This window comes from Sinohyriopsis cumingii, chromosome 18, assembly GCF_028554795.1.
Source record: "Sinohyriopsis cumingii isolate HCF-2022 chromosome 18, ASM2855479v2, whole genome shotgun sequence".
In the NCBI taxonomy this organism is placed as follows: domain Eukaryota; kingdom Metazoa; phylum Mollusca; class Bivalvia; order Unionida; family Unionidae; genus Sinohyriopsis; species Sinohyriopsis cumingii.
The window spans coordinates 71,481,697-71,625,875 of record NC_142978.1 but is presented as its reverse complement, the minus strand read 5'-3'; the positions used below and the strand labels follow the sequence as shown (position 1 = coordinate 71,625,875).

Here is a 144,179-nt window from a genome sequence, read left to right as displayed (position 1 = left end):
AATATTCACAGATCTCTAGCGAATCGGGAAGAACCTTCACTACGGAATGACTGTCAGCAATTATGTACAACGTACCTACTGTAATAGCTAACCGTATATACTCGCTTATAAGTTGAGTCAAACTGCAAACTGCGCGTTATGCGCCAGCAGATTTGGGTATATGCAGTTTTGTTAGGATTAATCAGTAAAACAAACAACACATACCCTGCTCTGCATGCGCAATATGCTACGGCAGATCTGGGTCTTTGTTGTTTGTAGTTTGACTTGATTTATAAGCGAGTATAGACGGTATACACACAGATATAAATGTTTATTCTTCTTTACCCTCAACAACAACAAAAAAACCACACAAAAAAAAACCAACCAAGTCTCTAAGACTGACTGACTGCAAACTGCGGCTGCTTTTGACTGTCACTCTTAGGCAAATATTTGACTATAATACATTTGTTAACTAGTTCTAGGAGACGAAATTTAACTTAAAGATGAAAACGCACAAAAAGTATTAGATAGTATTCGAAAATCATTCAGTTGGCGAGTTTGTTCACATGTTTCAGAGAGGTTTAGAACGGTTCGTAATACACTTATTGTATACAGACCTCATGTTATATCGTCAATGCAACACGCACATGGGTGTTAGGGTTTTAATATATATCAATCCATGAATTTTTATTATCTGGATAACATCCAGATACATGTATAATGAACAGCTGTCAGATAATCACGTGACTAATATTGATCTTAGCCGCGGCGATCAAAGAAACGTGCTACGTTATTAACGGAAAAGTTTATATTATTCGTTTCAGCTACAGTGTATGTAACAGGTCCACTGTTACTTTTCAGAATTGTTATGCAAATGTTATTTTCAAACGCCCACTTTCAATCTATGAGTCACTTTCAAATTATTTATATTTCAGCTCATTCACAAACACGTGACACTCTCAGATGAATTCACAAGAATGGATTTAGGAATAAATTTTGTTTTATAAACTTTTTGACATACTAAATAATTATGGTTTTCAGACGTTGAGAAAGCAAAAAATGCCACTGAAAATAAATATTTCTAAGGGCAAAAAATTAAAAAAATAAGAAAAGAACGGATTTTCTGATCTGATTTTGTTTCGTTTTTCTCATGCAAGGCAAAAACAAACAACTACACAAGCTACAATTCAGGAATGCATACATGCGTGCGTTTAAAAAGATATGCGCCTTCTTATACTTCATTACGTTAATAACGGGCGATAAAATATAAAATTAAGATATTGGATAAAAAAGAATGAATTTATTTTTTTAAATATACATGCTTAGCTGCTAATACGTATAAATTAATTATGAAAATTAATTTAGAATCTTAGTTTGGGTTGCAACTGCAGTTGATGATAAATAATTCAGTAAGGAATTGTAAAGACACGGATTGGAACGTCTCAAAGTACATCGCAAAGCCCTAAAGAGATAGCGTGCACTTATCAAATCTCGCGTGACTTAGCAGGAGAGAAAACAAATGTGTGGGTTAACATACTGTCTGCTTGATGACGAACTTCTAAAGGTATCATAAGCGTAGTTTTTGTGTAACTTAGTGTTGGTTCAAATTGGTCAAAAGAAATAGTATGACGGCTGGTCTTCGGTTAGACATGACGTCTTTCTCCATATAATGATGTTTTGTATCGATTTCAGATTATGTTTACTTGTTGAAAGTTTTACATGAAACGGAACTGTAGAGTTTATGTTATAGAGTTTTGAAGTTCAACGATCCTGTCGAAATTTAAGAATTTCAACGATTAATACGATACGTAGCCAATATGCCAATGGGAAAAAAAGAAAATTATGAACTTGTCCGTAAAAATTAGGAAATACATTGCATTCTATTTAATAACAGCAATCTCTGCATGTTAGCTATGTATACTCTCTCTCTCTCTCTCTCTCTCTCTCTCTCTCTCTCACCAGTTTCCCTGATAGAATCTCAGAGTAAAGGTAACACCCAAGTTGCTGCCAGATCTATGCCTTACTCCATTTTAAAGCTTATCTGCATATAAAATCATATCAGTATTGTCAGATACTTGCGTGAGGTCATAGATTAAACAATACAGTTGACCCATTACATCTCATTGAAGGATTATTAAAGCTAAGCGTTTTGACATTACTGTTAAGGTTATGAATTTTATTATGGTCTAAGTGTTTGTCACCCAATATCTGAATAACTATTTTAAGACTTCAAAGAAGCCTTTATCTCTAGAAACTTTGTAAAGAAAACCTGAATATTTAATTCCTTTTTGAAAATAAACTCACATTATATCATAGTGTCAATTAACTATTGTCATTAAAGTGCTGGAGTATTTGTATCGCTAAGGACATTGATTTATCTGTCCATTTAATTAAACACGTGTGTAGGCGACAGAGGAAAAAATAAAAAATATCGTGTAAATTAAATGAAAAGATTCAAATTTCACACAGCTGAATGTATGTCGCAGCATGGAAAGAGGATACCAAGTTTATTTTGTTCATAAATGTTTTTTTTCTAGAACTTAATCATTAAGTGATATTTCAAAATTAGCAGTTCTGCTTAGAAGTAAATAGACAATTTCCTGCTAAATCTCCATTAATCCTGTTGATTCGTCATCAAACCTGTTAATTCGTCATCAATCCTGTTGATTCGTCATCACTCCTTTTTAATCTATCAATTCTGATGACGCATTGTCAATACTGTTAATTCGTCATCACTCCTTTTCTTTCATCAATTCTGATGACGTATAGTCAATATTGCTGACTCGTCATCACTCCTTTCAGTTCATCAATTCTGGCGACGCATTGTCAATACTGTTGACATGGGCTTTAAAGATGATCAGATTTGTCAATATAACCTACCCAGAATTCCTCTCATTTATGTCTCACGTATCAATATTTTACCTTTGAATTTAATTCATTATATTTTTAGATCAAGACAAAATCTAAGTCTGTCAAACAGCAATAACGGAGTGCGTCAATAAAGAAAGCCCATATATACTGGTTTACCGCATTGTACGGAATTTATTTCATCGTTGCGGATTTCTCAGGTAATTAAAACTGTTCAAGCTGATGGGTGAATTACATTGATACGCTACAGATGATATCGTTCCCACTTTTATCCTGGGGTCGGAGAGAAAAAACTTCCCGAATCATTCAGTTGTCAAAATATTATGTGTTGCAGATTGTGGGGAACTGCACAATAACTAAACCAAAATATCATTAAAATATCTGAAAATTGATATGTATATAACAAAAGCAAAATTATGTGAGCATATCTATTATGATTGTTTGATCACGTATCGTTGCCAGAATCAGAAAATCCGATTCATGACTCGATACTTCACGTCTTATAATGACCCAAATATTCTGATGCTGACAACTCGACGTTATGCAGCAATCAAAATCGCATTACTGTAATAATAATGTATATGTTTCGTCCTTTAAATGCGGACTACAAGTAAGAATTTTTGCAACATCTGGACGGTCAACCTGTCAATATTAGATATCGACCTCATGAAACGGTCGTGACATAATTAGTATTAATCTATTAGATGTGTTTAGATGAGATTAGACATGCTGATTGATTTTTTAAGAACACTGGATGTCACCATGAAGTGAGTAGCCAGAAAATGAATTTCCTCATATATCCATCACATCGTGCTACCCATACCAACTTTAACGGGCCAGTTTTATTTGTTAACTTGTGTAGTATGACAGTACGCGATTTCAGCACAAAAATCATTGAGCGAATGCGGCTCCGGATTCCAACACTTGCCTTTTATGCACGAAGGAGCATCGGGCCTATTCTAAACCCCGAGGTATGTATGTATGTATGTATGTATGTGTGTGTGCGTGCGTGCGTGCGTGCGAGTGTGTGTGTGTGTAGGTAGGTAGGTAGGTTGGCAGGCAGACACACAATATATATATATATATATATATATATATATATATATATATATATATATATATATATATATATATATATATATATATATATATATATAAAGAGAGAGAGAGAGAGATGATGCTACATGTTTGCGGCATGATTCCCCAGTGCTAGACACAACTATAAACTGCCACACGCAGACATCACAGCGACATGATTGCATTTTTTTAAAGCTACGTTAAAAATCCAACACACACACACACACACACACACACACAGACCAGTTGTATATATCTTTCATTACCAAGTAACGAGGCTTGCCGGTTTCTTCCTCCGCAGGTTATACTGACCGCCATGTAGAGCTTATCTTTTGCTGAAAAATGGCGTTAAACCCTAAACAACATTTTTAATTGTTTCGACTCAGTCAGATTCGTTGTTTCCCGGACTGTAGCCATTTTTGTGGGAGTAGTTCATAATATTTCATAGTAGTTCATGTGTAACATTATATCATGCCAGGCCTAAGCAGGGTCGTAGAGAGCAATCATGGGCCCTAAGTTAATAAACACCTGGGCCTCTCCTAGTTCTTGTTCAAACAAAAATCGATGTAATATAATTAAAAAGTGTTGTTCGGCCCGGGCCCCGTTGATATATTCCCGGTTGACCCCCTCCCCCCCCCCTTTCCCCCTTGTCGGTCCTGGGCTATAAGCCAAATGAATAGAACAGCGGTGGCTTTGAGCTTAGCGTGCAGACATGCGACCAGACTGGTGTGGGTTCGATTTCAGCCCAGATTAAACCATGTCAGCTGACTTGATTCATCCTTGGGCAAGACACCCTGCTGCAATAGATGCTTCCCGATAAGGTTACTTGCAGACGATCTTCTGACCATTTTACCTGGATGAGGGACAATCTGGCAGTTTCTGCTACATTCGATCGCCAAAACTGGTCATTTTTAACAAGCCGCATTGAACCATATCAACTTTTAAGTTACATTTATAGATACTAACACAGAGCTTGATTGCGTTCTATTTTATATATGTTTTGTAACAGTTTCTTGAGACTGAATGAATTTATTTTAGCTTCCAAACACCATATATAATCAACGGTAAATCTGCTAGCTTACCACAAAAATGGATGCTGATGACATTCGGGAACTACCTATTGACTCAGCACAATAAAACCTTTGCAATCTTTATGTGCCATTTAACACCAAAGAAACCAGCTAACTATAGGTGTAGATATATGGAATTTCTAAGGTAACTGGGAATTTTTCATTGCAAAGTATTGTATAATAATAACATATAAAAATATGTTGTGAATTAGGTATCTCAGGTTTGTCTTGTTCTGGAGATTGATGAGAGGCATACACATCTCTCATAGTTACACTATATTTAGACACTGAAAAAGCAATCGTCGACGAGGAGGCAGAGCTATCCACACATGGCAGTAGACACGGTGGTTCAAGGCAAATATTATATCTCAATAGTACCTAGAAGGCAATTATTCTGAATCGCAAAAAGCTGTTCAATAAGCGATTTTTCTTCAAAACTATCACATATGGAAATGGCTTGCATATGCAGTGTGATCATAACTTTGTGACAAAATGACCTTCAGGCATGTAAATTGCACGTGTGGGACATGTGTGCAGAAGCTTCTTCTGCTATGGGCTTCTCTTGACTTGTCAGGTCAAATAACTATTTTTATTTGCGGTATCAAATATGTGCATGAAAACTGACCTTTGTATCCTTCGAAAGGTTGGCTGACATGTCGGAATGTTCCACATATTAAGGTCTCAATGGATAGTTTCGTATCCCACCGACCCTACTACCATATAATTACGAACTTTGTGTTTATAAATTGAAAATTAAACTAAATCTGTAATTTGGTTAACATTTATTATTAGTTGGACTTGAAAATGGATTGGTTTGTTTCGTCACTGCTTTCAAGGTTAGACTAGCACATGAATCAATGCAGACACTGAGCTTCAAACGAATGGCCAGAGTGATATACGTATTTATGTTTGCCTGCTACAAATGTAACTATTTCAAAATCTAGAAGGCTGATGGTTATCGAAAAGCATGACTGTTTGTTATAATAGCAGCGAACTTTAGTAATTCATAATGCTTAATTTGTTTATCGTTTTGCTACACGTTGTTTGAGGAAAATATTAAAATAGCCCTTACATATCAGAAATGAAGACTATAAAAGAGGGGTAGGAGTACAAAAGCTTTGAATTGTACAAGGAATTAACATTAATATCTTCATCAGAATCGTACAAACATTGCTACAAAAATCAGCGATTAGTATTTTAGTTGTATCCTTAATTTTAAATTATTCTTATTTTACTGCAGTCTGTTATCACCAGGACTTTTCCGTGATACCTACGGTCTATTTCTGAGTGAGGTACAAACAGTGCCGTCGCTAGGGGGGTGCGGGGGGGGGGTGCGGACCGCACCGGGTGACACCATCTCAGAGGGGTGACACCAAAATGAAAAATTGCAAATTTTACAGAGCACACACTGCTCGGTCTAGTCGGATTTCATAAGCGGATAACCGATCATAGTTAAATACATGACTAGCAGGCACAGCAGTGACATCGCTAAGGGGATGCGGGGGGTGCGGACTGCACCGGGTGACACCATCAGAGGGGGTGACACCAAAATGACATTACTACGGATTCTGTATGGTCTGTTACGGAAGGAGGACCATGGGGGTGACACCATGAGCTACTGCATTGGGTGACACCAACCCGAGTGACGCCACTGGGTACAAAAGGAACAATCTGTCTCTTGCCACCATGGAGAACGATATAAGAAACGCCCCTGAGAACATGATGTGGCATCGAGGTGACTTACACTTTTAATCTGGACAGCAGAGAACGCATCCGTTTATATATATATATATATATATATATATATATATATATATATATATATATATATATATATATATATATATATATATATATATATATATATATATATATAGAGAGAGAGAGAGAGAGAGAGAGAGAGAGAGAGAGAGAGAGCATGCCTGTACCTGGATGGAAAAAACGTACAGATTAAGTTTCGTTTTACACACTCTTATATATATGAAAGTTTTGTCAGCAAAGATGCTTACTCTCCAATAATGACTGTTTGCGGAGAATCAAATCAAAATCATATGTCTTATTTGGTATTTTTCTCCGATTCGCATCTAAACAAGATACACGTACAAAATGATGCCCATCCTAATTATGCAGTGTATCTACAGTATCTGTTTTGTGAGGAGTGACAGAGTTTGTTAATCTGCCAGTTTCGTATTCTAACGGTTGGAAGATATTCTTTATACAGATAAAGCTGTTCTGAATTTCTACGTAGTGATACTATCTATATACAAGTTAAACAAAAATCTTAAATATGTATGCATAATATGGCCATTAATGAATCGGATAATATAATACCATTTTTTACACATATTTTTTCGTAAGTTTTTGCCTCGAAACACGTAGTAAGATATTCCTATCGCCTAATACCTGATTCAAGGATACGTGTTAAAAGCCAATAGATGATAAGAAAGTAGAGCCAAATTAGATACACCAGGGAAACGATTGCATGATTTTAAAGTGTTTTCTATAAATCTGACATTCAAAATCTTAAACCATTGTTTAATAAAATTGTATTGTTACCTCCTCCATATGATTTTTTCCCCTGCTATAGTAGTATTTGATCGGCATAGTATAACCAGCTATATATACATCAAGCTTAGGCAATCATGGCAAGCTTAGTCAAGTATGGCAATCAGGGGAGAGCATGCATTCTGTTCCAATGCAGATTTCTATAGTTAGCCAATTAGGACGAAAATTTATCAACTGACGTACGCTACTAAATAGTACCTTCGCTTAAAAGGTCGATCTTCTAAAGTATCCGTAATTGAAATTATTGTGTGTACATCTCACTAAACCTAATAACTGTTTTGTAATGATCTTCATACGGAACATTACAATGTATGTGCAAAATTTGAACATAGAAAAGAAGATTTTTACGTGGGGGCACTCGATAGCTCCTAAAGCTTTTTTAATCATTGGTTAACTGAAATGTACTATATCAGTACCTAGAATGGAACGTGCAGTTCTAACTACTACTACTACTAATAATAATAATAATATATCCCAACCCTTTTAAGACGACGTCTTCAACAAATATTGCAGATTCATATAATTAGTTATTCTCTATTATTTATACGATTTGGTCAACGAATTCAGTTCTGTTAAATTTATTTATGAAGGGTATAACCCAATCATTCACTGGGATGAAAGTTAGAAATTTCTCTGTATTAGGAAAACATATGCATTAAAATATTCGTACACATTGAAACTGCCGTCCACCACCCAACACCCACTTCCCAAACAATTGTTTGGTACAATGAACTTGATGCAAATTAAATTATTTAAAAATAAAGTTCAATTTCAGAATAAGATGGTTTTAAAATCTTCTTAACTATGCGACTCACCTCTAAACTTTACGAACATGTAAATGCCCAATTAGTTAGTTCGTCTGCTTCGTTCACTGAAGTTCCGTTTGTCTGTGTAAGTCTGATTCAAGTGTTCCACCCATTCCACGGATTTTATTAGGCTGAAATAGAGGATTTTATCCATATATCGCCATGCCACGTGGCAACATATTAACGACTGCAGCAGTTGACATTGGGGCACAGCTGGGGAAAACGGGCGTCCAATCGGCTTTCTTTGTAGTTTTCCACAGTTAGATACGTTATGCATTTAATTACAGCTACGGTAATTTGCGGTTTTAAGAACATCTAGTCGAGCAGACAAATCTTTGCATTATTTTTGTTCAAGGTCAGGATTGACATCATGTGAGTATTATACGCGTCCAAAATAATATAATGTATTCGTTGCAACAATGATACAATATCAAACAGTAATACCTGCAATTTTTTAAAAATAATATAATGTATTCGTTGCAACAATGATACAATATCAAACAGTAATACCTGCAATTTTTTAAAAATAATTATTGAAAGTTCTCACGGATTTTGACATTAAAATTTAGAGCCAGTCCTTTGTATATACGATTGTATAAGGAACAGTACAAAGACTGAATTTTATTCTTTAATACGAAGGAAACGTTGAAGAAAAGATATATTTTCACAGTTTTCTCTCTGATCTAGTGTGACCTCATTCCAGGTAATGCTTATTTCTGTCCTGGGATAAACAGAGCCAGGTGTTATGCGAACTCTTAGTTCCTGAAAGTGCTATTACAAATATTAATTTCCTAATATATTACGTGCTATATTCCTGTTTAATAAAACTTTTCTTTTAAACTATTCGTTATGTTATATCCGTTCATTTCACGCGATGTATTTCACCATTTCACAATAATAACATATGCATGTCATTGCAAAAAATCATATGCGGTTTGATAGAAAAGGGGCGCGCTCTTACAGTATCAGAACAGATACTATTTATGCAAAGAATGTTAGAGCACACAAGATCATACAAACACAAATAACGATGAGGGTGAATCTATTCTAGGTCAAAGTTTATTTTAATGATTACTTCCATGTTAGGTTGAAATGAAGAAAAAAAATCGCTTATAATATCTTAAAATTTTCAGGATTTAATCTAAAAACAAATATATTCAACGCCGAACACGCGTCTATCTCTCACCAAAGGATTCATTTAGGCTGTCTCTTATGCGTTCGATTGCTCGCCGAGACAAATGAACAGAAAGTGTGTGTGTGTGTGTGTGTGTGTGCGCGCGCGCGCGTGCGAGAGAGAGAGAGAGAGAGAGATAGAGAGAGAGACGGAGGGGGTGGTTAAATCAACTCTCCAAATTCACAACTGCCCATTTTGATTGCCATACCTTGTTTTTTAAAATGTCCAAAATGTTATGGAATATACAGTATATACAGTGTCTGGTGTGTATATGGGGGGGGGGACATAACGTGTGTGGCCTCAGTACAGGTAAATGTATTGACTGCCCAAGGACATATGGAAAGGCAGGTGTTCGCCAATCTATTCGTTTCTAATAACACTAATAATCTATCGAAATATCAATAGCTATGACTGTTACGTTCATTTTATAATGAAATCTTCCTTTTCAATTATTCCCTTATTCTCCTCACAGACTCTTTATCATCTACATTACATGTCCTTAATCTGTAAACTAATTAAACGACGGACCTTACGGGATTTTGGTCCTAATTGGGGGGAAGGGTTCGAACACATAATAGCTTGTTGTCTACAGCATAGTTACTATAACATCATTCTCATTAAAACTGAAGGATCTGCATATGTATATATCCACCTGTCTTTTAACTTTCCTATCTCCTTATCTGTCCGAAGTTACAAGTTCTAGAGCAACGGTACATGCCTTCATATTCAACCAAAATGACATGATTAAAATTTACGCGGAAAGGTGTTTAAAAATAAATAAATAACAAAACCAAGTAAGTAGCAAAACAAGCAAACAAACCAACCATGAACAAGCGACCCAAGGGGAACTAATGCCACTCACCTGTCTGACGGCTGCCAAATAGGTAAATGCAAAAGCAGTTGACCAACTAATCAGGGTTATAGTGTTTTCTGAAGAAATTTTTCCAGCGCTGATGATCCATATTCAATGGCACATCGTCGCAACCTGTCCAGCATTTCAAAGCTTGTATGCCAGGATGTTCTCTGTCAAAGCTGATACAATTTTGCAGTGCTGTTTGAGATAATGATGTTGACATGTTATATGTTAAGCAACGTGATCAGATTTGAAGGCGGAACCGCATCAGTTGTATAACATTTTAAATGCCTTCAAAGTTGGATGTAAGTACCAACTTTGGTAGTACTTTGATGAGCGTTTTATCAAGAGTAAGTTGTTAAAAAAGTTTTGGTATATTTAGTAACGGTGTCCATATTTTATATCGGATTAGCATTATTTGTATAATATCAATGCCGTTTATTCCAGAACGCCTTCTATCAAATTTGGTTACAATATGTTGATTGGTCTTTAATAGGTAGTATCTTAATGGTTTTTATATTTTTGGTAATGGCAAACAAATTTGATGGCAGAGCGATAGCCGTTGAATCTTTCATGCCTTGATTTCGTCAACTTCAGTTAGGTGGTTCTTTTGTTTATAATGGAAAGAAAGTAAATGGAAGATTTGCGTTTTTTTGGTAACGGGGCCATACTTGATGACAGATCGTTATCATTTATATAAAATTGAAATTCTTCATGCCAGACTAATATCTGTCATATCTGGACAAATTATGTTTAGTTGTTTTTAAAAAGAACACGTTTAAAGATTTACCTAATATTTAGTAATATCAACCACATAAGAAGGCCGAGAGGCATCATATGTTCTTTATAGGATGCATCTTATTCAATTTGGTCAGCCTCAGTTTTAAGAAAATTTTGAGAAGGCATCTTTTAATGGTGTTTCTACGTTTAGTAACGACGCTGTATTTGATTGCTTATCGATCTCGTATATTTTTATGACTTTAAAAGCTATTCGCGTCACTATCATGTCTGCTAAACTTGGTTGAAATTTGTCCTGTTGTTGATGAGAAGAAGTCTATATTGGCAAATGTCTACGGTTGACGGACGACGCACAAGTTGGACGTTTATTTGGCATTTTAGCCAGGTGAGATAAAAGCAAGCAAACGCAATTATGACTTTGTCAACAAATGGATAGTTAGTCCGTTCACTGTGTAGGTTGTTACAGTGTGTTAGCTTTGTCTGACCAACTAATGCACCTTTTGAACTTTTTCCATGCAGTAATACATACATGATTCAAAGTTAACCTATGGATATTATAAACTGAGACAAAAAAGGAATGAAATCATAAATGACTCATAGGAAAATGCAAAACCGACCGTCGCACACGTATGACCGCAATATACAGGTTCACCTTTAAAACTGAGTTTTTTAAAAAAAAATAATATGCTGCGAATAACGTTTTTATTGTTGTTGTTGCTGTTGTTGCTATTATTATTATTATTATTATTAAGATTGTTTCATGCGTGCTATACATCAAAATCAAATTTACAGTTATGTGTTGTTCTCTCCCAAATGTATATTCCACACAAGATTACTGTTCTTTAACTAATCATTCAAAAGAAATCTTCATCAACTTCAAAATATACACCGATCTTAGTTTCTCCGACGACCAATAATGTTGATACTGTATATTGGAAAAATTCTGCAACTTCGCCATTTGTCCACACGTGATATTGGTGACAAAAAAAAACTAAGATGCCGAGAAAACTGATCAACATTCCCATTTTAACCCACCCGTCCTAACTTCCGGTTATGATAAACAAGAATGATCCGGTCTAGCACACCTTTAGGATCTAAGGTTTAGGTTTATCAAGGCCATTTTCAAGATACTCGAAAACAAGTACGCCAATTAATACGATTAGGACGCCAGCTTCCTCCTCTGCTTCGCTGGTCGATATTCCTTGAATCTGGCTCGGTAAGGTTATTACAGGTATTGGCGAGAGTAGGGCAGCGAAACAATACGCGGATGTATAGATGTAATGTTTCATAACTTCCACCCGGTCGCTAGTGACTCGGATTCCCTCATTTCAGCGATTTCGGCCAGGTTTATCGCAATGGCGCATTGCGGCTTTAAAACAGAATGCTGATGCCCACACTGGACATTTTGGAGTTTCCCAGTTCCATCTTGAAAAATCTCGAGCTAATTTTGAGTCGACGCCAACAACAATCCAGTTGCTCAACTCGGTCATATCAGCAGGTAAACCCAGTGGCGTCACTCGGGTTGGTGTCACCCAGTGCGGTAGCTCATGGTGTCACCCCCATGGTCCTCCTTCCGTAACAGACCATACAGAATCCTTAGTAATGTCATTTTGGTGTCACCCCCTCTGATGGTGTCACCCGGTGCAGTCCGCACCCCCCGCATCCCCGTAGCAACGCCACTGCTGTGCCTGCTAGTCATGTATTTAACTATGATCGGTTATCCGCTTATGAAATCCGACTAGACCGAGCAGTGTGTGCTCTGTAAAATTTGCAATTTTTCATTTTGGTGTCACCCCTCTGAGATGGTGTCACCCGGTGCGGTCCGCACCCCCCGCACCCCCTAGCGACGCCACTGGTAAACCTGGTTCAATCCACATCGGCACCGTGTCAGGTCGTCGAATTCACGTGTCTTTAAATGTTAGCAGGAATTTGGTACATGTTTCAAGTGTAACTTCTATGAGACAATGCAAAGCGAAAAACGCATGCGGGGATGGGCTTGAGGGAGCTTTGCTTCTCGCGAGTGCATTCAGTGCTTCAACGACAAGATGACCACACACTGGACCGCCTGTTCGGGTTTGTAATGGCAACGTTGAATAAAACAGTGGTAGACGATTTTGTCATCTGATGGCAAAGTCAACACGTTGATAAGCAACGAATTCACGTTGTGGTGCGATTCCGTAAAAGTCAAAATATAAAAGATGTCGAGGTGTTATCACGTAACACGACTATATGAGTTCCATGTCCTGTTGACGAATCCATGTTAATGATTCCAGTTTCCTATATGCAAGAGATCATTAATGCATGGTCATCCAGTTTTTAAAGGCACATCGGAAATGCTTGGCGGATCTTTTCGCCGAGAGTAAATCAAAATTGGTCAACGGCGAGGCCACAACCGAAAACCTCTTCCGCTTTGAAACATGCCGGGTAGTAGAAAACTTTTTCCTTTTTATGCATCCTCCGACAGCCCTTTTCAGAGCCACCTCGGATGCGGTTCCGGTGGCACCTATGAATCGAGTTTGAATAGTGCACGTTATAAATCAAGTTAGAACAGTGTACATTATGAATTAAATTAGAACAGTGTTTTTTCATTATGGATCAGCTTAGAACAGTGTACATTAATAATCAAGTTAGAACAACGGTTGAACGATACTTTTAATACTAACGAGAACATTTTCACAAAAACTAATATTCAGAACTGGTAGTCCAAATGTTATTTACTTTTTAACTGTTGTAATAAAGTGTTTTATCCGTAAATCATAATTGTCTAAATTACTGTACCTTTAAGTTTTAAAATTTTGTTGCAGAATGTTATTACATTTAAGATTTTGAAAAATATATTTCAAAAATAAAGCAATTCAATCAAAATGTTTTATTCAAGTAGCCGTACATGTATGCATCTTTTTATGTATATAGTTCATAAGACAAAGTTTTACATTCTGTAGCTCTTTAGGATACACTTTCTATTTTGTATTCTAAGACTTGGGGTGCGGAGACGGCGGGGATAAGAAAGCCCCAGATTGTCTTGAAAAATAGGAAAGATTATATACTAAAAATTACTAAATAAATCCATTGTATTAGTTAAAACAAATAAATTTATCTTCAGTTTTATCTTGCTTTGAAATGAACTACATTATTCGTGCAAAACTATGAGAAGGTTGTATCGACAAGTCTCATCAGAAATGTACAGATATCATGTATCTCATGCTATGTTATGATAATTGGTGTAATGACCGGAAATGTTCAAATTCACTCTGCCAAATCGCTTCTAAATAAACACAGACCTTCTGAGATTCGCAACGGACCGTCAGATCAAATGATCTGGATGACATATCGTGGTGGTGTGTGATTAAACGAGAGCACAGGGTGGTGGGGTGAGGTGAGGGGTAGCCATATCGGTAATTTGCCACCAAACTTCATAAGGTTGACATATACCTTTCAACCGATTACTTAGCGATGATGATTTACATTGTTCCACCGCAACAACACGCGTACTCTAACGAATTGGCGGGGGCTGGGGGTAATGTTTTCGTCGATTACATTTTATGCATTGATGCGTCTTTTGTGTAATCAAGAGCAGCAGAGAGGGTGAACAGCCTCTAATTGAATCACTCTCAAATCGTAAAAATAAGCCTTCCTGAAAATCGAAACAACCAAAAATCGCAAAAAATATCGCGGCAGTGACTGGTGGTGCCGAGACAACACCCTCGTTGCTGTTACTATCCAAAATTTTTATCAAGGCCTAGACGATGACGCGATCGTGGGTCATGTATGTTTATTGTTATTAATCCATGTGGGGTTGACTGAGCCTGACTAAATAAATTTCTAAACTTAATTATGTCCATATCTCCGCTGCACCAGGTCTGATGAATGTTTCTCAAAGTATGTGTAACAACACCATTAAATACAGCTAAAATACTGCAGTTATCTCTGATCACTTTTGGAATTTGTGTATATCGCTGAGTAACATAAATTACATCTGTGTTTTTATGTCTACCGTGTGAAAATATCCGAGCTGGATTTGATTGCTTATCCAGCATTGCATCGCCATATACAACTAAATTATTAATAAATCTATCAATATCATCTACAGACGGCGCTTCATTAATGTCAGTAATAAATTCAACAACATCATCACCGTTTTCATCCAACAACTTTGCGTTTTCATTAAAGTCTTTAAGTACATCGTAGCATCGCTGATCATCTACAGACGGAGCTACTAAATTCAACTTGTCCTATTTGAGCCATCTCATTATCATATTAAGCAACATATGCGTTTTACCACTTCCAGATGGACCTATTATGATCATTCAGATATAAATTGGTAGCGCAGCATGATGCTTGACCGGCTCTTGCTTTCGTGTCGCTGAGAAATCAATTACATCCATGTTATAGAAATATAATAAATAATATGGATTTATATTGGGTAAAATGCAGGACGCGTACCCCCCCTCCACAAGTGGACTAACAACTATTATAACAAAAAATAACATATCAGTTACAGGTAAGTGTGAACGATGTGTTACATAAAAAATAATGTTTATTGCAACAGGCGGAGTTTAAAAGAAAAGAAAAAAAAAGAGGTGATATTGCCGCCCAGTTAACAAAGTTACCAAGAACTCCATGGGCGAAATATCCAGGAGAAAAATATCTTCCAGGATATAATTACTGTGGTCCTGGTACTCGACTTGATATCAGGCTTGATAACCAACATCAACCAAAACCAGGTGATAAAAGTAAAGATCTTCAGCAGCGACATATCGCAGATGTAAATTAATTCATTCGCTAAATTCCATAAAAAAATAAATCTTTCAAAGAATCATTAGCTAATTGGTTAGTAAGATCTGCAATGAAGGGTAAACTAGCATTATGAGCTGGTAATTAATCAACCGATTATTATTATAATGGAGTCGATTTATTATAGTCCAAGGGGATATTGGAAGGGTAGAGCAGCGATTAGTAAACTCGCCGACGCAGCAAATGTTACACGTGTTGCTGCTGAAAATGGTTAGCACGACAGGCAATATGGCAAGTTTATCTATCACCACCTAAAATTATTCAGCATGCACATTTTGATGTCAGCGTTCCAAATGAAGTTCATCAGGTGGATATTTTGTTTTTACCACATGATACTATTAAAACTGGAAGACGTCGTGTAACATACAAATACGCGTTAACTGTCGTTGATGTTGCAAGTAGATATAAAGAAGCAGAGCCGCTATTAAGTAAAGCAGCAACTGAAGTAGCTTCTGCGTTTGAACGAATTTATCGACGTGGTGGTCTACGGTGGCCACAGCTGCTACAAGTTGATCCTGGCAAAGAATTTCAGGGCGCAGTATCATCGTTGATGAAGCAACATAACGTCAAAATACGACGAGGACATACTGCAATTCATTGCGATCAGGCAAGTGTTGAACGATTTAATCGAACACTTGCTGAGCGGTTATTTGGATATCAGTATGCGAAGGAAATAATTAAAGACAAAAGATCTCGCGAGTGGGTTGCAAGATTACTAAGTGTGATAGCTGCATTAAATAATGAAATTACTCGAACAACTGCCATGAAACCCATCAATGTAATTTAAAAAAAAACTATACCCGTACAACTACGTGATTTTTCAAAATAACCAGTATTGGGTAATGTGACTGTGAGGTATTTGTATGAACCCGGTGAACTTGAAGGTGGTAAAAAAAGAGCAACTGATCATATCTGGTGTATTACGACACATAAAATTTCCAGTGTGGTAAGATCCACGGGTAGACCTGCAATCTACAGATTAGATCCAACTGCTCCTCAACGATGCGTTTGGTGGACTACAATCAAATAATTGCTTTACTTTACGCTGTATCAAAGACGCCATCGTTGCCACCTCACAAAGTCGTATATAATTATACAAGTCAACAGTTTGTGAAATCATTGATTTAGATCAAGAGAGGAGAAAATAATGGTAGATATTTACGGAAGATCGCGCGGCGATTGCTCGAATGAGGCAATTTATTCACGTCCGCATATTGGTGGATCGGTTAATGTTTGTGTTGGTAGCGTTGAGTACCCGATTGGCACTCTGTGCCCAACTTTGTACACAGAGACATGGTGCATAAATTCCTGCGGTGGAGCTAACCCATACGAATCAAAATAAACAATTCCACGGGGATCAATTGCGTGTGCTGCCCAATGAGTTCCAACCCCGGTGGAAGTATCGAGATTAATAATACCAGTTTCGGTGTTGTTTTGGTTGTTTTGGTAACCGATCGCACATACAAATACCTCTAAATGTAGTTGCTTAGCAGCATCAAGTAAATCAAAATTCGACAACGGTGAAATCAACGAAGTGTTCCTGGAAGTCTCAGACCTTTTTCTCGATGAATTCCCGGAAGTCTTAAGCCCTTTCCCGTTGCTTTTTATAATGCCATTCCAGCAATTCCAGCAACGGTTCCAACACGAACGCGTCCGCCTTTGCAACGGCTGGGGCTGCAGAGGCTATCAGCGCTGTTATTGCTGCGAGAAGTGGAAATATACCGCCTGTCTTAGCAGTATCTTTGATGGCTCCGATGGAAAATTCAAGTCGTATTCCAGTCTTGGATTGTTTGGCTTTATTAAGATGTTTAAGCTGACGATCTGTCAACGACAACTTGTATTCACCACCTGTAATATGACTGTGCTTTAGCGTTATTGGGTTACTGTTTTTTTATTGATGCGGATTGTAGCTTTTTAATCTGACCAGGAGTCAGACTGACATTAACATGATGATATGATGACATTTATGATAATACTCGTATTTTTAAATCACATATTTTCTACTGGTGCATCGATGACTCTCATTCAAGCATCAACACCATCAAGCAACATTTCTTTGTCGCTTAGTATAACCGCGATTGCTCTGCCACGATCAGCGGGCAAATCACATATGCGAGCTCGGAAGTGTATATCAACGACTGATTGTCTGAATTAGTACAAGTATTCCAACGAAAAGTAATAGATCGGATACAGTGTTGTGAAATCACACTGAGATATTTGCATACAAGTGTCAATATTCTGATCACGCCCATATACGACACCAATCGATGATATGCACGTGCAACATGATTGTGTTCAAAATCCAACAATATTTCTTCAGAAGGTTCTTGATGTCCGTTTATCCTCAAAATAGCTTCAGACACTCTAAGGTTGTCAGATACCATTGGATTTCTTTGTTGATTGTTTAATCTAGCATTATTCTGATGCGCGATAAGTATACGTCGTGGTGCTACCATTCCCTGCTGTGATGCTATTTGCCACGTGAACAGCCCAGCGGCGTTAATTAGGGCGCTATCTGTGCTCACTGTATGCCATAACAGCAACGATTTACCGCCTGTGTTCATGAAAGAAAGTAATCGCTGTTCCTCAGTAATCGATGGAGTCATTACTGGCATCCATATCGACAGTTTTGTTAGTGTTACTTTACCAGCATCAACTCCATCAGCACGCCATATCGCATCGTTATCGGTGGTTTTCTAACAAGAACTACCGTGTGTTTAGCACCGAATATAACCTTTCTGACATTTCTGCAAGATCCAAAAGTATGAGACAGTGGAATCGCGTACGAAAACTCTGCATCGTCGTTTAGAATTGCTCGACGTGCGACAAATCCTAAGTTGTAATATGCGTTCATTGATATTACTGCGAGTGTTTCTGCGTTTCCAGCCGCGTTTCTCACATTACCCACGGTTACTTTTCTGTTCTTTGGTTGATCAGTTGTGCCTTTTGCAAACATCAATGTTTAGCCGGCTGATCTCGTGTAGTCTTCGGAGTATCTTGCAAGACCAAGTATCGTCGTGGCCACGTCGACATTTTCAAGACACGAATCAATACTTTTTCCGTCAATCATGTAAAATAGCTCCATTATGCCATTGTTAACAAACCCAACTCGATCACCATCTCCGTATGCTGTATCATCTGCTTTTGCGAGTCTACCTTCAACTTCAATGAATGCCTCGGAGGGTAGGAAATATCTACTTGTATCCTGAACTTGTAATTCAATTCTTCCACGTGCGTCTGGTGTGCGCGCATCATAAGTATAATACTGATAATCACGCACAGACTCATCTTTGGAAACTGTTACGTCTATATCAAATGGTGGGTCGGATTCACGTTTGAACATTTTATTATATATATTATCGTCTAACACGAAAACCACTTCCTGCTATCAAACTTGCAGCTATATTTTTTCTATTTCTTTGGCGGAAGGTACACCAGCCAACTCTGCTATTTTTTATATTTGCGGCTTGATTTATTACTTTAATGACATTTGCGGGCATAACTTCAGTGCTGGGTAATTTTACTGGTGGTTGTGGTCAGACCGCTTGATGTCTGCGTATTAATCGTGCTATTCTGTCTTTGATTGCCGAGAATGCTTTAACGTCGCTGATTGCACCAGGAGCTTTTTCACGAATAACGTCGATGGCTTTCATTAATAATTGTTTTGCGATTGGTGCTGCTTTTGGATACATCCTTGTAAACAATCCCTGAATAAGTTTACCGAATCCATCTCCGTAATACATTCTATAAACGGGTAATCGTGAGTTTACTACTCTGACCATCACAGGTCTGCGGTGACCGTTGTTGTGTATGATCATCTTATTTGCTTTTCATTTATCTAATTATCGTAACAACTAGTCACTATGATAATCATCAATGATTTCGTCAATAAGCGCTTGATACACATTAATATCCATGATACCGCCTTAAAATAATCGTCGACAAATATCAGCTGCTTCATTGATTATTTGCGGAGAATTATTACCGGCTCGTTTTTCTCCTGTGAGAACTTCTTGTCGTTGCACGTCATCGAGAATATTGTTAGGACAGGCAATAAGACCACTTCCTGTAGTAAAACCAATACCAGTAGCGCTGGTGTCAGGTGCATTGTAAAATTCTTCCTTTTATCTAGAAGACTGTGATATTTTCTGTTGTGGAGGAATTTGTGAAAGAGATTGTTGTCGTTCTATCTGTTGCTGCGGTGAAGGAAGTTGATAGGATGGGTTTTGCTGAGGTGAAGAAGATTGTTTTTGTTGAAGTTGTTACATGGCCATATCATAAAGTCGCCATACTTTGTCATAAAGTACTCCATATTTTAAATCATCATCTCTGGCTTGGTTTTTGTTGTATTATATGCGATATATCCATTTAATATGATTATCATCACTTACATTTTCATGACCGAGAATTAAAATAACAGATTTACTAAATATATTTTCTAATATTTATTTAAGGTAATTTTTCTTCTTTAGTATTTTTAATTTCTTCGATAATACACTCCTTAAATTTTTCAATCAGTTCAGCATTTTTTAGGTTTAGGTGCAAGATTTTTTTTTCTCATCGGCCATTTCAGTACGAACGTTGCCAATACCTTCAAGTATATCTTCACCGACCGGTGGAGGTTGTGCGGCAGATATCTCAGTTGGAAAATCTCGTAAATTTATTTTTTGTTTGTTTAGTTCTTCTTGCTATTTTTTCATTTTGCTCAGCAGTTTGTCTTACTGATGGAAGAAGACCTTCAATAGCTGTTGCGACTCTCAGTAACTTTTGTAACGGGTCTAAATAACTTTTCTGCATCTTCTGGGAATTCAACTTGGGATTCTTGACGCGCTTGTAGTTTTTCTTTAACATAATTAAATAGTGGAATATATTTCTTAATTGCTTCTAGTCGCTCTCGAGCTAACCTAGCGGTGTGAGATTCCAGCGCTGGGGGCATTATTTGATATAACAGTGATTTAATTATAGCAGCAGCGAGGGTGCAGCGACGGCACCCTTGTCACCGCCGCGATCTTTTTTTTTTTTTTTTTTTGCGATTTTTTGCGATTTTCAGGAAGGCTTATTTTTACGATTTGAGAGTGAGTCAATTAGAGGCTGTTCACCCTCTCTGCTGATTTAAGCCATAACAACATTTAAAAGCAAACTAAATTTTATCTAAACTGCACGAGTTTTTAGTAAGCATATTTGTGTGGCAAGTATATGTTACTGGCAACGGTACAAGGATGGAACATGGTCGAATTCCTGTGAAATGCCATTCGCAGAAACATCCCTGTCCCTAGTAAATATACAATGTTCTATAAAGGCGTAAAAAGAACAAGAACAGCTTTATATTTTGTAACATTATCTTTGTTTTTGTTTAAATGCAATAACGAGTACTTCAGTTTTTGATTCTAGAGAGGTCCACAAAGTCTAAATATTATCAAGCTTTTTCGGCTCCATATTAAAATCTTGGGGGGGGGGGAATAGTGCTATTTTGAAAAATATCTTAAAAATGATCTTGCTCTGATTTGTATAGAAATAAAGCTAATTGTATCCATGGGATTATTTAAAAATAAAAAGCATTTTCAGACAAAAGGAACAAACAATTATCCCTATTCGAAAGAAAATCCAAGTCCCCAACCCCCACACTCATTATACAACAAAGAATTTATTATAATGCTTACTCATTGCTTGAGGGGGCCCCGAGTGGCCGAGTGGTCTAAAGCGCTCTTCGTTACGGATCACTGCCATCTCACCTCTGTCTGCGGCGGTTCGAGTCTAAGATTCAGCCAATGTGGGCATGTGAGAAAGCTTGCCAGTAGCTTCTCGTGGGTCGGTGGTTCTTTCCGGGGTTTTCCGGGTTCTTCCTCCACCATTAATACTGGCCGCCATGTATAGCCTATCGTGCTGAAAAATGGCGTTAAATCCCACAACAACAACAACAACTCATTGCTTGAGATAAGAAGGAAATATTTCTGAAGTCGAATTAAATGCAAACAGGATACGTGATCAATAAACATGGCGCCCATTTGCATTGCTGGTCTGATTATGACACCGTTGTTTGCATGCAAGTAATTAGCAAATGCACGAGCACTTCATATTAGGCCCTACTGGCTAAGTGAAGGTCAATCGCGCACTCTATTTTTTACGTGTCATTTAAGGGACCGAGCATTATAACCTTATGGGGGCAAAGGGGGTGAAAAGGTGCTAGGCGTTTATTGTGGAAATAATTCCCGACTCTTAAATAGCTTCAAAAATTACCCTTGATCGGGTTTATAACTAAAATGATTTTTTTCGACATTTTTGGTACTGAATTTTAAATGTCAGAATTTTACAGACACCCTTTAACACCCTCTAACACTGTATTTTGGGTCTTGTACATAATTGTTCAGAAGTCCTGACTTTTTTTACAGTATAATACTATACGTTTGTAACTTGTAAAATCTGGTTTTAAGCACAGCTAGATATTTTGCAATAAATGTTAGAAATTTAATTAGATCTCCAGCAACGTAGGGGGCGAACAGACAGACCACTTGTCTGAAACGTCATTTGCTTAAAATAAAAGCCTCCTCCGAAATAAAAAATAAGGTCACTGACGCTAAACCAAAGCGTTTAACTTGACCGAGAGTTTCTCTAATTGGATTGCTTTATTTTTGTCGAAATTTGTGTTTACCCACCGGACGTCTCATTGAGGTCCCGCCCCCTCTGCTGCTATAATTAAATCATCATCATATTAATAAATGCCACCGGCTAGTAAATTTCACACCGCTAGATTAGCTCGAGAAAGACTAGAAGCAATAAAGAAATTTATTCCTGTTCGTGATTCTGTTAGACAAAAATTGCAAGAACGTCAAGAAGCACAGGTTGAATTTACAGAAGGCGTAGAACAGTTATTTAAACCTGTTACAAAAGTTACCGAGAGTCTACTTCCTCCGTTAGAACAAACTGTTAAACAAACTGAAAAGATAGCAAAACGAACTAAACAAACAAAAAAGATTTTACGCGATCTCCCAACTGAAATAGCTGCAGCTCAACCTCCACCCGATGAAAAAATACTCGAAGGTATTGACAAAATTCGTACTGAAATAGGTGATATAAAAGATCGTGTACCAGAAACGGAGCAAAGGGCCAGGTTTGACATAACCAACAAATTTAACTACAGCAGTATTGATCAGATAAGAGGAGCTAGAAACGTAAGTGAACTAGCTGGTTTTGCTGTGAGAAGTTATGACAAACGAGATAGCTTTTTAAAATCCGAGTATGCCAATGATCCCGTGAGTCGTTACAATTGGTACAAATGGATTTTTCGCATACATTTTGGAGTTGATCAAGCTAGAAGCAATGATACTAAATATACTGAGTTTATTGACACAATAAATGAATATTCTACACTAGTACAACGACGACGATCTTCACCGCGGCGAAGAACTACTCAATGACAATCTCCACCGCAGCAGCAAACTACTCAACTGCAATCTCCAGAAGAAGAGTTTCATGATGATGTACCTTGAGTAACGGGAAGTGGTCTTATTACCTGTCCTGATAATATCCTCAATGACGTGTCACGGTTAGAAGTTCTTATAGGAGGAAAACGGGCTGCAAATAACTCGCCGGAAATAATTAATCAAGCAGCTGATTTCTGTCGAAGATTATTTACTGGCGGTATTATGGATCGCAACATTTATCGTTCCCTTATTGATGAAATTGCTGATTATTATCACAGCGACTAAACAATTAATTAATCAGTATATAAAAATGATTATACACACTGCTCAACGTGGACCGATCATGGTCAGGGTAGTAAACTCACGACTGCCAAATTACAAAACAATTTACGGAGATGGACTTGGTGATGTTGTTCAAGGTCTATTTAGCAGGATGGCTCCAAAAGCAATACCGATTGCAAAACAATATGGGATGAAGGCTATTGAGGCTGTTCGTGATAAAATTCCTGGCGCTATTGGTAATCTTGCCAGTAAAGCGTTCTCGACAGTCAAGGACAGACTAGTTCGATTAGTACGAAGAAAAGCGCAGCAACCGGTGAAACTGGCCAGCACTGAAATTATGCCCGCAAATGTAAGTAAAAAAATAAATCAAGCCGCAAATCAAAAACTAGCGGAATTATCTGAAGAATTAGAAAAAATGTAGCTTCAAGTTTAATAGCAGGAAGCGGTCTTCGTGTCCTTGGCAAGTCAAGGCGACCATGATTTAGATCATGGCAATTTTATAATAAAATGTTCAAACATGTATCCGATCCGGTGTTTGATATAGACGCGCCAGTTCTCAAAGACGAATCGATACGCGATTATCAATTTTATTCTTGTGACACACGACAACCAAAAAAAAAAACGTGGTCGAATTGAGTTACAAGTTCAGGATACAAGTAGATATTTCTTACCCGCCGAAGCGTTTACTGAAGTAGAAGGTGAAATTATAAAAGAAGATAATACTGAGTACGGAGGTGATGTTAGAATCGGTTTTGTCAACAACGGTATTATGGCGTGTTTGACAGTGCCACATACATGACTGATGGAAGAAATATTGAATCGATTCAAAAAGACGTTGATGTTGCCACAGCGATAATAGGTCTTGCAAGATATTCAGATGATTATACAAGATCAGCCGGTCCGACAAGGATGTTCGCCAAAGACACTTCTGATCACTCAGATCACAGACAGTATAGTATAAGACGACCAAGAAATTTTGCCAATAACGCTGATGCTGATGTGTGGTCAGTTGTTCATGATGCTAATCCAGAGTTCAGCTTAGGATTTTCATCACGACGATCGATGTTAAGAGGTAATCGTTGAAATTTCTCATGCGCGATTCCATTATCCCATCTCTTTGGATTTTGCAGAAATGCTAGAAAAGTTATCTTCGGGGCTAGACATACAATTGCACTGGTAAGAAAGGGTGATGATAACGATGCACTCTGGAGACCTGTTGGTGATGCTGGTAAAGTAATACTGACAAAACTTTAATTGTGGATGCCAGTAATGACTCCATCAATTGCTGTGGAAACAAAATTACTCTCTTTTATGGATTCAGGCGGTAAGTCATTGTTATCATGGCTGACAGTGACCACAGACATTATCAAAAGTTCTGTTAATGGTTTATTTACATGGCATATAGCTTCACAGCAGGGTGTTTCCGCACCACGATATATATTTGTTGCTTTTCAGGATTTTGCGCGAATGAGTTTACAAACACGCAGTCATATGATATTTGACAAACTTGGAGTTAATGAAGTTTCTTTGCGGATAAATGGACATCAAGAACCAGCTGAAGATATATTGTTAAATTTTGATCAAAATCACTTAGCGCGTGCATGTCATCGTTTGATGTCATTTATGGACTTGATCAAAATATAGATACTGGTCTGCAAATATCACAACTAGATTTTACAACATTATATCCGATTTATTACTTTTCGTTGGAACATCTTGATTTATCTAGACAATCTGTCGTTGATATTCACTTTCGAGCTCAGGTAACACAACCTCCTGTTGCCATAGTTGCTCCACCAGCTATGTATGGTGCTTACAGAGCAGTTGCTGTTATATTTAACATCAAATCAATGTTGCTTGAGGGTGTTGGTGGACGAATGAGGGTTATTGATGCATCAGTGGAAAATCTTTAATCATGTTATTTAAAAACACGAGTATTATCATAAAATGCCATATCATCACGTTAGTGTCAGTCTGACTCCTGGTCAGATTAAAAACCTTCAATCAAAATTCAGCAAAAAACTGCGGAATGAAAATATCACTAAAGCGAGATCAGATCACGAGTGGTCAAAATAAATTATCATTATCAGAACGTCAACTTAAACATTTCAACGGCGCTAAACAATCAAAGACAGGCGTCAAACTTAATCTTTCTGCGGGTGCGATTAAAGACTCAGTTAAAACAGGCGCTATTTTTCCACTTCTCGCGGATATTTCAGCATTAATTGTCGCAGCCGCACCTGCCGTAGCAAAAGCAGCCGCATTAGGTGCTGTTGGAACCGCTGCTGGAATGGCATTAAAGAAAGCAACAGGAAAAGGTTTTAAAAAAAGAGGACTGGTCAAAGATTACCAGGATCTCATCGAGGACGAGGTCTGAGGCTTCCAGGAACACTTCGTTAATTATTACAGCATCCAATTTTGATTTACTTGATGCTGCTAAACAACTAAAAATAAAAAACTTCAGAGGTGTTTTTATGCGAGATCAATTGCTGGACCGACCAAACAATATTGAAACGGGTATCATTAATCTCGATGATAATTCAGGACCCGGTACTCACTGGGTATCATACGCAATTGATCCACGTGGAATTGTTTATTTCGATTCGTACGGGTTAGCTCCAACTCGTGAGTTTATCAAGTATGTCGCGCCACTTCACGCAGCGGTTTGGTATTCAACGCTACGAACACAAACAATGACAGATACGCCAATATGCGGCAGTGAAGTAATTAATGTACTTAACGCTATATCAAAGTCTTCCACGGCACCTCATAAAGTCGTGCATGATTATACAAGTAATCGCTTCGTTTTGAACAGATCTTAAATTATAATTATAATGGTTGATATTTACGGAAGATCTTCTTCTATCAAGGACAAGGAAAAAAAAGATGATATTGATTTGTCGACGTACGCGACAAAAGATGAACTCGCTGATATTATGAACCTGGCTGGAGTTGACCGAGACGAAGTTGTTGTTTTTCAGGACCGATAAGGAAAACTAAAAACGAGCAACATCAAATGGAATGATATAGTTCGACGAGTACTTGGTGCGGTCACGGATAACATCCCTGTGTTTACTGACGGCGGTAGAATCAGAGACTCAAGCATATCGTTGCAACCATCAGAGATGAAATTACAAAAAGTGTTGCTAATCGCTTAAAAATTACCGGTGACATAATGACAGGTGAACTCAGCATGAACGGAAACAAGATAACAGTGTTAAGAGATCCAACATCCGACGAAGATGCAGCGACGAAAAAATATTTAGACGTTAACTATGGCACCATTGACGGTAAAATATCAACGTTGCGGGCCGAGTATGACGTCGGCTACAGCACCGCAGATGGTAAATTATCCACGTTGCGGGCCGAGTATGATGTGCACGTAGGCGCTTTTGCAAGATTTCGATGAAGCCATAGATAAATTCTTCGGCATTCCTCTCACCGTTGACACAAAACTTTCCGAAATCAAAACTAACCTAGACACAACTAAATAAAACACTCGCAGATGTCGTAAATGGAATTCCTGATATCGTTAACAAAACTAGTCTGATTAAAATTCCAGCCGGAGTAACTCCCGGGCATATTACTAACATAGTATACACGGAGTCATCTGGATTCGCAACATGGTCACAGCAAAAGAAAGCTACCAAGCATACCGCAACAGTCACTGGTGTGTACAGGCTATCTGTGTTCAGTACTGCAAAATTCAAGATATTTACAACGTATCCATGGTGTCATTCCACCGACAAGTTTTCCCGGGTTGTGACTATCATATTAAACAAGGGAAACGAAGAAATATTTATTCTGGAAGCAGATGATAAGAAATTAACCGCAACATCTTTCTGGTCATCTTTCTGGTGGTTTCTAGAATTTGTAGCTGAAACACCTCAATTGCTTACTGCATAAAATATAATGAGTACCTCAATCGACGTTCAAAATGATGTTGCATCGCAACATTACAGGTACAATCAAGCACGTGAATGGCAAACGAACTTATAAGATCGAGTCGAACAATACACGGTAAAAATAAAGAAATATCGACGACGACTAGTTATCGTCGACGTAATCGTTTATTCAGTATCCGCTATTGTTGCATCCACCGGCGTATTATTATCAACGATAACAATGATGGCGCCAGTAGCCGTAACAATCTGTATTTCAGCTACAACAACGATTGCAGGTGTTCTTAATATCATCGCAAAAAATAAGTACTTGCACGAATGAAAAATTATCCGATTACATGAAAAAATTACATACGGCGACAACAGCATACTCGAAGTTATCTTCGTTGTTATCAGCAAGCCTCAGTGATGAAATTATCTCCGATTTCGAGTTTTCAGAGATGATTAAAATATATCACAATGGTGCTGGTATCAAAGGTACAAATATATTAAATAATGACATCATTGACAACGTCAGTAGAGCTGCTTCAACAGATCGTGACAAACACAACTCCACCAAAACCAACGATGATCTCAGTAAGTTCGACTAATCCTGAATTGAACGTCAGTTTTCCAACTGCGATTCCAGTAAAAGAAATGGCACTAGCACAATTACGAGTATATTACAGTTGGCCAAACATCAGATTGAAATCATTTAATGGATCGAGAGCAAAATAATTCGCTTGTATTTGCTAATAAGAACAAACCGGATGGAACACCTGACTGGCAAGTTATTGGAATACCCACTGGCAGTTATGAGATTGAACAAATCAACGATGAATTTCAGCGCAGAATAAAACCAATAACCGGAAAAGAAGCAAAAATATCAATTAACGTTCATGAGCCGACTTTATCTTCTACGGTTGAGATACTTTCTCCTGGATATGCCGTTGATATTTATCAATCATCGATGAGATCCTATTAGGTTGGCCTGAAATCTCGCCAGAATATCATGGACCACCAGAACCGAAGTTAAATGGTTTTATCACAGATGAAACAGCGTTTATAATAACTCCAGAATATCGAAGCAAATACCCATGGACTCTAACAAATTACTATATAGGTGATGTTAGAGCTGTTTTTACTGCACCTGGTGGCACACAACTTCCTATGATGATATGAAATAATATGTACTATGTTAGTAATGAAAAAGCGTTTGTCAATGAAGGATTTATTGGTTTATTTTCCAGGTCAATTAAGTCCTAGTGTGAACTTGTATTCGGTAATCTACGAAATTTATTTCTTGATATAACACATCTTTATTCAGAATATAGAAGACAACAGATTATTGAAACAATACAATATTTAAACCATGTTATATCAGATTTTAATTACATTACTAAAATTATTACTCTATCACTTATTATTAACACTCCAAGATCGTCTGCTTTTAATGGTGGTAATGTTATTTATAATGCCGAACCTCGTATAACAGTTAAAAAATTATTTACTGATCATTATAAGATAACTGACGCGGATATATTGAAATTCATATTGCCAGGATTTTCCACAGACGAATTAAAAAAAACCATCTCTCAACGATCTTATCACGAAAAACTTTCTTAAAATCATCGATGCATGGAAAACAATAGCTCCACCTCCGGTTGTTCTCAAACATGACAATGATCCATACGGCGGCGGCAGACATATTTCACCAGGAATCGTCAATATAACATCAACGATCGCGGTTAATCTCGTTTACGATGTGACTGATGGCAGCTATCAAATAGATCTTGGAAAGTCAAATCAGGCTCAACAAGGATACATTTTATACACGTTCACACCTCACGTCCACCCTGGAAGTTTAATCGTGCAAGAACCAACTAATCCTGTTTATCTGCGGTGTCATAATAATATGTTAAGACGAATAAATTTTAAGTTCACAGACCACCTCAGACGCTTAATTGACCTGCTGGGAGAGGAATTAATTGTGAATCTCGACGTAAAATCGTACATTTTTATCCTAAACATTTTTATCGTGATCAGAAATATTTTATTATAATTCTGAAATATTTTATTTATTCTGAAATATTTTATTATTATTCTGAAATTGATGGGGTAGTTGGTACTTAAAATCGTGTAAATCGATCAGTTTGTTAATTCTGATGGGGTGGTTGGTACTTAAAATCGTATAAATCGATCAGTTTGTTAATTCTGATGGGGTGGTTGGTACTTAAAATCGTGTAAATCGATCAGTTTGTTAATTTTGATAGGGTGGTTGATACTTAAAATCGTGTAAATCGATCAGTTTTGCCAAAAATACTACAAAAAATATTTTATTTTATCAGAAATATTTTATTATCATTCTGAAATATTTTATTATTATTCTGAAAATTTTTTTTTATGAAATTGATGGGGTGGTTGGTACTTAAAATCGTGTAAATCGATCAGTTTAATGTAGTTAGGAAGTCAAAATCATGTAAATCGATCAGTTTGTTAATTCTGATGGAGTGGTTGGTACTTAAAATCGTGTAAATCGATCAGTTTGTTTGTAGTTAGGTAGTCAAAATCATGTAAATCGATCAGTTTTGCAAAAAATACTACAAAAAATATTTTATTTTATCAGAAATATGTTATTATTATTCTGAAATATTTTTTTATTGTCTGATATTGATGGGGTGGTTGGAACTTAAAATCGTGTAAATCAATCAATTTTGTAATTCTGATGGGGTGGTTGGTACTCCAAATTACACAAATCGATCAGATTTTATCATAATAAAATATTTCAGAATAATAACATATTTCAGAATAATAACATATATCTTTAAAATAAGTTTTTAACAATCTGAAGTGTTCGATATATGGTTTCTTCAGCAATAAAAAATAATGCCCATGTAAACTCCTAGATTGCCACCGCATTCTAGCAAGTTCAGAGGATACACATAAGGACAACACAAATCTCATATAAACTCCTAGATTGCCACCGCATTCTAGCAAGTTTAGAAGGTACACGAAACACAACCCCCTATGAGAGCCCCTAACCGTCAAACAACGGTATAGCAGGCTCAAGAGGGCGTGTTTGGTGAATGACGACACAGACAGCACAACATATAATCCCCATATAAACTCCTAGATTGCCACCGCATTCTAGGAAGTTTAGAGGACACGCATAAGGACAATACAACATATAATCCCCATATAAACTCCTAGATTGCCACCGCATTCTAGCAAGTTTAGAGGACACACGAAATATATAGAAACTTAATTAAGGGCAATACAACATATAATCCCCATATAACCTCCTTGATTGCCACCGCATTCTAGCAAGTTTAGAGGATAACACAACATATAAATCTTAATTAAGGACAGTACAAACATATAAATCTTAATTAAGGACAGCACAAACATATAAATCTTAATCAAGGACACTACAAACATATACGGGGGCCTTCTCTACACTCAACAGATTTTGACACACACCCCCAGTAATCAGCCCGTGGGTGATACAAAACATGTATCCACCACTGGTGACGTGGTGGGAGGATGTTTTTTCTTCTGTTGAGTTTCGAGGCTTTAGCAAAGCCCCCAATTATAAAAATCACAAATAAGCGTAACCACCGACAATTGTCAGTCATGGGACTCAATCGCCAGACCTTGAGTTTCAAAGTTCGACGCGTTCGCAATGACCTACGGAAGCATCTGATATATATACGTTTCAGAAATTATTATATAGTTACCTATAGTTACGGTTTCTGAATAGATTATAAATATTTCTGCATTAAAACAGCGGTTTCTAAATAGATTGTAAATATTTCTGCATTAAAACAGCGGTTTCTGAATAGATTGTAAATATTTCTGCATTAAAACAACGGTTTCTCAATAGATTATAAATATTTCTGGATTAAAACAACGGTTTCTCAATAGATTGTAAATATTTCTGTATTAAAACAGCGGTTTCTGAATAGATTGTAGAATATCTGCATTAAAACAGCGGTTTCTGAATAGATCGTAAAATATCTGCACTAAAATAGCGGTTTCTAAATAGATCGTAAATGTTTCTGCATTAAAACAGCGGTTTCTGAATAGATCGTAAATATTTCTGCACTAAAACAGCCATTTCTAAATAGATCGTAAAATATCTGCACTAAAACAGCGGTTTCTAAATGGAACGTAAATATTTCTGCATTAAAACAGCGGTTTCTGAATAGATCATAACATATCTGCACTTAAACAGCGTGTTCTGCCTTGATCTCGTAACAGATCTAAAACTAACTTGCTATATTGTACAATGTAACCATATTTTGTAAGTTAGAAGCCATATATATCCTTCTACTAGTACAATTACGACGTAGATGGTTAATTAACTAATAAATCACAATCTACGGTGTACAGAATTATCTCCCTTCGCTCAAGTCGAAAAAATCAGTAGTATGTGAGTAAAATACAGACCCAAAAAATAAAATTAAATAAATAGTTAATAAATACAATTCGAGGTAAATATTAAGTTTTACATTGGTGTTAGAATATCATGAAAACAGACCGTTTATGCGATAGATAGTTTTTCTCCATTATCGATATTGGAAAATGATTCTTTGTTTATATATTTTAGAGAAAGCAGATTTGGTTATATTTTGCGCGACGTATTTTACCGCACGCGGGTTAACATCAAAATATTTGCCAGCTGAATTGATTGATTGAAAAAGTCTCTCTTCGCTAGTCTCTGTATTGAAGGATTCAATCGCTCTGGGAATCTTTGTGTACTTACCTGTCAGTCCTCGTGTATTATTCTCACTCTGCGTAATAACCTGAAGGTTCTGTAAAGAGTTATTTTTGGGGTTTGCGTCAATATGATCGACCACAAGACCATCTTTGATCAACCCCTTGTGACATTCATACACGAATCGGTGACAGAGATATTTTTTCTTCCCATCAGCACTAAACAATAGACTGCCAGTATTACTAACAAACCAACTGGTTTTTTCAATCGACAGTGCCTAATCATCCCATCACGATTTGCTTCGTAGTTCATTATTATAGGATGCTTTACAAACTCCTGGCTTATATTTTGCTCTATATATATAATATTATTTGTTTAAATCATAATTTGTCTGAAAACTTAGTTAGATAGTCCTCTACGGATTTTATAGCGTTGTTACTGTTGTTATTTTTTTTATCATAATATCTCTTAAGTTCGCGATATGTTTTTCACATCATTTTGCACACAACTGTGTTTTTTCTCGTACTTCGACACCACATCGCAGGCACGGTATTGGTCCTAAGCTTCCACGGTGAACGCTCTGCAAGTGTTGTCCGCAGAATTCCTTTTTACAGGATTTATTAGAAGGAGTCAATGATCCGATCATCAACCATTTGCATCGAGACATAATATTTTAATTTAAATATTTGTTTGAAATATAATATGAACGAATTCGATAGATTATTCAGAATCATAATTTCGATAAATAAATTGACAAAAAAATACAGCTGTGATATTGTGCAGTGATCACGGTCAACCACCACCTTTTGTTGGACCATCTCCATATGATTGGCTAAAAGATTTTGTTGATTATTACTCGGAGATAGCTGATGATCATAGAGCACTTGATCCAGAATTAAGTGAGTTAAAAAAATGAATCAGACTACAGCCGAATAAAACTCAGTGTGAAGTAATGCATGAAGTGATTTCAGAAACCTCTATGAACGACTTTCTGCAAACGTGGAGACCAAATGATTTGATAGTTGCAAGTAGAAAGATAGTTCGTGATACACTTCAACAGCGGCTGTTTCAGTTACATAAAGAAAAGTTTCCAACGTTGCCAGTGCCGTTGTGTTATCGACCAGCAGACACGCGACGGTACAATATTGACGTTGATATACCACGACAGACCGAGAAACAAAATCTCGTATTAAATGATGTTGTCGCAGTTGATGTCAGTGTTGTTGAGGAAGCTCTAAAAACAAATAAATCTCCGTGGACGCTAGGATACGCGATGACGATTCACTCATCTCAAGGGTTAACTATTACTGATACAGTTGTTTGGATCGTCGATGATCGTATCGAATGGTTTTGTTAGTTTATCTTGCAGTATCTAGAGTTAGAAGAATATCTCAACTACGGAGAATCGTCATGGACTCGTCAGTGATCAATGATGATATTGACAACGATATAATAAGAAACAAATTAGCTGGTTATAAACAAAGTGAAAAAAAATAAACGCGACTTTAATCTTGACGTTGAATTTATTAACACGCTGAAACAGCAGCAGAATAATCACTGTGCGAGTTGTAATTGTATAATGTTATGGCGGTATCTGAAAAATGATCCAAGACAATTTACCGTAGATAGAAAAAATAACAGCCGCGGTCATACACGCGAAAACACGATGTTGACCTATCTTGAGTGTAATCGACGTAGGGGTGCTAGTTAAGTGATTGCGGTGGTAATTGTGTGTCTTCAGGAATTACTTGTAATTGTTCACGCGTGAACCCGCGCTGAGGAGCAGTTGAATCCAGCCTGTAGATTGCGGGTCTACCAGTAGATCTTACTATGTTAGATATCTTGTGCGTCGTAATACTCCAAATAGGATCAGTCGCTCTTTTTTTACCACTTTCAATTTCACCGGGTTCATATAAATATCTTACAGTAATATTACCCAGTACTGGCTGCGCTGAAAAACTACGTCGTTGTACGGGTATATGTTTCTTGTGACTGCGCTAATGGGTTTCATGTTGGTTGTTCGAGTAACTTCGTTATTTAGCGCGGCTATCACACTTGGTAATCTTGCAACCCATTCGCGTGATCTCTTGTCTTGAATAAATTCCTTCGCGTATTGATATCCAAATAACCGCTCAGCAAGTGTTCGATTGAATCGCTCAACAATTGCCTGATCACGATGAATTGCAGTGTGTCCTCGTCTGATTTTGACATTATGTTGCTTCATTAACGATGATACTGGACCAAAAAATTCTTTGCCAGGATCAACTTGTAAAAGCTGTGGCCATTACAAGGGTCCTCGTTGATAAATTCGTTCAAACGCAGAAGAAACTACGGTCGCTGTTTTAGTTGATAATGGTTCTGCCTCTTTATACCTACTCGCAACGTCAATGACAGTTAACGCGTATTTGTACGTTATTTGACGTCTACGTGCTTTAATCGTATCATGAGGTAAAAACAGAATATCAGCCTGATGAACTTCATTAGAAACACTAACATCGAAATGTGCGTACTGAATTCGTTTCGGTGATGGGAGATAAATTTGCCATATTGCCTGTCGTGCTAACCACGCTGCGGCGGCAGAACGCGTGACATTTGCTGCATCAGCGAGTTTACTAATTGCTGCTCTACCTCTCCAGTATCCCCTTGGACTATAAAAAATTGATTCCATTTATAATAATTGATTAATTAATTACCAGCCCCTAACGCCAGTTTACTTTTAATCGCGGATCTTACCAACCAATTAGCTAATGATTCTCTGATATTTTTTTTTTGTGGAATCTAGCGAATGAATCAACTTCACATCTGCAATATGCCTATGCTGTAGATCTTTATTTTTATAAGCCACATCATGAACGTGACATGCTTTATCAATATCATTTATGGGATATTCACCTGGTTTTGGTTGATCCTGATTGTCAAGCCTGATATCAAGTCGAGTACCAGGACCACAATAATTATATCCTGGTAGATGTTTTTCTCCAGGGTATTTAGCCCATGGGGTTCCTGGGAACTTTGACATTAATGTAGCAATATCACCACCGTCTTTACGCTGAATTCTGGGTAAAAACGAAAATTTCTTCTTCTTACATATTGCACATCTTCCACTGTATGCTGTTCTTTTGTTTTTTGTTGTTGTGGATAGAAGATCGAGTTTTAGCTCTACAACGTAAACAATATAAATTCATATTATTTATAATATGGATATAATTGATTTCTCAGCGACACGAAAGCAAGAGCCAGTTAAACACCATCCTGCGTTACCGAATTCCATTAGAATGATAATAATAGGGCCATCCGGAAGTGGAAAGACACAATTGTTACTTAATCTTATAATGAGATGGCTAAAATGGGATAAGTTGTATTGAGTAGCTCCGTCAGTTGATGATCAGAGACGCTATGATGTACTTAAAGATTTTAATGAAAACGCAAGATTATTGGATGAAGATAACGATGTTATCGAGTTTATAACCGATATTGATGAAGCGCCGAGTGTTGATGTTTTAGACGGATTTATTAATAATTTAGTTGTATACGATGATGTGATGCTGGACAAACAACCAAATCCTGCTAGAATACTTTCACGTGGCAGACATAAAAACACTGATGTGATTTATGTTACTCAGCGATACACACAAATACCAAAAGTGATCAGAGATAACTGTAATATTTTAGTTATGTTTAATGGAGTCGATACGCATACGTTGGGAAATATTCATCAAACTTGTTGTAGCGGTGACATGGATATAATTAAATTTAGAAATTTCTTTTCACGAGCACAATCAACCCACTACGGATTTGTAACAATAAATTTGCATGATCCTAGAACAAGATATCGTATTGGACTTGATAAAATTTTTGGATAAATTTATAGCAGCAGAGGGGGCGGGACCTCAATGAGACGTCCGGTGGGTAAACACAAATTTCGACAAAAATAAAGCAATCCAATTAGAGAAACTCTCGGTCAAGTTAAACGCTTTGGTTTAGCGTCAGTGACCTTATTTTTTTATTTCGGAGGAAGCTTTTATTTTAAGCAAATGACGTTTCAGACAAGTAGTCTGTTCGCCTCCTCTGCTGCTTCGCCAAACTTGTCATTTCCAACGAAAACATTTTTTTTTGAAAGAATAATGTTTGGCATATGATTCTTAATCCATGAAGTATAGGATTTCCAAAAATATTCGAACACTGGACAATGTATATTTCTTGACCGACAAAAGATCGACATGACTTTGGTCACAATTACAACTTCCGGTTCAGTACCCATGAATGCAGTCCCACTCTATTTTTAGAGCATTTTTCCCTCTCTTATTTTGGTAGAGATACCTGAGTTAGATTAGAGGTTTGTGTTAGGACTGGTCGGCCTGCTGTCAGAATAATGTGACTGGTTGGGACATCATGCTACATGTCTGCGGCATGATGCCCCAGTGCTAAATATCACTATAAACTGCCACACTGCAGACATCGTACCGGAGTAGTAATGTGGGATACCGTAGCCTCAATGGGAATTAACATTACAGACACCCCTGGGAACGTATAGCCTCAATGGAAATTTAACATGGAGAAAAATCGTGGGAACGTATAGCCTCAAGGGAAATTAACATGGAGAAAAATCATGGGACGATATAGCCTCAAGGGAAATTAACATGGAGAAAAATCATGGGACGATATAGCCTCAAGGGAATTTAACATGGAGAAAAATCATGGGACGATATAGCCTCAAGGGAATTTGACATGGAGAAAAATCGTGGGACGATATAGCCTCAAGGGGAATTGAACATGGGAATAGGGGACTGTATAGCGTCAAAAGGAATTTAAACAGGGTGGGACTGTATAGCGTCAAGGGAAATTGAACATGGGATTTTTTTTTTAAATATTGTTAAATTTTTTTTTAAAAAAAGGGGTAGGCAATCGAAAGTCATTCTCTTTTCGAGAAATGTGGGTGGCCCTGAAAAGGGCCTTTGGCTTTATGTTAATATGCCCTTAACATAAAGGGCATCTGCGGCATCTTCTTGTCCTCAAGCTGCGTCTTACTCGAGGGCCATAAATCAGTGTCCTCTTGAGGCAACCTTGTCTTTCTACGTACACTCTTCTTATCCACAGACTGGTGTCTGACTTGTCGACAACGGTCCACTTGGACCGGACATACATGAGCATGTCTGTCCTAAACATCATTGAAGACACAAGGGTGGATGATTCGACTGTGGTCCACATCTTGAAGCGACGAGAACAGGTGAATCAATGCAGTGAACTGCGCTTATTTATAGGTAGAGGAAGGATTGAAACGGATTGAGTTCATTCACCAATCCGAACACGCGTTACAAAATTCAGTCAGCCCGCATCCAATCCGAAGAGAGCAGTTTGTGACGTCACGTGGTCTATATAGATTCGCTAGCGCCTGTGTGCAGTCAATCTATGCGACATTGATTCAACATGACGGAAACTCAGAAAACGATTCATTGGGGTGCACCAGCAGTGGAGACCGCCCAAGGGAACCCGGACTTACTTTCAGAAGAGGTACATTGGGATTTTGTGGATTTTCTTACCTCGCAAGAATTTGTTCCGGAACCTTCGTTACCTTCTTCATTACCGCAAGTGGAGAATTTTAGACAGAGACAGAAAGAAGAATTGGAGAAATTTATACAACGACAAAAGGAAACGGAACAAGCTTTTCTCCTGCGGCAACAGCAGCAAGAAGAAGAAGAGGTAAGAAAAAAACAACAACAAGAAGAAGTAGCGGCAAAGAAACAAGAGGGTGAAAATCAAACGGTCACGGTACTTTTGGACATTTTAGCGGAGTTAAGAAGTCTGAAACAAATGTATCAGACTTCTTTATTACGACCGAAGAGAATACGACCTTCCCGAGCTAAACACGTTAACCCTGTGACTAAGCCTACCGTACCACCCTTAGTGATTTCAACCAAATCATCATCATCATCAACAGTACGCAGTCCAGAAGTAGGCCTTGGCCGTGGCAAAGGCTTAAGGCAGTTAAAGTTGGTTGCTTAAACTCACCCCTACACCAAAAAGGCCCTTTTCAGGGCCACCCACGTCTCTCGAAAAGAAATACAATTTCAATTGCCAATAACTAAAAAAAAAAACATTTTGCCCCTATAGTACGTGTATATGAGTGCGTGAGTGTACGTTCTTATCTTAAAATCAAAACTCAAAGACACTTACCTTATATAATTAATTTATTCTTTTATCCATAGTTACAATCCAATTCACAATTCACAACAGAGCACTTTAAAAAGTCCATAGACTTCTTCTGTCTCCTTGTTTAGTCTCTCTGTTTTTTGAATTTCTTCACCGTCACAGGCTTTTCCTCTTCTTCCTCCTCACTTTCTTCCCTTCTTCTTTTCTTCTCCTGTTTCTTTTTCTTCACCTGTCTGCTTTCTTCCTCTGAAGAATCCCTCTCTTCTTCCGAAGAATCTCTCTTTTCTTCTGAAGAATCCCTCTTTTCTTCTGACTCCTCTTGTTTCTTTTTTGGGCAATCTGGAGACCAATGTCCTTCTTCTTGACAATAATAACATGTATCTTGACTTTTGTCTCTTCTAGCCACTGTTTTGCTTTTTTGACGGTCTGGACACTCTGAAGACCAATGCCCTTTCTTCTGACAGATATAGCAAGTATCTTGACTTTTATCTCGAAAGGAAGGAGAGTAGTCCGTGGGCTGGTCTGAAGAGAATTTTCTAATGACCCATCGCAAAACTCTGATGAAACGTTCCATCTGGGTAGTCTCTTCCATCGTTGTGCTCGGTTTGAGAGTGAAATGAATAGTGAAAGGACAAGACACACACCCTTTTATATACGCTGGTCTGTCATGACTATAAATTAGTCTATGGTGTTTAAACTTGAGTCATTTGACGTTTTGCACTCAAGATGAAACGATCCTATTCATTCGAGAAGAAAGAAGAAGAAAGTAAGAGGCAGAAACGTGATCTATCGCCTCGTACCAGAGCTGAAGTCCTGGCACAAATTCATGCCAGTGATTTTGAAGAGGACATGAGTGAACCAGAATCCCAACCCTCTAAACCAAGTTCGCCACCCTTAGTCAACCCTGAAAAATACTATTCCATTCGAGAGACTGAAAAGCGCTCCTCTAGAAAATTTAGAACCACGGCATACAAATACACGGTGAAGTTTAAAGATTTCAAGGCTGAAGTACCGTTAGAGAAAGCAGAAGTGTTCATCACTGGGGTCTGGGATTCTTTGCTCACCGCACTCAAGCAACAATGTCAACCCAAAGAAGACGATCGTTTGAGACTTTCCATACAACACGACGGTTTGAAATCCCCTGTTTGGATCGAGTTTAGCACCCCAGCAGAATTGACCGCTTCCAAAGTCATGGACAAGATTCAACACGTGCAACAATCTAATGACCAGTTTGACATCACCGATGGAAAAGCCACACTGGACATGACCCACGTCTCTCCTCCTCAAAGGACTGGACGCAAAAAGATGTTATTGGTGAACGAGCTTCGCAGCAATAAGCGTAGCCTCGTCCAAATTCACAATTCTCAAGACCAGATGTGTTTAGCCCGTGCCATCGTGGTGGGACGAACCTATGCCAACAAGAACGACACGGCAGAATGGAAAAGAGCCTGGAAAACTATTCGACAATCGGACCGAGCCAAACAACGAAACGAAGCAGAACTCCTGTTGCAACAAGCCGACTTGCCCAAAGACACACCCTGTGGCATTCCTGAAATGCAAAAATTGCAAGATGTCCTAGCTCCACGATACACCTTGAAAGTGTACCCTCAAGAAATGCGTGGGCCTCTGTTGTTTCGAGGCCAAGATTTTAAGGACGGAAAATACATTCATGTCTATTATCACGATGACCATTTCGATACCTTTACCAGTATCACTGCATTCCTGGGGTCCGGTTATTACTGTGAGAAATGTGACTATGGTTATAATAATCGAGAGCAACACAAGCATTGTGGATTGAAATGCTCAGGATGTTTGGCCTCTCCACCCTGTCTGAGCGAAGGACCAGTGCCTTGTTCAACTTGTCTGCGCACGTTTGTCAGCCCTCCCTGTTACCAACAACATCTGAAGACGCAAGGTTCACAGCAGAAATGTGCTTCTCAACTGCTGAGATTGTGCCCTACGTGTGGACAAGGCCTACGTACCAATAATGTCAAGGCACACGTATGTCGAGGAAAGAAAAAATGTCACATTTGTCACCACATCGTGGACTTGGAACACCAATGCTACGTGCAAAAATACCAACCCCCACCAGAGAAAGAGGACGGTCACAAGAAGAAAGGCAATTTCATCTTTTTCGATTTCGAATGCATGCAAGAGACCGGCATTCACATTCCTAATTTCTGCGTGGCTCATCGAGCGTGCGAGAAGTGCATTCAGGAACCTATCTTCAGTCATTGCCCTCACTGCAGCAAGATTCTCGGAGGGCGTGAAAAAATCTTTCGGGGACCGAACACGTTAGCCGATTTTGCCCAATGGGTCTTAGACCCCATCGACAAGACGTGGAGCCAAGAGGACATCGAACGTTACGGAGATTGTCATCGTCATGCCACGGTGATGGCTCACAATTTCTCCGGATACGATGGACAGTTTCTTTTGAGGTACTATACGGAACAAGGCACCTAACGACCTAAAGTGATTTTGAACGGAGCCAAAATCATTTCCATGCAAGTGGGACAAGTACAGTTTAAAGATTCGATGAGTTACTTGGCCATGCCTTTGAGTCGAATGCCTAAAACATTTGGAATGACAGAAATGGCTAAAGGGTACTTTCCACACTTTTTCAATACGGAAGCCAATCAACATGCCGTTCTACCCCATTTACCTGAGGCTCACTATTACGACCTCGACAACATGCGTACCGAACAACGAGAAGATTTCTACGCTTGGTACCAGGCTCATGCCTCCGACCCTTTCGACTTTCAGGAAGAAATGTTAAAGTATTGTCGTTCCGACGTGGACATTTTACGACGTTGCTGTGGAAAATTTCGAGAACTGTTCATGGAACACGGAGGGGTCGATCCTTTGAAAGAAGCTTGCACCATTGCCAAAGCGTGTTCCTTAGTGTATCGACAACGATTCTTGCCTGAAAACACCGTGGCTGTCATCAGTCCTCAAACGACCCACTATGTCAAACGTCAATACTCGGTCAAAGCCCTACGTTGGTTACATTACTTGTGCGACAAGGAAGACAAGTGGATTCAGCATGCCCGCAACGGAGGGGGCGAAAAGACCATCGGAACGTATTCGGTCGATGGCTGGGACTTAGAAAACCCCAAGATCGTGTACGAGTTTAACGGTTGCTTATTTCACGGATGTCCCGTCTGTTACCCTGACCGTGGCACTAAAAATCAGTTTTTGCAACGAACCATGGAAGACTTGTACCAGGACACTTGTCAGCGACGTCTAAAGTTAGAACAGCAAGGATACCAAGTGGTGGAAATGTGGGAACACGAGTACGATCACCGTATGAAAACCGATCCAGAGTTTAAACGCCTCGTGGAAAGTTACCAGTTCATGGACCCACTGACCCCGAGGGATAGTTTGTACGGAGGAAGGACCAATGCCACCTGTTTGCTGTACCAAGCCGACGAAGAGAAAGGAGAAGAAATCAAATACTTGGACGTGTGTTCGCTGTATCCCTACGTGTGCAAATATTGTCGCTTTCCTGTAGGGCACCCGCAATTGTTGACGGAACACATCGACCTGGTCAACATTCGACAATACGAAGGCTTGATCAAGTGCAAAGTTTTGCCTCCCACGAACCTATACCATCCCGTCTTACCTCACCATTGTCAAGGCAAACTGATGTTTTCCTTGTGCCGTACTTGTGCCGAAACGTGCAACCAAGACCAACCTTGTCAGCACACCCAGGAAGAACGTGCCTTGACGGAACCTGGGTCAGCGTAGAATTGTTCAAAGCTCTGGACATGGGATACCAACTGTTAGAAGTGTACGAAATTTGCCACTTTCCCAAGACACAACAATACCACAAGGGTGACCCAACTCAGAAAGGCATTTTCTCTGACTACGTGGATGCCTTTTTGAAACTGAAACAAGAAGCCAGCGGCTATCCTTCCTGGTGTCACACTCCCGAAGACCAAAAGACATTCAAAGAGAAATACTATGAACAAGAAGGCATCACTTTAGACCACATCGAGAAAAACGAAGGCAGGCGATCGTTTGCCAAAGTGATGTTAAATTGCTTGTGGGGTAAAATGGCACAATAACCGTGTTTACCCAAGACGGAATATTTGACAGAACCTTCCCGCTACTTCCAGATGATACACGACAAAACCAAATACATGAAACACGTGGACGTCGTTCGCGAGGATTTGATCTTGGTCAATTACGAAGAAGATCTGGACTTTGGAAATGTCATCATTGCGGCTTACGTGACAGCCCATGCTCGTTTAAAATTGTACGAAGCTTTAGAACTGTTAGGGGAACGCGTCCTGTACTTTGACACGGACAGTTGCATCTACATTCATCACTCGAGTCAACAGCACCCTGACATCGAAGGAGACCGTTTAGGAGCCTGGACAGACGTGCATCCCGACGACAAGATTCTAAGTTTCATCAGTGGCGGTCCCAAAAATTACGGCTACGAATACCGTGACAAACAAGGAGAAGTGCACACGACGTGCAAAGTGAAATGACTGACTCTGAATTATCGTACCAGTCGTGTGGTGAACTTTGGGGTATTGAAAGAAGCCTTGCAATCGGGAGAGGATGAACACTTTAAAGTGACCACCTATCAACCGAACAAGATTGTACGTTTACCCACTCACCACATCGTCAGTCGGCCCTTGGAAAAAGTCTATCAAATCGTGTACCAGAAGCGAGTGAGACTTCCCAAACATTTCACCTTACCGTATGGACACGTCGGTATTGGTCTGTATATAAAAAGGAACTCTAGGCAAGATCGATAGTTCATTGTGACTACCAAGACCGAGCGAACAAGATGAAAGGCACAATTCAATTGTGGGGCTTCTGAAGTGGAATGCGATTGTGAGCCTTGCGATGGGTACGATGCTGTACGTTGTGACCTTAGCGATGCCGTAAAGCATCATGGGAACTTTGTTCTCACTACCCCTATCATGGAAAGTGATGCTGTGCGTGTCAAACCTGAGGGATGCGAAAGCGATGCCACTCGTCCTCTTGGACACTTTACTGGGTTTCGTTTTAAAGGGGAATGTTCACCTTCACGTCTACCCCCCTACGGATGTCATCCAGCCCTGAGCAAACTCCTACCCATGTCACTCAACCTTCATCGAAACGAACCTGTGAAAGACGAATATTCGTTCCCTGTGCGTTTGTCGGAATACTGCGACTTTGAAAATCGTCTTCAATCGTTCAAAGGAAAATGGCCTAAGTATCTGGGAGGCCCGACCCCCGAAGAATTAGCCAGAGCCGGATTTTTCTACTTGGGCGAAGGAGATAAAGTCAAGTGCTTCAGTTGCGGTGTGTCACTTCACCACTGGGAACCGCAAGATTCGGCCTACGTAGAACATGCTCGATGGTCACCGAATTGTCATTACTTACCCTTAGTGGGACCGAGACACTGAAGTAACTTACCATAATCTGTTCATGGATACTTTACACGAGAACATTCGTGCTTTGCCTATGGAGTTGAGAGAACGCATTTACCGAGAGCTGGTCAAAATACAAGTCAAACGTAAAGAACAATTGCATCCGTTACGTCACCGGTGTTTGAACCACTGGTACCTGAATGCTATACAAGGACTGATTGAGTTGAAAGTGTTCCATTGGACAGACATTGATCAACGACCCCCTGGTTTTAAAAAGGAATGGTTTGGTATTGACGATTCTATCTACTACATTGTAAACGTACTGCATCGAATTCCAGAGGAAGAGTTAACGAATTACCAACATCTTGTACACAATGTCAACTTGGTGAAAGAGGAAACTTCTGAACGAATTGTAACGTGTAAATTAGTAACTAAACGATTTAGATTCGACAATGAATTGAAGCCATGTCTGTGTAAACAGTACATGTCTTGTGTCAGACCAAAGAGGATTTAGTATGACCTATTCATGGATACTTTGCTAAAGAACATTCGTGCTTTGCCTGTGGAGTTGAGAGAACGCATTTACCGAGAGCTGGTCAAAATACAAGTCAAACGTAAAGAACAATTGCATCCGTTACGTCACCGGATCTTTAACCACTGGTATCTGAATGGTATAAGAGAACTGATTCGTCAGAAATTGTTTCAGTGGCCAGACCTTGTTCAATACTTCCATGACCCCGATGATCCACGTGTTGATTATTTTGGTTACTTCGAGATTCACCTACAGCAATACATTGAGGAAGACAAGGTAAAGGATTACCGACATATTTTACGTGGAATCTACTTAGTGGAAGAGGAAACTTCTAAACGATCTCTGACGTTTCGGTTACAGTATGAAACATTTAAATTCCCCACTGGAAAACGAAGATCTCTGGCTAGAAAGTACGTGTATTCTTTTCGAAACAAAGAGACTATAAAAACAGGCTGCCATGCCACGACTTTTATCACATGTAATCCAACAGATTCCGTGGAAGGAACTCAATGACCATATTCAAACCGTGGATCATTACCATCGATTATTACAAGAACTGTATCCATTCAATCTGGGTCGACAAGTGGTGTGTGTCTTAGTGACTTGTTTTCTGGGATTTCGTTTACCAGCCGATTCTTTGTGGACTCTTTACGATCAGTACTTACCACATCCCCCATGGCCTTAAATGGTCAGGAAAAACTCCTTTTGCTCAAAGCCTTGCGTTTTCATCTGGATACTTCTCGACCTCAACAGGAAAAAAAGATTCGTCAACTTTTAGCTACCCAAGACGTGTATGACGATGTGTGTGTAGCGTGTGACTTACATCCCCACTGGACAAATGTCCGTGCCTGGAAAGAATGGGATTTTGAGGCTTGGACCCAAGAAGTGGCCCAGTATGCACGAGAGTTGTTCAAGGAAAAAGTTACTTTTCAACCTGTGTTAGTGACGGTGCCAGAAGAACCCGTCACCCAGGACAGGACTGTCGTGGACAGATCTGAAAGACCCTTTCGGGAGGACACTTGTGTGACCTTACCCCCTACTATAGAACTGGTCAGAACTTTACCCAAAACATGTTGTACAGACACTTGTGTTTATTCCACGTTAATGGTTATCATGTGCCTTTTATCCTTGTACTTAAGCCTTTGGCTTTTATGTATTTTTGTCTTTCGTATTCATGTTTAAAACATTCAATAAACGTGTACTGAAAAAAGTATATAAACTCTTGTCTTGTTTGTTTTCGTGTCACAAGTGACATTTCTGACACTATGGCTACCTCTGCTGTCTCTGCTCCCTCTTCCTCCACTGTCAAAGTCATCGACGAACACTTAGATCGTGCCAGTTGGGAGGCTTTGTGTCTTCGCCATCCCTTTAACATGCTCATTGCTGGACCTAGTGGTTCAGGCAAAACCGAATTCGTCAAACGTTTGATCGAACATAAACATCATTAGATCGATCGACCACCTCAGCGGATCGTGTGGTGTTACAAAGAGTGGCAATCGGCGTACAGCCTCTTGCGAGAAAGTCAAGGCGATTCCATCGTGTTTGTGGAAGGCATTCCTAAAGAAGACGATGGCATCGTCTCTGACTCCCGTCAAACCCATTTGGTCATTTTCGACGACATGTTAGGAGAAGACGAAGAAGAAATTAAACTGTGGTTCACGCGCAAAGGGCATCACCGTAATGCCAGTGTCGTTTACATCACCCAAAATTTGTTTCAACAAAGTAAAGCCCATCGCACCATTAGTCTCAATGCGCATTACGTGGTCTTGTTTAAAAGCCCTCGAGATAAATCGCAAGTGCAAGTCTTAGCCAAACAGTTAGGAACGCCTTGGTTGACTCAGGCGTACGACGATGCCACTCAAACTCCACATGCCTATTTACTCGTCGATTTGAAACCTACGACCCCCGATTATTTACGATTTCGTACCCACTTGTTTCACCACTGGGGTCAAGACGGAGGGCCTGTCCTGTACACGTCTCCGTCCTCGACTTAATTTCACTCCACAAAAGAATCTATAAAAACCTCAGACCCTTTTTCGTCTGTCTCACACAGTGTGAACATGACGTCCCTTCAATCGCATCTTCCCGTCAAATTGATTCGTGCCTTGTATGGCATCAGTCGAGAAAAAAATCCACAAATACGAGCTCATGTCTTAGAAGCTAGTCTCAAAGAAGTCTTACGGTGGTTCACGGTGACAGCACGTCAATTACTCCAAGGGATCATTCAGATTCCTCATCAAACCAAACGCTTTTTCGATCGAAACAAAGTCGCTTTGACCCAACTGGCCGATCCCCGCATCGACACTCAAACCAAAAAACAAATCATTTTGAAACCTGGAGGGAGCGGTACTCTAGGAGGGGCCATCATTCGCTCTCTCTTAAGATGGGATCCTAATGCCCCCAAACTTCTCCCCAAGAAAAAAGTCAAACGAAGCTCCAAGAAGAAGAAAAAGACCAGGTCCCCAAGGAGACCCGTGTCTCCAAGAACTTCTCCAGTGGCAGGACCCTCCTCTTACCAGACACCACCCCGGAAAAAGAAAAGAAGCCCCCAGAAAAAGAAAAGTCCACAGAAGAAAACTAGTCGCAAGAGAGGCACTTCGGCCAGGACGCAACCTTACACTCGCAAACCACGACCTGCAAAGGCGGTGACCGCGTCTCCGGCAGCCTCAGATTCATTCACTTCTCCGTTGATGTCACCAAGAACTGAAGAGTACTTGGAGACGTTGATCACACCAAGAACTTCTCCGTTGATGACCCCAAGAAGAACTTCCCCAGTGGCAGGACCCTCCAATTTAGTGGCAGTGGCTGCTGCTCACAAAGTACCTTCTCCCAAAATCAAAGTTCAAGAAAGATCGGGCATGTTACAAAGTTTACTGGATTTGTCCAAGCAAGAACTGACTCGATTTAGTTCGTTGCGTACCCCTGCACGACGTGTCATGCCTGTCCTGAAGTTGATACGACGTAAAGACAATCAGTGGCGACGCGTTCCAGTATAAAAAAGGTGTGTGACCAAGTCGGGTATCAGTGTTTTTGGTGTTGAAGACTCAAAGATGTCACCCTCCAGAAAACATCCCTCTTCTAAACAACCCCAAGGAAAGAAAAGGAAAGGACTGCCTCCTCGTTTAGTCAAACATGGGGACATGTTATCTGTCCTGTCCAAAGCTTCTTCACCCCTACGAAAAAAACTCAATCAATCAGCCTCCAATGTTGTTTGAACGTCTTGAAAGGCACGATCCCTTTGTCCAAACACCAGAAACAATGCTCTGGCAAACATCGTCACGTTCTGCGTCAAATGGTTCAAAAGAAAATCCCCCTCCGACAAAAGAAGAAGATGTTGGTCCAACGTGGAGGAATTTTACCCCTCTTGCTAGGCCCCTTACTGAAAGGAGTCATGGGAACCATGTTGGGACGACTGGTGGGAGCAAGATAAAAAGGCCCTCTGGAGTCCCAAGATCTCAGAATCGACCCTTGACATCCCATGGAAGGACGAAAACTAGCTTTAGTGCCTTACAAACGATGGATGGAATACCATCGTTGGCAAGAACAACGCACCCCGCATTTACCTCCCAATCCCCATTTGAGCGAAATGTCCCAGTTACAACACGAATTGCAAACCTTGATGGATCGTCAAGATTTGTCCGAAACAGAAAAATCGCAAAAGTACGGTCAACTCTTGCAACGACTGCAACTCTTTCATCAAAAAGCTTTAGACGAAACAGCTCTTCCCACTGTGAAAGATTTTAAGACCTTGATGAAAAGTCCAGCACCATCACTACCACCACCACCACCACTACTACTACCAGTGACCAAGACAGAAAAAAGAGAAGAAGAAGAGGAAGGGTTTCAAACTCCACCAGAAAAAGTACGCAAGTTAACAACACCACCTACCTCCAGAATTGGATGGATTAAAAAGATGATGACCACCCCTTCTTCATCAGAAGAGAAAAAGAAGGTGAAGACAGAAGTGAAACAAGAAAAAATATCCCCTGTTCAGGCATTCTCCTCCTCCTCCCCCTCCTCCTCAACACCTATTGCCGGTCGCACACGCAAAGCATTACAATCCAAAATAATACCCCAAGAGAAAAAGAGTACCATCTTCCAAGAGTGGGTGCCTTATTAACACACAAACCAAAAAAATAGAAAAAGTGTTAGCCAGCATTTACTACGATCCCTCCCATCCTGCAGGTTACGCTGGAGTTCAAAAATTGTATCGTGCTGCCAAAACTCGACTGAAAAGTCTCCGTTTACCTCAGGTGCAACGATGGTTACAAGAACAAGCTACCTACACTTTACACAAACCCATTCGACGCAAGTTTGCCAGAAGTCGCACCCGAGTGGAAGGCATCGATCATCAATGGCAAGCCGATTTAGCCGATGTCTCTCATTTGGCCAGCTACAATCGTGGCTACAAATATTTGTTTTGTGTCGTCGACGTCTTTTCCAAATTTGCCTGGGTCGTACCCTTGACTTCCAAATCGAGTAGCTACTTAGTGCGAGCCCTGCAACGAGTGTTGAAACAAAGCGGTCGTCACCCTCTTCGATGGCAAACGGACAAAGGCACCGAATTTTTGAACCAAGCTTTCCAAAAAGAATTAAAGAAACGTGACATTCATTTTTTTACCATTGAGAATCCCGAAACCAAAGCCAGCATCGTGGAACGTTTTCAACGCACTTTGAAAGAACGCATGTGGAAATATTTTACGCATCACCACACTCTGAAGTACATCGACATCTTACCGCACCTGGTGCAAGCATACAACCAATCTTACCATCGAAGCATCGGACGTGCCCCGCAAGAAGTGACTCCCGACAACGAAGTACTGGTGTTTGAGCGCCTGTTTGGTACGTCCCCGACGAGGGCTGTCCCCAAGAAAAGTGGAGAGTTGGCCGTAGGAGATTGGGTGCGCATTAGCAAAACCAAACGCACTTTCGACAAAGGTTACTTACCTAACTGGACGACCGAATTGTTTCGTGTCACTGGACGAGTACATGGCCGTCATCCTGCCGTCTATAAATTGGAAGACATGAACGGAGAAGTACTCAAAGGAATGTTTTATTTGCCCGAGTTACAACGTGTCACCAAAAAAGAAGACGACGTGTACGACATCGAAAGCATTCTCGAACGCAGAACCCGTAAAGTGGGCAAACGACGTGTCAAAGAAGTCAAAGTACGTTGGAAAGGATATCCACCCAGTTTTGATTCTTGGATCGACGCTTCGCAAGTCATCGACTATAAAAAGAAGTGACCATCATGCCCTTTCACACAGACGCAGCTACGTCGACCACTCCTTCACCTAGTTCTTCTCTGCAAGATTTACAAAACAACCCTTGTGGGTGTGGTGTGGAGAACGTGTGCCTAAAACGCAAATCGTCTTTTTCTGCCAAATTTTCGTGGTGTATTGTGTCATCGGGGCAGCCATTGCCAATTTGAGTTTGCAACAAGGAGACAAACAATTGTGGACCATTTTATTGAGCAGTTGCATCGGTTACCTGCTTCCTAATCCCTCCCTGAAATTCTCCTCGAACGGGAACCACGGGAACCTTGTGTCCAGTGCCAGTGCCAGTCACCACTCCAACAACAACAACAACAACCCCATTTTGGGCGGAGACACGCCTCTGACGTCCAGTAACCCCTCGGACAGCTACAGAACTCTGGAATTATGAGTCACACTAACCAGTTTTACTTAACCTTACCCAGTGACAGTTCCATGGAGGTGTTTCCCAATAACACGTTGTGCTGTTACACGGCCAAATTACCTCAGGCCATCCCCTTAGATCACGAAGCCCATTGGGAAGTGGCTTTGGTAGAAATCATTCACCCGATTCAAGTCCTCAATGTCCTTCCCAATCAAAATTTTTTTGATGTGGAAGTTCATGACGAGCAAATGCAACAGTACTTGAATACCCACGTCAAATATGATCACAAAATATATAACCCAGAAACTCAAAAGACGACCTATCGCTTGATCATTCCCCCAGGCTATTATTTTAGTGGTCAACATTTGGTCAGCACCATAAGCTCTAGGTTTAATGTCGTGTTTCTGAAAGCTTTGGAGAGTGTCAGAAAAAGTGTCACCCTGGAATACCACAAAGCAGCTCGTCGCTTCCTGATGAAATTTCCTGAGGGGCACAAAATGTTGTCTTTCTTATTTTGTCCTGAATTGTTTGACATGTTGGGCGTGGACATGGACATGAGGATGGCCATGTTGAAGAAAAACGAATTGCCAGTCATTTCCGACAACGATTCTTTTAGCAAGTTCTTTCGTACCCCAGTAGAACTGAATCAAGGACTGAATTTGATGTTTGTGTACTCCGATGTGGTGGAGTACAACGTGGTGGGACACACCTCCGTGCCGTTACTGCGTGTCATTCCTTTCAAGGTGGATTCTGCCACGCTCGCTGACGAGGAAGGTGGAAACACTTATCACGTCCACCGCGAATTTGTACATCCTCACTATTTGCCCGTCAGCAAATCTTATTTGGACACGGTCAACATTGCTATAAAAGGAGATCTGGGACAAAATATTCCATTCACCAAAGGGAAAGTCACAGTGAAACTCCATTTTCGAAAACGATTCTCTCACGACTCGTAAGTCATGTATCCAGTGTACCGAGGGGTTGCTCGACAGCGAGGACACGGTTTAGGAGATATGTTAAAATCAGCCTTTCGTTCGGTGGCCCCAGTCTTGAAACCGATGGTGACACGCGGATTGCACGCCTTGAAAGATGCGGCATTGACACACGGCAAAGAATTTCTCCAAAATGTCATCATCGACAAACAAAACCCCAAAGAAGCCTTCTTGAGGGCAGGCAAAAATGTCTTGTTGCAAACCGGCAAAGACCTTGTGAGCCGACGAGAAACACCTATAAATGCCCTGCACGCTACCGAGTCAGGCATTCAGCAAGGACAATGCAGAAAGAGACGACGAAGAAAATACCCTTTCACCAGACTTCACACGTCTAAAGCTAGAAAGGCAAAGAAAAGAAAAACCGTTCGAGACTTAGACGTTTTCGATTATTGAGACACACAAAAAAAATGATGCACCGAGAGTCTTGCGCTTGTTCCACGTCGGAACTGGACCTGTTTGCCATGCCACCCACTATGATGACCATGCAAGAATCCCAATGGGTGGAATTTCACCCTGTCTCCTCTTTGACGGATTCCGCTCCCATCGAGTTTGAAATCAAAGGACAGCCCGAAGATTACATCGATTTGAACAGCAGTTACTTGTACCTGAAAGTCAAAGTTCTTGATAAAACAGGAGGTGTTATAGATGACGAGCCAGTAGCTCCCGTCAACAATTTCATGCATTCCTTGTTTAGCGGAGTGGATTTGTACTTGAATAACAAACTGGTCAGTAGCAGCATGGATACTTACCCTTATCGAGCGTACCTGGAAAATCTCTTGACGTACGGAATAGACGCCAAGAACACTCATCTCAATGCTTGTGTGGTATGGGAAGCTGACGATGCAGACAAGTTTGACCAAACCGAAATTGATGCAAAAAAGACCACAATGAGGGCTTTGTAGAACGAAGAGACAAAATCATAAATGGAGAGAGTTTAGAACTGATGGATCGTTTGCATTTGGACATGTGGTTACAAGAAAAGTATTTGCTGAATGGGGTCAATGTTCGCCTGAGACTGAATCGTAGCAGCGTCGCTTTTCATTTAGTGGCTGCTAGTGACAATTACAAAACCATCATCCAAGAAGCCAGACTCTACATACGACGTGTGGAAGTGTTACCTAAAGTGGGAAACGACATTAGTCAGACGTTGAGCAGAACGACCGCCAAGTATCCCATACGTCGCGTGGAAGTGAAAACCTTCACCATTCCTGCTGGACAGCGATCCATGATCGAAGATCATCTGTTCCAAGGGCAGTTACCTAAACGTTTAATCCTTGGTATGGTCGAGAATAGAGCCTTCAACGGAGTCCACGATCAAAATCCTTTTGAGTTTAAACATTACAAAGTGTCCAAGATTGAAGTCAGTCGCGATGGCAAAACCTTGTGTACCCGACCTTTCGAACCTGACTTTGAGAAGAAGAATTACTTGAGGTCGTACTTATCCCTGTACGAAGCCACGGGACAGTTAGGAACCAACACCAGTCACGGTATTACGTACGAGGATTATGCAGGAGGCTATGCGTTGTGGGCTTTTGATTTCACTCCAGACCAAGGCAGCGACGAGGGACATTTCCACCCTATAAAATCTGGTCAGATTCGTGTGGAACTTCAGTTTGCAGAAGCTCTAACTGAGACGGTGAACGTCATCCTGTATGCAGAATTTGACAATACGATATAAATCAACAGTTTGAGAGAAGTCATTCTAGACTATTAGAAGCTATGGAAGACTGTTATCCCTCTTTACCTAGTGGAGAAACCTTGAAGATGGAATGTAAGGAGACCGTGGAAGAAGAAGAAGAATCCCAAGACGAAGAAGTTATCATGATGAAGTCAAGATGGCCAGAACAAGAAGCCCATTTAGTCTCCTGTTTTGCTACAGTCCTGGCAGATATAATGAAAGAATTGATCAAGGAAGAGTGCTATGGATGTCACAATGATCATCCCAGTCAAATTCAACACGACAAATGTCTGATGTTGAGTCAAGAAGAAAAATTGGACGAATATCTGGACAAAGCTTGGGATCACATCGAAATAGAATTCGTGTTGAACGAGTGGTATAAAGGCTTGGATAAACATTCTTCTCCTCCATTAACGTCTCTGGAGTGCCGTCGCATCGAATCTCTCTTTGACCAGAGTAAGAAGTCGGATCTAAACGCCTTTTACTTGTCAGACATTTTCAAGCAAAAAGTCAGGATCGAATTGATCACTTATTATTACCTGTGAAGAAGAAGAAAAAAACCACACAAAACATGGATACCTGGGAACTTTATTACCTTTTGAACCACAGCTCGTACACGGCTTCTTGGAATCCTGTCGTCTGTGCTAAAGATGAACTCCCTCATCGTAAACCTCAAGACCATCTAGCTTATGTGATCAACACGGACGACAGTCATCTCCCAGGAACCCACTGGGTAGCCGTCTACTTTCCTCAAGAAGGATGTGTGGAATATTTCGATTCGTATGGATTGCCTCCTTTGGAAGACGATATCATCGACTTTTTATGAGAAGAAATGCTCAGACCACCCGATTCAATAATGTGAAATTACAAGGCACAGATTCCTTGGTGTGTGGACAATATTGTGTGTATTTTCTGCATCATCGCAGCCTGGGCTATTCCTTAGAACATTTAGTGACTCATTTTGATCCTCGTTCTTCTTCTAGAAACGATGTGAAAGTAGATCGATGGTTTTGTGACCATTATGCTTATCTTTTGTCGCAAGCTAGGAAACGTAGTGTCCATCAATGGCCTAATAACTTCCAACATTAGAAATCACAATTTCATTCACAACGTTGTCAGCCCTGTTTAAAGTAGACTGTAAATTGAAAAAATGTTTGTGATTTGAAAAAAATGTTTGATGTTATAATGTTGGATTATTGTTAAAAAAATGTTAGAGTTGTTGGTTAGTGTTAAGTGATTTTTGAATAAAAAATGTTGTGTTTTGAAAAAAATGCCTTTGTCGTTTGTTTGGCTATAAGAATGTTGATTCATGCTCTTTGACTTCTCTATATCTCTCATGTCACTCATAGAACGTTCGGCTCGAAAACCGTGGAGGGATGTTTTCCTTCATGTCCGCGCTTTGACTTTAAGAACCGGGGCAGTTTTCCAGTCTAACCATCCATTGTCGACTCATCCTCCTACGAAGATGTGTTCCAAACTAGCTAAGCTAAACAAAGCCTACGTGAATTTGCAAAGGGTCAGACACAGTCTGATACCGAAAGCTGAAGAGATAGAGAATGTGAGAATGCTAAAAGTCACTGAAGACCTGATAGAAGAGCTCTTCAGAGAAGAAGTGAACAGGGAGGAAGAAGAATGGACAGAGAAGTACAGACTTCAGAGACAGCAGCAACAGCAACAACAACAACAGCAGCAGCAGCAGCAGGAACCTGAACCTGACAGAGGCTTTGTCGATTGTCGTATCGACACCAAAGAGTTCTTCTTCTCTTTCCGAAGAAGCAGACCTATCGTCAGAAAGTCTGTCCTCAGAGGATGACGCATTCTTAGAAACTAAACGATTGCCATAGCAAACAAAAAACAGCCCTTTTCAGGGCTACCCAATACTCTAGAAAAGAAATAACCATCAATTTGCCAATGTGTGTAGGTAGAGTAGTGTGAATATAAACACTAACTCTTTTTTATAGTGTGAGTGTATGTGTTTGTGTATAAGATTGTGTGTTAGTAAGTGCTAACGTACGTTGGTGTGGATAGTAGATTAAGATCATGTCTTTTTTTGTTGTTAGAGGTGTGGAGAGAGAAGATTTGGGGGTTTGATTGGATTGCTTTGCGTATGTGAATAGTATATTGAAGTGATAAATGAAAAATCTTTTAGAATATAAATGGGTAGTATAAAAAAGTGAGTGAGTGTTTCTTTTAGGTCCGCGCGTTTTTTGGTCATGATCTAGGTAAGATCAATTTTATGTTATTACGAAATATGGCAATAAAAACGAACAGGAACTCAAACTAAACACAATCTGTACAGAAGAAATCAACTCAAAATATTGCAACTACATTAAGATTTACACTGATGGATCCAAAATTACAGAACCACCCAGAACAGCAGCAGCTTACGTAATCCCCGAACTTAACATTAAAGTAGGAAGAAGACTACCTAACCTCTGCTCTATATACACAGCTGAATTCTGGGCCATACTTGAAGCACTCAAATGGATCAAAGAGAACAAAATACCCCAAGCGGTAATAATAAGTGACTCGCTAAGCGTCATAAACTCAATACTTAATAACAACACCAAATCAAGAGAAAACTATCTTAGGCAAACCAATTTATTGTTAAAAATACTGAACAATAATAACTTACAAGTAGAATTTATGTGGATACCATCCCATATTAACATACCAGGTAATGATATGGCAGATATAACAGCTAAACAAAAACTAAACGAAACCACTCACATCAACCTAGATTATAGCATATGCGAACTCAATAGCATATCTAAAACCCTCATTGATAATAAATGGCAGGAATTATGGAACACAAGCACTCAAGGCAGGAAACTAAAAACCATCATTAAAGAAGTATGTAGAAATAGGAAACCACCCAAAACAAAAGGCAGTGAACAAAAATTCATAAATAGAATACTCACGGGCAAAACCAAGCTGGCTAACAGCTTCGGACAGTACATAGGACCACAACCACATAACCCTAACTGCTACCACTGCAGGGTCCCAGAAGACATAGAGCATATTTTTAACAACTGCCATACACTTGAAAAAGAAAGGGCTAAGTTTAAAGTTAAACAGCATAAAATTGGATCCCCTACAACATACCCAGAATTCTTGATGAACACAAACCCCAATATTAATCTAACATTCAAAAATATCATAAGTTTTATACACGAATCCAATCTACTCAAAAAATCTAAGAAAGTAAATCAAAGACCAGTTAAAAATATAACAAATCACTGTTTGGGAATTATGACGGCCGGCTCGGTCTCGTGGGTTCACAGACTGACACAGCCGTTCATAGCCCGAATAATAAAAACCAGTTAAGGACGAATATTACAAAATCACTGTTTGGGAATTATGACGGCCTGCTAGGTCTCGTAGGTTCACAAACTGACACAGCCGTTCATACCCCGAATAATAAAAACCAATTAAGGCCACAAAAAATTAAAATAGGAAAATAGGAATTAATTAAAACAGGACTCCATAATAACATACAAACAACCATAAAAACAAGTTTTCATTCCAAACCAATAAGATAGGGAATCAAAATAAATAAGGAATTGATGAATAAAACAAAAACAAAAACCAAAAAAAAAACAACAAAAAAAAAAAATACTCCTAACCGTCTCCTTGTCTCTTAAACAACATCTGGCTGAACTTTTAAATCAAGCTTCCACAGCTATTTCTACTAACATACTCAGCCAAATCCAGGCAATGTTGGCAGACGACACTGAAGAATTTGAAACTTCCACGCTGGCAGCGGCCCTGGAAGTATCATCATCCAGCGGCGATGAAGCTGATGAACCTGCACCACCTAAACAGAGTGGAAAAAAGGAAGGCTCTGTCTACCGGAATATCGGACTGGGAAAGGCAATTGATGATATCAAAAAAGCGGGCCACTTCGTCAATGCCACAAGACCGGGTGTCCTAATGTGACCTCATCGCTGCCGACCAATCATGGCGGGAGTCACATACTGCTTGGTTTGACACCTGGGGCATTTCAATCCAACTAAGAAACACGAGTGTGTGGTGTGACTATTCCCACTCATGTCTATTAGCCTTTCAGTCAGGTTGTTAAGGACTAGTTGGTCCTACACCTGAGTGGCTAAATTAAAAAGTACTCTTTGAGTACATAAAAGCCTGGGGGATGAGGCTCCTTTTCCTTCCCCCAGGAGTAATTAAAAATCACGCAGTGCGTGAATAAAAAAGTGGTACATGTTCAAAAGAACGAAAACCACTATAATCCAACTAACTAACTAACTAAAATTTTATGTTTTAGGGGGATGTTTTCCTTCACGTCCGCGCTTTTAGTATAAATTAAAAGTCACTCGTCAGTCCAGCTACCCTTGTTGATTGATCAACACCAGAATGAATACCAGAATAAGCAAACTTCTTGAACTCCAGATACATCTGGAATATGTCAGGCGCCTGTTAAATGAACTGGCCTCGGAGGCTATAGTAGAAGAGGAAAGAATAAAGAAGGAAGAGGAGGAGAGAAGACAGAGGGAAGAGGAGGAAAAGAAAATAGGAGAGAGGATGGCTTACAAGATACCAGAGACAGAGAATTGGGGTGATGAAGCTAATCATCCTCCCTCTGCGCTCCCAGTCAAAAGAGTCAACTGGAAAAATTGGAGTAGAAGATGCGTGTGTGGTGCCAGGCCAGGAAGGTGCCAACATTAGATAGGTGCATCTGGAGTTCAAAAACAAACAGCCCTTTTAAGGGCTACCCAATACTCTAGAAAAGAAATAACCATCAATTTGCCAATGTGTGTAGGTAGAGTAGTGTGAATATAAACACTGACTCTTTTTTGTGTGAGGGTATGTGTTTGTGTGTTTGTGTTTGTAAGCGCTCACGTACGTTTGTGTGAATAGTAGATTATGGGTTTGTTTATTGTTTCTTAGCGTATGTGGAGAGTATAGTTAGGGTTTTGTAAAAGCTCACGTAAGATTGTGTGGATAGTAGATTATGGATTTAGTTATAATGATTTGCGTGTGTAAATAGTAGATTGGGGGTTTCTTTATTGATGGTTCACGTATGTGGATAGTAGATCATATGAAATGAGAAAAGTAGGGGATGTTTTCCTTCACGTCCGCGCGTTGTTTGGTCATGATCTAGGTAAGATCAATTTTATGTCTTAGGGGGATGTTTTCCATCACGTCCGCGCTTTTCGTATAAGAACCCCCAGTATTCGTCGTTCAAACCATTCTACAGAGAAGATGGCTTCAAACCACCTGGATAAAATGCAAACATTGCAAGACGTCCTAGACAATTTGGGCATGATGGAACAAAAGCTAGTGAGACTAAATGAAGACCACTATTCCTATAGTCCCCATCGAGTAAAGATGGAGATTAATAACTTAAGAAAAGCAAAGGACATGATAAGTGGTGTGATGAAAGAAATAAAGGAGGAGAAGGAGGATGAAGAGGAAAGGATAAGGATAAGAGAATGGAATGAAAAAATTGAAAAAGAAGAAGAAAATGAGAAGAGGAAGAAAGAAGAGGAGGAGAAGAAGAAAGAAGAGGAGGAGAATAAAAAGAAAGAAAAGAAGAGAAAGAGTGTAGGAGAGAAAATAAGAAGCTGGTGGAGATAAAGAAGAAATTAGAAGCAGAAGAAAACCAAAGGCCCTTTTCAGGGCCACCGACATTTCTCGAAAAGAGAATGACTTTCGATTGCCTACCTCTTTTTTAAAAAAAATTTTTAAAAAATTTTTTAAAAAAATCCCATGTTCAATTTCCCTTGACGCTATACAGTCCCACCCTGTTTAAATTCCTTTTGACGCTATACAGTCCCCTATTCCCATGTTCAATTCCTCTTGAGGCTGTATCGTCCCACGATTTTTCTCCATGTTAAATTCCCTTGAGGCTATATCGTCCCATGATTTTTCTCCATGTTAAATTCCCTTGAGGCTATATCGTCCCATGATTTTTCTCCATGTTAATTTCCCTTGAGGCTATATCGTCCCATGACTTTTCTCCATGTTAATTTCCCTTGAGGCTATACGTTCCCACGATTTTTCTCCATGTTAAATTTCCATTGAGGCTATACCTTCCCAGGGGTGTCTGTAATGTTAATTCCCATTGAGGCTACGGTATCCCAGATTACTACTTACCGGTATAACTGAAAATTTGTTAAAGCTACGTTAAAGATCGAAATCAATCACACACACACACACACACACACACACAGAGTGAGTAATGAGGCATTGATGCTGATCAGAAAGTCAAATTTGTCACCCATTAAACGGTGCTTTGTTTACTGTCCAGCCTCTAAAAACAATGTTGTATAACCTCTGACAAGAACTTCATCATTCATCATTGTTAGATGAATATATGATTTATTAGGGTTTGGACAAAACATGCATTTAAGTACTAAGAAGCAAATGAGAGGATATAGGAAAAAATAATTGTGATGCGAGTCCGCTAGGATTATTAGTCTGGTTCTTAAACGGCATGTTACGATTGTTGGAGAAAACGAGCAATGAAATGGCTTCTAAGTCTTGTACCCCAAACTTCGCCTCAACCCATCATAGAAGATGGTTGGTGTTTTCGTCATAATGTTTGTCAGAATCTGAATTGTCATGAACAATACATCAATATCAGAGTACACTTGATCAAGAAATCAATTGCAAATCTAACTTTCAGATGACGTAGTCTCAGAGGGCCCGTGATCGCTCTCTACGGCCCTCCTTAAATCTGAACACTGTCATCTATAACCTTACGTCAGTGGTGCACAATGCCCAGGTCCTCTGGTCAAATCCGGCCCGTGAACGTGTTCTGTCCGGCCCTCAGGGTAAATTAAAACAACACAGAAATCTGGCCCGTGAACAGTAATTATATTAAAGAAATTAGTGTTTGCGGCCCTCGAGTGGCCTTAGAAAATGTAATCTGGCCCATGGCCGAAAAAGGTTGTGCACTCCTGCCTTACGTATCAAGGAATCGAATGATTTGGGTTGTTTGGGGTTGTTTTTTTTTTTTTAAAAAATACATAATGTAGTCGGAATGTACAATATTGGACAATAATATTGTCACATTCACTCCCTGTTGGAATATGATGCTATTTCGATCCTAATATTTGAAAAAGTCTGCGGTGTCATGTACAACGAGATATCAATATCGATGTAAAATTGATAAAGGAATTTTTTGTAACTAGTTGTTGTTGTTGTGGGGTTTAACGCCACTTTTCAGCACACGATAGACTATACATGGCGGCCAGTATTAATGGTGGAGAAGAACCTGGGAAAACCCCGGAAAGAACCACCGACCCACGAGAAGCTACTAGCAATCTTTCTCACATACCCACATTAGGGGAATACGAGACTCGAACCCACGCAGACAGAGGTGGGATGGCAGTGATCCGTAACGGTAAGTGCTTTAGACCACTCGGTCACTCGGGGACCCTATTGCAACTAGAATATTTTAGATAGCATGGTGTGAGGTGTGAAATATTTGCAAAATAATCGTTACCCTCATCCCATCGTAAAAGAGGGGTGATATTTTCAGCGTGATTTACAAGTGGCGATAGGTCAGTTGAAGAGCTTGACAACAAGTCAATCTACGCTCATCCGAAACAAAATATCTGATAACGGACGTGAGTAGTAAGGTGGGGTACATTAGCGACAATGGGAATTAGCATTACAGAGACCCCTGGGTCAGATTAGCGACAAGGGAAATTTAACATGGTGAAAAATCGTGGGTCAGATTAGGGACAAGGGAAATTAACATGGAGAAAAATCGTGGGTCACTCTAGCGACAAGGGGAATTTAACATGGAACTATAGTGTGGGTCTGTCTAGCGACAAGGGGAATTGAATATGGGATATTTTTTTTGAAATTTTTTTAAATTTAAATTTAAATTTAAATTTAAAAAAAGGGTAGGCAATGGAAAGGCTATCTCTTTTTGAGAAATATGGCTGGCCCTGAAAAGGGCCTTTGGGTTTCTTCTTCTTCTTCTAACTCCTTAACTTCTTCCACCAAGTCCTCACTTTTTCCATTATTCCTTTCTTCTTCTTTTTCTCCTCTGGCATCCAGTCTGGATGGCCCAAGGCTCTAAACTTTTCCTGGACTTTGATCCAATTCTCATTCATCCTCTCAAACTCTGTCTGTTTCTTTTTGCTTTTCACATCTTTTCTTTCTTCCCTCCATTTCACTTTAATCTTCTCTACTTCTTCCTCCATTACTTTTCTCATCAGATCTTCCCCTTTCTTCACCTTTTCCAATCCCCATTTTACATTTCTCCACTCTGTCCAGTACAATATTTTTTCTAGGAAGCACCGGACTTGGATGACATGATCCAGAGCTTCCTTCAAACTTCCCACTCTGAAGTAAGGTGGGTTAATGAAGCCTCTTGACTTACTGACTTCTTCTTCAATCATCCCTGCTGTGATATCTCTTGCTGTCTTTAGGCCTTGAACTTGACTCGTTACAAAGTCTTTCATATCTCCATGCCTCCATTCCTCTTCTATTCTTCCTAAAACATATTCTACATCCATTATCCAGAAATAGATGTCTCTCAATAAATTAAATAGAACTGATACTTGAGTCATTTTTGTCTCAGTTATTCCTTAGAATGGTTCCAACATCAAACTTTGTGGGTTCTTATAGTGAAAGCGCGGACGTGATGGAAAACATCCCCTAAAAAACATAGAATTGATCTTACCTAGATCATGACCAAACAACGCGCGGACGTGAAGGAAAACATCCCCTACTTTCTCATTTCATATAATAGAACCAAAACTATACTCTCCACATACGCTAAGAAACAATAAACAAAATCCATAATCTACTATCCACACAATCGTACGTGAGCGCTTACAAAACCCTAACTATACTCTTCACCTACGCTAAGAAACAATAAAGAAACCCATAATCTACTATTCACACAAACATACCTTAGCTCTTACAAGCACCAACACACAAACACATACCCTCACACTATCTTAAAAAAGAGTTAGTGTTTATATTCACACTACTCTACCTACACATTGGTAAATTGATGGTTATTTCTTTTCTAGAGTATTGGGTAGCCCTGAAAAGGGCTGTTTTTTGTTTGGAACTTCATGGACACCTGGTTAATGGTGGCACCTTCCAGGCCTGGCGCCGCATACACATCTTATCCCCCAGTTACTTTTTACCTTTTGGGGGGAGAGAGCAGAGGCAGGATATGTCGCTTCAGAATCCCAATTTTCGCTCTTGGGATTCTGAAATTTCTTCTTCTTCTCTCCTTTTCCTCCTCCTCCTCTTCCTCCTCTTCTTTGTATCTTCTCTCCTCCTCTTTGTATCTTCTTTCCTCTTCTTCTTTATATCTTCTCTCCTCCTCTTCTTTGTTTCTTCTTTCCTCCTCCTCTCTTATCCTTCCCTCCTCCACAATGGCTTCCGCGGCCAGTTCATTTAATATGCGCCTGGCATATTCCAGATGCACATGAAGTTCCAACAGTTTCTCCAGTCTCGTGTTCATTTTTGGTGTTGATCAATCAACAAGGGTAGCTAGACTGCCGAACGAGTTTCAATTTATAGTGAAAGCGCGGACGTGAAGGAAAACATCCCCCTAAAAACATAAAATTGATCTTACCTAGATCATGACCAAAAAACAACAACGCTCGGACCTAAAAGAAACACTCACTCACTTTTTTATGCTACCCATCACTATTTTAAAATTTTTTATAAATCACTTCAATAGACTATCCACATACGCAAAGCAATCCAATCTAACCCCAAATATACACCTCAAACACCAAAAAAGACATCATTTTAATCTACTATCCATACCAACTTACTTAACCACTTACAAACACAAACACACAAACACATACCCTCACATCTTTTTAAAAAAGAGTTAGTGTTTATTTTCACACTACTCTACCTACACACATTGGCAAATCGATCGTTATTTCTTTTCTAGAGTATTTGGGTAGCCCTGAAAAGGGCTGTTTTTTTGTTTGCTATGGCATTCTTTTTAGTTTCTAAGAATGCGATGTCCTCTGAGGATAGACTTTCTGGCGATAGGTCTGCTTCTTCGGAAAGAGAAGAAGAACTCTTTGGTGTCGATACGACAATCGACAAAGCCTCTGTCAGCTTCAGGTTGCTGCTGCTGCTCTTGTTGTTGTTGTTGTTGCTGCTGTCTCTGAAGTCTGTACTTCTTTGTCCATTCTTCTTTTTCCCTGTTCATTTCTTCTCCGAAGAGCTCTTCTATTAGGTCTTCAGTGATTTTTAACATTCTCACATTCTCTATTTCTTCTGGCTTCGGTATCAGACTGTGTCTGACCCTATGCAAATTCACGTAGGCTTCGTTGAGTTTAGCTAGTTTGGAGCACATCTTCGTAGGAGGATGAGTCGACAATGGATGGTTAGACTGTTAGTTAGTTAGTTATTTGGATTATAGTGGTTTTCGTTCTTTTGAACATGTACCACTTTTTTATTCACGCACTGCGTGATTTTTAATTACTCCTGGGGGAAGGAAAAGGAGCCTCATCCCCCAGGCTTTTATGTACTCAAAGAGTACTTTTTAATTTAGCCACTCAGGTGTAGGACTAACTAGTCCTTAACAACCTGACTGAAAGGCTAATAGACATGAGTGGGAATAGTCACACCACACACTCGTGTTTCTTAGTTGGATTGAAATGCCCCAGGTGTCAAACCAAGCAGTATGTGACTCCCGCCACGATTGGTCGGCAGCGATGAGGTCACATTAGGACACCCGGTCTTGTGGCATTGACGAAGTGGCCCACTTTTTTGATATCATCAATTGCCTTTCCCAGTCCGATATTCCGGTAGACAGAGCCTTCCTTTTTTCCACTCTGTTTAGGTGGTGCAGGTTCATCAGCTTCATCGCCGCTGGATGATGATACTTCCAGGGCCGCTGCCAGCGTGGAAGTTTCAAATTCTTCAGTGTCGTCTGCCAACATTGCCTGGATTTGGCTGAGTATGTTAGTAGAAATAGCTGTGGAAGCTTGATTTAAAAGTTCAGCCAGATGTTGTTTAAGAGACAAGGAGACGGTTAGGAGTATTTTTTTTTTTTTTTTTTTTTTTTTTTTTTTTTTTTTTTTTTTTTTTTTATTCATCAATTTCTTATTTATTTTGATTCCCTATCTTATTGGTTTGGAATGAAAACTTGTTTTTATGGTTGTTTGTATGTTATTATGGAGTCCTGTTTTAATTAATTCCTATTTTCCTATTTTAATTTTTTGTGGCCTTAATTGGTTTTTATTATTCGGGGTATGAACGGCTGTGTCAGTTTGTGAACCTACGAGACCTAGCAGGCCGTCATAATTCCCAAACAGTGATTTTGTAATATTCGTCCTTAACTGGTTTTTATTATTCGGGCTATGAACGGCTGTGTCAGTCTGTGAACCCACGAGACCGAGCCGGCCGTCATAATTCCCAAACAGTGATTTGTTATATTTTTAACTGGTCTTTGATTTACTTTCTTAGATTTTTTTGAGTAGATTGGATTCGTGTATAAAACTTATGATATTTTTGAATGTTAGATTAATATTGGGGTTTGTGTTCATCAAGAATTCTGGGTATGTTGTAGGGGATCCAATTTTATGCTGTTTAACTTTAAACTTAGCCCTTTCTTTTTCAAGTGTATGGCAGTTGTTAAAAATATGCTCTATGTCTTCTGGGACCCTGCAGTGGTAGCAGTTAGGGTTATGTGGTTGTGGTCCTATGTACTGTCCGAAGCTGTTAGCCAGCCTGGTTTTGCCCGTGAGTATTCTATTTATGAATTTTTGTTCACTGCCTTTTGTTTTGGGTGGTTTCCTATTTCTACATACTTCTTTAATGATGGTTTTTAGTTTCCTGCCTTGAGTGCTTGTGTTCCATAATTCCTGCCATTTATTATCAATGAGGGTTTTAGATATGCTATTGAGTTCGCATATGCTATAATCTAGGTTGATGTGAGTGGTTTCGTTTAGTTTTTGTTTAGCTGTTATATCTGCCATATCGTTACCTGGTATGTTAATATGGGATGGTATCCACATAAATTCTACTTGTAAGTTATTATTGTTCAGTATTTTTAACAATAAATTGGTTTGCCTAAGATAGTTTTCTCTTGATTTGGTGTTGTTATTAAGTATTGAGTTTATGACGCTTAGCGAGTCACTTATTATTACCGCTTGGGGTATTTTGTTCTCTTTGATCCATTTGAGTGCTTCAAGTATGGCCCAGAATTCAGCTGTGTATATAGAGCAGAGGTTAGGTAGTCTTCTTCCTACTTTAATGTTAAGTTCGGGGATTACGTAAGCTGCTGCTGTTCTGGGTGGTTCTGTAATTTTGGATCCATCAGTGTAAATCTTAATGTAGTTGCAATATTTTGAGTTGATTTCTTCTGTACAGATTGTGTTTAGTTTGAGTTCCTGTTCGTTTTTATTGCCATATTTCGTAATGAGGGTGTTAACTGTGGGGTTGATATTTATCCATGGTTCTTTGTCATAGTGATTTGCAATTTCTGCTTGGAGTTTGTCTATAGGAAGTTGTTCAACTAATTGATGGACTAATTTCCCTGCTGGTATGTTTTGTGATAATTTAGTTCTAAAAGGTATGTTGCATTTATTTATAGCTAGCCGGGTGGGGTGTGTGTCGGGGTGTGTTGTTAGCCTGGCTGCATATCTGAGGGTGAGTTCTTGTCTTCTAAGGTGGAGCGGCAGTTCTCCAGTTAAGATTTGAAGTTCCACTAGTGATGTGGATGGTAGTGCACCAGTGCAAATAATTAGGGCCTTTCTTTGTATGCTATCTAGTTTTTTGAGGTTATTTTGCGGTGCCGAGTTGTAAATTTGGCATCCGTAATCTAGTTTAGATCTAATTAACGATTTATATAAAGCTAGTAAGGTTTCTTGATTGGATCCCCAGGTGGTTCCTTTAAGGGTTGTAAGGAGGTTAAGGTCTTTATTACACCTTTTGACTAGTTCGTTTATGTGGTGTCCCCAGTTTAGCTTGGAGTCATAATGCATTCCTAAAAATCGTGCTACATTTACGAATTTAATTTCTTGATTTTGGATGGTGAGTTTGGGAAACTGATTTTGTAATTTACGTTTGGTGGTGAATAATACTGCTATGGTTTTTTCATGGGATATTTTGAAACCCCATTTATCAGCCCATTTCCCTATTTTGTTTAAACTTGTTTGAATATCGCTGATTACTTTGTGGTTGGAAGGGTTTCCTGCTCTCCATAATCCACTATCATCAGCAAATTGTGAGAGTTCAATTAGTTTTGATGTTAAGTTGGTGTCCAAGTCATTAATCATGATGTTGAAAAGGGTTGGGCTGAGTACGCTCCCTTGTGGTGTACCGTTTTCAAGTGTGTGTGGTTCAGAGTAGGTGTCGCCGACTCTGGTTGATATTTTACGGTCAGCGAGGAAGTTTTCAATGAATTTAAACATTCGACCTGTGATGGCGTAGTGGTTGAGTTTGGCTAATAAGCCTTTGGTCCATACAAGGTCGAATGCCTTTTCGAGGTCAATAAATACTGCAATTAAATTCCTATCAGCTTTGCGTTTGGAGTTGAACGCCAATTTAATTGCGGTTTCTAATCGTATTAGTTGATCCGTGGTGGATCTTTTGTTTCTAAATCCGCATTGATTATCGGAGATTAAATTATTGCTCTCTAGGTGGTGTTTGAGTCGGTTGGTGACTATGGTTTCCATGATCTTACAAATGTTGTTTGTTAGGGAAATGGGTCTGTAGGAGCTAATATCGTTAGGGTCTTTTCCTTGCTTGGGTATTGGAATTACTATTGCGTGTTTCCATTTATCGGGTAGTTTGCCTGAGGTCCATATTTGGTTTAGTAATTTAATAATTGTTTGTTTAATGTTATTTGGGATATTTTTGTATATTGTGTATCCTATTTGATCTTCCCCTGGGCTAGTTTCGTTTTTGGTTTTCAATGCTAGGTCCCATTCGTAAGTTGTAATGTCTTTATTTAGGTTCGAGACTTTGGGACCGAGGTCTTTAAAGAGATTACTATGGGTTCTTTCTACTTTGTCCCTATGTAATTGAAATGCTGGGGTGTGGTTGGTGTTGCTACTCATATCTGAGAAATGCTGAGCTAGTCGGTCAGCCTTTTCTTTATTAGTAATGGCTCCAGCTATTTTTGGAGTGGTGTTAGTTGTCTTTCCTCTAATTGATCTAATCTTATCCCAGACTTGTTTGGTACTAGTTGTGATATTGATATTCGTGCAGTAATTATGCCAAGTTGATTCCTTTGCCTGTTTAATTATGTTTTTAAGGTTTTTCTCCTTTTGTTTATATATAGTGAAATCAATAGAGTTTTTAGTGCGTTTGAATTTATTGAGGGCTTTTTTCTTATCAGTGATGGCTTGTTTGCATTCATCATTCCACCATGGGACTCCTTGTTTATGTGGGTTACCACTGGTTTTGGGTATGTTAGTGGTGGCTGCCTTTAGTATGGTATCAATCAGGTCTTCGTAATATTTATTAATATTATCATTTTCTGTGTTTTTGGTGTCTATTTTGCTTAGTGTTTCATTAAATGAGGTCCAATCTGCTTTTGAATATATCCATCTAGGGGTTCTTTTTAGCGAGTTGTATTGGACCGTCATCTGCAGGGTGACTATTACTGGAAAGTGGTCACTGCCCAAGGGGTCAGTTTGATCCACTCTCCAGTCCGCCACCTGGGTTATTGATGGCGAGCAAATGGTGAGGTCGATGGCGGACATGAGACCGTTTTCTGGGTTAAGGCGTGTTTTTGTACCGTCATTTAAAATGGCTAAGTTAGATTCTGCGGTCCATTCTTCAATCAATTTGCCTCTTTTGTCCGTCACACCGCCCCCCCATAGCTCGTTATGGGCATTGAAATCTCCACAGATGACGATCTGATTTACTCGTTTGTGATCATTTATTTGTTTGTAAGTAATTAAGTTAGCTGTGCCTGATGTTCCCCCTGGGTCATAAATATTGAATATTTGTATTTGACCCTTGCCTGTATGAATTATGAGGGACTGAATTTCGAATGCTTCGTTGCTACCTGGGGTTGGTGTTATGGTTATTGTTGTTACATTCGGGATGTTATCTGCTATATAGATGGCTAAACCCCCACCTCCTTGTCCCGTGGTTCGATTTTTGAAGTGACCTGGGGCATATCCTGGGAGTTTGGGTATTTGTTTGGTTCTACTTGTTATTTTTGTTTCTTGAATGCATATAATATCTGGTTTGTGTTCTAAGCTTTGTAATTTGGCTTTGAGTTCACTGATATTACTTATTAAGCCTCTAGCATTCCATTGCCATATTATAATGTTCCGGTTTGTTGTATAATCCATTATTGGGGTGGTCATTTATTGATTCTTTTGTGTTGAGGGTTATTATGTTAACTTCAAATTTGATTCGATTTTGCTTATTATCTGTGTTATTTTATCCACGATGTAGTGGTGGTTGTTGATAAGTTCGGCTTTGATCTCTGTGAGTAACTTTTCTATTGTCGGGTTTGACAGTGATTTGTTTTTGGTGTTAGTGTTATCTGATTCTTCGGGGTGGAGTTGTGAGTCTTTGTGGGATTTGATTAAGAATGTACCTTGTTTATTTAATCTTGTTTGATCTTGTTTGACCTTGTTTGACCTTGGTAGGTTGGGTGTTTGGGCTGTGGTTGCTTCAGTTGCTGGTTTGTTTGGGGTCATGATGTGGTAATTTTTATTACTGGGGGTTAGTTTTTTCGCCGCATGATACGTGATTTGCTTGTTGTTCATGATATCTATGGTTTGATATTCCTTGATAGTGTTGGGGCATTCGTGGGATTTAGGTAGGTGCGGGCCCCTGCAGTTGGTACATTTGGGTGTGGTTCTACAACATACATCTTTGTGGTTTCCCCCACATTTGTAGCATAGTTGGGTATATCTACATCTGTTAGAGAAATGTCCCCAGTGTTGGCAGTTGCTGCAGAACCTGGGTTTGTTTATGTATGTCTCAAGGCGGTGGCGTGCCCCAGAGTGATCTAGTCTTATCATGGTTGAGAGTGGAGAATTTGATTCTAGTATCGCTGTATTGGTTTCCTGTCCTAAATGATTTTTGAGTTTATACGCCCTATTTATGGGGTTACCACTGTCTTTGAGTTTGGCAGTGAGGGTTTCATTGTTTATCCCTTTATTTTGTCCTGTGAGTTTTAGAACTGCTTTAAATGTGGGGGTGTTCGTGCGGGAGTATGTGGCTAAGTCATTTGTTCGTGTGTTATTGTTTATTGCCATGAGGGTCTGGTTGCTATTGTGTGTTTTGGTTATTATGTTCTTTGTCCCTATTTGTTTGTGTCTTTCGACGTTAACCCTAATGTTGTTAATAATTTCAATTTCTAGGAATTTGGCCATTTGACTGCGAGTGCTGCAGTGTACTATTATGTATCTTGTGTTTGGCCTAAATATTTTGAATTGTCCTTGATGAACCCTAAGGAGGGCCTGTGTGAGACTGTTAACAGTTAAGTTTATCAGTTTATTGGAGTTGCTACTGATATAAAGTGTGTGTTCTATGGGGTGGTATGAAAATTTGGTCTGTTTCTTTGGTTCTTTGTGGGGGTGTGAGTTTGAATTATTTTGGGGGGCAGGTTTGTTCTTGGTAAACATGGGTCCCTTCCCTTTACCCTTGCCATCCCACACGTTAGGTTTTGATTTAGTGGTTGGGTTAGCTTGTGTTTTGTTTCGGCTGCTGAGTAATTGTTCTTCAGTTAAGGGTTTTGATGGTCCAGGGGTCTGACTGTTATGATATTTCGGTTTGTTGTTACTGATATGAATGGGTGGAGTTATCGTTACCATGGGCCCCATTTTGGGTGTAGTTTTTCCTTTGTTACATGAGTTGGGCCCTATTTTCGGTGGGTTTCTTATTATCATGGCTATATGTTTTTTTTCCGGGGATTGTGCAATGACCATGTATTTGGGGGTGGGTGGCTGGTCTTGTTTTTGGAGTGGCGATATTGGTGTTTCTATAGGTATTGTATCATCCAGGTCCTTGTTTGCCGATGGATCTAGTAAGTTTTTGAAACTTACAGTTGAGTTGATACTTAAGTCGGCTGCTGATATTTGAATTAGTTCATTTCTCTCAGGGGTGGTTAGATGCGGTGTTGTTAAATCTTTCCTTTCAGGAGTGGCTGAGAAGTTGAGATTCTTCTCGCAAAGTTCAAGGTGCTTGGAGTTTTCACTGAGATCCAATTTCCCCGTGATTATTTGCGGGTTTGGTGTCATAGGGGTGGGAGGTTTATGTGATTTCATTTCCTTTTCAAGCCTATTGTTTCTCAGAATTTGTTTTCTAGTGTTAAAGTTAAGTTTGTTTGTGATTGATTGAGACATTCCTACTTTGGTTTTGAATAAGGTTTAGGTTACTTATTGTTGTTAATAGTGGTTGTGGTTATGAAGAAACAATGAGAGATGAGATTCTGTTACGTTCCGTGAATCGGAAAATCTCACAGCGGTTAGCTTGTGCTTGTAATTTGTGAGATTCTGACCAGGCGTGGTATCAGTGTGTTTCCTAGTGCCTGTTTTCGGGAACAGTGCTAACAGCTAGAGTTGTTATTATAAGAAAAAGGTAGTGGTTAGTTGTGTAATTTGTCGAATTTATTCTCTATGATTGAAAATCACACAATGATATTTGGTGCTTGTATCATGTGTGGGTTCAATCCAGTCGGTTCTAGTATGTTTCTTAGAGACTGTTTAAGAGAATAGGCGGCAAATTGAGTAGATACGGAATTTAGTACAAGTAAGGTAAAATATATTATAGTGAGATGTAAACAGCATAGAGTTTTAATTGCCCGCAGGCTTAGTAATTTTCCTACCTTGTACTAAAGTACTTAGCTTTTATACGAGGTGGTATGATCCAAAATGGCTGCGTGGCGGGCTGCTTGGCTGGATTTCCTTTGTCTGATATATTACTATCTTACTGCGTGTTCCTATCGTTCCTTTGTGAGAGTTCCTTAGATCTGTGCAATTCCTTTGTTCACGGCTTGCCGGGTTGCTAATCGTTTCCTCTTCTTAGCATTATTTCTTTGCACAAGTTGTCCTGTTCCTTTTTTCTATATTAATTGGTGTTGGTGGTGGCCGCACTCAGTAGAAATTTTAAAATTATACACCAAGCCGGTTTTAAACAGTAAACAAGTCAAGCAAATTCAGAGATAGTTTTCAAACTTGATGGTTAGACTGGAAACAACCCGGTTCTTAAAGTCAAAGCGCGGACGTGAAGGAAAACATCCCCCACACGGTTTTTGAGTCGCAACGTTTAGTGAGTGTCATGAGAGGGATAGTAAGAAATGAAAGAGCATCAATCCAACATTCTTATAGCTAAACAAAAGACAAAGGCATTTTTTTCAAAACACAACATTTTTTATTCAAAAATCACTTAACACTAAACAACAACTCTAACATTTTTAACAATAATCCAACAATATAACATCAAACAATTTTTTTCAAAACACAACATTTTTTATTCAAAAATCACTTAACACTAAACAACTCTAACATTTTTAACAATAATCCAACAATATAACATCAAACAATTTTTTTCAAAACACAGCATTTTTTATTCAAAAATCACTTAACACTAAACAACAACAACTCTAACATTTTTAACAATAATCCAATACTAAAAGTTTCTCCACTAGGTAAAGAGGGATAACAGTCTTCCATGGTTTCTAGTAATCTAGGATGACTTCTCTCAAACTGTTGATTTCTATGGTATTATCGAATTCTGCATACAGGATGACGTTCACCGTTTCATCAGGGTCTCGGTCTTTAAACTGAATTTCCACACGAATCTGGCCGGATTTTATAGGGTGGAAATGTCCCTCGTCGCTGCCTTGGTCTGGAGTGAAATCGAAAGCCCACAAAGCGTAGCCTCCTGCATAATCCTCGTACGTAATACCGTGACTGGTATTGGTTCCTAACTGTCCGGTGGCTTCGTACAGGGACAAGTACGATCTCAAGTAATTCTTCTTGGTAAAGTCAGGTTCGAAAGGTCGGGTACACAAGGTCTTGCCATCGCGACTGACTTCGATTTTGGACACGCCAAAGTGTTGAAAGTAGAAAGGATTTTTTTCGGCAGCTCCGTTGAAGGCTGTATTCTCGACGATACCAACGATCAAACGTTTGGGTAACTGTCCTTGGAACAGATGATCTTCGATCATGGATCGCTGTCCCTTGGGAATGGTGAAGGTTTTCACTTCCACGCGTCGTATGGGATACTTGGCAGTCGTTCTGCTCAACGTCTGACTGATGTCGTTTCCCACTTTAGGTAACACTTCCACACGGCGTACGTAGAGTCTGGCTTCTAGGATTTTGGTTTTGTAACCGTCACTATCAGCCATCAAATGGAAAGCGGCACTGCTACGATTCAGTCGCAGGCGGACATCCACCCCGTTCAGCAAATACTTTTCTTGCAACCACATGTCCAGATGCAAACGATCCATCAGTTCTAAACTTGTGTCGGCTCCCGTGATTCTCTTTCTTCGTTCTACAAATCCATCATTGTTGTCTTTCTTTTCATCAGTTTCCAATATTTCAAACTTGGTAGGTTCGTCAGCTTCCCATACCACACAGGCATTGAGATGAGTGTTTTTGGCATCTATTCCGTACGTCAAGAGATTTTCCAGGTAGGCACGATAAGGGTAAGTATCCATGCTGCTACTGACCAGTTTGTTATTCAAGTACAAGTCCACTCCACTGAACAAGGAATGCATGAAATTGTTGACGGGAGCTACTGCTTCATCGTCTATAGCACCTCCAGTCTTATCTAGAATTTTGACTTTCAGGTACAAGTAACTGCTATTCAGATCGATGTAATCTTCGGGCTGTCCTTTGATTTCAAACTCGATGGGAGCGGAATCGGTCAGTGAGGAGACGGGGTGAAATTCCACCCACTGGGATTCTTGCATCGTCATCATCGTGGGGGGCATGGCAAACAGATCCAGTTCCGTCTTGGAACAAGCGCAAGATTCTCGGTGCATCATTTTTTTGTCTCTTTTCTCAATAATCGAAAACGTCTAAGTCTCGAACGGTTTTTCTTTTCTTGGCCTTTCTCGCTTGAAGTCTGGTGAAAGGGTGTTTTCTTCGTCGTCTCTTTCTGCCTTGTCCTTGCTGAATGCCTGACTCGGTAGCGTGCAGGGCATTTATAGGTGTTTCTCGTTGGCCTAAAATGTCTTTACCCGTTTGCAGCAAGATATTTTTGCCTGCCCTCATGAAGGCTTCTTTAGGGTTTTGTTTGTCGATGATGACATTTTGGAGAAATTCTTTGCCTTGCGTCAGTGCCGCATCTTTCAAGGCGTGCAATCCGCGTGTCACCATCGGTTTCAACACCGGGGCCACCGAACGAAAGGCCGATTTTAACATGTCTCCTAAACCGTGTCCTCGCTGTCGAGCAACCCCTCGGTACACTGGATACATGACTTACTTACGAGTCGTGAGAGAACCGTTTTCGAAAATGGAGTTTCACCGTGACTTTTCCTTTGGTGAATGGAATATTTTGTCCCAGATCTCCTTTTATAGCAATGTTGACCGTGTCCAAATACGACTTACTGACAGGTAAATAGTGAGGATGGACAAATTCGCGGTGGACGTGGTAAGTGTTTCCACCTTCCTCGTCAGCGTTCGTGGCAGAATCCACTTTGAAAGGAATGACACGCAGTAACGTTACGGAGGTGTGTCCCACCACGTTGTACTCCACCACATCGGAATACACGAACATCAAATTCAGTCCTTGGTTCAGTTCTACCGGGGCACGAAATAACTTGCTAAAAGACTCGTTGTCGTAAACGATGGGTAATTCGTTTTCCTTGAGCATGGCCTTTCTCATGTCCATGTCTCCGCCCAACATGTCAAACAATTCAGGACAAAATAAAATGGACACGATTTTACTTCGTTCAAATTTCATCAAGAAGCGACGAGCTGCTTTGTGGTACTCCATGGTGACATTTTTGTTGACATGCTCCAAAGCTTTCAGAAACACGACATTAAACCTGGAGGTTATGGTGCTGACCAAATGTTGACCACTAAAATAATAGCCTGGGGGAATGAACAAGTGATAGGTGGTGTACTTTTGTGTACGGGTTTTCTTGTCATATTTGACATTGCTATCCATCCACTGTTGCATTTGCTCGTCATGAACTTCCACATCAAAAAAATTTTGATTGGGAAGGACATTGAGGACTTGGGTCGGGTGAATCATTTCTACTAAAGCCACTTCCCAATGGGCTTCGTGATCTAACTGGATGGCCTGAGGTAATTTGGCCGTGTAACAGCACAACGTGTTCTTGGGAAACACCTCCATGGAACTGTCACTGGGTAAAGTTAAGTAAAATTGGTTTTGGTGACTCATAATTCCAGAGTTCTGTGACTGTCCGAGGGGTTACTGGACGTCAGAGGCGTGTCTCCGTCTAAAATGGGGTTCTGGTTGTGATTGAAGTGGTGACTGGCACTGGCACTGGACACAAGGTTCCCGGGGTTCCCGTTCGAGGTGAATTTCAGGGAGGGATTAGGAAGCAGGTAACCATGCAACTGCTCAATAAAATGGTCCACAATTGTTTGTCTCCTTGTTGCAAACTCAAATTGGCGATGGCCGCCCCGATGACACAATACACCACGAAGATTTGGCAGAAAAAGACGATTTGCGTTTTAGGCACACGTTCTCCACACCACACCCACAAGGGTTGTTTTTGTAAATCTTGCACAGAAGAACTAGGGGAAGGAGAAGTGGTCGACGTAGCTGCGTCTGCTGTGTGAAAAGGCATGATGGTCACTTCTTTTTATAGTCGATGACTTGCGAAGCGTCGATCCAAGAATCAAAACTGGGCGGATATCCTTTCCAACGTACTTTGACTTCTTTGACACGTCGTTTGCCCACTTTACGGGTTCTGCGTTCGAGAATGCTTTCGATGTCGTACACGTCCTCTTCTTTTCTGGTGACACGTTGTAACTCGGGCAAATAAAACGTTCCTTTGAGCACTTCTCCGTTCATGTCTTCCAATTTATAGACGGCAGGATGACGGCCATGCACTCGTCCAGTGACGCGAAACGATTCGGTCGTCCAGTTAGGTAAGTAACCTTTGTCGAAAGTGCGTTTGGTTTTGCCAATGCGCACCCAATCTCCTACGGCCAACTCTCCACTTTTCTTGGGGACAGCCCTCGTCGGGGACGTACCAAACAGGCGCTCAAACACCAACACTTCGTTGTCGGGAGTCACGTCTTGCGGGGCACGTCCAATGCTTCGATGGTAAGATTGGTTGTACGCTTGCACCAGGTGCGGTAAGATGTCGATGTACTTCAGAGTGTGGTGATGCGTAAAATATTTCCACATGCGTTCTTTCAAAGTGCGTTGAAAACGTTCCACGATGCTGGCTTTGGTTTCGGGATTCTCGGTGGTAAAAAAATGAATGTCACGTTTCTTTAATTCTTTTTGGAAAGCTTGGTTCAGAAATTCGGTGCCTTTGTCCGTTTGCCATCGAAGAGGGTGACGACCGCTTTGTTTCAGCACTCGTTGCAGGGCTCGCACTAACTCGCTGCTCGATTTGGAAGTCAAGGGTACGACCCAAGCAAATTTGGAAAAGACGTCGATGACACAAAACAAATATTTGTAGCCACGATTGTAGCTGGCCAAATGAGAGACATCGGCTAAATCGGCTTGCCATTGATGATCGATGCCTTCCACTCGGGTGCGACTTCTGGCAAACTTGCGTCGAATGGGTTTGTGTAAAGTGTAGGTAGCTTGTTCTTGTAACCATCGTTGCACTTGAGGTAAACGGAGACTTTTCAGTCGCGTTTTGGCAGCACGATACAATTTTTGAACTCCTGCGTAACCTGCAGGATGGGAGGGATCGTAGTAAATGCTGGCTAACACTTTTTGCATTTTTTTGTGTTGGTTGGTGTGTTAATAAGGCACCCACTCTTGGAGGATGCTACTCTTTTTCTCTTGGGGTATTTTCTTGGATTGCAATGCTTTGCGTGTGCGGCCAGCAATAGGTGTCGAAGAGGAGAAGGATGTCTGAGCGGGGGATATCGGTTCTTGTTTCACTTCTGTCTTCACTTTCTTTTTCTCTTGTGATGAAGAAGGGGTGGTCATCATCTTTTTAATCCATCCAATTCTGGAGGTAGGTGGTGTTGTTAACTTGCGTACTTTTTCTGGTGGAGTTTGAAACCCTTCTTCTTCTTCTTCTTTTCCTTTTTCTGTCTTGGTCACTGGTACTGGTACTGGTACTGGTGATGGTGCTGGACTTTTCATCAAGGTCTTAAAATCTTTCAGAGTGGGTAGAGCTGTTTCGTCTAAAGCTTTCTGGTGAAAGAGTTGCAGTCGTTGCAAGAGTTGACCGTACTTTTGCGATTTTTCTGTTTCGGACAAATCTTGGCGATCCATCAAGGACTGCAATTCGTGTTGTAACTGGGACATCTCGCTCAAATGGGGATTGGGAGGTAAATGCGGGGTGCGTTGTTCTTGCCACCGATGGTATTCCATCCATCGTTTGTAAGGCACTAAAGCTAGTTTTCGTCCTTCCATGGGGTTGTCAGGGTTCGATTCTGAGATCTTGGAACTTCCGAGGCCTTTTTATCTTGCTCCCACCAGTCCTCCCAACATGGTTCCCAAGACTCCTTTCAGTATGGGGCCTAACAAGAGAGGTAAAATACCTCCACGTTGCACTAACATCTTCTTTTTTTGACGAATGGGAATTTTCTTTTGAACCATTTGGCGAAGAACGTGACGATGTTTGCCTAAGCATTGTTTCTGGTGTTTGGACAAAGGGATCGTGCCTTTCAAAACGTTCAAACAACATTCGCACACGGTATTGATGACCTCTTTGGAGGCTGTTTGAATGAGTTTTTTTCGTAGGGGTGGAGAAGCTTTGGACAGGACAGATAACATGTCCCCATGTTTGGCTAAACGTGGTGGCAGTCCTTTCCTTTTCTTTCCTTGGGGTTTTCTGGAGGGTGACATCTTTGAGTCTTCACGAGCACCAAAAAACACTGATACCCGACTTGGTCACAGGCCTTTTTTATACTGGAACACGTCGCCACTGATTGTCTTTACGTCGTATTAGTTTGAGGACAGGCATGACACGTCGTGCAGGGGTACGTAACGGACTAAATCGAGCCAGTTCTTGCTTGGACAAATCCAGCAAACTTTGTAACATGCCCGATCTTTCTTGAACTTTGATTTTGGGAGAAGGTACTTTGTGAGCAGCAGCCACTGCCGCTAAATGGGAGGGTCCTGCCACTGGGGAAGTTCTCCTTGGGGACCTGGTCTTTTTCTTCTTGGGGCTTCGTTGGACTTTTGTCTTGGGGATAACTTTGGGGGCATTAGGATCCCATCTTAAGAGTGAGCGAATGATGACCCCTCCTAGAGTACCGCTCCCTCCAGGTTTCAAAATGATTTGTTTTTTGGTTTGAGTGTCGATGCGGGGATCGGCCAGTTGGACCAAAGCGACTTTGTTTCGATCGAAAAAGCGTTTGGTTTGATGAGGAATCTGAATGATTCCTTGGAGTAATTGGCGTGCCGTCACCGTGAACCATCGTAAGACTTCTTTGAGACTAGCTTCTAAGACACGAGCTCGTGTTTGTGGATTTTGTTCTCGACTGATGCCATACAAGGCACGAATCAATTTGACGGGAAGATGCGACTGAAGGGACGTCATGTTCGCACTGAGAGTGAGACAGACGAAAAAGGGTCTGAGGTTTTTATAGATTTTTTTATGGGGAGTGAAATGAAGTCGAGGACGGAGACGTGTACAGGACAGGCCCTCCGTCTTGGCACCAGTGGTGAAACAAGTGGGTACGAAATCGCAAATCCTCGGGAGTCGTAGGTTTCAAATCGACGAGTAAATAGGCGTGTGGAGTTTGAGTGGCATCGTCGTACGCCTGAGTCAACCAAGGCGTTCCTAACTGTTTGGCTAAGACTTGCACTTGCGATTTATCTCGAGGGCTTTTAAACAAGACCACGTAATGCGCATTGAGACTGATGGTGCGATGGGCTTTACTTTGTTGAAACAAATTTTGGGTGATGTAAACGACACTGGCATTACGGTGATGCCCTTTGCGCGTGAACCACAGTTTAATTTCTTCTTCGTCTTCTCCTAACATGTCGTCGAAAATGACCAAATGGGTTTGACGGGAGTCAGAGACGATGCCATCGTCTTCTTTAGGAATGCCTTCCACAAACACGATGGAATCACCTTGACTTTCTCGCAAGAGGCTGTACGTCGATTGCCACTCTTTGTAACACCACACGATTCGTTGAGGGGGTCGATCGATCAAATGATGTTTATGTTCGATCAAACGTTTGACGAATTCGGTTTTGCCTGAACCGCTAGGTCCAGCAATGAGCATGTTAAAGGGATGGCGAAGATACAAAGCCTCCCAACTGGCACGATCTAAGTGTTCGTCGATGACTTTGACAGTAGAGGAAGAGGGAGCAGAGACAGCAGAGGTAGCCATGGTGTGAGAAATGTCACTTGTGACACGAAAAACAAACAAGACAAGAGTTTATATACTTTTTCAGAACACGGTTATTGAATGGTTTTTTCAAACATGAATACGAAAGACAAAAAATACATAAAAGCCAAAGGCTTAAGTACAAGAATAAAAGGCACATGATAACCATGAACGTGGAATAAACACAAGTGTCTGTACAACATGTTTTGGGTAAAGTTCTAACCAGTTCTATAGTAGGGGTAAGGTCACACAAGTGTCCTCCCGAAAGGGTCTTTCAGGCCTGTCCACGACAGTCCTGTCCTGGGTGACGGGTTCTTCTGGCACCGTCACTAACACAGGTTGAAAAGTAACTTTTTTCCTTGAATAACTCTCGTGCATACTGGGCCACCTCTTGTGTCCAAGCCTGAAAACCCTGGTCTCGGTGATGTCCAACATTTGACTCCTAACCAATCTGGTTTCTTCTTCGTCAACGACATGGTAAGTTACTTCAATGAACAATGAACTATCGATCTTGCCTAGGGTTCCTTTTTATATACAGACCAATACCGACGTGACCGTACGGTAAGGTGAAGTGATTGGGAAGTCGCACTCGCTTCTGGTATACAATTTGATAGACTTTTTCCAAGGGTCGACTGACGATGTGGTGAGTGGGTAAACGTACAATCTTGTTCGGTTGATAGATGGTCACTTTAAAGTTTCCATCCTCTCCCGATTGCAAGGCTTCTTTCAATACCCCAAAGTTGACCACTCGACTGGTACGATGATTCAGAGTCAGTCCTTTCACTTTGCACGTCGTGTGCACTTCTCCTTGTTTGTCCCGGTATTCGTAGCCGTAATTTTTGGGACCACCACTGACGAAACTTAGAATCTTGTCGTCGGGATGCTCGTCTGTCCAGGCTCCTAAACGGTCTCCTTCGATGTCAGGGTGCTGTTGAATCGGGTGATGGATGTAAATGCAACTGTCCGTGTCAAAGTACAGGACGCGTTCTTCTAACAGTTCTAAAGCTTCGTACAATTTTAAGCGAGCATGAGCTGTCACGTAAGCCGCAATGATGACATTTCCAAAAGGGTCGTCTTGTACAAAGTCCAGATCTTCTTCGTAATTGACCAAGATCAAATCCTCTCGAACGACGTCCACGTGTTTCATGTATTTGGTTTTGTCGTGAATCATCTGGAAGTAGCGGGAAGGTTCTGTCAAATATTCCGTCTTGGGTAAACACGGTCGTTGTGCCATTTTACCCCACAAGCAATTTAACATCACTTTGGCAAACGATCGCCTGCCTTCGTTTTTTTCGATGTGGTCTAAAGAGATGCCTTCTTGTGCATAGTATTTCTCTTTGAATTGTATTTGGTCTTCGGGAGTGTGACACCAGGAAGGATAGCCGCTGGCTTCTTGTTTCAGTTTCAAAAAGGCATCCACGTAGTCGGCGAAAATGCCTTTCTGAGTAGGGTCACCCTTGTGGTACTGTTGTGTCTTGGGAAAGTGGCAAATTTCGTACACTTCTAACATATGGTATCCCATGTCCAGAGCTTTGAACAATTCCACGCTGACCCAGGTTCCCGTCAAGGCACGTTCTTCCTGGCTGTGATGGCAAGGTTGGTCCTGGTTGCACGTTTCGGCACAAGTACGGCACAAGGGAAACATCAGTTTGCCTTGACAATGGTGAGGTAAGACGGGATGGTATAGGTTCGTGGGAGGCAAAACTTTACACTTGATCAAGCCTTCGTATTGTCGAATGTTTTTCAGGTCGATGTGTTCCGTCAACAATTGCGGGTGACCTACGGGAAAGCGACAATATTTGCACACGTAGGGATACAGCGAACACACGTCCAAGTATTTGATTTCTTCTCCTTTCTCTTCGTCGGCTTGGTACAGCAAACAGGTGGCATTGGTCCTTCCTCCGTACAAACTATCCCTCGGGTTCAGCGGGTCCATGAACTGGTAACTTTCCACGAGGCGTTTAAACTCGGGATCGGTTTTCAAACGGTGATCGTACTCGTGTTCCCACATTTCCACCACTTGGTATCCTTGCTGTTCTAACTTTTGGCCTCGCTGACAAGTGTCCTGGTACAAGTCTTCCATGGTTCGTTGCAAAAACTGATTTTTAGTGTCACGGTCAGGGTAACAGATGGGACATCCGTGAAATAAGCAACCGTTAAACTCGTACACGATCTTGGGGTTTTCTAAGTCCCAGCCATCTACCGAATACGTTCCGATGGTCTTTTCGCCTCCTCCGTTGCGGGCATGCTGAATCCATTTGTCTTCCTTGTCGCACAAGTAATGTAACCAACGTAGGGCTTTGACCGAGTATTGACGTTTGACATAGTGGGTCGTTTGAGGACTGATGACAGCCACGGTGTTTTCAGGCATGAATCTTTGTCGATACACTAAGGAACACGCTTTGGCAATGGTGCAAGCTTCTTTCAAAGGATCGACCCCTCCGTGTTCCATGAACAGTTCTCGAAATTTTCCACAGCAACGTCGTAAAATGTCCACGTCGGAACGACAATACTTTAACATTTCTTCCTGAAAATCGAAGGGGTCAGAGGCATGAGCCTGGTACCAAGCGTAGAAAGCTTCTCGTTGTTCGGTACGCATGTTGTCGGGGTCGTAATAGTGAGCCTCAGGCAAATGGGGTAGAACGGCATGTTGATTGGCTTCCGTATTGAAAAAGTGTGGAAAGTACCCTTTAGCCATTTCTGTCATTCCAAACGTTTTAGGCATTCGGCTCAAAGGCATGGCCAAGTAACTCATCGAATCTTTAAACTGTACTTGTCCCACTTGCATGAAAATGATTTTGGATCCGTTCAAAGTCACTTTAGGACGTTCGGTGCCTTGTTCCGTATAGTATCTGAGAAGAAACTGTCCATCGTATCCGGAGAAATTGTGAGCCATCACCGTGGCATGACGATGACAATCTCCGTAACGTTCGATGTCCTCTTGGCTCCACGTCTTGTCGATGGGGTCTAAGACCCATTGGGCAAAATCGGCTAACGTGTTTGGTCCCCGAAAGATTTTTTCACGTCCTCCAGGAATCTTGCTGCAGTGAGGGCAATGACTGAAGATAGGTTCTTGAATGCACTTCTCGCACGCTGGATGAGCCACGCAGAAATTAGGAATGTGAATGCCAGTCTCTTACATGCATTCGAAATCGAAAAAGATGAAATTGCCTTTCTTCTTGTGACCGTCCTCTTTCTCTGGTGGGGGTTGGTATTTTTGCACGTAGCATTGGTGTTCCAAGTCCACGATGTGGTGACAAATGTGACATTTTTTCTTTCCTCGACATACGTGTGCCTTGGCATTATTGGTAAGTATGCCTTGTCCACAGGTAGGGCACAATCTCAGGAGTTGACAAGCACATTTCTTCTGTGAACCTTGTGTTTTCAAATGTTGTTGGTAACAGGTAGGACTGACAAACGTGCGCAAACAAGTCGAACAAGGCACTGGTCCTTCGCTCAGACAGGGTGGAGAGGCCAAACATCCTGGGCATTTCATTCCACAATGCTTGTGTTGCTCTCGATTGTTATAACCATAGTCACATTTCTCACAATAATAACTGTATCCCAGGAATCCAGTGATAGTGGTAATGGTATCGAAATGGTCATCGTGATGATAGACATGAATGTATTTTCCGTCCTTAAAATCTTGGCCTCGAAACAACAGAGTTCCACGCATTTCTTGAGGGTGCACTTTCAAGGTGTAGCGTGGAGCTAGGGCATCTTGCAATTTTTGCATCTCAGGAATGCCACAGGGTGTGTCTTTGGACAGTCCGGCTTGTTGCAACAGGAGTTCTGCTTCATTTCGTTGTTTGGCTCGATCGCATCGTTGAATAGTTTTCCAGGTTCTTTTCCATTCTACCGTGTCGTTCTTGTTGGCATAGGTTCGTCCCACCACGATGGCACGGGCTAAACACATCTGGTCTTGAGGGTTGTTAATTCGGACGAGACTCTTTTTGGTGTTGCGAAGGTCGTCCACCAATAACATCTTTTTGCATCCAGTTCCTTGAGGAGGAGAGACGTGGGCCATTTTCAGTGTGGCTTTACCATCGGTGATGTCAAACTGGTCATTAGATTGTTGCACCTGTTGTATCTTGTCCATGACTTTGGAAGGGGTCAGTTCTGCGGGTCTGCTAAACTCGATCCAAACAGGGGATTTCAAACCGTCGTGATCTATGGATAGTGTCAAGCGATCGTCTTCTTTGGCTTGACATTGTCGCTTGAGTGCGGTGAGCAAAGAATCCCACATCTCGGTGATAAACCCTTCTGCTTTCTCCAAGGGTACGTCGGCCTTGAAATCTTTAAACTTCACCTTGTAGGTGTAAGCCGTGGTTCTAAATTTTCTAGAGGAGCGCTTTTCAGTCTCTCGAATGGAATAGTACTTTTCAGGGTTGACTAAGGGTGGTGAACTTGGTTTAGAGGGTTCGGATTCTGGTTCACTCATGTCCTCTTCAAAATCACTGGCATGAATTTGTGCCAAGATTTCAGCCCTGGTACGAGGCGATAGATCACGTTTCTGCCTCTTACTTTCTTCTTCTTCTTTCTTCTCGAATGAATGGGATCGTTTCATCTTGAGTGCAAAACGTCAAATGACTCAAGTTTAAACACCATAGACTAATTTATAGTCTTGGCAAACCAGCGTATATAAAAAGGGTGTGTGTCTTGTCCTTTCACTATTCATTTCACTCTCAAGCCGAGCACAACAATGGAAGAGACTACCCAGATGGAACGTTTCGTCAGAGCTTTGCGAGGGGTCATTAGAAAATTCTCTTCAGACCAGCCCACGGACTACTCTCCTTCCTTTCGAGATAAAAGTCAAGATACTTGCTATATCTGTCAGAAGAAAGGGCATTGGTCTTCAGAGTGTCCAGACCGTCAAAAAAGAAAAAAAAACAGGGGCTAAAAAAGACAAAAGTCAAGATACCTGTTATTATTGTCAAGAAAAAGGACATTGGTCTCCAGATTGCCCAAAAAAGAAACAAGAGGAGTCAGAAGAAAAGAAGGATTCTTCAGAAGAAGAGAGGGATTCTTCGGAAGAAGAGAGGGATTTTTCGAAAGAAGAGAGGGATTCTTCAGAGGAAGAAGAGGAAGAAAGAAGACAATTCTATTTAAAAGAAGCAAAGAAACAGGAGAAGAAAAGAAGAAGGGAAGAAAATGAGGAAAAAACGGTGAAGAAATTAAAAAAACAGAGAGACTAAACAAGGAGAAAGAAGAAGTCAATGAACTTTTAATTAAAGTGTTCTGTGGTGAATTGTGAATTGGATTGTAAAAAAATGGATAAAAGAATACATGAATGATATAAGGTAAGTGTCTTTGAGTTTTGATTTTAAAATAAGAAGCTACACTCACGCACTCATACACAGACACGTACTATAAGGTAAGATTTATGGGGTTTATTTTTGAGTTATTGGCAAATTGAAATTGTATTTCTTTTCGAGAAATGTGGGTGGCCCTGAAAAGGGCCTTTTTATTTTGGTGTAGGGGTGAGTTTAACCAATCAACTTTAACTGCCTTAAGCCTTTGCCTCGGCCAAGCCCTACTTCTGATGATTGGGTTGAAATCAGTAAGGGTGGTACGACAGGTTTAGTCACAGGGTTGGCGTGTTTAGCTCGGGAAGGTCGTATTCTCTTCGGTCGTGATAAAGAAGTCTGATACATTTGTTTCAGACTTCTTAACTCCGCTAAAATGTCCAACAGTACCGTAGCCGTTTGATTTTCACCCTCTTGTTTCTTTGCTGCTACTTCTTCTTGCTGTTGTTGCTGTTGTTTTTTTCTTACCTCTTCTTGTTGCTGTTGCTGTTGCTGTAGGAGAAAAGCGTGTTCCGCTTCCTTTTGTCGTTGCATAAATTTCTCCAATTCTTCTTTCTGTCCCTGTCTAAAATTCTCCACTTGCGGTAATGAAGAAGGTAACGAAGGTTCCGGAACAAATTCTTGCGAGGTAAGAAAATCCACAAAATCCCAATGTACCTCTTCTGAAAGTAAGTCCGGGTTCCCTTGGGCAGTCTCCCCTGCTGGTGCACCCCAATGGATCGTTTTCTGAGTTTCCGTCATGTTGAATCACTGTCGCATAGATTGACTGCACACAAGCGCTAACGAATCTATATAGACCACGTGACGTCACAGACTGCTCTCTTCGGATTGGATGCGAGCTGACTGAATTTTGTAACGCGTGTTCGGATTGGTGAATGAATTCAATCCGTTTCAATCCTTCCTGTACCTATAAATAAGCGCAGTTCACTGCATTGATTCACTTGTTCTCGTCGCTTCAAGATGTGGACCGATGTGCAATCTTCTACGCTTGTGTCTTCCATGATGTTCCGGACGGACATGCTCATGTATGTCCGATCCAAGTGGACCGTTGTCCTCAGGACAAACACCAGTCTGTGGATACGTAGGATCTACGTTGAAAGACAAGGATGCCTGAAAAGAGTGCTGATTTACGGACCAACAGTGAGACGTAGCCTAAGGACAAGAAGAAGACCAATGCGGTACCATTTATGTTAATGGATACATTAACATACACCCAAAGGCCCTTTTCAGGGCCAGCCATATTTCTCGAAAAGAGATAGCCTTTCCATTGCCTACCCTTTTTTTAAATTTAAATTTAAATTTAAATTTAAAAAAATTTCAAAAAAAAAAATCCCATATTCAATTCCCCTTGTCGCTAGACAGACCCACACTATAGTTCCATGTTAAATTCCCCTTGTCGCTAGAGTGACCCACGATTTTTCTCCATGTTAATTTCCTTTGTCGCTAATCTGACCCACGATTTTTCGCCATGTTAAATTTCCCTTGTCGCTAATCTGACCCAGGGGTCTCTGTAATGCTAATTCCCATTGTCGGTAATGTACCCCACCTTACTACTGACGTGCTCCAAAAAAGCATGAGCAATACTACGTTTCCAAAAACACCTGTTAACACTTTCTTATCGAAGAATTCTACTTATTTTAAATAGTAAATAAAACAATGCATATATTAGAATGTGCGTATCAAGTCATGAAAATAAACAAAGTAATGGGGCCAAGTGTTTGGAACTATTTTGTAACTGTTAATTTATAGACATGTCCTCAGATCTTGTCGGCATAGGGTAATATTCAAAACTGCACAGTAAATCGCCAGATGGCAGACTTGCTTATTTATCGACGATGCAGAGTGCGTGGTACCGATGCCTCCCAGGATTCTCCGCACTCGCCACTCGAGGAACCTCGTGTGTGAAATACCATTGAAAGCTACGGTACCAGACTAAATTTCTTGGACGAAAACAAGATTGAGAGGGCACCAATCAACATTACAAAACATTTGGAAACCAGTCATCCAAATACACACATGACAGTACAATTGTGAGGTGAGTTGTGTATGTTATAATTTAAGCATTGTTCTTAAACTTGTTAGTTGTTGTCATTATGTGAAATGCATACAATGCTGGTACCGTCGACAAACTGTAAGAATATCCGAAGTGTACAGTTTACTTTGTACGGAATACATGAATTTTCATTATACGAATGTGTACTGTACAGTTTTTCAAAATTATGCAATATGTAAAAGGAAGTATGAATGGGCGTTTCAATAGTTTTTCATTTGTTACTGACATAAATAATTGGAAGATGGAATGGGTGCTGTTATTTTTTTTTAATTATTTTTTTACTAACAGAAACGAGTGATTTTGGTTTGCACAGGTTCGTAACCAATTATCGCACGATCGTTGTTCAGTATATTTTTCGGTGGGGTAGGCCATTTTCCGTTAATTGGCAGATGGAAGCATTAACAGGTAATTTAACATATATTTTGTAACTGCAACTAACATACACACTTTCGGTATTCATAAGAATAACGATACAGTTTGGATTCCGTGGTTGTTGTTGCGCTCCAGAACTGCCATGTCATTAGTCCTACCTGTAAGACCCGACGCTGATATTTATAGCACCTCAACAAAATCAAAATGTACTATGTCTTACATGTAGGACTACCATGTCATGTGAAGCGATATAAATAGACCGGAGCACCAGGGCCGAGTTCGATGAGCACATTCCAAAAATTGACACGGAGAATTTTGCAGTGTCAAAAAATAGACAATGAAACTTTGTGACTCCGTATTTAATTGATATTGAATGCAGAAACTCTAAAGCTGAAAAACGTTTATATGCACTAAAGATATTAAGAAGCAGTACAATTCCATGAACAATTGTCATGAATGTGGAAAGGAGATTTAAAAAAAGAAAGAAAAACACCAGGTACAAAGGCTACAATCACCAAGCCACCACCACCCCTTGCAGAAATGCCAACATTTTCATGCATACTAATTTTCATCTCAGTTGAGGCATAAATTATAGCTCTACAGATATGAAAATCTTGAATGAAGCATTTTGATCAGTTTTGACTTTAAAACATGCCAAATACCTCACCATGCAGTTTTCTCACGAAATGGTCCCTGGGCTCTGAATAAATTGTTCAAGCACTCATCCCTGGGATGAATAAGTTACAAGTTACTCTTCCCTGTCTTCATTGTATTTAGCACAGTGCACTTTACCACTGTGACGCCTACTCCTTACTAAAGAATGACATGCAAGATTGATACTAAAATAAGTAAAAACTTGAGACTGAGGTGCGCTAGATTACTATCATACCTTTTTTCCAGTGGGACTGTTTCACTATAATAGTGCTTCAGTAATTTCCATCAGTAAAGGAATGTACAGTAGTTCCAAAGTAATCTTGTTACAAATGTAATGATATTAACAGTATATTTTCATTTTTATGACAGAATACATTTTTATAACAATTGTATTTGTCACAAAATATTTGAATATTTCAAATATAATTATGTTTATAATCACATATTTGACATAAGTCATTGGTTCTTATGTGATGGCATAATAGGATGTTTTGAAAGATATGCAGGCCAAATCCAACTTTGGAAAAATTCTGGATTGAATAAAGACAACCAAAAACACTTGATGTTTTAGTTATATACCAGCATGTGTTCTTTCATAAGACTGCAAATCAGATTGTCAGAAGACTAGTTGTTTTAAGTTTGAATTTTTCTGATTTGTTGAGTAAGTGTAATTTATCTTCACAGGCCTTCTCTGATAAATATCTTGCCAGGGTATTGGCATCCCAAACATAGTTTCTCTTCAGTGACAACACTTCCCATTTTTACCACCATGCTCTCTGTTGTTAGCAGTGTCTTTCACAGGGTGTCAGCTGTATTGTAAGCTTAATTATCAAGGGTGTCAGTTGTAGTGTAAGCTTAAACATCCCGCTTTAGTTACAGTCACAGGGTGTAAGCTATAGTGTAAGCTTAAACATCCAGCTTTAGTTAGTCACAGGGTGTCAGCTATAGTGTGAGCTTAAACATCCAGCTTTAGTTAGTCACAGGGTGTCAGCTATAGTGTAAGCTGAAACATCCAGCTTTAGTTACAGTCACAGGGTGTCAGCTATAGTGTAAGCTTTAGTGTAAGCTTAAACAACCAGCTTTAGTTACAGTTGTTTGATTACAATAATTAATATTTACATAGCAAATTCATCTGCTCTAGGGTACTGGCCATTTCATTTTGGGGAGGGGGAAGGAATTGCAATTTTATTTTGAGCTGAGATTTTTTTCTTTTCTTTTATCTAAAGATACTTATTTTCTTTTAGATAATATTACAGATATAATATGGTGTTATTTTGTTATAAATCAGTCTTTTTTTCTTCTCCATTTGATGATAGAAATTAAAAAAGAGAACATGACAAACCTCTACTCAGAACATTAAATTGTTTTTTCCTAATATAATTGCAGTGTACTGTGGCATGCATCACGATATGTTCAGTGGTACAGAATGCGTCATTCAGCCCCTACAGATTTAGTCAAAACTGAACATTTTATGTACTAATACATGGTTCCTTAATTTAAACATAATAAGAGATGGTGTTGGTAATGAGAAATTGCTGTTGCACACAACCCTTGGCTTCTTTGTTGTATTCATGTTTACAGTGAAACATGTCAGTAATCTTGGTGTCTTCCTTCTGTGTGAGCTGTAACATACTAAACAAGTAGATATGGCAGAAGTTAAGACAGGGAATATTGAAATTGTAATATTGTAATATTTTTAAGACTACATCTTTATTAATACATTATTGTGCCAAAGTAAAGACAGCAGCAATTATATATATCTAATTATTTTTCACAAGAAAGATGTCAGTAAGTTGCATTAAAAAGAGGAATTTCAACCTTTTCAGTTTTCACCAACTGTCCCATTAAGGTCTCACTTGATTTTGTTTGATTAATTTTCATCTGACTTGGATGAATTGCAGAAAAAAATTACAATAATTCTTCATAAAGTTACAAATAAAATCTTACCAATGATTTTGTTAGAAATCATGCTTGTCCAATTTTAATTAAGATATTCAGTTTAATTCCTTGTACAGCTGGTAGTTTTCACACTGAACCAAAAACTACATCTCCTTTTTTCATTTTGTTTTTCAAAGTAAACAGCTATTTTGCATATTTTCCTGTGACAAGGCATCTCAAACAATCAGTATGGGCCTTATGCATGATTATAATTCACTGGTGTTATAACAAATTTACTACCTCAATTTTGAGATATTTACTTGCGTAGATGACACATAAAATATGTGAACCTAGTCAGCCATTTATTTTTGCAGTTACACATGTGATATGCATGCTGGTCTAACTGTGACACGCAGTTGCCAAACAAGCCAAGCGATTTTCAAGCCTAACTCAAAGTAAAAGTGAACCAAATTGCCAGTTAAGTATATGTGTAAATTTATAAATGCAAGGCTCGTCAGTTTTTAAAAAATTAGTTGATGTAAACTATTCATATTTTTTCTCTTGTGTACCAATATCTCCTTTGAAAAGTTACCTTCATAATGCATGTGATATATCAAGAATGGGCAGCCTGTGACCACATTAACAAATATTTGCATAAAACGATGGCTGCTCTGGTGCTGTTGTAGCTGCTACTCATGATTGCCTCAGTAAGTTGGAAGTAACATTTTTAACTGCTTTTCATTGGCAACTAATGAGGCAAGTGTCATGTTTAGAAAGAAAACAGGTGTAGGTGTAAAAAAGAAATGTGTTTCCAAGGGAAGTGACATGCGTGGAAAGGTGCGCAAATACATTGTAAATATGCCTGAAAACTTTGCTTTCCACAGCATTAAAGAATAACACATTTCTGAGTCGGATTTTTTAAAAACTCTTCTTTTCCTACTAAATGTTTTCTGTTTAAAGTCTAACAGAACAAACTGTTGCCAGTGAGCCCTTTGTGATGCACCCATCTTGCTCAAGTTTTAAAATGTCAGAAAAGATGACATTCCTTTATACTGTTTCTCAGTTGGGTGTATCTCATAATTATTGGCATACTTGCTTAGTACCCATTCTAGATAGATCAGAGAGGGCACTCTCTTCCTTCCCATTTCCCCAATTTCTCATCTCCCAATTTGCATGTCTATGCTTTTCTCTTTTCCATTCACCACATCACTAAATATCTGCTTAAAACTGTATTTTTCTGTTTATTTAATGTTCAATACATACAGAATATACTCGCTTTTAACACAAGTCCAACAAGAAACTACACAGACCCAGTTCTGCCATTGCATAATGTGCCAGCATATCTGAGTCAATGCAGTTTGTTTGGACTTGTCAGTGGACAGACAACACAGACCATAATCTGGATGTGCATTATGCAGTGGCAGATCAGAATCTTTGTTGTTTGCAGTTTGAATTGTCTTTTAAGCTAGTATATATAGTAAGTAAATCTAAATGTCCTTTGTATGTTTTTTCTTCCAAAAAACAGAATTGTTTCAGCAGTCAGTCTGTTGGGTTGGAGAACATTTCTGTTGTCACAAAAACAAGAAGTAAGCCATGCTATTGAAATTCCACTAAAACAGGTGCTTGTATAGCAAAGTGCCCTCACACCCATATACCCGTGCCTCCCTATTTAGAAGATTCTTAGATGAAGCACTGGTTACACTTTTGATAAATAATTGTTTTTTCTCCAGTTGTCTTGCATCTCAGTGCAAGTTTTTAAAAATAATTGTAAACGTTTTTTTACATTGCAGGCATTGTCTCTTCATAGTCAGAAGAAATGTCAGAGATGTTCAGTAGTTCTTTCAAGGAATCCTAAGTAAACCTTGGTATCAATGACCCTGATCACAGAGATGTGTAACTAGTTTTGATATGGTAATTTAGAATACCTTCACCGTTATGTCATGTCCTCTCCTGGGTGCTTGGCTGTTTGTTGCCTTTCGAATAGAACCAAGAATGATACAGCAGGCATAGCATCCCATGAGACTTTACTGATTGAGAAGGAAACAGTAACCATCATAAGCTTAGTGTTCTCCCTATTTGGCTGTCTCGGTGTGTGTTTGATATGGTGTCTAAAACAGTACGCCTCTCTGGAACATGGCTTAACAAGGAGAAATCGACCCAGCGTATTCTCGGGACCGATCTTAAATCATATTATTACTTGGTTGTTAATGGCAGATGCACTTGGAAATTTAGGTAAGTAAAGGTTTGCTATTTTAAGAATTTTGTTTTATAATATTGGGGATTGGTGGCATAGTTTACATTGAGGTTATTGCTGAAGATAAGTATACGAGCTTAAACTTTTTGTAAAAAAATTTAGAACAAGAAGATTAAATTCTCCAGTCAGTTGGAAGATCCTCGTCTCTTTCCATCATATGGTCTTTGATCATGGAAGTGAAATCCAGAAGATGAAATAAATATGGTAACATAAAATAATGCCAGTTTAATCATATCTGCTTTGATACAGGTCCTCTTTAGTTGCACTATTGATGTATCAGAAAGATTTATTAGGTCCCCACTTTGAGATGCAGGAGCACAGCAGTACTCAGTTTTACCATCCATTCTTCCAACTCTTTTAAACCAACATAACTCGGCAACACTTACAACATATACCAGGGTTCGAAACTAACGTTTTTATTAACTAATCAAGCAGACTAACAGGACAAAAGACATACAAGTCCACAGGAAAATCCATTAGTCCTCAAAATATATGTACGTAACACAACAATACAGCTTTATGCTCATTATAAATTATATTGATATGCCATCAGTATGTTCTCCATCCGATTCTAAATAGTCCTCCATATACACTGGTCTTCTTTATCTCCGTCCACATGAGTTCCATAAATATGTAGCTGTCACTGGATCATAATAAGCAACGTCTTCACTTAAAACATGAATTGTTAACAAGTCGTTCAATACACTGCTGCGCAGTCTGCATCTCCAATCAGATTTTGTCATTTTCAATTCACTGAATCCCCACTCTGCATCTGCAGATGAGGCTGGAAGTGTCAACACAATATCCACCAGTGCAAGAATGTTAGTGTGACCTTTTTGAAATCTCTTGTTAACATCACACCATTTATAGTTCTCTACCTGACATCCACAAGCATAAATTAAACTTTTCAAGAGTTGACATTCCTCTTCAACCTTGTCTGGATAGAAGCCCGCCATTGTCATTACTGGGGAAAAATGTTCCAGCAGAGTAGTAACATCCACATCACCAAATCCAGTATGATTTGAGTCTATTGGCCATCAATGAAAATCTGTAAAATGTGTGGCTTTCAATACATCACATTGCTGTTTGTCAAATCGGGCATCCAAGTGTTCTGCTAAACTGTTGATCATGTCTTCTCTAGCATGAAGTGATGACTGCACTGATGTTAAGGAACTTTGTTCTTTTAGTCCAAAACCATGATATTCTTTTATAGGTCCATTACAAATATCCTGCACAAACTTTTTTAACCTTGGTCCATCTCTTAATTTTAACTGTTCCAAGACACCAATAGTTGCAAGAACTCTCAGGTACACTTCAGACACCAAACAAGACTCATTTTGAAGAAACAATGACAACTTGGAAAGTAAATTTATGAATCTGTCAAGAAATGGGTATAATTAACATGATGCAGATCTAGCAACATTTTCAGAGAGACAGCTGTTTTCCCAGTAGCTTCAGGTCTTCTAGGTGAAGGCTGATCAGTTTTAGTCAGTATCTGGATGTGGCTGACCTGGATATGATTTCCACAAATTGTGCAAAAAGCCCTCAGCCAATGTGCCAACCATCTAGTTCTACCAGCATGAGTAAGGACTATCTTGGTGATTCCCAGCACCTCACATGCACCTAACAAATCACTTCTATTTAAAGGGCTATTCCGATAAAAATAGTAAAGTCCTGTTAACAGCTCCTCAACTTTTGCATGGATAGGCTATTTTGCAATGACAGATTTGTAAGCCAATTCCGAACAATGAGCATGGCAATGTATTCCTACAAGACATTTCTGTGATTCTCTAAATCTATCAATAATACCATTGTTTTTTCCAGTACTGACAGCAGCTCCATCAGAACCAAACCAAGTTTACTCTTGTAATCAGGCATTGCAATTGATGCAAATCCATCATCAATAGCTCCTAAAATCCAATCAGCATTAGCTCGTGAAACTTCTGTCATACCCAAAAATGAAGTGCATATTTGCCCACCCAAGGCAGTTCTCACATAAACAACTTCTGGTTCACGGAACCCTTTATCAGTGGAACCATCAGTGATAATACTAATAAATGGTGCTGATTTAATGTTTTGTTCAAGTTTATTTCTTGCATACTGTGCAATAAATTCTGAAAACACTTGTGCCTCTTTGTCATTGATATATGTTTGACCAACATTAATTCCCTTTTTGGCATCCAATTGGACCATCCACATATAATCGCTAAACGACCTTCTCATTTTTACTAGGGCATGTACATTTCTAAACAAAATTGACATTCTTCCAACAACTTTTTCGCTTAGCGTCGTGACGATTTTACTTGCAGATGATTGTTCTTTGGGTTTCGATAATTCTCTACTCGAGATCATGCATTTCTGATGGATTTGTGATTTGGTTTCATGATATACTGTTGTTTCCAACCATAAATTGGAACAACCAACTACAAATTAGCTTTTTTTTCATCCAGTGTTTCTGAATGCTCTCTGCAGACCTTGCAAAACATGGTATTTACTTTGTGGTTAAAGTTAAGCCACAGCTGACCGCATTTCCACTTCTCTAGAAAAGTTTGGTTCCTACTTTCTTTTTATACTGTTTGTTGCGTTCCCTTTTGTCCTCATTATTGTCAGTCTTCAGCTGTTTGGCCGGATTTTCCACACCTTGTACAAATCGCCACATTGTTCTCTTTGCTTTCTTTGTTTAACTATGATCCTGGTCAGTGCGACAATAATGCTTTGCACACCATTTGTAATGCTTAATATAAAGTGCCTAGGTGATCTGGATTTACATACGGGAGTTACAGCAAGTTCAGTAAAAAAAAATAGCCGTTAGTTTCAAACCCTGTATACTCACAAGTCAAGTTAGATTATCACCAACAAAGATCTTTATTTGCCATATCATAATGTGCCAGTAGATTAGTGTCTTTGTTGTTTGTTGTACTGATTACTCATAATAAACTGCACAGAACTAGATCTGCTGGTAAATTATGTGATGGCCGGTCTGTGTCTGTGCAGTTTGCATTGGACTCATCTTATAAGTGAGTATATATGGTACATGTAATTTTATTGGTAAATTGCAATTTACCCGTAGATGTGCATTTTAAAATTTTCATTTTTCAGGTCAAACTCTGAAAGAGTTAGTGCCCTTGTAGCATAAATATTACATCTCCACTTTGGCAGCATACATGTGGTTCAGGAACCATTCAACGTATTTCGAGGCAGTAATGTGTGTACATTATATTGTTGACCTAGATGCGCCTTTATGGGTTTTGTCTCATCAGCTCCATTTTTGATAGAGTTATTACCCTTGACAATCAAATTCATATCTTCACATGGGATATTGCTTGTACCTATCATGGCTTTGCACACATTACACATAATTGGATGCCTATTAGTATTACATGTGCCAGTTTAATGTTTAAACTTTTCAGGTCCAACTTAGTTTTTGTCTAGTCAGCTACTTCTGGATAGAATATGACTTTTGATGGTGAACTTGATATCTTCTTGTTATATATTGCATGTAATAAACGTAAATCAAGAACAGTTGAAGATACTGTATTCTGATAGAGTTTGATACCAACACTGTCTTATTGATTTGCAAGTGCCTTATATGTTTTATCATTTTGAAGAGCTATGGTCTCTCTGACTGCCTGGCTTCCAACTTTCTATAGCATAAGGAATGGTGCAGATTAGGCCAAAGTCATGATGCGTTTTAATATTGATGAAACCTTGAATGAGTTGTATTCCAGCATTCCTTTTCATTATGTACAAGAATTGTGATCCTTGAATGCCCAACTTCTCCAATATTTTTTTTCTGACTGGAATTACTCTTTTTTGGTTCATGCCAATGATATTGTATGGTACAAGGTCAAGGTCATTTGTGATGCAGCTCAGTTGGTTGAGTGATAGACCTGTAATGCAAGGGTCACTGGTTAGATACATGCCTAGGCTAGCCTGGGTTAACATCCTTAGTGTGTCCTTAGGAAAGGCAGTTAGCTTCCATTTCCTAGGCATGATATGTCCAATAATGTGCTAAAAGTACCGTTAAAACCCAGAAAAACTAAAGAAAGCATCCACTGTAGTTAGCTCTGTGATGTGACTAATTATGAGGAGCCATTGTGGCCTAGTGGTTATTCTAATGATCAGTAGAGTGCACAGTGTTCATAGCATTTTTTTAGTAGAACACTACATTTTGCTATCTTAGGTGCCACCCAGCCTTCTCGGGTATGCCATGCTCATCTGTGATGCCATTTTCTCTTAAATCTCCAGAGGCCAAATACGTATGGCAACATTCTACATGTTGATTTTGGTGCTTTAGTTTGTCACTGGGAGCAATGGTGGCCTTTTTGTTAGAGCCTCTGACTCGTAATCCAAGGGTTGCAGCTTTGATGCCATAGTGTTAAAATTGCCATTAAAATCATCAACACCCTCTCCCCCCTCCAAGTCAACTTGGCACAGTTGGTCAATATTTTAAGCTTGCAATGTAAATATTATCTTAAATGTATTAGTAGAGTGTATAAAATCTCATAATGAGGGTATCCTCGAATTTTTTTTAATCTGTAAAATACTTTGTCAGGCAACCCAGAGCCCTGTCTGGACTGATGGTTGTGGGATAACATTGGGACAGGCTTAAATGCTGGTCCTGTTTGGTTGATCTCCATGGTGTGTCTCTTCATAAATTACCATACGATTATTATTTAAGCACAATATAACAGTAAATTTTTACATGTATTGTATTGCCATTAGAAAAAAGTATGTATCAATTCTGACATTTGAAATTAATTTTGTTTTTGAATAAACAACAACTGTCATTTATTCATCTCTATTAATCAAAATACGAGATTTGTTAAATTTAAGGTAACCTGGTTTCATGGGGTAGACTCATTCAAGATGCATCACTACTGATTATATAGATAACATTGTGTTCCCTTATGTTACAGGTATAGTGGTGCGATCGTGTTTATGGTTAGCAGGGGTGATACCTAATCCAGGCAGTGAAAACAAAGACTCGGCTTCCCATGTTTTATGTATAGCTTTTGGGGTAAGATATTCAGAAGCAAAAGTGGGCTTAATATCATCCCATTGCCAAAGTTTTGCTATTTGTATAGCGTTGGTTTGGCAGTGATGTAAAGGTGTTGTATTTTTGAGATTTAAAAGTCCTGTATCTTCTTCTTTATTCTGAACCCAGTTATGCCAGGTGTGTGAAATTCATTATCATAATGCCTGTCACAGGTGAGATTCAACATACGGTGGAATGCCTGTTTGTACATAAAACACTTATAACAAATTAAATAGTGAAAATTCTTTATAAAACATGAACAAATTAATTTTTTATGTAGAGTCAAACTAAAGTAAATTTTTGTCTTATTTTACATCGATTGTTTCCCCAACGGTTGTAATGAAGATTTAATTGAGTGTAAAGCATTTTTACCCTGGAAAAGCTTTAAGGCAAATAACGATTTTTCTTCAGAATCCATAGTTTACCTATTAATTTATTACTCAAGACAGCCATAATTTTACCTTAATTACCATGAAGTAGGAAAACATTACTGACATTTTCCAATTCTGAATATTGATACTCGTACTTCATTGACAAAACTGACATTCATGCACATATCAAATGTAATTTGGTTATGATTTAAGATGAAGTTCATATTAAGAAGTTTGAAATGTTAAGGGATTTCATTGTTAAAGCATCTGCCTCAGATGCAGGAGGTTGTGGTTATTTAAACCTGGCAGAGTCATACCAAAGACTTATAAAAATGGCACTTGTAGCTGCCTTGCTTGGCACTCAGCATTAATAGGTTAGTGTTAGGACTGGTCGGCCTGATGTCAGAATAATTTGACTTGGTGGGGCATGATGCCCCAGTGCTAAATATCAATATAAAGATAAACTGCCAAACTACAGATATTGTAGCGATATAACTAAAATTGTTAAAGTTACAATAAAAATCCAACACACAAACACAGTCGCACACCGTAACAAATCTGGGTAACTGGGTCATATTCTTAACACGGCTTCAGCACATTTAGTTAATATGCGGTATGTGTGGCAAGGGTTAGCCAATTCTGTATGTTATGGAAGTAGATGTTGGTGTGTGTGTGTGTGTGTGTGTATATATATATATATATGGCTTGAGAGAGAATAGACAGACAGAGGGAAATACAGAGATATGAGATAGGAATAGTTCTGGAAATGGAAGACATAATAGATATTGATATGTAATGGAGAGATATATATTATCAGAGTGGACAACCATATCATGAAAGCATATAACTAAACTGTAGTGTTGACCTTGGAGAGGTGGATGGAACATTAGTATATAGATATAAATAGTAGTGTACCAATATGAATTAGTGTTTTAAATATTATGACACAAAGGACCCCTAACCCTGAACACGTAGGGTTACATGGACAATAAGAGATCCTGGAACCTGGGTTAGACGAAGATTTGGTTGAATTTGTCTGTTTTGTCCACTGCAAAATTTAGATCAAAATTAGAATCTTTATCTTACCTCATGAGATTGGTGGCAGATACAAATCTCTATTTTTTGTCCTAATTCTATCCATTATTATGTTCTAAATGTATGTGCATGTGTTTACATCAGTATATTGGCCTACAGTAGGGATTTTTTTAACTAATATATAATCAGTATATTGGCCAAGGTGTTTTATGTCAGCAAAGTTTGGAGATGAAAAAACTTTGAAATAAGATTAAACAAAGATATATACAGATTGGGATGTGATTATATTCAGTTTGGTTTCATTACATTTGTATAACATGTATCTCAGATCTGGTGAAGAAAGAAAAGGCAGTAGATGCAAGATTTTGATATATTGTACAGGTATAAACAAAGGAATTGTTATATTTTGCAGGTATTTGTGCAGTATTTCTTATTGGCCTCTACTTTTTGGCATCTGGTTTATGGAGTAGAAGTCTACCTAGTGGCCAGTGGAAAGCAGAGGTACATATTTAGATAAAATAGAGGAGAATTCTTTTTATTAAGACAAAGTTTTCCATACAGGTGTGGTAATAACTTAAGTTTCTGTTCAGGTGTGGTAATAACTTATGATAAGTTTTATATACAGGTGTGGTAATGACTTAAGATAAGTTTTCTATACAGGTGTGGTAATGACTTAAGATCGGTTTTCTATATATGTGTGGTAATAACTTAAGATACGTTCTCCATACAGGTGTGGTAATAACTTAAGATAAGTTTTCTATACAGGTGTGGTAATAACTTAAGATAATTTTCCATACAGGTGTGGTAATAATTTAAGATAAGTTTTCCGTACAGGTGGTAATAACTTAAGATAAGTTTTCCATACAGGTGTGGTAATAACTTTGTAAGATAAGTTTTCTATATAGGTATGGTAATAACTTAAGGTAACACTAATTTGTCTGAACTGATATTTTATACCAGAGCATGTTGGTTAAGACCATACTGTACCATTTTTTTTTTTATTTCACAAGTTTTATTTTAAAGGAATATTCATCCATGACCATCAGTTGATCTGACAAGATGATTACATTGATTTGTCTTAGATTTATACAGAGATTTAAATTTTTTAATCAAAATCAGCTTGCCGAGAGTAAGCTGACTGGAAAATTGAAAGTGCCTTCAGAAAATTTGAGCTTGCCTGAAATATAATTTCCTAACATGAGTAAAGCATTAAGATAAAATATGATATTATTTAAGGAAAACGTGATATTTTTTGAAACTTGTTTCCTTTGAATCTCTGTTGGCACCTTAAAACCATTAGGCAGATAATTATATTTATCCAAAAATATATATGTATATATACACATAGATATATATGTAGATTAGAAAGAGTTTGAATGCAGATATAGTTGGAAAAGCAAATGCATACATGTACATTTATACAGACAGATAAAGAGATAAGTAGAAGATATTTTCAAAATAGCAAGAGTTTTGAGAGAGAGACAGCAAGGCTGTTTGTAATGATTTATTTATACTAAAAGTTTTATGAATTTGTGAACACTTATTTTATCAGTTTACATAACTATTATCATGTCACCTTGAAATCTTTGACATGCATCAAAATATTTGAGAATCCAACTGTAGAGAATGGTTTTAAAACACTTATTTTTGTCCATTTCATTGTTGCCAAGTAGCATGTATTGAATCTTCCGTAATTGTCATGTAAACATTTAAATGCCACTTCATGATATCTTCCTGATAATTGTTAGAGACGAGTGCCTTTTATTTCCAAAGACACACCTGTCCAAAAACTCTCAAGAGTCGTATTAGCAGTTAACACCTTCTTGACATAAACTTTGTGACATGCATCAAAACAATCTTTGAAAAGCTGTTGTTTAGAGTTGGCAATCTACAGACATGAATTTTCTCCGTTTTAAAGTGGAATTCTGCTTTTCTTCTGACTTGAATCCAATTTTTCTTGATATAGTCTGTTTTTTTTATCATCTCTGATCCCGTTTTTTTAAACGGTCTGTTCAGTCCAATTCCACAATGAATGTTGTAACGTATTCATTCCATATATTAGTTAGTCCATGACTCTCGTAAAGAGTATTCTGATTGGTCAAAAGTTTAAATTCATCCAATGAAACTTTGTGTAATGGAAACTGATGGCAATGGAAAGAAGAAGCATGCTTGCAAAAAATGGCATCCCAAGTTGTTGAGAGAGACCATGTCACAAGAAGTTTAGATAATGGTTTATAAAAACGCATGAAAATGGGATGGCTGGAGCGAAAAGTTGATGGAAATTTAGTTGGTCAGTTTATAAGGAAACTGAATGCTAGAGGACTGGCATTTCATGACCTCTGCTCTATGGTTATTGCAGTTGCAAGAGTTTGAAACAGCACCTACGAAAGAAGCTCAGAAGGCATTTGGAAAAAGTGCAGTTAATTACTATAAGAAGAAAGATTTCTTGCATGAGAGAACAGATGTAGCTCTCTGTCAGAAAATGCGCACTGCATGTCGCCAATACAAGCACCAGCTTGAAAGGAAAAAGGCTCATTGAGAAGGAAAAGAAACGATTGCACATTGAGCCAAAAAAAGTCAGTCAAAAAGGAAGGCTAAAGAAATCTTTGCCAAAGCTGCAAAAAGAGCTCGACTGGCATATCAACAGGTTGTGTCCATTGGAGAAAAAGACAAGTGAATGTATGGGATTATTTGTATATAGTTGATGTACTTGGGTGTTTATTTTACAGATTTGTTATGAAAAGAGAGAAGTATAATATATTTACTGTAAAAATTGAGAAATGATTGTGACTTAATTACGATGTGAACACTGACATGCACATGAAATGACTTAAGCACCAATATTATTGGAGAACAAATTCAATTGACAATAAATATTATGAAATTATTCAAGTCAGGTGGAAAATATTTGGTAAGTTTGCTAGTTTTTCAGATGATTATTTTGTTATATATTATGATCATAAGTTGCACCAGGAGCAGTTTTTCAGATGATTGTAAAATGCATTTTTGGCCGGGGGCATTTGGCCCCCAGGACCCCCAGATCAGTGGTGCTATCTCTTGAGACCCTGTTGGGGAAGTACCCGCAACCCCCCCCCTTTCAAATTTTCACCTTTTTTGTGGAATACCTGATATGTACAGATATTATGATTACCATGTAACTGATAAATTAAAACATATTTATTCCTTATTTGTCAAAACTTGTTTTAAATAGTAAATGTTCACATTATCACTTCTGCACAAGAGAATGTGAGACTGGCCTTGACGTCAACTTCATAATGGAAATTACATGTACAGTAGATGAAATAAACTTCTGGCAGTCATACAGAAGAAAGATGGGCTACATGTAAATGCTAAATAAAGGTGCTGATATATGTACCATGGCAAGATTGCAGGGTATACAACTTGAAGAGCATAAAGCATGAGGAACTGAACTTGACCCCTTGTTGGTAAATTAGCTCACACAGTTTTACTGTATTTCACCCAGGTCACTGATGTTAAATCAGATTTCTTTTATCTTATATCCTTCTCAGTCTTTTGGAGTGCCTTGCAAATTTAGGCTTGCCCAAACCAAATTGTGCTTGTCTCAGGAGTTGGGCAAGTGCATTTGTAAACCCCTGGTTTATGTATACATAAAATTTTCTCTGTCATTTTTCAAGCTGACACAAATACAAGATTCAAGGCTGCTTGAGATTTTTGGATTGAGTTGGAACACTATTGAAGACATTTTCTTCATGTTGAGCAGAAATACAAACCAGAATCAGTAAATATTTTAACCTTTCCAGCCAAGGAAAGAAACTGAACACATACACCATATATACTCATTTCAAAGTCACAAAACCTGTCTGTGTGTTATATGATAGCAGATCTTGGTCAATGCAGTTTACAGTTGTGCTGGACTTATAAGTGAGTACATACTGTAATATGGGAATTTGTATTGATCTGATTATGGGCCCTAGCTTGATGTAAAACATTGTTGCCATGATGTTGGCAATCAAGATAACTTCATATAATAATAAGTGCACACTATGCTTTTTGACAAATGTGTCCTTTCATTATAAAACTTGACTCCACATTTCAACTGATAAATGTTTGTGCAAACTTTGCAGTCTTTCTCATGACAGACAAATGAAGCTTTTTGATTTGTCCTAATATTTTTTAAAAAGATTTTTGAGTTCGACAGAGTTCTATGGCAGAGGGATTTATCTTATTATTAGGTATTTTAATGGCAAGATACTGTATTAGAAATCAGTCAGGTGAGATGAAGATAATGATATAATTTGTTGTTGCTGCTGCTGTGAATAATAATATTGGCAGTGGTGGTGGTTGTGCTGCTGTAACTACTCATTATTATTATTATTATTATTATGCTTGTGTTTCAGTGGGAAGTGGTTACAGCATTTCCTTGGCTGGTTGGTACCTGCAGGCATCTGTAGTTTGGGGGCCTGGGTGGCCTATCAACCAAACCTTGAGAGGTACATTTTTGTAATGATTAAAAGGTCATTTTCCAGAACATGTTTGTGTGTGTATGTGTGTGACTGAGTGAATCATCGTAACTTGACCTATTTATAATGAATGGACAATGTGTGTGAAATTCATAAATTACATGGCATATACATTATGGTTGCCATATAAGTTTGATGGGATACCTAACATGGTATACATTTTTCTTCTACTGGTCATAGACCAGAAGATTTTATGGAATGTTGTGTTGTCCATCTGTCCATTAGTACAAGTTTGTTATAATTATTCCTCCTAAACTACTTGGAAGATTGCTTGGAAACTTCATACATGTATTCATCCCATGGCTAAGTTTCTTCTTAAATGAAAATAATATGGCTTGGATGTCCAGCATTGCCAACTCAGTGGCCATCATGAAAAGTTTGAATGGAATGTTGTATTGAAATAAGGTTTTCACTAAAAGACGTCTTATGTCTAATTGTTTGAGAAAGAAATGGTATTTACCTGATGTCCAATATGGCCATCTGGAAAACCTTGTTATTGCAAGTCATCCAGAATGGATGGTCATATAAGTATGGGGTTTTCATTAAAAGGTTTCTTATGATGTCTAGTTAGCCCTAAATGAAAATATTTAATGGCCATCTTGAAAATCCTGTCAATACTTATAGTGAGCCAAAAGTCATATTGGCATCTGACTTTCACCAGAAGACTTATTATGATGTCTAATTAGTCCTAAGTGAAATTTGTAAACTGATGTTCAGTATGGCCTCCACAGTGGTTTTCTTGAACATTTTATTGCTACTTCTCATGAAAGGATATCAACATGGTGTTTTCATTAAAAGACTTCTGATGATGTCTAGTTGGTTCTAAATGAAAATAGTGCCAATCTGATGTTCAGTATGGCTGTCACAGTGGCCATCTTGAAAATTTGATATAGCTAATCCTGAATGGCTGGTCATGTCAACATGGGCTTTTCACTAAATGATTAGTTGGTTGTGCATGAAAATGTTGCTAGTATGATGGCCAATATGGTCACCACAGTGGCCATCTTGAAAACCTTATAGCTTCTGCTCCTGAACAGAAAGTCAAATAGCCATGGGATTTTCACCAGAAGATTTCTTATGATGTTTAGTTGGTTGTAAATGAAACTGATGCAGATCCAATGTCTGATATTTCTTCCACAGTGTACATCTTGAACATTTGGTTACTACTACTCTACCTGAAAGAAAACTTAGATTGTCATGAGGCTTTCATCAGAGGACTTTTTATGATGTCTAATTAGTCCTACTTGAAAATGATGCTGATCTCCAATATGGCCACATCAGTGGCTATCTTTAAAATATTACACTAATTTTTAATGGATGGTCACATCAGCATGGAAATTTTACTAACAAATTTCTTTTGATGCTTATCATAAGAACTCTCTTGAAAATCTTATCACTACCTTTTCTAGATGGCTGGTCATATCAGCATTGTGCTTTGCCAAAAGACATGATTGTTGGTACTAAATAGAAATTGTGCATCTCTAATATCACATATGGCCACCATGGTACCCATCTTGATAAACTTATTACCATTTCTCCTCCAAGACAGAAAGTCATATCAACATAGGGCTTCTGCCATAAGACATTTTATGAGGCCTTTTTGGCCCAAAATGAAAATAGTGACAATCTGGCATCTGATGTGTTCAACACAGCAGTTAGGTTGAAAATCCTGTTATGGCTGAAGAATATTAGAAATGGTTTTAACACTTACGATGTTAAAAGGATGAAATGGTGTTATCTTAAATTCCTAGAAGTTCTTTCAGCCATTAGAGTATCAGTCTCTTTGAAGGACTCTTGTTTAAATTTAGAACACACAAATTGGGCTCCCATTAAATATTGAGAATTAAGAAGAGTGACATAAAAGATTAACATGAGGCTGTCTAGTCCACATTTCTCTGACAGTCTTGGGAAGAATTGGCTTTCAGAAAAAGCTGCCAAAGTTGCTCTGAACTTCCAGCATCAAGCCCAGTAACAAATTTTATTACATTACGGTACATGCAGTCATCATGAACGAGAAATAACCTATCTTGGAAAATCTGTCAGATTTCTATTGTGTTCTTTTTTGTAATTGTCATTGTCATTGTAGGGTTTTAGTTTTTAATCCATCACATGTTGTAGCACATACAAAGACAACAATAACTTGATAAATTGCCATTTTTGGCTTTAGAGGAATTTCATCCTTCAGAACCCATGGCACAAGCGTTTTCACTTTTTGGCTCTTCCAGTCTTTTGATCTTGAAAGGTGTTATGTATATTTGATTTAATTATGTCTGATTTAATATATATTTATTTCAATTAATTGTTTGTCAGTTTTAAAAATTTTATTTTTCATCACATGATATTGTAATGTTAATTTATTCACTAGAGATGATATCTTTTTAGAAAATAGTTTGACCTTGTCTTAGTTTATAAACACCAGGCATTGAACTAAATCCTGACCTTGTTTCAGAATTTGTAGCAACCTTCATCAACAAGTTCTATTTTATTTTAAAATGATTGGTTGTTTTCGAGGTCATGGTGAGAATTTGTCTTTAAGATATAAACAATTGTTTTTATTTTTTATTTCTTTGAGTAAAAATGTTTGGTTTTCATCAGAGTCACACTGGGTAAACGTAATCTGAAACAATTACTTGCTTCTATAAACTTCCGGGGCCCTGAGTGGCTGAGTGGTCTAAAGCGCTCTCCATTACGGATCACTGCCATCTCACCTCTGTCTGCGTAGGTTCGAGTCTCGGATTCGGCCAATGTGGGTATGTGAGAAAGCTTGCCAGTAGCTTCTCGAGGGTCGGTGGTTCTTTCCAGGGTTTTCCCAGGTTCTTCCTCCGCCATTAATACTGGCCGCCATGTATAGCCTATCGTGTGCTGAAAAATGGCATTAAACCCTACAACAACAACAACAACAACTATAAACTTCCAGAAGATGATCACATGACCCTTGTTTATGTTTTAGAAAGCCCATATAAATCATGTTTTGGAGAATTAATCTCAGTAGAAGCTGGGCTGTTACACTGTTAGTTGTGTGTTGTGCTGTTTGGAGTAATTTCAGATTATTTGGGCTTGGACTTATTTCAAATTACTTGGATTCAGAAGAATTAATTCCATTATTTTTCTGGAAAATACATGTGCTCATGTAATAATGTGGAACAAGGACAGTTTTTTTTAAATAAAAATTTATTCAGCTATCCGAAACCGGAGTGATAATTTTTATTTATAGAAGGAACTGTAGACTTCAACACTACTGATTACAGCATACGTCATCGTCTTCCATCTTGGATTCCTCGTCAGGATTCGAACGTGAAATCAGTAGAACATTTTGTTATTAGGACTACTAAATTTTTATTCTTGGATTATTTTTGGATTTTATTCTATAAAACCATAAGTTCATATTTTTTCATTTTTACAGAATTTTTCCAGGAAAATAAATTATTATATATTTTTCAAAGCTTGTTGTTTTCACTCTTTCTTGTGTTACTGTTTATTTGAGCCTAAACACGTGACATGAGACAGGCTACTCAAACTATGTAATAAGAAATAATTCAATATGCTAATCTTGAAAGAAAATAATTTGTCCTAGTAGTTACCTCCCACCAGATAGTTTGACAGCTGCTGTGTAGCTCTTCAAATAGTAGAGAATCATTTCAATAAAACTGTAATATTCCCCAGAATTTATACACATATGAAGTATCATGAGTCTAGAAGTAAAAGTGCCCTAGACACTGATCTGAAGAAAATAAGGAGTGTGATTGATTTATTGAGTATGATGGTAGGTCAGGTTAACCTGTCATTTTATCATACTGCCTATGATTTCTAGCTGTATTTGTCATAGACCAGACGAGCTAATGGGATAGTCTGTTAACTGGCTGTCCATTAGCACAAACTTGCAATCACTCCACCTCCATAGATACTTGGAGGATTGTCTTGAAACTTTGGACACACTTTCGTCCCAAGGTCTTATTGGTCATAAATGAATATGATGCCAGTCTGACATCTTAAATATCTTGTTGTCACACCTCTTGAACAGATGGTCAGCATAAGGTTTTACTAAAAAGCTTCTAACGTCTAGTTGGGCCTAAATGAGGATGGTGTTACACTTAAGTTCAATATGGCCACCATGACAGCCATCCTATATGGACATGGGTTTTTCACCGAAAGTTTTTTTAAATGTCGAGTTGGTCCTAAATAAGCTGGTGCAGTTCTTACATCCAATATGGCTGTCATGACAGCAATCTTGAAAATTTGTTAATGCGCATAACTATCAGTGATGGATGCAACACTCCAAAGTTAAGAAGGAAATAGTGTTATCCTCAATTCCCGGAAATTCTTTTCAGCATATATAACATCAGTCCTTTCAAGGGACTCTTGTTAAAGTTATGCCTCTTTTTTTTATCCTTTTTAAATACTATTTTGCATCATCATAAATACACCACTCCCTCCATAACTCACACCATGATAACCCGTGAACCCGCTCATAACACGGGGTCAGGCGTGGATCCCATTTTTTAAACCAGAAAATACCCCAAAAATTGATCTGTATTTGTTGAACTTGAACAAAATCGCGATCAAAATTGGTAATGGAAACTTTGATGTATCCCTCATTTTATCATCAAAAACAGTAGATAGAACCAAGAAATTATAATCAACTCATTAATAAAATAAAATAGAGACAAACAGTCATACATATAATTATATTGTTAAAAAGGATATACAATATATCAGTTTAAATTATACAATTTTATATAGTACATTAGCATTAAGTCCATTAGGATACAGAGTATCTAACTTATGAATCTAATAAGTTTCTTTTATGAGTCTATTTATGTCACCATTCACAGTATCTATTGGTATGAAAGAAAAATCAAGTAGAGAGTGATTATTGGTGTTAAATTGTGTTGAAATATTAGAGGAAAATTGAGGATCTCTATAATTTTTTATATGAAAGCGATGATTATTCATTCTCTTAGAAACTTGTAGTGTTTTTTTTACAGGTTTTTAAATCATGAGAGCTCTCAATATGCAAACATAAGAGAAAGTACTTCTTTCAGTAGTGCCAATACAAAAGAGGTATTTTCTTTACGCGATAACACTAACTGCATATCAACTGATGTGATTTATTTAATAACCTGTAAATATGTAGCATGCAATAAGTTGGAAAAACACTACAACAAGTTTCTAAGAGAATGAATAATCATCGCTTTCATATAAAAAATTTTAGAGATCCTCACTTTAATTATATGTATGACTGTTTGTCTCTATTTTATTTTATTTTATTTTACTAATTCAAGTTTCATTAGAGACTCATGTACCTTTTAGATCCTGTCATATACAATTGTTATGATGATGCATATCATTTATGACGTTACGTAATGACGTAATTGTTGTTTTAAAAGAAAAGACATCATCCATTACTTTCAAAACATTTCATGCCGGAAGAAGCATAAATTAAATGCAAAACTAGTTGCACAGAATTTTCTGCATTTGTTTTGTTTTTTATCACAATTAATCAACTCTATGAAATATCAAATTAAAAAATAGGCTATACAGTTTTTTACAATTTCTTTCCAAATGACGTTCCTAGTACATCGCAATTAACAATTGTAAGAAAATTTTGATCAATGAAAATGTCACTCATGCTGAGTGGAGGCAGTACTTTAATAAATAAATACAAATAAAATAATTTATTTATCAGTTGAAATTTGTATTCAGGTTCTATCTTTTAGTTCCTTTTAAGTGTAATTGTCATAAATGCAATATGCCCTCTTGTAATTAAACGTAAAATGCATCAATTTACCATAACAGCTATGTCCACGAGTGTTTCTCTGAGAACCTAATTAGGTGCCAACTGTGTTTTGATAACTGACTTCCGTAAGTATTTGTTGCATTTAATTAAAAGCTGGTCTCCTTTGTATTATCATGCTGATTATGTCTTTAGAATCAAATAAAGGAGGAGGAATAAAAAAAAAGTTAAAAGGCACAAAAATCCAACAAAATTAAAATCAGCAGCCCCTGTTGTATGTCAGGTGAACTCACTTTATTTGATCAATCAAACACTTATAAATGTTATTGTGTATGTAACATAAACTACCTTAAATTAACCGACTCTTTCATAACTGTGACCAAAGATAAATAACAAGGCAGCCAAGCGAAATGAATATTTCGTAAAATAAAGAGTTTGATTTCACAGATATGGACCATTGAGGGCAAGCGAGTTTCAGAGAATTCTTGAACTGGCACTTAGAGATATCCTCAAGGATCATAAGAAGTTTCATTATTAATAACAATTAATTAATTCATGACATCAATACTTTACTAACTGAGCATTACAAAATTGAGTTTCAACACAGACGATTGTCTCATGAAATAAATGTTGCGTGTTTTTGAAAAAAAGGAATCTTGTTTGGTGGAGTGTCAACGTTTAGTCTAGTTCCCTGCTCTTGGGACTCCCGATTTTGCAGGTGAATATTAAACACCATTACGGGAACCAGACACATCAAGAAAACAAAAAGCAGTGACATGTGGCTGTGATTTGGATTTTTAACGTTTTTAACAATTTTTCTGTCATATCGCTACAATGTCTGCAATGTGCCAGTTTATAGTGATGTCTAGCACTGGGGCATCATGCCACACACACATAGCATGATGTCCCATCCAGTCACATTATCCTGACACCAGGTCGACCAGTCCTAACACTAACCTCTTAATGCTGAATGCGGACGCTCTAACCACTAGGTCACTGGACCAGTTGGAATGATCTTTCATATGCTGGAAAAAGCGCATTATAAAAAATTATTATCAACATGATTGTAAAATGAGGATTCAGTCAATAAACAACCCAGTTCTCTAATGACGAGCCCCCTCCCCCCCCCCCCAATTTTCTTGATGTCAAATTGATTTTTTTTTCAATTTTTGGAGGTCCCTCTGTAACTCGCGCCTCACTTATAGTGTGGTCTATGTTTGTGGACCCCGTTGTGTGTGAGTTATCGAGGGAGAGGTGTATATGTATACATTCAGCTAGAGTTATTTGCCTGCACAGCTATTTCAAGCAAATGGGGATTATTATGCTATGGACACATTTCTAATTGTGTTTTATTTTAACTTTAACTGCGAGGATAACTGTATAGTATCTGTTGTAAAATGACATTTGTTAACAAATGTTTGCAGTTATGTTATCTTTACATTTTATCATTTCTGTTATTCTTAGTTGTGGTGCCCAAAAGCAGCGGGATAAAGCAATGCTCTATTTTGTGATGTTATCCCCAGTTGTTTTGGTGATACTTTTGAACATAGTTCTTTTCTACAAGGCAGCTAAATCAGGTATTTCTTCATGTGGTAAAAAGAATTATTCTGTAAAAGGAATAATTATGTTAATAAAAAGATTTTATACTTTTTAATGTTTGTGTTAATTAGTTGCCCAGTAAAAGTTGATAGTTTTGCCAATGACAATTTTTTTTCAGCTCTGTCGTCTAAGGGCAATAATATAATAATTATTCTTTTTGCCCCATAAACAAAATTCTAGGAATATCATTGGTCGGTTATCAGGGTTTAAAATCTATATTTCTGTTACAAATCATTTTGCAGGGTGTGAGAAATCCAATAAAGTCATAACTTGGTAATGTGACTTACAAGTGAGGTGTAAGTAAAAAAAAATTGCATGCAAACTGGCAATATAATTTATTATCTAGTTACATGAAATTATTTTATTATAAATCAGAATGAGTTATTGTTTACTTTTTATCAATAGAAATTATCCCCCAAAAGAAGTCTACTTTTGAACATTTAATATTGCTTATTCGTTAGTTGTTTGGCAGAATTTTGTTTTGCCCAAGAGAGATAACTGATACAACTAGCACACTGTAAACATTCATCCATATAGCCACCAACAGCAGCCAATAGATTCACAATGCGCAGGAGAGATGAATTCTGGCCAAAAGAGTTTAACATGATGCCATACAAAGTTAATGAATTGATTGCATATTAGTTCACCAAGGTGTACAGAAAGTTATTACTGTCTTAAAACCCATACACTCATTTTCTTTGACTCTGGGTGTATGGGGTGTTCAGCATGGTCATAATCATCACCCTGGTAAACTTGTTTACATGCAACTAATATTACCTGTTTCTACAATCATTTGTCAAAGACAAAAATTAAATCTAGACATATGGGGGAACTGTACTGAAACAGACATTATATGCTTATTTTTTTCTCTGTTAAATTTGCATTGTCAGAATCGTTCAATATTTTATGATACTGAACTAGTGTACAACTTCATATTGCACTCATAAAGGAACTACATTCTATTGTAAACCAACAGTGGGTGCAGACACTAGCACTTTTGATTTGTAAACAAATCATGTACACTCCGTAGTAGGCGCTTTATGTTTTGGTTGATTAAATTTGTTTCTGAATGAAGTAAAGCAGATGTTTCGTGGACTGCCACATGTCAGCTGCTTTGGCATATTCTCCATTAACTTTTTTGATACAATGTTTGGTATTTAGGCTAGCTATACAGTAGACGCCAGAAAGGGTCCTTACAAATAACATGCAAGTGACAAGGCATAAACTGTCTTCTTTAGCTGGTAATAAGAATGCCAAAAAATATATTTACAGTTTTACATCTTGAATTTCCTCAAAATGTAATTTCTTAGTTCTGCAAATCGGAATTACATGAAACGTGTCAGAGGTTCTCACAATCTTGATTACACATTTTGAAATTGTACTGTAATTTCAAATATAAATGCAATTACATCCTCCTTACTGCACTCAAAATGAAATAAGCATTAAATTCCATAGCATCTTTTGATAATTGCAATTGAAAGACTTCATATTTTTCCCACATTATGATTTCAAACATTCAGTGACAAAAACAGAAACACATTTGCAGATGTCAACACACTTGTCCCTTGCTTCTTCAATCAGATGTATTTCATGTGGAATTGTCACTTATAAATCCAGTCCATAATCATGAAATTTTGTCGAATCGACCAAAATACCCAAATATATTCATTCCAGGTCAAATAGAAAAGTTGTTGCAATGTGCATTCATTCACAATATGACTCCAAATTTCAATTTTAACTTGACTCTCCGTTTTCTTTTGAAAGTTATGTCTAGTGTACGACTAAGTTCAAACTTATCTGGGTGGAGTTATGTGCGCAGTATTAATGTTGTTATTGTGTAATGATGAATCTGTGCTTGTGTATTTAGTTTGGATTACGGCATACATTCAGTTACTTTGTTTCTTGTAGTGTATTTTTTTAATATAATTAAGCGTTAGGTAGAATAAGAAAATGAGCATATAATTAAAAGGTTACTGCATTTGTATGGGAAAATATGAACTCATTTTGTCGGATGGATATACTGCACTTTCAAGGTCGTGCAGTATTCCTAACCGAAAAACTCATTCATATTTTCCCATACAAATGCAGTAACCTATAATTGTTATAACGCACTTTCAGATGTAACATGGTGACATCGTGGTTCTAATATTTTTCTTAGATGTCCTTTATTCCCTGACTCTGCTCAAAGCATCAACTAGGCAGACAAATAAAATAATTATCTTTCGGAAACATACGGCTTATGGATGATCATGAGTGTTTTTACACAGTAATGATTAATTTTCATCGAGCATGGGGTTAGTTTAATCCTGATTGTTGTATGAATTGGCAGGTAGTAATATTATTAATGTACATTTGATTGAGATTTTGTTTATTTCCCCACACCACCCCTTTCCTATTGACATGCATTCATAGACATTTGATCATTCTTGCAATACCATGGTTCATTTCATAGCATGGTCAGCAGTTATGGACCTCAGCTACCACACTATGATATGGCTTCCCTGTATAGTAAATATAGATAAAATCATTAGATTTTTCATCAAAATGATTACCTTTTATGGGTGATTGACATTATTTAATGGTGTTCCATGTTGATTTTAATATGAATTTGATTCGTGCACAAGTCATCAATTCCATTTCAGCAGTCACACTCACAGCACCAACAATTAATGAGACTATTTAATGTTACATTTTGAAAAAGTTGAAATATTATGCCTATTATTTCATTAGGCATGGCATAGACTGGCCAAATTTCTTTGTTTATCTTCAGCTAAGGTCAGAAGCTATGAGTATCTTTTATGAACAGTCATGTATATTTTTTCAGAAGTCATTGTCTCCATCTATCTGAACAAACACACATACACACACACTTAACACTGAGTTAACAGTTAATTATTGCTTACTTTAAAAAGGAAATAATATTTTGTTGATAGTGAGGCGAGCATTGATTCATCAGTTTGGAAGATTTTCAAACACAGAAAGACAGATTGTGGATAGTGTCAAGTGGAAATTCATCCTGATTGTGGGATCTTTCACAGCATGGTAAATGTTTTTGCCTTTTGAAGTGACCTCTTGAGAACAAATTATATAGATTGTGTAACAAGAAATAATCTTGAAGAATGCACTCACTTTTGTTTTGGATATAACTATGCATTTCTCAGGTTCTTTTGACATCTTCTTTGCTTTTGGCTAATGACAACTATTAAATATTTTTTTACCCCCTTTTCAGTGAAAAGTTATATTAAATTGGACCTGTCAGTCTGTTTGTGCTTCCATCCATCCAATTTTCATTTCCAAACAATAGTTCCCTTATTTTTGTATTGAATTTCATCCATGTTTGGCATGAAATGCAGCAAGATGAGAACTTGATCGCCAGCTTTCTATATCATCATTTAACAGAGTTACAGCTCCTGACTGGCAGACCCATCCACGTTCATTTCTGTTCATTAACTCCCATATGCATTATTACACTGTGGCCATCTCATATGATAAGTATCTGCTAATCATGCCCCTTTATTACATTGTGGCCTACTCCTGTGATAAGTATTGTTATGCCGGTGTATCTGGTTTAAGTCAACAGTGTCAACTTTAGCATGTTTACAGCATGGTATTTCTCGTTCACTGCACCATCGTAATATATATATCTTGTTCATGAAGTGAGCTATTTCATGCAGCTATGAATGACCATATTAGTTATGTGTACTTGTTGTGCTTAAAATGTCCCAGTTTTAATTCACATATATGTAGACTTATTTTGGCAGATGTGATTTGAACGTTCATTCATGCGGAGCACATGTTGTGTATTACCGCTATGATGTGTGTTGTGTATTACTGCTACGATGTGTTGTCGACGGATGTTGGAAGAAACGTATTTGGAACTGTGTTGACATTTTGATCACATGGCTTGTCTACTTACATCTTAAATGTATGACGCCTTGTGTAGTTACATTTTATTTCTAATCATTCGTGTGGAAATCTGTAGAATTAATTCTTTAGCATGTCCTGTGTTCTTGGGTCTTCATGTTTATACGATTACGTCACTTTCAGCATAGAATATTTGATGCTTGATTTTGATTGGTCAGTAATTCTTTCTTGCCTGATGATCACAAGTGCTAAATTCTGATTGGTCAATAATAATAGTATAAAGGAGGTCAGCATTCAAAAACTTTATCACTTTCCAGTCTTTGTCCAAGGCGCTAAATACAAAAATGGCTCAACCAACCTTAAAATCAGATGTGGCTATGGTAAAACACATTTTAAAGTTGTTTAACTAATTCCATTGCATAAAATAACACTAGCAGAGTGTTATTTTGTGACTTAGTAAAATGACGTGTTTTGAACTTATTTATTTTGTTATTTAATAAATTGAAGGTGAATTACATACATCTGCATACAGCAACTCTATTTATATTCAGTGCGCCTATAATTTATTATTCTAAATTCACAAACATTATATTGATAATTTATTCCTTTTATAGAATTTACACTTTTGGTGTGAAATTCAATAAATAGAACTTTGTCATCTGCTTGTGAGCAAACCAGTGTACCAAGATGGATATAAATCATAAAGGCAGTGAACCAGATATGCTTGGTGCACTCTTGCACCCAAACCTGAAACTGTGAACCAGAACCATGTTTTGGGTGCATCTGCACCCAAACCTTAGACACACTGAGCACCAAAGACTATGGTGCACCAACAATAGTAAACCTTGAACCCAGATTAGGTTCTTTTATTTTTGTTATCCCCCATGAATGAATAAAGAATAAATTAGGAAATATTGAACACCAATAGATTGCATGACTCAATACTAACCATGTTAACAGTGCATATAAGAAATAACAAGATACACATGAGTATTTTAGTCTTTATTGCTAATTAGTTGCTTGCACTTGCATGCTTCAGTTCTGTACATCTGTATTTAAAAGTATTTTCAGCTAGAAAAGTATATGTAATTACTTGCTGCTTCCCGTTAGTCATAACATATGTTAACAAACTTTATGAACAAAGTTGTGTTCTACTAACAGATTCAGCTTACACTAACAGTACTTTATATCATAATATATTGCATTTCATAATGTTAGTTACGCTATAATTTCACAAACATTTCCTATAAGTCACTTGAGTTGCTTGGCTCCTCTTTTCTGTCATTAAATAATGTTACCTTCATTTGACGCCTCTGTTCATTAACTGCAGCCTTAGAATAAGATCGTTCCCATAGAATATGATAGTATATCCTCAAATGAACCAAAAGCTGATGACAAGATGGATCCTTTTCTGAATCCATCGCCCGTCCATCATGGGCAACGTGACAGTATCTCCAAATCATGCCCCTTTATTACAGTTACACTCTCCAACATTAAGTATCTCCAAATTATGCCCTTTATTACATTGTGGCTGTCTCTAATGATAAGTATCTCCTAATCTTGCCTGTTTATTACATTGTGACTGTCTCCTACATTAAGTATCTCCAAATCATGTCCCTTTCTTACATTGTGGCCATCTCATTATGATAAGGATCTCCAAATCATGTCCCATTATTACATTGTGGCTGTCTCCTATGATAAGTATCTCCATATTGTGCCCCATTATTACATTGTGGATGTCTTCTATGCTAAGCATTTCCAAATACATTGTGGCTGTCTGCTATGGTAAGTATCTTCTAATCATGCCACTTTATTTCACTGTGGCCATTCCTATGCTAAGCGTCCTCAAATACACTGTGGCCATGTCCTATGCTAAGCATCCCCAAATACACTGGCCATCTCCTATGCTAAGCATCCCCAAATACACTGTGGCCATCTCCTATGCTAAGCATCCCCAAATGCATTGTGGCCATCTCCTATGCTAAACATCCCCAAATACACTGTGGCCATTTCCTATGCTAAGCATCCCCAAATACATTGTGGCCATCTCCTATGCTAAGCATACCCAAATAGACTGTGGCCATCTCCTATGCTAAGCATCCCCAAATACATTGTGGCCATCTCCTATTCTAAGCATCCCCAAGTACACTGTGGCCATCTCCTATGCTAAGCATACCCAAATACATTGTGGCCATCTCGTATCCTAAGCATCCCCAAATACACTGTGGCCATCTCCTATGGTAAGCATCCCCAAATACACTGTGGCCATCTACTATGGTAAGGCCATGGATCCCATATATATTAAAAGTCATACAGGTCATGTAGGCATTGACAGGTCATGTCAACATTAAGAACTATTTCAGTAATGAGTGTAATTTTCTTTAGAATCTGATTATGCATGCCTTTAAATGGTAATTATTCATTTTATTTGGATCCTCATACTTCCCTATTCCTTTGGAAAATCATTATTTACATGCCTCAAGAAGTACATAAGCTAAAATCAATGTTAAATTATGTGGACATTTTTGGATAAGCTCAGCCTAAAGGTGATATACCGAAATGAGAAAACAAATTATTACTTTTTTGGAGGGGGGGATATACCAAAAAAGTGTAATATAGGGCAGGATTTGGAGGTACTTACATACATGCCAACCATTATGCTTTTGGCGTAATCATTATGTTTTTTTTCTGTCACTAAATTACGCCTTAATGGTAAACATATTCGGATTACGCTTTTTCGGTATATCCCACCATCCAAAAAAGTAATAATTTGTTTTCTCATTTTTATTAACATCCCATTAATCCCACCAACCGTATTCTACATAAGAAGGGCGTCACATAACTACGACATAAGAGTATGCTTGTCCTTAGACTTGAATGTACTTTCCTAACAGTATTATGTTCTATTTATAGCAGCTGCCCTATTTCCAAGAAACATGTTGGTTTCTGCTTTCAGACTTTTAACCTTGGTTTCTATTTATAGCAGCTATATGGCTTAGTTTGGAGAGAACAGACTGGTTTTCTAATTTTTAGTCTTTGCTTGAAGATTCTTTGTTCTAATTCATATCTGGTACAGAACCAGTCTGTAACTGTTTGGCACTAAAAGTCAAGTCAGATTTATTCCAGTCAATGTGTGTGATAGAGTAACAGTGTTTTTCAAATAATTTCACAGATGGATTAGAAAAAGACAAAAAAAACGATTCAAAGATCAATACATGAATTACGTAATACAGCGTTCCATTCTAGGGCAGTTACACGCCCATTGCAGGCTGTGTGGAAAGGATTTTAATATTGATCATGGTGGTAAAACAAAAGAAACCTTGAATTAGCTCATTTTACTAACTCCAATACTAAGGTAACTTCTATTTTACAGCAGGGGCCCGAGTGGTTTAAAGCGCTCTCCGTGACAGATCACTGCCATCTCACCACTGTCTGCATGGGTTCGAGTCTAGGATTCGGCCAATGTGGGTATGTGAGAAAGCATGCCAGTAGCTTCTCGTGGGTCGTGGTTCTTCCTGGGGTTTTCCTGGGTTCTTCCTCCACCATTAATACTGGCCGCCATGCATAGTCTATCGTGTGCTGAAAAATGGCATTAAATCCCACAACAACAAAACAACACAACAATTTTACAGCAGAACTCAATTGTAGACACAAATTTTATAAATCCAGAGGCGTTATTTACCGAGTTCTTAATAGAACATGGACTACCTCAAGCGGTAGAAGACTACGTTGGTCCTTTGTTCAAAAGGCTGTTTCCTGATTCCAAAATTGGAGAAAATATGCATGTGCAAGAACAAAACCATCTATTATTGTTTGTTGTTTAGCAGAAAATACTTCGCTTAAAATTGCAGAAGCCATGAAGATTGGGCTGTTCAGTATTGCCACAGACAGGAGTAGTGATTATGATGACAAAAAGTTGTACTCAGTCTGTGTAAGGGACTTTGACAATGAAAGGAGCAAAGTCAGAGTGCTCTTCTTTCATTACCAGAATTAACAGTAGATTCCACAGGAGAAAACAGTTTTGATTTGCTTGATAATGCTTTGAATAAACATAATTTGGCAGAACTGTATGGGGTTTTTAGCTGATAATGCATCCGTGATGACTGGAATTCATAATGGAGTTGCATTCTATATTTTGAAAAATGTCTCCATCAGTGTACATATCAGGTTGTCCCTGTCATTTTGATGCACCTTGCTGCAGGAAAGGCTGCCAATAAATTAGAAAGAGAACTCATGAAGTATCAAGTTGGCATTCTACCAGGCAATGTACTTCATGCAGACAGAGTTGATGTGCAATGGCACCTTATTTCTTAGCTAAAAGACCCAATAACTGGAAGATATAAATTTCTTCTTCTTTGTCAGGTTATGAAAGGAATATTGGTTCTTTTACCATTCTAATGCTGTGAGATATTGTTTAGTATTCTTAACAAAAATAAAACTGAATTCAGATCCAGGCTCTGTAACCCGGCACTAAGTGCTCAACTGGTGCGCAAACATTCATAATCTCAGCTGGTACAAAGTGTTTTGAAATGCAGTATGAGAGTCTCTTACTTTTTAAAGCTTAAAGTGCTAGATATGAAAAGTAGTAATTGATGTTAAAAGTCCAGAGGGGTAAATCAATCATTTTGTACATATGCTCATTGAATTTGTATCATGTTATATGTGGATTATTCTTTTTCTGCTTGGATTGCTCATTTTGTCCACTTGGATGACACTATTTCCTTACCAGGGGTTGGCATGTATGTACTTATCTTAGGAGACAGCCACATGTAATAAAGGGGCATGATTTGGAGATACTTAATGTTGGAGAGAGTCACAGTATAATAAAGCGGCATGATTTGGAGATACTTATCATAGGAGTAGGCCACAATGTAATAAAGGGGCATGGTTAGCAGATACTTAACAGACAAGATGGCCACAATGTAATAATGGATATGATGTAGAGATACTTAAGAGAGGGAACAGCCACAATGTAATAATGGGGCATGATTAGGTGATACTTATCATACAAGATGGCCACAATGTAATAATGGGGCATGATTAGGTGATACTTATCATACAAGATGGCCACAGTGTAAGAATGGGACATGATTAGGTGATACTTATCATACGAGATGGCCACAATGTAATAATGGGGCATGATTAGGTGATACTTATCATATGAGATGGCCACAGTGTAATAATGGGGCATGATTAGATGATACTTATCATACAAGATGGCCACAATGTAAGAATAGGGCATGATTAGGTGATACTTATCATACGAGATGGCCACACTGTAAGAATGGGGCATGATTAGGTGATACTTGTCATACAAGATGGCCACAATGTAATAATGGGGCATGATTAGGTGATACTTATCATACAAGATGGCCACAGTGTAAGAATGGGACATGATTAGGTGATACTTATCATACGAGATGGCCACAATGTAATAATGGGGCATGATTAGGTGATACTTATCATACGAGATGGCCACAATGTAATAATGGGGCATGATTAGATGATACTTATCATACAAGATGGCCACAATGTAAGAATAGGGCATGATTAGGTGATACTTATCATACAAGATGGCCACACTGTAAGAATAGGGCATGATTAGGTGATACTTATCATACGAGATGGCCACAATGTAATAATGGGGCATGATTAGGTGATACTTATCATACAAGATGGCCACACTGTAAGAATAGGGCATGATTAGGTGATACTTATCATACGAGATGGCCACAATGTAAGAATAGGGCATGATTAGGTGATACTTATCATACAAGATGGCCACACTGTAAGAATGGGGCATGATTAGGTGATACTTATCATACGAGATGGCCACACTGTAAGAATGGGGCATAATTAGATGATACTTATCATACAAGATGGCCACAGTGTAAGAATGGGACATGATTAGGTGATACTTATCATATGAGATGGCCACACTGTAAGAATGGGGCATGATTAGGTGATACTTATCATACGAGATGGCCACAATGTAAGAATGGGACATGATTAGGTGATACTTATCATACAAGATGGCCACACTGTAAGAATAGGGCATGATTAGGTGATACTTATCATACGAGATGGCCACAATGTAATAATGGGGCATGATTAGGTGATACTTATCATATGAGATGGCCACACTGTAAGAATGGGGCATGATTAGGTGATACTTATCATACGAGATGGCCACAATGTAAGAATAGGGCATGATTAGGTGATACTTATCATACAAGATGGCCACACTGTAAGAATGGGACATGATTAGGTGATACTTATCATACAAGATGGCCACACTGTAAGAATGGGGCATGATTTGGAGATACTTACCTTAGGAGATAGCCACAATGTAATAATGCCACATGATTAGGAGATACTTAATATTGAAGATAGCAACAACATATTAAAAGACATGAGTTAGATATTTATTGTAGGATTTGGCTGCAGCATATTAAGGGGAATGAATATGAGATACCTTTTTGTGATAAATCGTGGTTCGTACAACCCTGAGAAATCCTTTACTTTGAGGGTTTGTCTTGAAATCTAGTTAATTTGACAATTTTGGTCTTTCTTTGAAACATCCTTGCATTTTGCACAAAACCTTGATCTTTTCCAAAAGCTCTAAGAATTTATGTCAAGAAATATAAAAATATTCAAAACAAATAAAATACATCACTTTTTAAAATCGGAATTGTTTTTTGTTCATGGATCCAATAGTAAATGGCATGAATATGTACCAGGAATAGCATCATCTCTTTGCTTTATTGGCATGCTGATTGTGTGTTGGTTTTTTTAATTATTTTTCCTTCGTTTGAACTCATTTATGCAGTGATAATGTAACATAATTAAATAGACAAGTCAGTTTACTTAAAAAACGATACTTCTTGAAAACTTTTGGAAGGCCCTGAAAACTTCTTGAAAAGTCATTGACAAAGAACCTTTTAGAACCATATGAACTATGGAATCGACATCTTTAACAAATTTGTGAAAACTTTTTAGATTCAAAAGCCATCTTTTTTAAAACTATTTGTCTTTCAGGGTATTTATAGGCAAAACTGTTGGCAGATTTTCCAGTACTATCAATCACAGTTTTTGATCAAAGTCACATTGGAGTTTTTTCATCATAATTTGTACCTGATTGGGAAAAGTTTTCTCATAGGTGTAATGCTTAATCTTGCCAGTAAAGCTTATGTGATTTATCCATCCATCCATACTTACAAGTCTAACAGTATTCAACATTGGCCCTGATCTGCCATCATGTAATATGCCAGCATATCAGAATCTGTCTTGTTTGTTTTACTGATTACTCCTAACTACCTGCATAGATTCAGATCTGCTGAAGCTTTATGCCGTGGTAGATCTGGGTGTATGCAGTTTGCAGCTGGAGGCCACTAGTCTGAGTAAATACTGTAAGTGCCTAGTATTTTCAAAACTAGATACATCATTGTCCTCAATACCAAAATCGAGTTGTGCTTTATCTCTCAAATACTATTATATGTACTGTATTTCAACTGAATGGCTGCATCCATGAGGTGTTACTGTACTGAGTACTCATCATGACTAAAAGTAAGTAAATGGGAGGCCTACCTTTCATCCTGTAATGAAACGGTCATGGTTTTGCATTCCTTTTCACGTATGAGACACTGTTGCCAGTAAAATCAGTCACTAAAGCTTCGTGCATTTTAAGTAGTACTATACAGACAGATGTTGGCAAGAACTAAAAATGATAACCTAACATTTTCATCTTCCATTGTATATTTTATGTTTTGCTCAGCATTTTGGAAGTGGACAAGACGTAGAGTATTTATTCCCAGATATGATATTTTTAAACCAGTATTTCTGTGTTAACAAATAAATATTAGTCTTGACTCTTAAGTCTTTACTTTTAGTACTTGATTTTGATGTCATGCATGCATACATACACACACACACACATAAATACATACATACTTGTTTGACTTCTTTTTCAGTTGGCTGCCTAATATATTGAATGGCATACTGGCCAATGCGCTGGACTATCATTCAAGTGACTGTTTGCTCATCTTCCTGATACTAATTGTGAGTATAACCTTGTATTCATGTTGACCAGCCTAACTGATTAAATTGGTATAGCTGGACATTAACTTTTAACACTTACATGTTCATTTGTGCTAATGGATGTTGAAGTTTGATTGCCAATTAAGCAGTTGTCAGTAAAATTTACTTAAATTTATGTGTAATTTGAAGTAAAACCAAAGTTGAACTGCTTTGCAAAAGTTGAGGATTTGTCTAATAGGAATTTCAATTTTGAGGGTAAAATTCTAAAATTCTTCAGAATTCATAATAGATAAATTAATTGATTAGACAGGTGAGAAACAAAATTTACTTATTTGTATTTAAGTTGCATTTGTCTTTGGCTGTTGAGCAACCATTAATATCTAGTGCTGATTAAGTTCAACTTTGTTTTTTGTAAGTTAATTTTACATGCAAAGTATTGCAAGATTTTTTGCCAGTCCATGAAAGTTGAAGTATTGGCATGTGATCTTAAATGTGGATAGAACCAGAAAAATCAGAGAAAACCTACTAACTTTGAATGTTCAACCACCAGCACTTGCACATAACCTGGAGGGTATGGCATTACTATCAAGTATCACTTAAGAAATATTCCAATGAACACTCAGGTAGGTGTTAATGCTAATACCTAAGTTTCAGGTATAGTATGGGAGAGTTTACCCAGTCAAGTGGTCACTTAGACACTTTGGTCTGTTATAAGGTATAGTTTCATATCTTTGTGACTTTTTCTTTCAGTTATCATGACATTTTTACAGCTTACTTAAGTGTAGTCAATAACCATGACAGTTTTACAGCTTACTTAAACATATTCTGTCAATAACCGTGGCACTTTTACAGCTTACTTAAATGTAGCTAATAACCATGACAGTTTTACAGCTTACTTAAACATATTCTGTCAATAACCATGACAGTTTTACAGCTTACTTAAACATATTCTGTCAATAACTGTGGCACTTTTACAGCTTACTTAAATGTAGTTAATAACCATGACAGTTTTACAGCTTACTTAAACATATTCTGTCAATAACTGTGGCACTTTTACAGCTTACTTAAATGTAGTTAATAACCATGACAGTTTTAAAGCTTACTTAAACATATTCTGTCAATAACCATGGCAGTTTTACAGCTTAATTAAACATATTCTGTCAATAACTGTGGCACTTTTACAGCTTACTTAAATGTAGTTAATAACCATGATAGTTTTACAGCTTACTTAAACATATTCTGTCAATAACCATGACAGTTTTACAGTTTACTTAAACATATTCTGTCAGTAACTGTGGCACTTTTACAGCTTACTTAAATGTAGTCAATAACCATGACAGTTTTACAGCTTACTTAAACATATTCTGTCAATAATGTGACAGTTTTACAGCTTACTTAAACATATTCTGTCAGTAACCATGACAGTTTTACAGCTTACTTAAACATATTCTGTCAATAATGTGACAGTTTTACAGCTTACTTAAACATATTCTGTCAATAACCATGGCACTTTTACAGCTTACTTAAATGTAGCCTGTCAATAAAAATGGCAATTTGAAACAGATAGATATGAAGAATAAGTGAGGAGAGCATTCTCCATTTTTTTCTTCTTCAAAATATCAAATGCCAGCTCCAGGGATTGAATTTTGGAGGTTCTCATTTACAAAATTACAGCTGAACTTGGCTCAAGGTAGGTTTGTCATGCCTAGAAGTGTCAAGACATGCGTTAAGGTCAAATTAAAATACTGTTCTGACTGTTAGCTAAGTTCAGTATGTGGCATCATGTGACAAATGAAATTTTAATATAATTCTTTCTTGTTCTGAAGTTTTTTAAAAATATTGCTTCAGTAATTTCCACCTTGTGCTGCACAAGGCTTGTTAAAGCTAGGCAGCAATTATTTGCATAAAATATTTTAAATTTAGTACTCATTTATTTGGCTATAACATCAATGGCCATTACTTGTGTGTGTGTGTGTGTGTGTGTGTGTATGTGTGTGCATTTGTATTTGGTGTAAACCGAAGACATTCATGAGATTACACACCAACATACCGAGGACACACCTCCAGCCGAGGACATCCTCGGTTGGAAAAATTGTAAAATCTTGCTTCTACCAACTATTTTAGCCTAGAATGATTTGTAGGAAGGTTCCCATTTACACGTTTGATGCTTTTTCACGATTTTGGAGTGTATCTTTCTTCCAAAGCTGGCGATACACACGCCGAAACCATGTCCTCTTTTGCCGAGTGGAAAACTTGTAGTGAGATCTCCCCTATCCAATTACACTTTGCAAAAACGTAGTATCTCCCTTTAGATCTAAGCATCAAATACTAACTACTTAACTAAACTATAAGAAGAAAATTGTTACATGTAACAGTCCCTGGTATTTTTATTAATATTTCATGCATGTGAGACAGTAGTGTTGGGAAACTCACGACATTCATACCATAAAAGTCCAGTACAAGCAAATAAATCTACAACATGTACGAAAGAAGTACATCAAAATGCTATTGGAAATACACATGAATTCATTGTAGAGTTGTACCAGAATTGCCTAATTATCCAACCCATCTGTAAAGTTAAAACATCCTGTTTGCAGCGAGTTTTACAGACGTAAAGATATTGAAAAGACGTCTTTGATATGCAAAAGTTATTTTATGAGTATTAAATGAGCTATATTCGCCCTTATTTCATCATTTGCCTACTTAGTATTCAAACAGGAGGGAACAGATGTGAATCAACTGAAAAAATCCCATTAAGGTGAGATCTGATTATCATGAACCAAATTTGGAAGTTGCACGCACAGAACTTCAGTAAATATATAGAAAGATAAATATATTATATTGAGGTCAAACATTTATCATCAAGATGTTCAGTCCCAAAATGAAACATTTAATTACAGCAATATGTATTTTATTATCACACTTTTAAGACCTGCGACTACACATGCAAGGAATCATAACCTGTTGAATGCGTTCAGTGTCCTTTTAAATGTATATACTTGCTTCAGGTGGTGATTTGATGACTTTGATTAACATATCATGAATTGGGTTTGTGTCCATAGTTCTGTTGTAAACAAAATCTTATTAAAGCAACACACATGTAAAAACAAGGCATCAATCTTATTTAAAGAGGTTTTTAACAATAGCCAAAACGCTTAGGATCTTCTACTGGACCAACTTGTATTTATAACTTAAAAGAACATTTATTTAGAGCTGCACTGTAATATTCTTACTCATTTTAGTCTTTTTTTCAGTATGTTTTACACAGAAGGTGACACGAAAAAAACTGTTTAAAACTTCAAATCAATGATACAAAACACCTTTTTGAGGTACCTTGAATTAGTAAATGTATAAACTAAGTGATTTGGAAGGTTAACCGTGAGTGTTGTACCATTAAAGTATATTCTTGTTCATTCATGGTGCCAAAACAATAAAACAGGATGAACATTTGTAAAAAGGTATTAGAAAATTATCCCCATCCACTAACTCTATACATACATGTACTCTCATAGAACTCTGTACTTCACTTCTGGAATTACTGAACTCTATAGCTATTTAGCAGGTTTCAGTTCAGTTAAAATAGATAAGTTGTTGTCGTTGTTGTTGTTATCATTGTTTTTAGTCTATCATTATTATTTGTGTTGAGGTTAAGATAAAACACTATACAGATTACAAAAGAAATAATGTTGTATCCATGATCGATTTATTCAGCCAAAGTGACTTGAAAAATACAAAGTCTCCGTGAAATACATAATATGGTTAATACAAACATTCATTCCTATTTTCAACATTAAATATGCACATGCCTGAGAGAGAGAGAGAGAGAGAGAGAGAGAGGATTCATACGCGTATTATGCAATGAACATATTACTCTATTTTGTCAAAAAGCGAATAGTCATTGCTGATAAGGTGAGTTTCCTGCCATAAATTTTTCAAATCCAACCAAAGTGGTGGATTAGTCCAAAGCGTGTCATGTTGTATTAAAGTCTAATTGCAAGACAATCAGTCAGTAAATAAATTCATCAGTCAGTCAATAATAAGATATATATTCAAACAGTAATGTAATTGCCCTAAAGAACAGTTGTAGATGAAACACTTTTGGAGGTTACAGTTACTTTGGATTTGATTTTAACTTAGCTTTAACAATCTTTCAATCATATCGCTATGATGTCTGCAGAGTGGCAGTTTATAGTGATGTCTAGCACTGGGGCATCATGCCACAGACATGTAGCATGATGTCCCACCCAGTCACATTATCCTGACACCAGGCTAACCAGTCCTAACACTAACCTCTTAACGCTGAGTGTCTTGCGAGGCAGCTCCTAGTACCATTTTTATAAGTCTTTGGTATGACTCTGCCAGGATTCAAACTCACGACCTCCCACATCCGAGGCAGATGCTCTAACCACTAGGCCACCAGAATGATCAATACTAGTATTTATTATGAAGCATCCATGTCTAACATGGTATTTCGTTTCATTCATTTCCTATGACAAAGTTAATCATATAGTTATCATACATGAGACTCCTATCCCAATCTAGATATGTTATAATGAGGGTTTGTAGGGAGCCTAAAAAACTTAAAAAAGCCTAAGATTTTATTTTAACCTAAAAACCCTTTTAAAAAAGCCTAAAATTTTGATAAATTAAAAGAAAACCTTATAATTCTTCAACCTGAATCAGCAGTGAAAAGGTAAATTAAAGTTTTTGTACGAAAAAGTCGGCACTGCATGATCAAGAAAAAAAGAAAGTAAGCTGCACCGGAAAAAAACTATAGCTATCTTACATCCAGGTTGTCAGTAACTTGCACAGCCGGTTTATCCTGGCTTGCAGTAATGGCGAGCAAGACACGTTTTCAAATGAGTTGGCTGTCCAAACCACAGTACACTCCTTTGTTGGAAAAAGATGATGTGTTTTCTGCTAGATGTAAATGTAAATTAGATGTTAAGGTGTTTTTTCTGTTGTGACCAGTTTAAGTTTAATTTTAATTTTTCTTCAAATTATTTGGATTCTAAGAGATTATTTTTCCTGGAAATACTTGTGCTTGTAATTAATTCTTGGACAGAGATAGTTATCAAAATTGACAGAATTCAAACACTGGAATATCATTTTCTCCGGTTCAACAAAGAACTGTTGACACTTCAGTACTATACTGACTACAGTATACATCATTGCCTTCCATTTTGAATTTTCGTCGGGACTCAAACTCAAATTCATTAGAACATTTTATTACTAGGACTTCTAATTTTTAATTCTTGGATTATTTTTGGATTTGATTCTTAAAACCATAAGTTCTTTTTCTCATTTTTCCTTGTTTTTCTAGGGAAATAAGTTATTTGTTAAATTGTACAAAGCTTATTGTCTTCACTCTTTTCTTGTTACTATTTATGAGAGCCTAAACATGTAACATTATGTGGAAACATGTCCCCATTGGTTATAATGTAACAATGTCCATGGTCTCCGTAATTTTATCAAGAGTGTGCATCCTTAGTTTGTATTGATAGTTCAGAATAGATGTGTGCGTCCTTAGTGTCTTTTGATAGTTAATGCTTCATGTGTAAATGCGACGTCGTTGTTCATAAGTGTTCAGTCTCTGTGATCAGTAGTGTGCAACCTTAATTTGTATTGATAGTTCAGACTAAATGTGTAAATACGTCTTTGTTATGCATGACGTACCAATGTTCACGGTCTCTGTGATTCTATCAGTAGTGTGCATCCTTAATTTGTATTGATAGTTCAGACTAAATGTGTAAATACGTCTTTGTTGTGCATGACATACCAATGTTCAGTCTCCATGATTTTATCAGTAGTGTGCACCTTAGTTTGTATTGATAGTTCAGACTAAATGTGTAAATACGTCTTTGTTGTGCATGACATACCAGTGTTCAGTCTCCATGATTTTATCAGTAGTGTGCACCTTAGTTTGTATTGATAGTTCAGACTAAATGTGTAAATACATCCTTGTTGTGCATGACGTACCAATGTTCACGGTCTCTGTGATTTTATCAGTAGTGTGCACCTTAATTTGTATTGATAGTTCAGACTAAATGTGTAAATACGTCTTTGTTGTGCATGATGTACCAATGTTCACGGTCTCTGTGATTTTATCAGTAGTGTGCACCTTAATTTGTATTGATAGTTCAGACTAAATGTGTAAATACGTCTTTGTTGTGCATGACGTACCAATGTTCACGGTCTCTGTGATTTTATCAGTAGTGTGCATCCTTAATTTGCATTGATAGTTCAGAATAGATGTATGCATCTTTAGTGTTGTTGTTGTTGTAGGTTTAACGCTGTAGTGTCCCGAGCTTTAGGTCTGCACAAGGTCAGCTTTTACTCGATGTCAGCTTGGGATTTTAATCACAAGACAGGAAAGCTATTTAAGTTTCAACGATTTAATAAACGCTAATAATGGTAAATATTAACGGTACCATATGCATGAACAGATCAAGAATGAAGTAAGAACTCTGAAATAGATCCAGGCGAGTAGATAATACCTAAAATTCTTTAATTACATAAATGTGTGGCTCAGAGCAAAGTTAAGAACGTGCATAATAAAACAATGACTGCAAACAAATAAAGTATTTCTCAGGAAAGAGTACAACCCAAAACAAATTGAATCGTAAAACACGAAAAACAATACCATTCGAATGTGTTTCCCAGTGAGTTTAGTATTGTTATGGTCCAGAATGCACTACTACTTTGAAATAAAAATTTAGAATTGTTTCTCTTCTTTATAGCCAACTAAATGTCACTTTAATGTAATATGGAAATAATGAATATATATATGTTTAGTCATTTACCATGGCAACAGTACTGATATTTTAATATATGTATCTAGTTGAAATTCCATATGCAACAATTATATAACAGTAGAATAGATTATTGTTGCATCACTTGAATCAGTATAGATGTAGGCCATCGGTTAAACCAACGCTATTGTAGTACAGCACTGTTAAGTGTCGTTGGGGGGGATCAATCTTCAGCATTGAAGAATATATTGTAGGTTTATTTGATATCATTTGGAATATTATATTGTCTGTAATAGTTTATACTGGTATAATGTGATCTCTATAGTAAGCATACCGCTGTCGTATTAGTTCTATTTCACTGTCCTCTTATTTCATATAAATAGTCTCTCTGCCAGTCGGAATGCGTCTGCCAAAATATGCCACACGACTGGTATTTATACCCTTGAGACCCACTGGTCTTACACAGAGATTGATGGGAAAAACCTTGGTCGTAAGGGCGTGAGGGAAACACACGAATATATCGATTGACACTTAACAACACCTTAGAAATGCTCAAAAGTATTATGGCGGGTGAATTGTGATTCGCACTTACACAAATACTTTGGCAGTGGAATTACTCTTTATTTGGGCATTTGATGTGAAGATATTCACATCTGAACTTAACTCTTTATCCCAAAATACGAATATATTAAGCTAAATAGTGTTAGAGGATATAAAAGAGACCAAAACACAACGACCAGAAAGACCGATTTGTACCAACATTGACAACGGGATACAACTCCTTACGAAGTAAGTGCCAACCACAATCACCCATATTAACAATATATTAATAATACAAAAATCACAAAACGTGATATTAAAACATTTTTACAGTTATTTATTGTGCCTAGCAATGCTACAAGTCCTTTATGTCTTCATGTACGTATTAAAATCTATCCCATTTTGTTGACCACTGATATATGTATGAATTACTAAAATTGAATATTTAATGTTGAGAAGTGTGAAAATTATGTTTAAATGAGCCACACACTACTTATATTTTATAACACCAGAGTTTATCACAAACGCCATTTTTAAGCACAAGATAGGCTCTACATGGTGGCCAGTATTAATGGTGGAGGAAGAACCCGGGAAAGAACCACCGACCCACGAGAAGCTACTGGCAAGCTTTCTCACATACCCACATTGGCCAAACCTGACACTTGAACCCACGCAGACAGAGGTGAGATGGCAGTGATCCGTAACAGTGAGTGCTTTAGACCACTCAGCCACTCAGGGCCCCCCGTCTTTAGTGCCGTTTGATAGTTAATGCTTCATGTGTAAATGCGGCATCATTGTTCATGACATACCAATGTCCATGGTCTCCGTAATTTTGTCTGTAGTGTGCATCCTTAGTTTGTTTTGATAGTTCAGATTAGATGTTTGCGCTCCTAGCTTGTACTGATAGTTCATGCTACATTTGTAAATGCGTAATCATTGTTCATGAAGTACTAATGTATGCAGTCTCCATGAAATTGAGAGTAGTGTGAGTCCTTGGTTTGTATTGATAGTTCAGACTAAATGTGTAAATACGTCTTCTTTGTTCATGACGTATCAATGTCCACAGTCTCTTTGATTTTGTCTGTTTTATGTGTCCTTAATTTGGTTTGATTGTTAAGAACAGGCTAGATGTGTAAACATGTCCTCATAGGTCATGATGTACCAATGTCCATGGTCTACTTGAATGTGTCAGTAGTGTGCGTCCTTAGTTTGTATTGATAGTTCAGACTAAATGTGTAAATATGTCTTTGTTGTGCATGACGTACCAATGTTCACAGTCTCCATGACTTTATCAGTAGTGTGCACCTTAATTTGTATTGATAGTTCAGACTAAATGTGTAAATACATCTTCGTTGTTCATGATGTATCAATGTCCACGGTCTCTATGTTTTGCTAATAGTGTACGTCCTTTGTTTGTATTGAAAGTTCAGACTAAATTTTTAAATATGTCTTCATTGCCCATGAGCTATCAATGTCCACACTCTCCTTGATTTTACATGTAGTGTGTGTCCATTATTTGTATTGATTGTTAAGACTGGACTAGATGTGTAAACCTGTCCTCAGGCTACATGTGTAATGAGTCATCGCTGTTCGTGAAGTACCAATGTCCATGGTCTCCGTGATTTTGTCAATAGTGTGTACACCTACTTTCTATTGACAGTGCAGACTAGATATGTAAATACATCTTTGTTTTCCATGACCTATCAATGTCCACACTCTCCTTGAGTTTGTCAGTAGGGTGCATCCTTAATTTTTTATTGATTGTTATGTGTATGTGTGATTTGCATTTTTAACATTGCTTTACATTTTTCAGTCATATTGCTACGATGTCTGCAGTGTGGCAGTCTATAGTGATGTCTACCACTGGGGCATCATGCTGCAGACATGTAGCATGATGTTCCACCCAGTCACATTATTCTGATACCAGGCCAACCAGTCCTTACACTAACCTCTTAATGCTGAGCACCTAGCGAGGAAGCTGTTAGTACTATTTTTGTAAGTCTTTGGTATGACTCGGCCGGGGTTCGAACCTGCAACCTCCTGCATCCGAGGTGGATGCTCTAACCACTCATCCACCAGAGTGGTCATATTGATTGTTAAGACTGGATTAGATGTGTAATCATGTCCTTGTTGATTTTGATGTACCAATGTCCATGGTCTCCGTGATTTTGTAAATAGTGTGCATCCTTAGTTTGTATTGATAGTTCAGACTAGAAATGTGAATATGTCCTCGTTGACCATGACGTACCAATGTCCACGGTCTGCATGAATTTGTCAGTAGTGTGCGTCCTTGATTTCTATTGATGTATAAATATGTTCTCATTGGTCATGGTGTACTAATGTTCACAGTCTCTGTGATTTCTTCAGTAGTGTGCGTTCCTTGTTTGTACTAATCATTTAGACAGATGTGTAGATATGTTCTCTTTGTTCATGATTTACAAATGTCTTTATTCTTCATGTTTTCTCAATAATTGTGTGCATCCTTGGATTGTATTGATATTTTTTCTGTCTTTGTAAATGTGGAAAACCGTTCGCTAAATTCTTAGGTCAGTGTTAACACATTAACCCCTGGAGCTTTTTGTCATTTTTGCCTGAAAATCGAGTAGGAAACACATTTTGATAGCTATTTCTGAATAGACTCGAAAACACCAAATCCCCGGTCATCTTTCAATAACATACTGCCTAGTTGTGTTAGAAACATTGTTTTTCGTTGGCTCTTTGTCTCGCACATGAGCAGAAGGGTAAAAGTTGGACTTTTTTTTTTTTCTTCCTTTTTTTTGCTAAATGGAGCCATTATTTTTGTATGGAGACCACTCTTTATTCCAAATGCCCATCTTATCCTACTTTTTGCAAAGGCTCATCTCTCTGTTTGCAGTTCATACCGGGTTTGCCTTAGATCTGATACCAAAAAGTCTAAAATCCAAACACACAATCGGATTCCAACCACGAGCAAATTTTGGGTTAAAAAAAGTCGGGTCCAAAAAATGAGGTTTTTCTATCTGTATTTTGTAGTGCAACTAGATATTCCAGATTATTTGGTATCACTGTAGAGCTACATCTGTCTACCTTTCTATAATGCCACCCACTTTAGTGTATCATGCATGACCATGACGCTACAGAGCTCGGCAGTAGGCTACTATCGCCTGCCCCGTAAAGTCGTCGCTAGGGGTTAATGTGTTAACAAAAAAAAGTCTAAATACATGTTAACTATTGTGAAACAATTAAATCAAATTCAGTTATAATACCAACAAAGAAAATCAGTTTCATATTTCATGAATTATATGATGATTTAAGATTTAGTAGAACAGGTTCATGTCATATATAAATTGTTCTTGATATTATCAATATATTGCACTTACAATATGACAATGCATATTTTGATACATGAACATATTCCAGTACTGTGCTTCCATCTAAACATATCTATGAACAGTATGGAATCACCAGCCTTCCACATTGTTGTATGAAGTAACAATTAAAGACTGATGCCTTAATTAGAGAAGGGATAATCATAATTTGATTAGCCTTTTATTATGGAAACGGTTAAAGATATTTCAGAGATGAAAAAAACGAAACACAATTACGTCCGAGTGTACCAACCCACTTAGTCTGAACAGTTCATATATGGCTTAGTAATGTTTCTTTTCATTTTCATTCCGCAAGATAATGGGAGTCACAGCAGGCCATGACATCACATTGTCTGCAGTTTCCATGTTGTGGTCAATAGTTATATGTGTCCTTAGTTTGCATGGATTATACAGAATATTTTTGTAAATGTGTGCATCTTTGCTTGCATTGCTAAATTTCATATTCCTTAGAATTGATGATACAGTTCCCTCCTTGATACATCACCATTTGCTATTAATTTACTGCAGGAAACTATTTCTTTTCGCTCTAAGATTGCCAGAACAAATGTCCTCAGTAAGCAGTTCCATTCCAGAGTCCTCGATATCCACCAAATACAAGAGTTTGTGTGTGTGTGTGTCTATATATATATATATATATATATATATATATATATATATATATATATATATATATATATACCATTGCTTCAGTAAGAAAATTCTTTTTAAATTTAGTACTCATGGTTGCAAGGATTTTTCTAACTGGGTTTGGGGCTTGTTAGATTTAGTATTCATATATATAATTTTAACAAATTCTCTAACAGCTTGAGCCTGGAACATTTTTTTATTTTATTACTTGTATATATGGTTACAAGGGTTTCTCTTAGAGAGCTCCAGTTTAGGATGTCTTTTTTAGTTTAGTACTAGCATATATGATTACAAGGATTTTTCTTACAGAGAGCCCTAGCCTCTGACTTCCTTTCAAATTTAGTACTTTCCTATATGTTTACAAGGATTTCTTGTACAGAGCTCCAGCTTAGGACTTCTAATAGATTGGAAGTGAAGAGGGGGCACTTTGTTGAAGGAATGGGTGATTTTTTATGATAAAAAGATGATGTCATTAATGTAATTTAAAATGTCAACTTTCTGGGATAAGATACAGACAAAAACACATTCATATGCCTATGCTACTTTACAAATCAGAAAAATAAGTGAAATGACAGAAAACAGCTTTAAGATGTTTAAATGATCTGGAGAGAAGCAGGGGGTAGGGATTTAGAAGGACAGCAGGAAGAAACTGGTAGGGCACTGGGGGTCGAGGCAGGGAGGTGCCCCTCTGTTTCTGTTTAACTGAGCAATAATATCATTAGTTTCAAGGGATAGATTTATTTTGGAAAGATAAAAAATATTTAAAAAAACTGTGTGCCCAGAAATTTTGATGTGCAATATAGGACTTGTAGAATGATTTCAGGAAAAAAACAATAGAAATACTTTTAAAATGAGAAAAACTTTCTCATGTCTATTGAAATTACAAACATGTACTATACTTCTATTGTACTGTTGTTCTGGCCATGTGCAAAAGAGCTCTTAAGACATATATGTACAATGGCAGAGCCTTGTTCAGTCTAACCATTACTCATGGGGATTGCTTGATAGTTGGTTTCATCAGGACTTGTTAACCCTACTTATGTTTGATTTAGCATCTTATGCTAAAAAATGTCAACTGTGAACCATAAAAATACTGCAGCAGAAATAAGAATGTTTTTTCTGCTTATTACTGCATGACCGCTCTGGTGGCCTGGTGGTTAGAGCATCCACCTAGGATGCAGGAGATTGTGGGTTTGAACCCCGGCAGAGTGATACCAAAGACTTATAAAATTAGTACTAACAATTGCCTAGCTAGTTACTCAGCATTAAGAGGTTCATGTTAGGACTGGTTGGCTTGGTGTCAGGATAATGCGACAGGGTGAGACATGGTGCATCATGTCTGCAGCATGATGCCCCAGTGCTAGACATCACTATAAACTATCACACTGCAGGTATCATAGTTAAGCTATGTTAAAAATCCAAGTCATAGACACAACATCTACTTGTTCATGCAACATTAAGTGTTTGGTTAAAGCCCCTTTGGTTGAATAGATTCTCGTCTTGAATGTCAACCCTATTTCACATCATAACATGTCCACACTTGGTATCATATGCCTGCAGGCGAATTTTCATCAGTATTACTATAAAATGTAAATAACACATGTAAGACTTAGTGCATATATTAAAAAAGTGGATTAGCCTTCATATTTTCCTCTGATAAAACCAATTATACGTGCAGACATATGTATAGCACTGAAAGAAAACTGTTTACCTATAACTCTTCTTATGTATTTGGTAGTATTCTCATATTAGCTGTACATTTTATGATTTAAAGCCAGTACCTTTTTTCTTTAAATAATACCGACAAAACTGAATGTTATTAGGGTTAGAACTTCAGAAGATACTAACAAGTAATATTGTTTAATGTATTTGGAAATTATGCTATTGATAATTGCATATTGAAAATACATTATAAAATTATCATAACCATTGCTGGTTTCAGAAATAAGCTATTTCATCCAGATTATATAGTATGCAAATTTTATTCAAGTCTTTGAAAGTCATTGAAGTTGTACAATGTGGTGGTATTTGTAGTGGAGACCATGGAACCCATTTTGTGTTACATTCTAGTATGTTGTAGAATCTGATATTTATTTACTTTTTACAGTCTGTGACGAACCCAATGCAAGCTCTGCTGGATGCTATGATCCTGTGGGGATGGTCCAGTCCTTGTTCCTGGTTGTCCCGATCTTCTAATTCAGAGTACTTAGAAATCACACATGGAGAGGTCAACCTTCACAAGTCTCTTACAAGGTCAAGGTCAAAGTCAGTGGGCTCTGAGTATGACCCGCTCATAAGCTTTAGTCGATCAAGGAGATGATTGTAAAGTGGATTTCGTGTAGTTGGAAATTGAATAATATATTTACTTAAAATGCCCACTTCAATATTCAATACCAGGCTGTTGAATCCTGTTATCCTGTGCAATTTGTGTAATATATATATATATATATATATATATATATATATACATACATACATACATACATACATACATACATACATACATATATATATATATATATATATATATATATATATATATATATATATATATATATATATATATATATATATATCTCTGTATGTGTGTGTGATTTTTGGAATGGGCATTTGTACAGTGAATTGTTGCAATATAGCTGTAGAGTAGAGACTGTAAGGATTTCTAACCTGAAGCATAGCCAGTACATAATGAAGGATTCTCCTGTTTGTATACCCATAGCTTTCATGATAACAGCCATAGCTTTATATTGATTCTGTATGATAAAATCTGTATGTGCATATAAGTTGAATCAAGCTGCAAACAGCAAAGATCCTGATCTGCCATAGCGGATCAGGGTCTATACTGTTTGTTGTACTGATTACTCCAAACAAACTGTACAAACCCAAAAACCTTGAAAATTGTAGTAACTCGCAATTTGTTATGACAACTCACTAGCCGAAGAATGCCAACAAGGGGGGACGGGGGTGGGGAGGATGACGACAGCTGTCAACATCAAATATATAATAGATTCAGGTAAAAAAAAAAAGACATTACATGTTTGTCTTTGTCTTTGTTTTAATAATAAAAAATAGTTTGGTTTTATTACTTCTTTTTTTAAGCATAATACTTGTAGTTTTTGTAAAAACATTTTACCTAACCTATAAATCAGCCACTGCAAGCTTGTTCTTATGTCCACCCACATGACATTTGCTGGAACCATGAAGTACCATTTGTCGATGGCTTGACTGGGATCGTAAATCTCAGCCAGCGAGTGATACCCATGTGATGTCTGAGTGGGACAGGGTGCTTGCTGCTGAATCTGAACTAATCCAAATATTGTCGAGTTACTTCGGTACAGATGCACATTTGACAATAAGCCGAAAGGGGTGGGTATGTATGTGCCGAATATGCCTTTATGCATGCCTCTCACCCACACATGGTACGCATTCAAGACATTTATGTACATTATAATTGTTATTCTAATTCAGTGTTCTTGGCAATTGCAATTCGCATTTTAACTGAAAATGCTAGTCAAATTGGTTGCCAGTAAATAAATAATTTTTTTAAAAAGCAGATAGAAAATCACAATTTTTTTGTGATAAGTATCGCTGTATGATAGCCTACTTATTTTCTGAGCTCACAGATGACATTTTTCCACTTGCAAATTGCAAGCTTGCGAGTGGGATTTTCAGGGGTTGTAGACCCAAATCTGCAGGTGCATTATGTGACAGCATATTTGCTCTGTGCAGTTTGCAGATTACTTGTCTTATAAGTGAGTACATATGGTAGATAACGTGAATTATCTTATGAGACATAGCCCAGCAGTGTTCGTATAAGCTGCACTGTGCCACTCCATCACCAAAGGCTGTATATGGTGCAGATTTTCACAACATAGCACCAAAATGAAAGCCTGCTGGGTTACCAGAGCTTGTAACATTTGTAATACAAATCATTAGTAATTTTCATAATGGCAATCTAAAAAACTTTAATAAATTCTTCCTTGCATTTCAATCAGCTGGTTCTTTAAACATTTTGTTTACATACTCGCATGATTACGCATAGCTCAGAGTACTAACAGATACCCATCTGCTAAAGTAACTGGACTGTTGAACAACCAGTAGACTAAAACATTATTTCTTGGGCAAATTCTTATAACTGTATACACTGTTTCAGTGTAAAGTGAAGAAAAAGTTCAGGATGGAATTTTAAGATAATGGCTGAATGATCTGAAGTACTCTGATAAAAAAAAATTTTGCATGAATTACTTGTAATCAAGTTAGTTTGCGATAAATAAAAATCTTCTAATTAATGTTGAACATAAATCTTACTTCAATAATGAAGTAAGATTTATGTTCTAAATATGATTCTTCACTGTCTTACCTATATCTTGCATCACAATTGATTCAGGTAGTCTGCTGGTTTGGAAGATCGTATGAGATAAGGTGGAAAAGTGATTGATGGAGATTTAATTTTGCTTGTCATATGTCTTATTCAATGTATTTATGATTATCTTGACTTGAATCATACTGCCCATGGCATTGTAAGAATTGCATTCTTTTGCCATAGGTCAGAGGTCACTGGATAAAAGAATGCATGGCTTTCATTGTGGTGTTCATTCAAAGGCATCAGAATAATGAGACAACAAAATCAGCTAGAATTTGATCCCATTTTACAGTAAACATAAACTTCTATAAAACATGAAATTCAATTTACTTTAGTGTGTCTCCCTCCTCCTTTGTGGATTCATAAATATAGAATAGGAAGAGACAGCTAATGGAGGCAGGACCTTTAATGGCTCAGTGGTTAGCTTGCCAGACTTGTTATTTATTGGATGTGGGTTTGAATTCAAATATCAAATCAGCTGAGCCGGCTATCTTTGTGCATCCTAGCTCCAATTGCCTTCGCTCATAAACACCAACTTGTGTTGATGTAAAACACCAAGCAAAACTTAAAACATTTTTATTTAGGATGTATTTGCCAAACTCCTTTCTCATATCTTTTTTTCCCCATATAATATGTATTCTAAGGGACATAACTCTTATATCACCATTGGGAATGTGTTTATTGTATAGATGAGGGGGGCAGACTAATAGTATAGGTGGTGCTCTACAGTTTCATATTTTGCATAGGGTTAGGATTTTAAAGAAAAAGTATTTACCCGGCTTTCCTCACTGGTTATACTGGCTTTTTAAAAAAGACCTTGTATATCTTGGGTATAATTCAAAGAACCTTTAATTCTCTTTATTTTGGTGTATGATTGATGGGTGTAATATGGGTTATTGAGTATACAGCTTGGTCTTACTCCAGATGTGCACCTTTCAAAAAAGTGCTAGCTCTACTTGGTCATTTTCACTTCCTGAACTTCAGTCTGAGGTAAATTGTATAAAAAAGAGCCGATAACCTTTTTTTATATTTTATATATTTGGTAATTTATTCATTGCACTTTCAGAAGCTGGTATTGTCTAGTCTGGCAAAATTCATTTTCCCTGTTTTAATAGCTGCTATGGATAGTGTACTTTAGACTAATTCAGGCTGATTTTTTAGCACAAGGAGCAGTCATTTTAGTTAGTAGTGTTTAAATCATGTACAATTTTCAAAAGTACAATATTCAAAGAAATATCATCCACATTACATTAATGTAGCATAGAGGTATGCCAACATTCTCTCCATTGTACATGTTTTAAATGCAAACAACTTCACCTTACATACGTCACTCTCTCAAAAGTACATAATAACTGGTGAGCCATTTTTTTATTGTCACAGCCATATTTGTATACATGTTAATTCATTATTTATTAGCATATTAGTCTTCACATTTTTTAATTACCGGTGAATGTGTTAATATCTATTTTTGAAACTCTACTTTGAAATTTTTTTAAATTGCCAAGTATGTTTTTATTATGTTGTTATTAATCCAAGATGATTTTATCTTTGTTTTGACTTTTATTTACTTATTTATTTGTTTTTTTACTTAATCTGTTTAATTTTCATGTTGATCACAGAGAGATTACAGCCAGTCAGTACCCATTTTACAGATACATACACACATGCACACAGGTTTCTTGTACACACAAGTTACAGGCACAGATTAATTAATTACACATGTACATTGTGTATAAACTTACAGATGAAACTGCTTTGGTTATTGTTCACTAGTTAACAGTGCGACCCCACCATAACGCGCCCCGCAATAGCGCAAATTCGGATATAATGTGGTTGTGGTTTGGCTCCCGAAATTTTGTATATTCATTTGCATATGAAAAAATATTTTTTCTTCAAAGTACTTGAAATAGTGTATACAAAATTTATTATCATTTTGGGGAAGAGTTCACATATGAATTTGAATATAATATGATTATGGCATGGTTCCTGAAATTTTAAATACATGTACATGTATTTTTCTTGTACCAAGAAGAGAAAAAAATTTAAATATGAGAAATAGTGTGTAAAACATTTATTATCATTTTGGGGAAGAGTTTGTGCATGAATTTTAACATAATACAATCATGGCATAGCTTCTGAAATTTAACAATTTCACCAGGTTCTTGAAGTGTTATGCCAAAATAAGTATTATCAGAAATTTTACTTATTACTAATCCATGAGTAAAGCCAGTAAGTCGTCTTTGTGATTGTCTTCAATTAATTCTGTATACAATCATTGCTCAGACAATAGCCAACATGTGTTTCCTCTTTAGCTGCATACAAAACCAAGCAGCAGACAATGCGGTGGCTGATAAAAGATCTCACAGTTTAATAAACATCAGAAAACGAAAGCTGCCAGCATGTTCGCTGGGCTTGGTGGTGTTATTAGATGCAATCAGTTGACAGTAAATAATGTCCACTTTGTTAGCTGGAAATTGAAATGGTATGCGAATGTATATGCGTTCAGCATAATTTTTTTTATAAAAGTGACTTGTACCATTGCAGATCTACTGCACTTAATTCTGGTTTTTCACGTGTCTGGTGCTTGCTTATGAACTCGTTATTAATTCTTATTTTTTTAAAAATTCCGTTATGGAAAAGCAAGTCTACAAATGCAGGCCTTTCACTGCAATTTGCACAATGATTAGTATAGTAGTTTTCACATGTTTCTTTCAGTATTCACAAAATCTGAAGTAAAAGTTATATGCATGCTGAAAGCATGTGTTGATTGTTAATTATTCTTGCTGTAGTCATTCAAACAAATAGGCGTACTAGCGTTAATTATTGTAAATTTACAATGTATAAATATACACAGAAACACATATGAGAAAATATTAGCAGTATGTGTACAGACACCATTTATAGACCCTGGAACGTAATGAACTGTACACATGTTTTGTCTTTCTTAACCTAATTTTGCTGTTAATTTTTCCCATTGACCTCAGACTCATAATGATCTGTGACAGAATTTTTGAATAGTTTAAATATGTATGCAACTTTTGCAATGGAAATATGTGTATTATTAATTGCAAGCCTCGACAGTACGATATCATACGGCATTAATGTGACCCCACTATTAATGCGATCCAATTTTTAGGACCCCAATTATCACGTTATAGCAGGGTTCCACTGTACCAACATGTGTTTACATGGAAAAGTGGCAGGAAGAGGTGGATAGGTCCTGTGCTTTTAGATTAAGCAAGTCTTAGGTCTGATCTATGTTTAATAACATTAGCCAGTTATCAGTTGACTAATGAGGATGATGATTATTTTTACTATTACTGTTTATTATTATTATTATTTTTTTAGCATTATTATTAATGTACGCAATATCTGATAATTCTTCAGTGTTGAATTTAGGATATCTGAATTTTACAATAATCTGAATTCAAGAACTAATTTTGTCTTTCTGTATAATAACTTCCATGGGCTCTTTTGATCGTTGATGAAGCCAGGCTACATGTTTTACAAGCTGTAAATTCAGATTTCTTCTGGCCAGTAATTGAATATTTCTACAAGTGTTGTCCTAAGTACACAATTACTAATTGATGTTAGACTGGTTGTCAGTCAGTAGTTTTGAATGAATGGTTCCTGTTTTAGTTTAATTTTAAAATATTACAACATATTGTTAGACTGATTTTCAATTGGTAGCTTTTAATGAATCATTCCAGTTCAAGTTTAATTTAAAAAAAGATTATATTTCTATTTGATGGATATTAACAATATTTTTTTATTCCAAGAAATATATAATTTGCAGAAAGTTACAGAGCAGAAAACTAGGAAGCATCATATTTGAATATTTATGCAAACTGCCTGACTATAAATGCATGAAGAAATTTTTGAACAAATTCAGATTATGTAAAATAATTTAATTTCAAGCATTGGATCAGTGATGACATCATATTACTGCAGTCATAAGCAGAAGTCGCAAGAAATCTGCATATCACTGCTGCCATAAGCAGAAGTCCCTAGATGCCTGCATTTACTCCTGCCGTAAGTTAAAGTCCCTAAATGCCTGCATTTACTCCTTCCATAAGCAAAAGTATTTGTTTTATGTTGGCGCATTCAGTCAGTATAAACTTTACTGTTGGGACAAGTTCCAAATATGCCTTGCACATTTTAAATAATAGCACTAAATTACTTTGAGAATACTCACTGAGACTGAGCCATATCATTGAATGTGCTCAGAATTAGTCATGGTTAGGCTGTTTGTCATATTCAAAGAGACATAATTAACCACAAGACTTTGCCATTTCATCCAGAAAAAAAAGACATTGAAAAGTTAAGAAGAAAACAGCCTATACTGTAAATATAAACATGGAGAACAAGCAGGACTTCATCCCTCCTCCCTATTTGACTTTCATGTTGTGGCTTTCTTTCATTTCAGAATGTTATGTTTTTTTCATAAAAAATTATGGATGCAACAGCAGTTTCTTATGTGGCACCAAGTCTGGTACAAGCATTAGAGTCCAGTACTTTATTCAGACTGGGTAGAATCTATGTTAATTGGCTACTGTGTTAATGAATTTCTGTAGAAAGGCTTCTGAAGGTGTTGCTAAAATAAAGGCAGATTCACTGGATTCAGTTGGAGCCATGGTCATCTGAGAGTTACGCTTAAGTACTTTAGTGATTCTCATATCAGTATGTGAAGGTTTTTTAATCTTCTTGCAGTTTAGAGACAAAAAAGCCATAAGATGAATAAGGACAAAGGGTGAAGTACTGCTTGCACTCATTTGCATGTTTATCGTCTATTTACTGTAATGTTATTTCTTCCTCAACTTTCATTTCATTTCATTCATTGATGTTTTATTATGAAGCTTCAAACTCCTGTCAATTAACAACTTTATTATTATGACTCGGGTGTGTTTTTTGTGGTGTTTATATAATACCCCTTCAGATTGAAAAAAAATCGGTTAATATTGCTCAAAGCCAGGGAATAAAATACCATTTATTAAATTCTTACATGTAGCATCTTTTTCATATTAAAAGTTCTTACTTTGTTTTCTAATGAATATATATCTAAGTTATGTTGTGATATTTAGCTTTACTAACCTACAGATCATGTCCAATTTTGCTGATCCTAATTTTGTTATTGTTGTTTCATTGTAAGTACTTGCACTGGAATACATGTGTACATTTGTTATGCAAAGAATATGTGTAAAGTTCATTAAATGAGACCCATTTTTATATCTTTTATTTACATAGCTTTTTATATTATTCTGTGTGGAAATATATAGTTCGATTATATTGATGTAGTTTGTAGACTCTTCAGGTTGCCCTGATTCCAGCAGCTGTATTGTTTTTTTTGTGGTTTTTTTCATTTAAAAATAAAAATAAATGAAACCAAAAACAATCTGTATTACAGTTTTCTTTATTTTTGAAGGCTTGACATATTTAATTTTGTTCGATTTTAAGTAATATTTTTACTGGCTACATCTTGTTATTAATGTTAAAACCATGGAGAGAACTAATAATAAAGTATGTTACTGTGACCTACTTCCCAGATTCCTCTCTGAGCCATAGAGATGATGAAGGATTTAAAATAGGTTTCTCAGCTTACATGTTTATAAGACCAAGTAAGCTTATGGCATAGCCTTGCATCTGTCATCACTCATTCTCTGTTCATCCATCTACAATTACTTGTAACTGTTATGGTGCCCATGGTTATGATTCGAGTATGATCTACTTGGAATATGGGCTTATATCATCAAAATCGCAGAAGAGTTCGTTAATGAGCGAGATCCATGTTTAATAATGAAGTAAACTTAATCTGGTTGACTGACATTATTGCCACTCTGGAGACCATATTTCTGACCAGATTTTGATACAGTTTTGAAATGTGGACTTGTGTTGTTGAACTGTTGGTCGGGTTTGATAATGGGTTAGAGTATAATTGAGATCTTGTTTGGGCTTGATAATGAGTTAGAGTATCATTGAGATCTTGGTTGGGTTTGATAATGAGTGAGATCCTTAAATATCTGCTTGGGAGACCTTGTTACCACTTTTGAAGGCCATATTTCTAATTTTTATAAATTTTGGAAGATATGCTGATATCATCAAGATCTTAGAGAAGTTTGACAGTGAGTGAAGTCTTGACATATTATTGAGGTGAACTTGCATCTGATTGCCTGAGCTTGTTGCTGCTCTGAAAGCCGTATTTCTGATCCAGTTTTGATCAGACTTGGAATATATGCTTATATCATCAAGATATTTGACAGTTCAGTAATGACATACACGAATACTAATGAGGTCATCTTGCATCTGGTTGGTTGGGTTTGTTACCACTATTTTGACCACATTTTTTAAAATCTGATTCTGATCAAGCTTTGAACATAGGCATGTGTGATGGAAGATCTCACATGGCTTTAATAGTGTGCAGGATTCATGCATAGTAATGAGGTGATTTCGCTTGTGATTGCATTCCTTGGAAATCCTGATTGCATGGTGGCTGTTGGAGAAGGATGCACATCCTTCAAAGAAGGCCAGATGCAAAACAAATGGACAATGCAGAAACAGGAGGGAAAAGCATGTGCAAAGGAAGGCAGAGATCTGCTGATGCACACAAACTTTTCACGCCGGCTTGTTGGTGAGGTTCCGACTGGTCAGAAATCGGTAGATTGTGATTTCTTGGTCTAAACATTTCAGTCCTGTTGACAAATATCTTCAGCATCTGGCTAGTTCCAGGATGGATCCCACAGACAGTGAAAGCTCCAGAAGTATAATCTGAAGAGGGCAGACTACCTAGAGGACATCAATAACTGGTGACAATCTTTGGAGTGATTCTGAGGTTGTATATGGCAGTACATGCTATAGACCATATACGAGCAGAGTCCTCAACCCATTGCAAAGAGTGGGTCGGTGGTTCTTTCCGGCGTTTTCCCGGGTTCTTCCTCCACCATTAATACTGGCCGCCATGTATAGCCTATCGCGTGCTGAAAAATGGCGTTAAACCCCACAACAACAACAACCATTGCAAAGAGGTTTCATCCTGGTGGAAAACATCTACCTTCTAGTGCAAGCAATTAAGCAAGCAATGACAAATGAAAAGAAACTGAGTGTTGCTCTGCTAGATTTAGCAAAAACATTGGATACCATGTTGCACTGATATTTAGTGGCAGGTCTGGAAAGGTTTCAGGTAAACTCAGATTGGGTTGAAATTGTAAAAGTTCTGTACATGAATTGCACAACATCCTTCAAAGTGATTGGTAAGCATAACACCAAAATAGCCGTCACATGAGGTGTCAAGCAAGGCGATCTGTTATTGCCGCTCCTGTTCAGTATTGTCCTTGACCCAATCTTCTGCCTCACAGATGAACAACAGAAAGGCTTTTACTATAATGCTACAACAAAGTTATCCATATAGGATCGATGGCCTATACTGATGACTCTAACCCCCTGGCCATAGGTAGAAGAGAGCTGTAATCCAATCTATAACTGTTTGCAGCATTTACCAAAGACACTGGTCTGGTCCTGAATGCCCAAAAATGGTGTGCTTTGAGCATCAGTCCCACATGAAAGAAAGCCTACACAGTGAATGAGAACATGCCTTTCATGGTGGACAGGATGAAAAATCCCATGGGTTAGTCCTGGTGAAAGTATGTGCAGCTTGGGTGGTGAATTGTAGTCATGAACAGGACTGATAAGAGGCAGTCCTATGCAACTTCAGTGAATGGTGCTTGAAAACCCAGGCAGAATCAGATGATCATATTACAAAACCTTATCCCGAAGCTACTCTTTGGCTTCTGTCTTTACAGCCTGGACAGGATGACACGTAGGGAACTGGATGCACTGATAAGAAGCTGGGCAAAGAGATGGC

The 144,179-nt window shown here is 38.0% G+C and overlaps 2 protein-coding genes and 1 long non-coding RNA gene across 4 annotated transcripts in view; 1 reads left to right on the top strand and 2 right to left on the bottom strand.

Moving 5' to 3' along the window:
• Positions 1-8,577, bottom strand: part of LOC149776945 (uncharacterized) — a 10,136-nt gene extending 1,559 nt beyond the window's left edge. Inside the window, exon 1 of the long non-coding RNA XR_016416271.1 lies at positions 8,375-8,577. This is a non-coding gene — a long non-coding RNA (uncharacterized LOC149776945). The remainder of the gene's footprint in view (positions 1-8,374) is intronic.
• Positions 8,578-85,272: 76,695 nt separating this feature from the next.
• LOC149776943 (G protein-coupled receptor 143-like) lies at positions 85,273-134,377 on the top strand. 2 transcript variants are annotated; one of them, XM_089941663.1, is made up of 10 exons: positions 85,275-85,318; positions 88,615-88,717; positions 90,031-90,472; positions 95,414-95,514; positions 97,351-97,439; positions 101,318-101,410; positions 108,639-108,751; positions 111,707-111,815; positions 120,608-120,695; positions 134,069-134,377. In XM_089941663.1, the coding sequence occupies exons 3-10, from the start codon at positions 90,181-90,183 to the stop codon at positions 134,279-134,281; spliced, it is 1,098 nt and encodes a 365-aa protein (XP_089797789.1). In that variant the 5' UTR covers positions 85,275-85,318; positions 88,615-88,717; positions 90,031-90,180; the 3' UTR covers positions 134,282-134,377. The 2 variants fall into 2 exon arrangements, with proteins under 2 accessions (XP_089797788.1, XP_089797789.1); XM_089941662.1 differs by lacking the exon at positions 88,615-88,717 and having other exon boundaries at positions 85,273-85,318.
• On the bottom strand, positions 90,546-91,252 carry LOC149776944 (uncharacterized). Its single transcript, XM_089942554.1, has 2 exons — positions 91,139-91,252; positions 90,546-90,551 (listed from the first exon to the last, which is right to left on the bottom strand). Exons 1-2 carry the CDS (start codon positions 91,235-91,237, stop codon positions 90,546-90,548), a joined length of 105 nt encoding a protein of 34 aa, XP_089798680.1. The 5' UTR covers positions 91,238-91,252.
• Positions 134,378-144,179: the final 9,802 nt, after the last annotated feature.

Bases quoted from the DNA above. Each gene is read 5' to 3' on its own strand.
- LOC149776943 (XM_089941662.1), top strand. From the start codon at position 90,181: ATGTCCTCTCCTGGGTGCTTGGCTGTTTGTTGCCTTTCGAATAGAACC. The intron at 108,752-111,706 runs GTATTTCTTCAT...TTTTGTTGATAG, and splicing joins CTACAAGGCAGCTAAATCAG to TGAGGCGAGCATTGATTCAT. The intron at 120,696-134,068 runs GTGAGTATAACC...TACTTTTTACAG, and splicing joins TCATCTTCCTGATACTAATT to TCTGTGACGAACCCAATGCA.
- LOC149776944 (XM_089942554.1), bottom strand. From the start codon at position 91,237: ATGACAAAATCTGATTGGAGATGCAGACTGCGCAGCAGTGTATTGAAC.